This window comes from Bos javanicus, chromosome 24 (genome assembly GCF_032452875.1).
Source record: "Bos javanicus breed banteng chromosome 24, ARS-OSU_banteng_1.0, whole genome shotgun sequence".
In the NCBI taxonomy this organism is placed as follows: Eukaryota; Metazoa; Chordata; class Mammalia; order Artiodactyla; family Bovidae; genus Bos; species Bos javanicus.
In genome coordinates, this window is record NC_083891.1 from 60,209,605 (window position 1) to 60,353,783 (window position 144,179).

General features: G+C 47.1%; 1 protein-coding gene across 4 annotated transcripts; it reads right to left on the reverse strand.

The window, feature by feature from the left end:
• Positions 1 to 33,555: 33,555 nt before the first annotated feature.
• Positions 33,556 to 112,821, reverse strand: RNF152 (ring finger protein 152). 4 transcript variants are annotated; one of them, XM_061400354.1, is made up of 2 exons: positions 112,750 to 112,821; positions 33,556 to 41,825 (listed from the first exon to the last, which is right to left on the reverse strand). In XM_061400354.1, exon 2 carries the CDS (start codon positions 41,679 to 41,681, stop codon positions 41,067 to 41,069), a length of 615 nt encoding a protein of 204 aa, XP_061256338.1. In that variant the 5' UTR covers positions 41,682 to 41,825; positions 112,750 to 112,821; the 3' UTR covers positions 33,556 to 41,066. The 4 variants fall into 4 exon arrangements, with proteins under 4 accessions (XP_061256338.1, XP_061256339.1, XP_061256337.1 ...); XM_061400355.1 differs by lacking the exon at positions 112,750 to 112,821 and adding an exon at positions 112,337 to 112,529; XM_061400353.1 differs by lacking the exon at positions 112,750 to 112,821 and adding an exon at positions 111,087 to 111,966.
• Positions 112,822 to 144,179: the final 31,358 nt, after the last annotated feature.

Consider the following 144,179-nt stretch of genomic DNA (forward strand, 5'->3'; position numbering starts at 1 on the left):
AAGAGTCGGACACGACTGAGCACACATACACATACACACACATATATTTGGAAAGAACTGCCTTCTTTGCTAATTTACCCCCATCCATCAATACAACATGTCCTCCATTTACTGGCATCTCGGTAGACATGTTTCAATGAAGTTAAAAAATTTTGTTCATTAAGATCTTGCTCTTCAACAGTTTCCTTCCTGGGTACTTGATAATACATTTTCAGTGTTATAATATTGATATCTCTTATTAAATTACATTCTTTGAATATTTACAGCTGACGTATACAAATTTAATTTTTGTACACTCATTCTGTATTAGGCAATCTTTCTAGATTCTGATTAACTCTAATGATTATTATGGATTGGGGGGTTCTATGTACGTAGTCATATCATCTGCATATCCTTTCCAAATCTCACAAGAATCACATCATCTTCATAAAAAGAAAATCGTGTCTCCTCCAAATCTGACTAGGATCCTCGACATCATCTTCTTTCTACTGTTAAAGGGAACAGAATCAAACCTCATTATTCGTCACATCGTATTTGCAAACTCACTTGCTTACTAAAATTTATCTGTAAGGCCAAAATCAATACCATGCTTTTGCAGTCCTTTGCAGACATGCGCAGGTGCAGAGTGGAGGAAACTGAGTCACCCGACCTGCAGGTCCAGAGCAAGGGCAAAGCAGTGACCGCTGGCCTTCTTGTTGCAGCTCTCATACCGTAAACAAGCGCCCTTTCTGTGGTGGTCTGTTCAGTGTTACGCTTTTCACATTTCTGTGATCTTTGTTAATGACTCCACTGCTTAAAACGGCCCCCAAAGCATGATGCTGACGTGCTATCCAGTGTCCCCTAAGTGAAAGCGGGCTGGCATGCGCTACAGGGAGAAAGTACACGTTACATGATCTTTCAGACTTGCATTGTATTTCGAGTAAATTACATTTTCCTAGGAACACGTCTATCTTAGGTTTTCAAATATAGTAGAATTAAATTTTTACTGTATTTCCTTACATTTTTAGTCTTCAAAGGACCCACAGTTATGTTCCCTTTCATACTTTAGTACTGTGCTTGTGCCTTCTCTCTTTCTTATCCTCCATCAATGTGATGAGTGCCAGGTAATTCAGTAAAGAATCCTCCTGCAATGCAGGAGATCCACGTTCATTCCTGGGTTGGGAAGATCCCCTGGAGTAGGAAATGGCAACCCACTCCAGTATTCTTGCCTGGAGAGTTCCATGGACAGAGGAGCCTGGAGGGTTACAGTCCATGGGGTCACAAAGAGTCAGACATGACTGAGTGACTTCCACTTCACTTCCCTTCAAGGACCCAGGCACACAGCATGTACCAGAGAAAGAGCCCTTTCTGCTTCCGTGGTGTCTCGGTGTGCCCACCTCAGCGTCTCTGAGGACCCAGAGGCCCCTTTCCCGGTGGGGAATCCAGCTTCTCAGAAGGTCACAGATGCTAATGCTGTTGATCTCTGACTCCTCCCCAGTCTTGGCCCCTGCCATGAAGACTGCAGGTCCCTAAGGAATGATGCTAAAGCTGAAACTCCAGTACTTTGGCCACCTCATGTGAAGAGTTGACTCATTGGAAAAGACTCTGATGCTGGGAGGGATTGGGGGCAGGAGGAGAAGGGGACGACAGAGGATGAGATGGCTGGATGACATCACCGACTCGATGGACCTGAGTTTGAGTGAACTCTGGGAGTTGGTGATGGACAGGGAGGCCTGGCGTGCTGCGATTCATGGGGTCGCACAGAGTTGGACATGACTGAGTGACTGAACTGAACTGAACTGAAGTCCTCCGTTGACTGCTTACTCAACACTTTGCTCACACTTGCTGTTACAAGATGGAAGACTTGCATGTGAAGCATGTCCCCACATGGTGACGCTGCCTCCATTCACCCAGCCCTTCACTACGGAATTACGGGAGACCAGGAACAGAGCACGGAGAAGGCAATGGCACCCCACTCCAGTACTCTTGCCTGGAGAATCCCATGGATGGAGGAGCCTGGTAGGCTGCAGTCCATGGGGTCGCTAAGAGTCGGACACGACTGAGCGACTTCACTTTCACTTTTCACTTTCATGCATTGGAGGAGGCAATGGCAACCCACTCCAGTGTTCTTGCCTGGAGAATCCCAGGGACAGGGGAGCCTGGTGGGCTGCCATCTATGGGGTTGCACAGAGTCAGACACGACTGAAGCAACTTAGCAGCAGCAGCAGCAGCAGGAACAGGGCCATGACCCGAGGACCGCGGGAAGCCTCTAGCAGCAGCAGCAGGAGCCTCCACAAGGAACACAGCCCCGCCCGTGGCGTGCCGCTACGCATGCTCAGTCGCTCAGTTGTGCCCAACTCTTTGTGACCCCATGGACGGTAGCCCATCAGGCTCCTCTGTCCCTGGGATTTCCCAGGCAAGAATACTGGAGTGGATTGCCATTTCCTCCTCCAGGGGATTTTCCTGACCCAGGGATCAAACTCACATTTCCTGCATCTCCTGCAGGTGGATTCTTTACTGCTGAGCCACCGGGAATGCCTGCCGATGGCTTGATTTTAGACCATTTTGGACTGGGAGCTCCAGATAATAAATGCGTGCTCTTTTAAGTCACTAAGTTTGTGGTACTGTCTCTTTAGAAAACTAATACAACATCTTACTGCTGCTATTTTGTCCACTTTTGTAATGTTTCTTCTCTTTTACTTCCTTATGATTTTGTTTTAATTATTCCATCTTTCTCTTTATTGGTTTGGAAGTTCTATATTTATATTCTTTTAGGGGCTTAAATTTATCTAAAGATTAGATTATTCACTCACCTTACACTCTTAATGAATAATGTAAGGAGCTTGAAATGACCATGTACCTACCACCTCTCTCCTGAATTGTGTGCCACTGTCTATTCCCCAAAATAAATAATATGATTCTTTTCTTTATTCAATTAATGATTGCTTAATTTATCCAATATTAACCACCAGCTTATTGTTTGTTAATGCACCTCATGCTGCTGCTGCTGCTAAGTCACTTCAGTCATGTCCGACTCTGTGTGACCCCAGAGACGGCAGCCCATCAGGCTGCCCCGTCCCTGGGATTCTCCAGGCAAGAACACTGGGGTGGGTTGCCATTTCCTTCTCCAATGCATGAAAGTGAAAAGTGAAAGTGAAGTCGCTTAGTCGTGTCCAACTCTTCGAGACCCCATGGACTGCAGCCCACCAGGCTCCTCTGTCCATGGGATTCACTCTCCTAACCAAAATAAATTTTTTAGAACTTTCTTTAGTTAAGTTTAGCTTTTTTTTGTCTTAAAATAATTTTTTGGCTTTGTTATGTTTTTTTTTTACTTACTACTTGGGTATAATTTAAGTATAGTAAATTACACATATTTAAAATGTACAATTCAGTGAGTCCAACAAAAGTAAAAACCTGTGAAACCCCCGCCCACAATCAAGATGCAGAACATTTTCATCACTCCATGCCCCTTCGCACTCCACATCTGTCTCCTTCCATCACTGTCTCCAAGTAACCACAGATCCGTTTATTGTAACTGTAGATTAGCTTCCTTTTTCTGGAATTTTATATAAGTGGAATAGTATAGTAAAGAGTTGTTTGGAACCAGCTTCTTTCACTCAGCATAATTATTTTGAGATTGATTCATATTATTGCATTTATAACAATTGATTCTATTATTGGTTGGTATTCAACAGTATGAATATGATACTATTTGTTTATCTCATCAATTTTTGCTGGACATTGGATTATGTCTAGTTTTTGGCTGTTATAAACATGCTATGGACAATCAGTACAAGTCTTAGTATAAACACAGGCTTTCATTTCTCTTGGGTGCATATTTAGAAGTGGAATGACATATACTAGGTATATCTTTAACTACTTAAGAACTGCCAAACTGTTTTCCAAAATGTTTGTACCATTTTACATTCCCACCAGCAATTCCAGTTGTCTCACATGCTTTCCAACTTCAATATAGTCCTTTAAAAAAAAAAAAAAAACTTATTTGGTTGCACAGGTCTTAGTTGAGGCATGTGGGATCTAGTTCCCTGACCAGGGATTGAACCCAGGACCCCTGCCTTGGGAGCATGGAGTCTTAGCCACTGGAACACCAGGGAAGTTCCCTAGCCCTTTTTTAAATTTTAGCCATTCTAATAGATGTGCAGTGATATTTTATTTTGGTTTTCATTTATCAAGTCCAGCATCCCATCAGAAATGGAAAGGCTACTTTAATCTGTGCAGGTTTCTAATGAAGTAGAATTAACTTGACAATGTTCAACCATGTATCTAGCAAAATAATTCACAGGAATTTGCCTTAGTGACTTCAGACTGCTAAGCAGAAGACTGTAGGCTTGATAGCTTAAAAACAGAAATTTATTTCTCATGGTTCAGGAAGCTGGGAAGGTCAAGATCAATGCTTCAGCAGATACCATGTCTGGTGAGGGTTTCTTTCTGGTTTGCAGGTGGCTGGTTCTTGCTGCATCTTCCCTCCTATTGCAGAAAGCAGAGAAAGATCACCTCTCCCAGGCCTCTTCAGTAACTAACCCCATTCCAGGGAGCTCCACACTCATGACCTGATCACCTCCCAAAGGCCCCACCTCCTAATACCATTGCACTGGGAATTAGAGCTTCAGCAGATAAACTTGGGAGGACATAAACATTTAGTGTGTAGCAAGTTTATTATTTTCTAGTGACCTTTAGATGGTTTTATCTCAAACAGCTGCATGTGAAGCTCTAAGTTAAGAAAATGCAAAAGGTGAAAGTTCAAGTGTGCTCTCTTGTCATCTTGTCATTTTGAGTAAACTTTTGGTAAGATGTCACATCCTATCCCTCAGCTTCACCCCATATCTATCCCTAGACAGAGGGACTATTAAAATAGCTTCAGACATCTGAACGTGGATGGAATGACTGTAAATCTCTTTGCTTCTCAAGAGGTGAAACTACCCAGGAAAATATGAAAGATACTAGTCTAAACATCTTTTTCCACTCCCTGTTTCCGAACCCCACTAGTCTAAGCATCTTTAGACGGCTTTTCAAGAAATCTGGTTAACTATATTGTCCTCATAAAGCCCCTTCAGGTTATGGAGTCATGCAGGTTTAGAGTTGGTGGTTGTCACTCCAACATCCCGTTCAATAGCTAAAGATGCTGAGGTCCCAATGCCTCAGCTGGCACTAAATCTGCCCCTTGTACATCGCCTTGCTCACAGGAAGCAACTCGGTGTGGTTCAAGTGGACTGAACCCCAGTCCACTCTCTTTCCTCCAAGCCCCATTGCAGATAGCACTATTTATACAACCCAAGACTTGCTCTCTGAAGCTATCATGAGGGCTTTGTAATACAAACATCCCTCAGAGAAACTTCTTTCCATTACCTAACAAAACACATAGAAATGTTGTTAATTTATGATCTAGAGTGAATTTCAGCTTCTATTTTAGCTCACATCTCTGATGCGGCCACTCATAATTTTTATGTGCTATTAGTGCACTTTACAGCCCATCGAGAGCCTGTTGTATAATGTGCACTGTGCATTTATGACCAATTTATAGGCACTGCTATTTTAATTAATTGTAGAGGTTAATAGTTTTGTATATTTGAGTTTATAGCACATATTTTGCCTAGCCATTATTTATTTGATATTACATTCTGGACCAAAGATGGAACCCCCAATTACAACATGGTTCCTGTGGGAAAATATAACTTGCTTTATGACAGTCACTTTATGACAACAATTTCTAAAAATGAATTATGGTCTATATATAATGTGTAGCATCAAGTTTATGAGTAATGGGATTGGAACATGTGGCCTCTGTGCTATAATTTGAGAGGCAGTGTCAATAGCAGCAGGATCTTGGCTGTTTTCACTGAAATAACTAAGATTTTGTGAGAGAGCTGCTGAGCTGATGTCTGGATATAGGCGACACCTGCCGAAAAAGAAGTGATTTTTTTTTAAATTTTATTTTATTTTTAAACTTTACAAATTGTATTAGTTTTGCCAAATATCAAAATGAATCCGCCACAGGTATACATGTGTTCCCCATCCTGATCTTGTTGTACAGTTGCTAAGTCATGTCTGACTCTTTGCAACCCCATGGACTGCAGCACACCAGGCCTCCCTGTCCTTCACTATCTCCTGGAGTTTGCTCAAATTCATGTCCATTGAGTTGTTGATGCTGTCTTACATCTTATATACCTTCTTACATACTCAAAATAACCAAAAGCAGGGACTCGAAGAGATATTTGTACATCTGTGTTCATAGCAGCATTATTCACAATAGCCAAAAGCTAGAAACAACTCAAGTGTCCATTGAGAGATAGATGGATAAATATAATGTGGTATACACACACAGTTAGACATGGAAAAACAGACTGGTTCCAAATAGGAAAAGGAGTACATCAAGGCTATATACTGTCACCCTGCTTATTTAACTTATATGCAGAGTACATCATGGGAAACGCTGGGCTGGATGAAGCACAAGCTGGAATCAAGATTGCGGGGAGAAATATCAATAACCTCAGATATGCAGATGACACCACCCTTATGGCAGAAAGGGAAGAAGAACTAAAGAGCCTCTTGATGAAAGTGAAAGAGGAGAGTGAAAAAGTTGGCTTAAAGCTCAACATTCACAAAACTAAGATCATGGCATCCAGTCCCATCACTTTATGGCAAATAGATGGAGAAACAGTGGAAACAGTGGCAGACTTTATTTTGGGGGGGCTCCAAAATCATTGCAGATGGTGACTGTAGCCATGAAATAAAAATACGCTTACTCCTTGGAAGAAAAGTTATGACCAACCTGCTGCTGCTGCTGCTAACTCGCTTCAGTCGTGTCCGACTCTATGCGACCCCATAGATGGCAGCCCGCCAGGCTCCCCTGTCCCTGGGATTCTCCAGGCAAAAACACAGGAGTGGGTTGCCATTTCCTTCTCCAATGCATGAAAGTGAAAAGTGAAAGTGAAGTCGCTCAGTCGTGTCCGACTCTTATCAATCCTATGGACTGCAGTCTACCAGGCTCCTCCATCCATGGGATTTTCCAGGCAAGAGTACTGGAGTGGGGTGCCATCACCTTCTCCGGACCAACCTAGACAGCATATTCAAAAGCAGAGACATTACTTTGCCAACAAAGGTCCATCTAGTCAAGGCTATGGTTTTTCCAGTAGTCATGTATGGATATGAGAGTTGGACTATAAAGAAAGCTGAGCGCTAAAGAATTGATGCTTTTGAACTGTGGTATTGGAGAAGATTCTTGAGAGTCCTTTGGACTGCAAGGAGATCCAACCAGTCCATTCTAAAGGAGATCAGTCCTGGGTGTTCATTGGAGACTGATGTTGAAGCTGAAACTCCAATACTTTGTCCACCTGATGTGAAGAGCTGACTGACTCACTTGAAAAGACCCTGATGCTGGAAAAGATTGGGGGCAGGAGGAGAAGGGGACAACAGAGGAAGAGATGGTTGGATGGCATCACAAACTCAATGGGCATGAGTTTGAGTAAACTCTGGGAGTTGGTGATGGACAAGGAGGCCTGCTGTGCTGCGGTTCATGCAATCACAGAGTCGGACATGACTGAGCGACTGAACTGAACTGAACTGATACACACAATGGAATTTTATTCAGCCTTAGAAAGGAAGGGAATTCTGACATACACTACAAATAGATGTACCTTGAGGACATTATGCAAAGTGAAGTAACCCAGTCTTAGAAGGATAAATATTGTATGATTTTATTTACATGAGGTACCTGGAATAGTCTAACTCATAGAGACAGAAAATAGAGTGGTGGTTTCTAGGGGCTGGGGAGAGGGATAAGGAGGGAGTTATTGTTTAATAAGAAGAGTTACAGTTTTGCAAGATGAAGAGAGTTCTGGGCATGGGTGGTGGTGATGGTTGCCCAACAATGTGAATGCACTTACTGTCGCTGAGCTGTATACTTTCAAATGGTTAAAATGGTAACTTTTATATTAAGCGTATTTCACCACTATTTTTTTTAAAAGCAAAACAAAAGAAAGAAAGAAAAAGACATGACCTTAGTCCAAGCCTCTGAATCCCAGTCTCTCATCTTCTCAGGCTTTAACTGCATTCATCATTCTGTCTCTTTCTTTCCTGGACGTTCAAGCCTGTTTTTTCTGTTTTTTTTTTGTTTGTTTGTTTTTCTTTTCTTCCCCCAACTCTTTCTCTCCATTTCCAGTCAATATTCTTCAAATAGCTTTGTGCACTTTATAGAAGCTGTTTTTTCACTCCCCAAACACTGTCTTCAGACTCACATCTTCTCCACTCAATCAGCAACCGTCCCTTTCCTAAAATGCTTTTGAGTTCTCACTGGCTGGCCCACCGAGCAGCCGTCTCTCCCACCTCACCCCTCCTCCTCCTTTAGATTGTTTCTGCCCCTCTTCCGGTCACACCAGACCCCCGTTCATCTGCTACTGGAGGGCTCACCCCACTACTCCTGTTCAAGGTCTTTGCGGCCGCTCCCCCTGTGTTCACGAGTGCTGGGTCCCCCACCCCAGTGTCACCCTGAGTTCTCTTTTATTCCCACTCTGCACGCTTTCTGAGTGATTGCAACCATTCTGGCCTTTTCCATCACACACAGCAGAGATCTCACACCAGATCTTGGCACCCAGAGCTCCTGGTCTTCTGGACTGCTCCCCTTAGATGTCCCAGATGAATTTCAAATTCAACATGCCTACATGTGAACTCATTTTGGCCCCTCCTCATCACGCATATACAAACTCCTCCTACGTACCGTTGGTTGAAATGTCAGAAAGGCCATTAAATATTCCAGCCAGAAAGTCCACGTTATCTTCTACTTCTCCCTCTCTCTCATGCCCATTTCTCACCAGTTATAATCAGGTCCATGTTACTGATCTGGGGAAAGAGGAAATCCTTAGGTAGGCCAGTGCCCCTGAGAAGAAACTTTATAGTGTTCTGCCTAGCTGGGAGGTCACTGATAAGTTTAATCGTGTGTCAAAAAGAAATATTTTAATGGTGCTCTTTTCTGTGTGTTTGGAAAAAAGTTCAAGTCAATTGCTAGTCGTTGGTAATATGTGTTTCGGGAGGACATAGTAATCCTGGTGCTGAGGATGCTCTCTAAAGGCTGCTTTTGAAGCATTCGAACTGTATTTGTTGTAAAAGTGTGTATTTAATATCAGCAAGAGTGATAAGTTATTTCTAGAAGCCCCAGGAAAAACATCTGTGGTTAGATGATAAGGCATCAGTTCTAATGGCCAGAAGCCCTGTTAAGTAGCAAGGAGGTAGTCAGCTGAAGTTTTCCAGGAAGGGCTGGTTGAGGAGTCCTTATCTCTTCCTCTGAAGCCTGTTGGAAGTTGACCCAAGTTTTCAGAGCCCTCTGAAGTTCAGGGCTTCCCTGGTGGCTCAGATGGTAAAGAGTCTCCCTGCAATGCGAGAGACCCGGGTTCGGTCCCTGGGTCGGTAAGATCCCCTGGAGAAGGGAATGGCTACCCACTCCAGTACTCTTGCCTGGAGAATTTCATGGACAGAGGAGCCTGGTGGGTTACAGTCTATGGGGCTGCAAAGAGTCGGACACGACTGAGTGACTGACACTATTTTTGAAGTTCAAACACTTGGCTCACTCAATTCCTGAGGGAATTACATCATCATGTGAGCTAAGATCCCCATCCCTTCCCACACTGCTTGGAGGGAAGAAGGCAATTAGGGGGTGGCCGCAGTAAGATTCATGAAGGTGAAAGGCTGCTGACCACTGAATTATCAGCACAGTGATCAGACCTCTTGGAGAGTGTTGGCATAGGCTCTTGTTTCCAGGCTCCATGCCTGTGAACGTAAGCCGACTTGGAAATAGGTCTTCGAAGATGTCATCAAATTAAGATGACGCCATTGGATTAGATCCTAATCCAAGGACTGGTGTCCGAATAAGAGGAGAAATCTGGACACTGAGAGACACACAAGGAGGGTCATGCAAGACGGAGGCAGAGACTGGAGTGATGTGTGTACAGACCAGGGAACGCCAGGGGTTGCCGGCAGCAACCGGAAGCCGGGAGGGAAGCAGGAAACAGATTCTTCTAGCCTCCAGAACTGTGAGAGAAATGCATTTCTGGTGTGTGAAGCCCCCAGTTTGAGGTACTTTGCAGCAGCGGACTTAGGAAATGAAAATACTGGGAAACCCGTGGATGGGACAGAACAGGAGCAGAAAGGCAGGCGGCCGAGACCCACACAGGTGCAAACCAAAGCCGGAGCAGCGCGCCGCCGTCCAAACAGCACTCAGGTCCACCCGCTTCTCAGGTCTAGGCCTTCAGGCCCCTTTGACTGGACTCCAGTGGGCTCCTAACCCATCTCCCTACTCTATTCTCACACTGCCACCTCAGGGAAACCCTACCAGGCAGAGCAGTCCCATGTACGGAGAGCTGCGCTCTCGCCACTGTCTGCAGAGGGCACAAGTCCGCGCGGCGCACACGCACAGCATGCTGGCGAGCATCCCCTGCTCCACGTGTCCCCTCATCCCGGTCCTCTGCATGGTGCTTACTGTAAACCCCATTTGGGGGCTGGGCAGACTCCAGCCCAGGGAAGTTGAGTCATTAGGCTGAGGTCACACAGCTAGAAATTGAACTCTGATCTAGCCGACCCTTTACTCTATCCTCCATACTGGATTTGCTTGGGTGGGGTGGGGAGGGGTGGGAACCACACTTCAAGGTTGGAAGGAGCAAGCAGAGCCCCTGAAAAAGACAGGTCGTCCATCTCAGTCATTTGAAACCAGGAAGAAGGCGCCTCATCTTCATTTGGCAGTGGAGACACTGAAAGCTGAGATTCGCTTTGAGCTTGAACCGGAAGCACCCAGTTTCTACACTTTGTTTCCTGCACCAATCCGCAGGCCTCCCGCCATCCTCCTCCACCCTCACCCACCCTGGACTGTGAGGAGAACCCGGAGGGTCCCCCCAGACCCCACCCTGCTGCCGCCAGCCAGATGTCCTGGAGAAAGCGAAGGCTAAGCTTAGCGGCTCGATCGCCGGCTTGTCATCAGTAACTTTCCCAAGAGTGCAGTGAGAGTTAATGTTTATAAAGTGCTCTGAAAGCCTCCATAAAAGATGTTCTATGGCGTTAATAGGTTCTGCAGGCTCCGCGTTTCACTCGGCTTGATGGATACCCGTCCCTCTTACGCCGCAGTAGGTGGATTCTGCTTCCGATGAATCGAGCTCATTAATTAGGATCCTGTCCGCAGTTTATTGTGAAGGATGCTTGGTTATTAACGCAGTTAGGACCCTCAGCCAACCCCCGGACTAGCTCACTGTACACGAGTTGGGGGGAGGAGGTAGCCTCCTTGAACTCACTGTGCTTATAGTTGCTATATTCAAGCCCATCATCTTGTGCTGACAGGCAGCTGCAGCTCTAATGAAATAAGGAGATGGCTGATCGAAGCCAGGCTTTCTCTAGGCAATCGGCGGATACGCACAGCAGTGATCAGCGCATGGCTTAGCAGTCCTTCACTGTTTCCGGACGTGAGCTCCATTCTGGACCTGCAGCGCCTCCATATCTCATTTCCACTCAAGATCTCATAGACGTTTTAAAGCAAAATCAAGTTTCTTTACCCATTTGCAATCAAGGGGCTATTTACATTAGTCAGAAAAGCTGCCATCCTTTTAAGGCAATTCTTCACAATGCTGGTGGCACATTAGAAGCCTCTTCAGTTCAGTTCAGTCGCTCAGTCGTGTCCGACTCTTTGTGACCCCATGAGTCACAGCACACCAGTCCTCCCTGTCCATCACCAACTCCCAGAGTTCACTCAGACTCACGTCCATCGAGTCGGTGATGCCATCCAGCCATCTCATCCTCTGTCGTCCCCTCCTCCTCCTGCCCCCAATCCCTCCCAGCATCAGGGACTTTTCCAATGAGTCAGCTCTTCGCATCAGGTGGCCAAAGTATTGGAGTTTCAGCTTCAGCATCATTCCTTCCAATGAACACCCAGGACTGATCTCCTTTAGGATGGACTGATTGGATCTCCTTGCAGTCCAAGGGACTCTCAAGAGTCTTCTCCAACACCACAGTTCAAAAGCATCAATTCTTCTGCACTCAGCGTTCTTAGGGAACTTTTAAAAATCAGGTACCCAGGCCCCAACCTCAGAAATGCTGATTCACCTGCCCTGCGGATCAGCCGTCGGTACCCCAGTGTTTGTGAGTGTGTGTCTCTGTGTGTTTTCCTTCTTTTAATCAACAGACTGTTTGTTGAAGCAGTGTTAGGTTTACAGAAAAACTGAGCAGCGTCTCCATATATGTTTGTTAGTCACTCAGTCGTGTCTGACTCTTTGGGACCCCATGGACTGTAGCCCACCAGGCTCCTCTGTCCATGGAATTTTCCAGGCAAGAATACTGGAGTGGGTAACTATTCCCTTCTCCAGGGGATCTTCCCAACCCAGTGATGGAACCTGGGTCTCTTGCACTACGGGCAGATTCTTTACCATCTGCGCCACCAGGAAAGCTCCTAATATACACCTATTAGCATGGTCGTGCGCCACCAGGGAAGCTGCTAATATACACCTATTAGCACGGTCGAAATCCAGAACACTGACAATATCAAACCATACCCATAAATCATATAGAATATTTGTCAATGCCCAGAGTGATTCAGATATGCAAGCAGGACCAAGGATTTAGTTGTGTTATCATTGCCCTCACCACTGGGACTCAACAGCCTTTTAAAAAATATTTTCTGATTAAACCACAGCCCAAACTCCTTCAGGTTTTCCCAATACCTTTCCTTAGTAAGAGCCCATGCTTGAGAACGGGACTGGCATTCACTCAGGTGAAGATGGCGCTGCTCACCACCATGCTTTGTGCTTCCAGATCGCAAACCAGTGGCCTTATCAGTTGTTACAGGTCTTGGAGGACTCTTCCTTGTTAGATTAGAAAGCATATAAAGAGATAATATAATAGGGATGATACAGTGGGTTTTCTAGAACTCTTTGAAAATGATTGATGATTTTCAGAACTGAAGAAAAATTAACATATTACTTCTAAAAACAAGTTACTTTAATATTTTAGCATAAGTAGTCTTGCTGGAAAGATAATTAAGTAGAGTGAAGGCAGAAATCCATTTGTTAGAGAATAGAAAATATGAAAAAATGTTTTACACCATCCAAAAGATAGCTACACACTTAACCAAGTCTTTTGGGTCCCTAATCATTCCCTCATTTGTTTATTAAACAAATATTTATTGAGCACCTGCTATATTCCAGGTTTTAGGTGCTATGGAGAATTAATGAACCGAATAGGCAATAGAACTGCTTTTATAGAGTTTATATTCTGGTGGCATATTAGAATACATGTCCACTTTCAAAAAGATTATTGAAATTGTCTAACAACAGTTGGATATTTTTGGAAACGTGAAATACTATGTAAATTCTAAACATTATTGATATTTATATCACTGTGGCCTTTCATCACACTGACATCAAGATACAAAGGAAACTCTAAACTTCACTATGAAATATGCTTAATTGTTGAAATTTTACTTTAGAGAAAGCTACTATGCTTTGATATCAGTGTGTTGTAACAGTTGGCTTGTTGAAGTATAAATCATACATCAGATAAAGTGTGAAAGTGTTAGTTGCTCAGTTGTGTCTGACTCTTTGTGACCCCATGGACTGTAACCCACTAGGCTCCTCTGTCCTTTGAATTCTCCAGGCAAGAATACTGGAATGGGTAGCCATTCCCTTCTCCAGGGGATGTTTCTGACTCAGGAATCGAACCTGCATTACAGGCAGATTCTTTACCATTTCTGAGCCACCAGGAAAGCCTATATAATAAAGTATAGAAAAGGAATGAATTCAGTTTCCTTTCATAAGGTTAACAGCTCATGCATATCTTGGGTCTATTGAAGCTAACAGACATGTTTATAAACTTGTGAAGAGGAAATGCTGTCTTTATTTATTGAAGGGCACTAGTATCTAGCAGTTAGCTTATGCTGCATAACAAATTTCCCTGAAAAGAAGGAGCTTAAGGCACCCCCATTTAGCTCATGATTCTGTGCATCAGCTGGGAGCGTCTTCTCAATCGGCTCAGCTGATCTTTGTTGGTTTCATCGTGATTCTCACATGCTGCAGTCAGCTGGCAAGAGGGCCTCACTCACAAGACTGGTGGTTGGAAGGCTGGTTCGCCTAGGGCCCCCACAGCCGGAATGGCTCATCCCTTCTCCATGTGGCTCCTCATCCTCCAGTAGGCTAACCTGGGCATCTTCACATGGTGGTCTCAGGGTTCCACAAAACAGAGAACAAGTCCCGATGTTCAGTTACTTTTTGAGTCTGTGATTGTGTCCCATTGACCAAAGCAACTCACACAGCCAAGCCCAGAGTCAGTGTGAGACGGCAGAAAAGGAAACTATTATGGCCCTTTGTGCAAACTACCCCAGTATCCCATTACAGGATATGGGTTTTTAGGTGAGAATCTCCCAGAAAATGCTGTAAGAGAAGTTCCCTTCTTTGGTCCTGGGCCCCAAATCCATGAACACTCAGATACACTCAATCTATTCACTGTCGCCAGTGAACAGAGTCCGGGGAAGATTGTACCTTCTTGCATCACTACCCTTCATGCAGTCTGGCACTTGGAGATCTTAAGCCACTTTAAAGTGGCCTCATAAATTTCATATACACCCCTAATCTCCATGGGAACCAAACCCCTGCACTTTTAAGAGAAGAGAATGATGTCTGTGATTCTGTTGTGAATCTCTCTCTCCCAGCACTCAAACCTACACTATCGTCCTCTCCCTTAAGTCAAAAGTATGAGGGAATCACTGTTAGAGCCTCTTGTAGGGAGAGGGTTGCAGACGTGGCACACGCGGAGACCAGGATCAAGAAGGAGGTTCAGGAGAAAGGACAGTACGCCTCCTGGGCCGACTCAGACTAACACACGGAGACCAGGATCAAGAAGGAGGTTCAGGAGAAAGGACAGTACGCCTCCTGGGCCGACTCAGACCAGAACTGAGAGCAGGTTTCTGTGTTAGTTGCTAAGTTGTGTCCGACTCTTTGTGACCTCATGGTCTGTAGCCCGCCAGGCTCTTCCATCCATGGGATTCTCCAGGCAAGAATACTGGAGTGGGTTGTCATTTTCTTCTCCATGGGATCTTCCCGACCCAGGGATGAAACCCAGGTCTCCTGCATTGCAGGCTGATTCTTTACCATCTGAGACACAAGGGAAGCCCAAGAGCAAGTATAACGAGGTAAGTAAAAACCCAAAGAATCTCCTCTAGCACCTGCATCTCTTTATTTGAAAAATACGTTTAAGATTTTGTTTCATCTGGGCTTTGTTACTGAGTTTGAATATTTTTTTTTTACAAGTAGCTCTCTATCCTTGGACAGGAGGAGTATAGTCCACTCATTAGGAGGGCAGACCTCACTTCCTTTCCCTCCCTGCTTCTACCACTTAATACTTATCATCTGTGTAACCTTGAACAAGTTAGGCCATGTGAGCCTTAGTTTCTCCACCTGTACTAGGGTTCTCCAGAGAAACAGAACCAATATGTATAGATATGTGGATATGGATATAGACACAGATATTTTAGAGAGAGAGATTGCAAGCGACTGGCTCACACCATTGTGGGAGCTTGCAAGTCTGAAATCTGTAGGACAGGTTGCAGGCTGGGTTCCGATGAGTCGATGTTGAGGTTAAGTCAGGCCTGTCCAGGGCAGCAGGCTGGAAACTCAAGCAAACTTTCTGCGTTGCATTCTTGAGGGTGATTTCTTCTTGGAGGGTGACCTCAGTTTTTGCTTGTCAGGCTTTCAACTGATTGGATGAGGCTCAATCAAATTATGGAAAATAATCCACTTTACTCAAAGTCTGCTGTTTTAAATGTTCAGTTCAGTTCAGTCGCTCAGTCGTGTCCGACTCTTTGCAACCCCATGAATCGCAGCACTCCACGCCTCCCTGTCCATCACCAACTCCCAGAGTTCACTCAGACTCACGTCCATCGAGTCAGTGATGCCATCCAGCCTTCTCATCCTCTGTCTTCCCCTTCTCCTCCTGCCCCCAATCCCTCCCAGCATCAGAGTCTTTTCCAATGAGTCAACTCTTCGCATGAGGTGGCCAAAGTACTGGAGTTTCAGCTTTAGCATCATTCCTTCCAAAGAAATCCCAGGGCTGATCTCCTTCAGAATGGACTGTTTGGATCTCCTTGCAGTCCAAGGGACTTTCAAGAGTCTTCTCCAACAACACAGTTCAAAAGCATCAATTCTTCCACGCTAAGCCTTCTTCACAGTCCTACTCTCACATCCATACATGACCACAGGAAAAACCATAGCCTTGACTAGACAGACCTTCATTGGCAAAGTAATGTCTCTGCTTTTGAATATGCTATCTAGGTTGGTCATAACTTTCCTTCCAAGGAGTAAGCGTCTTTTAATTTCATGGCTGCAGTCACCATCTGCAGTGATTTTGGAGCCCCCTAAAATAAAGTCAGCCACTGTTTCCACTGTTTCTCCATCTATTTCCTGTGAAGTGATGGGACCAGATGCCATGATCTTTGTTTTCTGAATGTTGAGCTTTAAGCCAACTTTTTCACTCTCCACTTTCACTTTCATCAAGAAGCTTTTTAGTTCCTCTTCACTTTCTGCCATAAAGGTGGTGTCATCTGCATATCTGAGGTTATTGATATTTCTCCCCACAATCTTGATTCCAGCTTGTGCTTCTTCCAGTCCAGCGTTTCTCATGATGTACTCTGCATATAAGTTAAATAAGCAGGGTGACAATATACAGCCTTGACGAACTCCTTTTCCTACTTGGAACCAGTCTGTTGTTCCATGTCCAGTTCTAACTGTTGCTTCCTGACCTGCATACAGATTTCTCAAGAGGCAGGTCAGGTGGTCTGGTATTCCCATCTCTTTCAGAGTTTTCCACAGTTCATTGTGATCCACACAGTCAAAGGCTTTGGCATAATCAATAAAGCAGAAATAGATGTTTTTCTGGAACTCTCTTGCTTTTTCCATGATCCAGTGGATGTTGGCAATTTGATCTCTGGTTCCTCTGCCTTTTCTAAAACCAGCTTGAACATCAGGAAGTTCACGGTTCACGTATTGCTGAAGCCTGGCTTGGAGAATTTTGAGCATGACTTTACTAGCATGTGAGATGAGTGCAATTGTGTGGTAGTTTGAGCATTCTTTGGCATTGCCTATCTTTGGGATTAGAATGAAAACTGACCTTTTCCAGTCCTGTGGCCACTGCTGAGTTTTCCAAATTTGCTGGCATATTGAGTGCAGCACTTTCACAGCATCATCTTTCAGGATTTGAAATAGCTCAACAGCACATCTAAGAAGGGATTCCCAGATGGTGCAGTGGTAAAGAATCCGCTTGCCAGTGCAGGAGACACTGGAGACCAGGGTTTGATCCCTGAGTTGGGAAGATCCCTTGGAGGAGGGCACGGCAACCACTTCAGTATTCTTGCCTGGAAAACCCCAGACAGAGCAGCCTAGTGGGCTACAGTCCATGGGGTCGCAGAGTTGGACATGACTGAGCACACACACGCACATCTAAAACATACCTTCAGAGCAGTATCTGGATTCGTGTTTGACCAAATTAATTATCACACCACCCATCAGAAGGGAGAAAAGTAGTACATACATCAGAGAATTGTGATGCAGTGACGCATACAAAGCAGGGAGGATGACTCCTAGCATTGATCTTGGTCATCATTATTCCTGTCCATATCCTGTGTTTACAGGAAAGCTGGCCATTCATGTAAATCGGGGATGTCTAGTTTGAGGAAGGGGTGAGCAGAAGGCTTGATGGATTTATGACAGGTTGTTTTATTCCTTACAGAACAAGAGCAGGGCCTTTGGGGTTGGTTTGAAATTGATGTTTGTTTTCAAAAGAAAAGGAATTTTAAAAGAGCTCTGATCCTCTAAGACTGAACGATTGCTTTAGAGACCCATCACCTAGCAACAGAAAGATAATACCTTCTCTCCTCCAACAGGTAAACCTCTGGCTTATCTAATTGAAATTTCAGGCTTCCTGCTACACTCCTAAAAAAACGATCACTTTAAAGGGTTCAAACCATACAAACCAAACAAAGTCAGATTTGAATGTACCACTTTTCAAATGGCAGGCTAATGAGATTTTCATTGGGAGAAGAGATTTGAAGCTTTACAGCTCATAATTTGAGCAGCTTTGTTCCACTGGCATTCATTGAATTTCACCAAAAGACTCTGCAGTAAAATTCCTTTTTTGACTCCTGTCTGGGGATCAAAGATAAGTGTTAGAAAAAGAAACAAAGTATAAATTGGAAGAAAATAAAGAATTATCTAGACTTTTCGCCAGGTTGAGTTATCTGTTATTCTTTCCTCCCAATCCCCTCCTGTCCCCTCCCATATTCATTACAAATATCATCCATTCTACCCCTAAAATGACTGCTCCTTCATGCTTTCCCATTCCTCCGACACTGCCATTGTCAGGGCTCCTGATCCATCTTCCTGACCAGATGGTCCCCAGTCTCATCTGGTCTTCACACACTAGGCTGGTTTATTCTAAGACATGGACTTTCCTCTTTCTACTCTGCTTAAAAGTTTTATTGCTTTTTTCCCCAACAAGTTCAAACTCCTTTACCTAGCATTTAAGACCTCCTGTGATCTGACCTCAGATTTTCTTTCCAAGTTTATTTCTCTTCTTTCTATCCAGCAATTCTATCCAAACACAAATTTCTTGTCCTCCGCAAACAAATCCTATGCCTTTTGACTCCACACCTGCTTGTACTTGAACATTCTCAAATGCCCTCTCCTTGAGTCCTAGTACAGTTGACCCTTAAAAAACACAGGTTTGAACTGCATGGGTCCCCCTGTATGTGGATATTTTTCAAGAGTCGTTGCTACTGGCAACACTACACAGTCTGGCCCTGGTTGAATCCACGGGTGTGGAGGAACCTTCAATGGGGAGACCGACTATAAGCTACACAGATCAACCCCCGCACTTCTCGAAGGTCAACTGTAATTCATCTGGCCCAGGTCAGATGCCACACCCTCCTTGACGTTCCTTCTCCTAAGTAGTAGACTCACTTCTTGGTTACAACTCTGTTGTGATATTATTACATTTAGAGAAGTCAATGGGGCACCATGGTTAAGAGCACAGCCTTGGAGGTAGAGAACTGGGTTTGAGCCCAGCTCCGCTGCCTCCTAGCTGTGTTAGCTTGGGCACACTGCTTACCTTCTCTGAGTCACACCTCCATGTTTGTCTATTTTGAGACCCAAGGAAGCCCACGATTGTGAATGTTGAATAAATTAAATTATGAAAAGTGCTTAGCACAAAGCCTGGCGTGTGGTTGATAGGCTGTAACATTAACTCCTATTGCATAAAAACACATTTAACCCTGATTATAGTCTGTATCTTCTCCATCTCCTTCATCCGCTGTAAAATCTCTGTACAAACTATGCAGTAATCACACCAAGTTCTACTGCCCACAGCGCCTACCCTGGACTGATACTCACAAACAATTTTATTCCAAATCATGCTCCCATCAGCCTTCCCTAGGTGAGAGAAAGGAAGGCTAAGACTTGCACGTGAGAGAGGAATTCACATTCCACGGGGCAGAGCAGAGAACGTGAGTTGAGTGACGCCAGTACAGGAGAGAAATATTAATGCCACATGCCCATCTGCTGTGTAGGTGTGCAGAGACCAGGTTAATGGACCTTCAGATTATTCAAGAAAAGTTAGAAACCCAGATGTTTGGAAGAAATAACCAGATTTTAAAATAATGACAAGATAAATAGCGTTGCTGGTAAGACAGAACAGTTTCTGGGGACTTCCCTGGTGGTTCAGTTGTTAAGACGCCATGTTTCCAACCAGGGGCCATGGGTTCGATAAAACAAACCCATGCGGCCGAAAAACAAACAAACAACAATAGCAATTTCTGGCCGAGCGGGACGACTGTCCTGCACTCTGACCAGTCAGTGAGGCTGGCGACTGGAGGGAAGTCCATTCTTCTCCTGTCACCTGAGCCTCTGCGTTTCAAGTGGCTCTGGTTTGACTCCATGCAGAATGTATTTAACCCTGGTTAAACTGATCCTAGATGTCACGCATTTACTTTGCATAATTCCTTACTGTTGAGAGGATTTTAAGATATGCATCCCCCCATTAATTTTGCTCTGTCAACAGTAATCGTCCCGAGCAGCCGCCAGGCTGGTCAGAGCTGTGGAAGGGGGTGGGCTGTGATTAATGAAACTCTGTTTGCTGAGAGCAAATGGCAGAGCCCTCAATCACGCCTGAGGCCTCTCCGGCTGCCTCTGGAGAAAGCTCTTGTCCAGGATTATGATTGGAACGGCATTCCTCCCCATTTACATTTTATTTCCTTTTTCAATTATGGTAAAATATACACCATATTTACCACTGGAACCAGTGTAAGGTGTACCGTCCAGGGGCATTAAGTACATTCACAGTGCTGTGCACCCACCAGCCTCCATTTCCAGAACTTTCTCATCATCCTAAAGAGAAACCAGTACCCATGAAACAGTGCCTCCCGATTCCTGCCCGCCATCCCTGTGAATCTCTGTTCAACCCCCGTCTCTATGAACTTGCTGCTCTGGATCCCTCGGGGGAGTGGCATCAGGCACCCCGGCCTCTGGTCCGCCCTGTAACCCTCGGCATAGCGGTCTATCCCTCGGGGGAGTGGCATCAGGCACCCCGGCCTCTGGTCCGCCCTGTAACCCTCGGCATAGCGGTCTCAAAGTCCACCTACGCTGCAGCAAGTGTCCCGTCTACTTTTAACTTTGCTGCTTTCCCCATGTTTCCTTCATCCCTTTCCCTATTTCAGTGGTAAATATATCCCTCACGGCTCAGATGGTAAAGAGTCCGCCTGCAGTGTGAGAGACCTGGCTTCAGTCCCTCTGTTGGGACGATCTCCTGGAGAAGGGCACAGCTACCCACTCCAGCATTCTGGTCTGGAGAATTCCATGGACTATGTAGTCTTTGGGGTCGCAAAGAGTTGGACGTGACTGAGTGACTTTCACTTTCATATACAAAAAAGGATATTGCTTTAGCATAAAAACCACTAAGGATATAACATTCAAAGCTTTAATTCTCTTAAAGATAAAGAATCTTGATTTGAACCCTGGCACCACCATTAACTGGCGTAGCACTACTGATAAAGAGCCCACCTCCCAATGCAAGAGCAGTGAGAGATTCGGGTTCCATCTCTGGGTCGGGAAGATCCCCTGGAGGAGGGCATGGCAACCCACTGCAGCATTCTTACGTGGAGAATCCCCTGCACAGAGGGGCCTGGCGGGCTACAGTCCACAGGGTCGCAAGAGTCAGACATGACTGAAGTAACTTACCGTGCACGCACCACCATTAACTACTTGTATGGCTCCGGGAATGTTATCTGACCTTTCTATTCTTTAGAATCCTCATCTGAAAAACCACAGTAATAATTTGTGTGTGTGGTAATATCCGGTGTCATACACAAGCATACATGAACGTTGCACACCCATTTGTTCTGAAGACTTTTAGTAACTTCATTTTCTTGAAAATTGACTAGGGCTGGTCATATACACTATGCACGTTTTATATATATATATTCCAAATAATTTTTAAATAATCTAAATAATTTCCTTGAATAAGTCCTTGTTAGTCGGACAGGACTGAGTGACTTCACTTTCACTTTTCACTTTCATGCATTGGAGAAGGAAATGGCAACCCACTCCAGTGTTCTTGCCTAGAGAATCCCAGGGACGGAGGAGCCTGGTGGGCTGCCGTCTATGGGGTCACACAGAGTCGGACACGACTGGAGCGACTTAGCAGCAGCAGCAGTAGACACTGACTCTTTACTAAGCAGGGACAGAGCGATCCAGGGCTACGAGAGGCAGAGAAAGAGCCCAGGCGACCCCTGTGAGGCAGACGGTGGTCCCGACCGTCTTCACACTGAAGGTTGGGAGCCGAGAACACACCACTCGGCAGGATGGATCGCAGTGACAACCATCAGTAAGGAAGTTGAAAGGAAAACCTGGAAGGAACGAAGCAAGGGAGGGAGAGATGAGTAGACGCAGTGCGGGGGGAAAGGCGGGACGGCACCCCAGAGCGGGGCAGAAATCCTGACTCCCTGTCCATGAAGCCCCAGGGGCACCAGCGGCCTCTAGCCAACCCTGAACAGGAGGCCGGTGGGACGCAGGGCAGCGGCGAGCCGCTCTCCCCAGACCCCCACAGGCCGCCCGCCGTCCGCGGAGAGCGGCGTGGGGGCCGGGGGTCCTCCATGAGTGACGGCACCAGGGCCCCGGAGGAGGCTGACAGACCGCTGCCCTCAGTTAAGGGCCCGTCCTGCCATGCGCGCCGTCCACACCGCAAAACCGCGTGGGAGCCCCCGGGCAGAGCAGCGTGACGGGGAGGAGGAGGCGGCGTGTGCCGGCGTGTGCCAGCGTGTGCCAGCTGCACTCGGGAGCGCAGAGCACCCCTTACCACCGCTGGGGCCTGCGAACCGACTGGAATGTCCTGAAAAGCTTCTAAACTGTGGCTTTAGTGGCAAGGACGCAGAAGAAATATAAGCAAATGGAATGCTGCTTTTATTTTATTATTCTTTCTGGCCTTCACAGTCTTTCCCTCAACAGGTGCTCGATGAGCATCCACTAGTAACCAAAGTATTTCATTCACATATGACCCGTGTTTAAGCTTTCTGAGTCATTTTCACAAACTTCAGTATCATGTTCGCTCCCCAGGGTACCTATGTGAAGTAGTAAATAAGTGTTATTAGCCCATCTGACAGATGAAGAAACTGAAGATCACGAGAGTGAACTTAATTCCCCCCAGGGCCTCACAGATACCAAGCTGCGAAGGCTCAGCTTAGACGCAAATCTTCTTACTCTGGCCCAGCTGTGCCTTCCAACCCACCCCAGGACATCATGTTGTCGTTCAGTTGCTCAGCCGTGTCTGACTCACTGTGACCCCCTGGACTGCAGCGTGCCAGGCTTCCCTATCCATGACATCTTAGTCCAAAATAATTTCCCTATTTGTGCATCCCCAGGAAGTGAAAGTCTGCCTGGCAGTGGGCTCTCTGTCAGGGGAATGGAAAATCTTAAGGAAAAATGTAGGTTTTAGCAGTTTGTGGAATTCTCTAAGTCATTGATCTAGACACAGATGGGAAGGAATGCAGAGCTGTTTCTGGTCTGTTTTTTCAACAAGCAGTGAATCCATTTATTTGCACACGGCTCTGGCACAGTTGAAGCTGTTTAGTTGCTCAGTCATGTCTGACCCTTTGCGACCCCATGGACGGTAGACCACCAGGCTCCTCTGTCCATGGGATCCTCCAGGCAAGAATACTGGAGTGGGTTGCCATTCCCTCCTCCAGGGGATCTTCCTGATCCAAGGATCAAATCCACATCTTCTGAGTCTCCTGCACTGGAAGGTGGATTCTTTACCACTGAGCCACCGGAGATGCCCTGGCACAGTTAATAACAAGGATTTATGGGGCCTTCCGTGGTGGGCTGCAATGTGGGAGACCCAGGTTTGATCCCTGGGCTGGGAAGATCCCCTGAAGAAGGGAATAGCTACCCGCTCCAGCATTCGTGCTTGGAGAATCCCATGGACAGAGGAGCCTGGCGGGCTACAGTCCTTGAGGGTCACAAAGAGTAGGACACATGACTGAGCAACCGACATTTTGACTTTTTTTTCAAGGGGTGACTTCTTTCCCTGCTGCAGGAGTAAATATCTATAAAATCTCCGCGTTAGATGGAAAGGCTGATTGGGCTATGAAGATCTGTCTTGATCACTAAGGGAAACCAAAAAGCACTTGGTGACCCCTTTAGGCTTCATTCTCTTTCAATCTCCTCTGCCGTCTGCAGCACTGGGAGGTGAGCTGGTGTTCAGCCCATTTACACTCTCGCTGTGTTTGGGGTCTCCACTCACCTGCATCCCCGACACGAATCCCTTCAAAAAGGCAAAGTCACCTCTTCCCCTCTTGCTGTGTTCATTATTTATTTGTGGCTCCCAGACCTACTGTGAATGTCAAAAGATATTTTCCATTCAGAATCAAATCTGGCTGGTTCCACCCCTGTATTTATATGAGCAGGTCTGTGTTTTCTTGCTGTAGAAAAGGGTATTTTCCGTTTAGAGAGCTCTTTGGGCTGAGTGCCCCACTCAAAGCCACATTGTTCTGATGATGCTTTTCTAAAATCAGTTCCTTTATCCCAACAGACTTTGTGAAAGTCTGTTGGGATAAATGACCTCGAGACACAATGAACCCCCCCAACCCCCTCCCATCGCCATAAGCTGGCAGAGCAAACAGCCTTAAGGAAGGTTGTTGTTCAACTGCTAAGTCGTATCCAACTCTTTGTGACCCCAGGGACGGCAGCACGCCAGGCTTCCCTGTTCTTCACTATCTCCCAGAGTTTTTTCAGACTCATGTCCCTTGAGTCACTGATGCCATCCAACCATCTCATCCTTTGTCGTTCCCTCCTCCTCCCGCCTTCAATCTTTCCCAGCATCAGGGTCTTTTCGAATGAGTCAGCTCTTCACATCAGGTGGCCAGAGTACTGGAGCTTCAGCTTCAGCATCAGTCCTTCCAATGAATATTCAGGGTTGATTTCCTTTAGGATGGCTTGGTTGGATCTCCTTATGTTGGCAATTTGTTTCCTGAACCTTCATGGGAGAGACTGCTGAAATCTGGAACCTAGACCCAACTGCATCAGTGGGGAAAGCCTGGCTGGAGAAAAAGCAGCGCAAGACTGGAAAGCACCTTAGAAATCACCCAGGAGAGTAAACCCCGAGCTCGCTTCCTCTAGCAGAACTCCTTTCAGCTGACAAAACTCTCACTTGCTGACTGGCTTGGCCATTCTTACCCCGGTCCTCCCCTGCGGCCTCCCAGGGCTTCACCCCGGGAAGAGTCTTCACTGCAGGGCAACTTCCTCACTTTACAGATAGGAAAACAGAGGTGCGGAGAGAGGGCGAGGCCTGCTCCAGGGCCGACAGCCAGTGAGTGACGAGGACGGCGAGCTGCCTCCCGAGTCGAGGAGGGACTTGAAAGGAGGACCAGGGCCGGCATCCTCGTTCCTCTTCGCTGGCTCTGATGTCAGCGCCTTTCTCCTGAGTGGGAACCCCTGGTGGATCTTCAAGCTGGGTTCCTCTCTGGTTTGTTCGTTTCTGATCCCCTCTTCGTGGAGACCACCGTCTTTCTTTTTTTCCTCCTTGAAGCAGGTTGACATACTAGAGACCTTCCAAGGCAAACCGATTCATCCACCTCCCAGAGCCTTTCCCTTTGTGAATCATAACATACGTAGACAGCAGCCAGGGTTTTGTCGAGTGGTCAGGGGCACACATCACCTCTGGGTCACCGCCTTGGCCCTTCGAGGGCCTGTTTCTGATGCCCTCCTCACCCAGGGATTCTTCCTGGTGTATGTCAAATAAAAAGCAAGCGGCGCAAACCTAAAATGTCAGGATCCAAGCAAACTGCAAGACTAACCTGCTTAACCAAGCATTTCTGGGACGGAAGAGCCCTTTTGACGGATGCTTTTAGACTGTCTGCTCGCTCTCCATCCATCACCAGCTCTTGTTTGCCAACCCCGAGCAGATCATTTATATGTGCTCAGAATCCCGGGGTAATGGGCATGCTGTCGAAGTAAATGGAATAAACAAATTAATGCTTGAGCTTCTCAAATAAATCCAGTCCCATTAGACACACCTAAAGTCACTCAGTCTTGAAGACAGCAAAGTGGAGACTGTCAGGAAACGAGAGGCAGGTTTTTGTTTCAGAAAAAGCAAGAAGAGCAGAAAAAAAAAAATCTCACTCAAAAGGCATGAAAATGTTCAAGAAATAAAGCGGGTCATGTTTTCACAGGGAGATAGTCACGATTATTTTTGAGGCCTTGTCTCCCAACTGCCTTTTTCCGTAGCCTCAACTCAGCTTATATTTCTAGAGCCTTCCACTGAGATTTGCATTTCAGGTCTTTTAAAAAGCGGCAGTGACAGTTACTTGACAATGACTGCACGTGCCCAAAGAGAAGGTAAGGCTGTTATGCCTCCGAAAGTCACCCTTCGGAGAGGAGGAAGTAGAGCAAATTTTCACATCCTTATTGTCTTTCCTAATACACTTCGACTGCGAGTTTCTACTTGGCTTAGACACACGAGCTAGGGACACGCACGCCCAGGCACGTAATCGCGCTCGGCTGAGACCCCGCAGCACACCAGGCGCTGTCCTAAGGCCGCTGTTCGTACTCACTGTTTTGGTGCTCACAACAGCACTATACATCGTCGTCATCACCCTCATTTTCATATAAGGAAACTGCCAGTGTTAGACTCTTACGAGGTCACCCTAGAGTACTGTTCTTTAAAGCGGCAAAAGAGGAAAATCAACAAAGACTTGAAACGCATTGTACGGTTAAGGTCAATTACATTCAAAGCAAACATTTAGGGGATTCTCTGGTGGCCCAGTGGTTAGCACTCCATGCTTCACTGCCGGGAGCCCAGGTTCAGTCCATGGTCAGGGAACTAAGATCCTGTAAGCTGTGCAATGTGGCCTAAGAAAATAAATAAAGTAAATATTTGACATCTAGGCCTTTAAAAGTTTATGTATTTAAGTTGGCCTAAACTGCATTTTTATTTTTTAGATCTTTCAACCGGGAGGATAAAATGTGACCTTGTAATTGGGATTATTTTCTACTTCAGCATATGCAGTCTTGACTGAGCATAAACCATGTTTGGAAGACCCCGCTGGCAACAGTGGGAAAGCTAGTGACGTCATATTTGGATGTTACCGCCAATCCAGTCACAGGCAGGACTCACACACACACACACACACCCTCTCTTCCTCCTCCCAGAGCTGCGACTACAGTGAGGAAAGGGAGGCCTCTCAGAGAGTGAGCATCTCCTTAAACAGTCCACCCTAGATGACTTACTCGTCTCATCCTTACCCAGACCAGGCCCCCTTCTCTTCAATACAGACCACATGCCGCAGTTTAATGCAGCAGAATGCAGTGCGGTCGTATATTCCGGTAAATGGACTATGAGGAACACACACATCTGTAGGTGGTCAAAGGGAGAGGGCTGGTGTAGACTTGACATCAGTGAATTCTGATTAGCAAGCGAAGCTGCCAAGCCAGTCAGCCTTGAGCAAGAACATTTCGAGGAAGAGGAAATGACTTTATTGCAGGAAGACAGCTGAACAGGAACAACTCATTAAAATGGGTTTGATGGGCAGGAAGGAGAAAGCAAACGATTCTCCAGAGCAACAGCAAGACTCGAAGTGCAGAAAGTAATGAGCTCTGCAAAGAAGAGCACCCCACCCACCCCGGGTGTCCCAAAGGTGAGGGTGCACGGAGCCTAGGTTTACTGAGTCATCTCAGCAGACAGGGGACACACCCCCTCCTCCATTCAGCACCTCCTCGTGGAGCACCAATCGCTCCCCCAGGCGCTGGAAGCATGGCGAGTGCAGAGCATGGGCAGACCCCAGGCAGGGTCAGTGGGGTCTCCCGGGTCAGCGGCGCCGGGGCCTGAACCCCTTCGTCCGGGGTACCACGCCTGCTAGCCGCTTAGTAGGAGGCTTCTTGGTTATTGGATCGACTCTCACAGTATCAAATTGCTTGTGATCAGGTAACTCTTATTTTACTTAACAATGACCCCAAAGGCCAAGAGTCGCGATGCTGGCAATTCAGATATGCCAAAGACAAGCCATAAAGTGCTCTAAGTGAAAAGGTGAAAACCTTCAACTTCACAGGCAAAGGTATGCTGAGGTCTCTAGACCTACAGTAAGAATAAATCTCTGTCCATGAGATCGTGAAGAAGGAAGAAAATTTGTGAGTCTTCCTGTTGTATCTCCAACTGCAAAAGTTATGGCCACAGCGCTTGATGAATGTTTCGTGAAGTTGGAAAAGGCACTGACTTTGTGCAACAAGGTATTTTGAGACAGAGAGAGAGGAGAGACCACACTCACATAACATTTCTTACAGTATGTAGTTGTAATTGTTCTGTATTATTGTATAATAATAATAGGATTGTTCTATTATTATTAGTTGCTGTTGTTAATCTCTTACTGTGCCGAATTTATAAATTAAATGTTACCACAGATGTGTATGTGCCAGAAAGTACACAGTCTCTGTACGGCCCAGTACCACCCGTGGTTTCAGGCTTTCACTGGGGGTCTGGAACGTACTGCTTCGCTGATGATCAGAGACTACTGTATTACAACTATTGATTTCATTCTGCGAAATTTGTATTTCTAATTAAAATAATATTCTATGAAATGGAAAAAAAAATTTTAAGTGTTTTGTATATGTTTATAAATTCCTTTGTTTGCCTACTTCTCTACCCAGTGGTTCTCAAAGTGTGGCTCTCTGCCCACTGTGGGGCCAAGAGGTCTTCCTCATGGCTGGCCTCCTCCAACCCCAAAACTTTTCCTTAAATGTCTGAATGAGAGCAACTCGTTAATAACTGCCTATATATGTTTCGATAAGTTCAGTATTTTTAAACTGAAATTAGCGCTTTTGCGAGTTGAGAGAGTTTATGCATGGCTCCAATTCAGTGTTTTACTAATTCTGTGTTTTATTAAAGTCGCAAGGCTTCTACTGCACACGTGCATATGCAAATAGCTGAATTCCTGCAATTTGGGGGAAGGATGGGTGTTCATTATCAGCACTGCCTTGAATGATCATGTTTTTTAATTGCTGCTGTTCTTGCTTCTTAATAGCAAATTGTTGTTCGTTTTGCTCATCATTATCAATTTAGTTTGTTGTGTGTTGTTTTTAACCCCACAGTACGTAGTAATGAATATGTATGAATTTTTAGGCTATAATTTTCCAAACTCTCTCTGCTCTCTAAGCACTGGTTGGAGTATGAATCATCCATACCCTTATCATTACAGCAGATGCATACATACTCCTCCCTGAGGTTTGCTAACGTGAGAATATCTCATTGGTAATGTGGGCAGTACATGGGATCTTAGCATGCAGATTACTCACAATATACTATCAAGGTAAATCTAATACAAGTACTGGCTTATTTTACATTTGTATGTAAAGTAATTGTTTTAAAATTAAAGAAGCAAACATGAGTTACTGTTTTAATTTTACTACATAACGTGTGCTCAGTCGTGTCCAACGAACTCTTGCAACCCCATGGACTGTAGCCTGCCAGGCTCCTCTGTCCATGGAATTTTTTCAGGCAAGAATACTGGAGTGGGTTGCCATTTTCTCCTTTGGGGATTTTCACGACCTAGGGATTGAACCTGTATCTCCTGCTTGTCAGGTGATTTCTTTATCACTGAGCCACCTGGAAAGCCTTATTACATAATAATAAACACTTAATGCATTTTTAAAACCAGATTTTGATGATGTGGGGTAAATCAAAATTGTGAATCATTTTCAAGGTCAGAATTCCCCAAAATGTGTTCTAACAGATGTTAATAGGTTTTCTGCAAATAATGAGTTTTTTACTCAGCTAAGTTGGGGCTAAGTGATGTGCACTGCGTTCCCCATTTACAGATTTGCAAGGCCCTTGAGCATCTTGTGATGGTTAATTTTACGAGTTAGCTGGGGTGGGTCACAGGATACAGATATTTGATCCAACATCAGTTTTGATGTTACTGTGAAAGTATTTTTTGTAGGAGATTAACATTTAAATCAGTAAATTGATGAGAGTAAAGCAGACTGCTCTCTGTAGTGTGGGTGGAGTTGAGGGGTATTCAGTCAGTTGATGACTTTAAGAGAAAAAAGACTGGCTACCCTTCAGGAAGAGGGGATTCTGCCAGCAGGCCGCCTCTGGACTCAGTCTGCAGCATCAGCTCTTCTCTGGGTCTGCAGCCTGTTCCGAGCATTAGGGACCTGCCTCAGCCGCTGCAGTTCCTTAAAGTAAACCTCTCTCTGGATGATGCCTACAGACTTACAGATCTGTGTATACACATGTAGGTCTGGATGTATAATTGTATCAGTTCAGTTCTGTCGCTCAGTCGTGTCCAATTCTTTGTGACCCCACGGACTGCAGCAGTCACATATGTGTATACAATACGTTGTGTGTGTGTGTGTGTGTGTGTAAATAGAGAGAGAGACCTCATATAGATACACATACACTTACATGTTTGAACAGCAAGGGTTTTGACTTATACCCAGATTTTTCAATACATGTTTACTAGGGGACTATGTTGGAGAAGGAAGTGGCAACCCCACTCCAGTGTTCTTGCCTGGAGAATCCCATGGACAGAGGAGCCTGGTGGGCTGCCATCTAAGGGGTCGCACAGAGTCAGACACGACTGAAGCGACTTAGCGGCAGCAAAAGCAACAGCAGGGTACTATATGATCTGGTGATCCAGGGTTGGTTAAACCCACAGATGGGGAAACTGCAGATACGGAGGGCTGACTCTAAAGTTACAGACAGATTTTCAACCAAGTGGAGGGTCAGCCCCTAACCCCTGTGTCATTCAAGGGTCTATATCAAGAGAGACAGAATACACACACTCACACACACACACACACACACACTCACACATATTCTATTGGTTCTATTTCTCTAGAGAACTAATACATATGTTAAGTCTCTGAAAAGTTCTACAATTTTTTTAAAAAAACCTATTTAACCTAGTATTTTCCCCATCTATTCAAATCATAGAACATTTTTCATATAACACCTGCTAATCTCGCAAGATACAACTTGGGGAATGCTTTTATCAGTCCTTACCGTAGGTTGGCAGCAGTACCTGACTCTGAATCCATTTGGTTCTGGAACAAATAACAGTGTCGGGACACAAGACCCCACGTCTTCTTCTGCACGTGGTGAAGGCAGCAGAAAATAACCGTGTGTCATGTGAGCACAAGGAGGTGAGATGTCCACGCGGTGAGGACAGGTGAAAATGCCTGCCCGTGGGATGGACCGCACGCCTGCGCTTTTGTCCAGGGCTCCTTTGAGGATGTTCTCGGGGACCGGGGAGTCATCCTGAAATACCATCAATCACGGTCCAGCAGGCACAGGGCGGTGCTCCCGCGGCGGGGGCCTAACAAGAAGAGCCAACTCTGTCTCCATACGAGCCTCCTGCCTCCTCTGTCTCCTATTGTCCCTTCCTGAAAGTGTTTCCACATACGGCCCTCACTGACCCCCATTTATCCTTCAGATCTGCCTTTTCGGGACTACATCTCCTCCCCGAACCCACCAGGTCAGCCCACCCACCTTCCGGCTTCTGCGCATACCTTTGCTTTGGAGGTAAACATTGTTTGTTAATACCTGTCTTCGCTACTAGGCTGTGAGGTTCAGGAGGACTGGGGCCCGTTCCCATCCCGTTTGTTTTCAGCAGCCCCAGTGCTCGGGGACTGTCAGTAGGAGCTCTTAGCGAAGGAAGGGCGGTTGCAGGGGCGGTTCCCTCTCCTCACTTCTCTCCTGACTCTACCCACGCTAGCCTTTCTTTGCAGCCAAACCTGAGTGCTTTTCTCTCCTCTTTCTCTAAACATCTTCACCTTTTCAACCTTAAGAAAAAATCTATACCAAGAGTCTATGAACTGTTCATACATGTGCGTGTGTGCACACACATTCAGAGGCATGCTTGCACAACATGCATCTGTACACCCAGTTACTCCAGCGAATAATAATAAAATAACAAAGCTTCCCCAGTGGCTCCAGGGTTAAGAACCCACCTGCAGATGCAGGGGACACGGGCTCGACCCCGGATCCAGGAGGATCCCCGGTGCTGCGGAGCAACTGAGCCCACGCACCACAGCTGCCGAGCCTCTGCCCGAGAGCCCAAGAGCCGCAGCGCTTGGAACCCCTGTGCCCCGCGGGGGGAGCACCGCCAGGAGGACCCGCGCCCCGCGCCTGCAGAGGAGCCCTGCCCAGTGCAACCGGAGAAGAACCCCCACAGCAGCAAAGCCCAGCACAGGCAGAAATAAAACAAAAAGTAAAATTTTAAAATAATAATACCAACTATCATTTGGCAAGTATAACTGTGAAGAGAGACGGGGAGTGCAGGGAGCAGTACGTCTGGGGAATGAGAGAGGCCAAATCCGATTACAGCTGCGTCACTTTCTGGGTCAAGTAAAATTGTGCAGAAGTTTTCAAACCTACAGAAAGAAAAGCAGCGGCTCGTCTGGTTCCCGGTCAGTCCCTTCCCCACCCCCACCACTGTGGCCGTGAGCTCCACCGCGGACGCTGGACTCGGTATCCTCCTGCAAGGATCATCCCTGGAAACAAAAGTATTGAGAAAACCAATGCAGTGGCAAATGGACAGGCCCTCATTTCAGGAAATGTGGCTGATAGATAGCCGGAGGGGTGACGTACGTGAGGACTGAAGGTGAGGCTGGCTGTGGTGGACACCGGCCCGGCCCCGCTCCCGCCGTGCCCCTGGGACCTCGGGCTTCTCACACTCAGTCCCCTCGAGTCACAACGGGAGGGTGAGGACGGCAAGGGTCTTGGAGCCGACGCAGGCCCACCCTGTCCTTCCAGTCCTGCCCCTGCAGGCAGGCCACCTGGGCCGCCCAAACCGTGTCATCAGAAGAGGTTGCCGGCGTGGGCTATCCCCAGATGAGGCGCACATGTAGGGCTCTCCCGTGATCCCCTCTGCCTTGCCCTGGACCCCATCAAGTCTGCGGAGAAGTCTAGATCAGACTCCAGATGGGACCCAGTCCTGGCCAAACTCCTGGAGGAGCTAAGAGCATGTATATGCCTTCAATGCCCTCTTCGAGTCAACTCTTTCTCTAGCTGATACGAAAGCTCAAGCAAGAGCGAGCGGCTCTAACAACAGTAAGCAATCTCTCGCTGGCCCCACCCAGCACGCACGCTCACGCACGCGCGCGTGTGCGCGCACGCTCACACCCTCTGTTTGAGATCAGGGAGCTCCACACCAGAAATTCTAAAATATGTTAATTCAACTTTTATACTTTCAAACATCTGGACTCTCTAAAAATCTTGCTTTTTTGGTACAAGAAATGGACATTGAAGCACAGTAATCTCTCAAGTTTAAACTTAATAAGGATCACTTTTTAAATTTCCCAGAGAGCCAGGGCATACCAACACTAGCATTCATGCATACCTGATCATTGATAATCCCTTAATTAGGTCACCTGTTCAACTGAACTGCAGTTCACTGATAGGATACTGAGTTATTCAGTCAGAATGCTTTTTATCAAAAAAAAAAAAAAAAGGCTCTTCAAACACCGTCTGTCCCGCTGAAGAAAACATTTGTTTTGTTTTGTTTTGTTTTTTGGTGGCTTGTGGGATCCTATTTCCCCAAGCAAAGATTTAACCTGAACCTTCGACAGTGAAGGTGCAGGGTCCTGATCACTGGGAAAATGTGTTAAAAGGTGCTTTTCCAGACACAGAGCCAAGAGACCAGGTCGTGGCACTTTTCACTACACAGGGACCTGCATGAAATTGTTCTGCACAAGGTACATAAAGATGGTCCAAACAGCATCATTTCTAAATGGTACAGGATGAAGGTGGGGCCACCAGAAGTCACAAAAACCCCAACTGCACAAAAACACACTTGGACTTACTCATTAAAATGCATTCTTTAGCTTCTCAGAGGAGCCACTTAAAGGTCACCTCCACTTAAAATCCTTGGCTCAGGAGCTCCTTGTTGCTTTATGACCCAAGTCTATTAAAATTCTTAGAGTCTCTGATGATGAAAATTCCAGCCAGCTTTTTTTTCTCTCTTCGTGAGGTTGAGGGGAAGAAAACCAACACATGAGTCTATTTGAAATCATTTCATGAATTTTAATCATAGCAAATGTGTTTTAACAGTAGTCATAAAATCAACATTACCGCATATACAAAGGACAAGACACCAGATCGGCGTACAAAAATACCACATATTAAAATCGGGTTCATTGGAAAACTCAGGACTTGCTAAGACACCACCTACCACAGAGAGAGCAAGCAAGAATGCTTTTAAGACATTCAGATTGATAAACAGCAGCTTGATATCCCCCTTATGAAGTCAGTATTTGGCAACATTTGGACAATATTCTCTACACAGCCCAGCAGCTCATTTATCTGTAGGGCTGTTTGGCCCCTGAAAAAAGATTCTAAAATAAATAATCCATGGAACTGTAAATGAAACAGGTAAAGGACTTGCGTTAACAGCCTCTGAGCAGCATTCATCTAGCCATTTTACTGGAGTACTAGTTATCAAGAAGGCCAGGAACCCCACCAGCGGAGCCGTCCAAGGGGCTGTGTGGCTTATGCTGGGAGCGTGTAACCATCCCAGGCTGAAACCAGCCTCCTGCAACTGCCAATGGAGCGAAATGGGAACTAGTGGTAGAATAAAATATGGTAAATGACCACAACCAGGAGAGAAACCGAAATGTTCTTGAATGAGCCTTCCCAATAGTATCAACCTACTCAAGTCAGGTTACACCCACAGGTGTGGGCACCGCACTCCTCAGGTAAGAGGACATCCCTGGAGTTTGTCCGTCATGACTGAACCGCCATCCCGAAAGCAGGTCCTGAAACTGTATGGTCTGCCGCCTGACACCCAGTAGGGCCTCCTCCGACGCTCCCATCAGCTGAGCACCTTCCCAGGTCTTCAGTTGACACATCCTGAATTGAGTTCGCTGGGCTGTACTGGAACGACGCATTGTGCTTGGCTAAGTTAACTCCCACTCTTCTGTATTCTTCCTTCAGCTGGTTTCTGCCACGACTGACCTTCAGCTTCTGTTTGGCTTAGGAGCTATAGTCTCACTAGGGCTTCCTCCCTTTGTGCCACTGTCTTCTCACTTCCTGGGCGTGCCTGCCTCTCTTTTGCTACAGACTCAAGGTCACATCCCCACCGCCACCACACAGGGCCTGCCTAAAAGTCCGCTTGTCTCTCAGCCAGGAAAATGCAACCGGGAGTTTTCTGCAGCACAGTGAAAGACACCAGCTCTTGTGTCCTCCCACTCTCGAAAGAGAGGTGACATAGTTGCCTCAACTTGTTCCCCTTAAGGGGCACCTGCCTCATCTATTTCCTCCTTTTTCAGCCCATGCTCCTTCACTGCCATCATATCCAAATGTCTACTTCTGGATTCTCAAAATGCAAATGTCAAATTAAAAACTGAGCTTCCCTTTGGAACACTCTCATTAGAATAATCCAGTAACACAGCCCACGGAGATCACAGAAGACCTTCACAGGGGCTACCAGCCCTGCACCCCATGATGAGCTTACAGCAGTGTTCTAGAAGAACCAGGCCAGCTATAAGAGAACATACCTCAGAAAAACAAACAGAAATACATGCTGTTGCAGACTTCAAGAGACCCCTCAGTACTTTTGCCCCAAATATTACTGATTGTCTCTAAAAAAGATCATAATATGAATAGTATCAAAAACCTTAGACTAGAATAATAAAGTCCAGCTAACGAGATGAGTGTTTTCAAGCACCACTACATCATAAGTGAGATATAGACAGTGGGATACCCCAGGCAGTGAATCCTGAAAAAAAAAATCATTGGCCCAACTGTGCAAGGAAACTTCTGCAGAAAAATGGAGCCATATTGCAAGAGTTCAAGAATAATGGTGCTCTACTCACGACCACCTGAGCAGAGCCAAAAAATACGTCATTCGGAAGACAGAAATTAAATGTCCCACCCACTAATGTTCTTCATATGGTAGAACTCACCTCTTCATATATATGAAGTCTCGAGAGCTTAGTTATATAGACACTCCAAAGATAGCTGGTTTGACAAAATGGATGTGGCCTATAGTGTTTGTTGGAAAATTAATACCTAAATTCAACATTATATAACCCACATTGGAAAACATGACAAACATTTTACTTGACTTTTTAAGCTTCAGTTACAGCTAAATCGTGTGCCTATATATACGCATATGTTTATCCTGTATGTATAGACATATATCTTTATACAGTGAATCAGTTGTGTCAGCAAAGTCAATGGCTTGAATTTCCACTTATTTTTTTTAGAAATGTTTCATGTTTAACAAAATTCCGCAACTGGTCATCATCTCTTGAAATAGACTATCACTTTCAAACAGTTACTGAATTATCTTGACTGCCTCATTCTTCTCTGCAGTTCCCGTTCTGGTAAGGATTGCTTTGTGGGTAACGTTTTCCTGAGAATGATGAAAACGGTAAGGGACAGCTTCTCCTTCTGGGTCCAGGATGACAGACTAACTGACTGATGACACGCCTCGTGTGGAAACAAAATGCTGACTAGCTGGCAGCATCACTTTTCTAAGAGAAGACAGAAATTCAAACCACTGGCATCTCACTCCTCCCATATCAATAATCTTTGGACCTCTAATTTCCTCATGAGTCTAAAGAAAATCTATTATTGGGCAAAAAATGTAATCATTTTTCAGGACAAACTAAAGAGTCTCGCTCATTGACAAGTTCTATATTTAAAAAATCTGCTAAATTGAAACAAATGCATTTGATTAACATTATTTTGGACAATAAAAAGCAGACTAACCACTTTAGACATAGTGCAAGTTTTCAAATAAAACTATGAGAGCTCTTTAAATCAAAATCTAGACTGGAATAAATACTCTACTATCAGGAAGAGTCTGATCAATGAAAATATATCTCAAATTGAATTTTCTGCTTCCCTTTACTCACTTAAAAAGCAATTTTAGTAACTTTAATAACCTTCAGGTTTTTACATTCCATGGACGATGTTTTCCTAATGTCAAACAAAGTGTCATTGTGCAAGGATTCAAATCTTCAATTATTTCAGTGATGACGAAAAAAAAAGACTAAAACAATGTCAAATCTCACTCTAAAAATAGTACCTACATTTTAGTCTGGCATCTGAAAAACGATGCCCACCTATGCCCCCCTCAAATACAAGGACGAGCTGGCAGACTTCAAGGGCAAACAAAAACACTGCCTGTGAACATTGCAAAACAGGCTTGCTCTTATATTTCACACCTTACTAATGCAGTGATGAAGTTTGAGTAAGATGTTGAAAGTGAAGAGGGATTTCATTAGGCTTTCTTCTTTTTTTCTGTAACATTTACTTTTTGGCCACAAGACCCTAAACACAGTTTCCCAGTACAGGTCATGCAGGTCAAACATTTCACAGCTACTGTCTAACTACTTACTATTTTTGGACAATAGATTCCCATGCAGCTAATGATCCCAGAAAAGGGGCTTTATCAAGCACTCTTTTAAGCTTCACTGAGTTTTCCTTGGCCCAGAGTATCTAAGTAATGACCCCAAAGGGCAATCAATGCAGTTTTACTGTCATACTTGAGATCATTTATTTTTAAGCCCAGAAAGGAAAAAAAAAATTTAAGCCAACTGCATGTCACTAAACCACAAATTGTCTTCTCCACCTGCTGTTTACTCCACTAACACCCTGACGCTAGATCCCATGGCACAGCCCTCCAGAACTCCGCTGTCCGATAATGGTGCCCACTTGCCACACGTGAGTGGCAGCAATTTAATTAACTTAAAATACAAAATCCAGTTCCTCATTCAGACTAATTTCATTTCAGTTGCCCAGTAACCAGTGTGGCTACTGTATTGGACAGCATACCTTCTAGAACATTTCCAGCATCACAGAACATTCTATTGAGCAGCGCCAATCATGAAGATCCCAAGGGCTGCACCAGTACAAGGTTTAACCATCAAGGGAACCACTCTTAAGTCACGTGCAAGATTAAACTTAACTATATTTTTAAAGGAAATATCTTATAGGTTTCTGATCATAAAGTATGACTGGAACAGAGAACCTATTGCCTTTTCATCACAACCTATGCCCCAGGTCATTGTACAAAATTTTCCAAAAACAATGCTTTTTGATAGCATACTTCACTCTACTTAGCATATTCAGCATTCTCTTGGTTATGTCAAGATCATTAATAAAGAAAAATCCATGCTTCTTATAGTTTACTATTTATACAACACTTACTGTCCTTTACAGGTAAAGTGGGAGGCAGGGGGGAAATCAATGTTTTGCAACTCAAAAAATTCAGATCACATGTTCTCTTTGTCTATACTCATCCCTAAATCAACCCTCCTTTCATTTCCCAGAGAGGTAGATGCTAACTAAAACGAATATATAAATCTACAAAAACAAAGACCTTAAACAGTAGTTGAGTTAGTAAAGGGTATTCATCCACCCTGAAAGGAGATCGTAGCCCAGCAGAGATGGCGACAGGTCTAGGAAGGAGCAGGAGGAAACCGTCGTGCAAAGTCCTGGTCCCCCTTTTGCTGCAGAACAAACCGTCTTGCAGCTCTGTGGGTCTGAGGGGAGTCATCTAAAAAATCAAGCCACCAGAGGTTGCTTTCAGATCCGACTTGCTGTGCTTTCCATTGTGAGTTTTTTCACTGATGTGAACTGTGAGTTCTGGCTGATGGTGTCACTGGGCTTGCGTCACATGGGGTAGACGTGTTCTCAGGGTCACGAGTAAGTGCCAGAGGCCAGAGCAGTGGATGCCAAATAACATTAAACAACACTAAGCCTATAAGATTCTATCCGGCAGGCTGAGACGTCGCATACATGCGCACACTCACACACAGGATTGCACGCTGATACGCAGGTACACAAATAAATAACTAGCAGGCAGAATCCACAACGGCTTTACATCAGTAAGACTCACACAAAAATTCTGATTTGGGTTGCTATTGTACCTTAAATTATAATGTCAAGAATCTATCATAGAGCCGATTAATTTTGCACTGCTAAACTGCAATTGGGATTTTAAGTAAAAAGTATGTGGACATTTGTACTATACGGGTTTGTGCTAAGAAACACAGGGCACTGCATCATCACATATGTCAGTGTCTATATATAACCTACAGACCATGTAGAATTCTATCACACTACACTCCAGGGCTAGTCATTTCATATAGGACATAAACATATGTAGATATCATTCACAAAAATAATTTGAATATGGCATGACTTAACATTACAAGGGTAAAGTCCATTTGAAATGCAGAACCCTTAGTGTAACATTTCTGTGGGTTTTTTTCCCCAAGAGGAATAGAAATTAGGTCAGACATGCATCACAGCAGCCTGGGAGAGTTTGAGAAATTGAAACTAACCCAACAGTATATTAGGTTACGTAATAGAGGATAGTATTCAGCTAATATGATACCTAAATTATTAATACCAAACAAATCCTAGATTATTTGTTGTATAATGCCCAATAGCTTACACAATAAAATGGCATTTTAACCTAATTTCTAGTTTGAGATTTCAAATACATTTCCTAAAGGGCTAATGACGAATTTGAAAGATATGAAAAACCCGAGTTCATATTTTTATATCAAATTCTCATGTCAATGAATATTAGCTTGGGATTCATTCATTATACTGTCATTTTATCTCAGTTAATGCCATAACTTTAATGTGCATATTTTGTGCTGCTTGAAGGTAAAAGTTGCTAAGTCACTTCAGTCATGTCCGACTCTGTGCAACCCCACAGACGGCAGCCACCAGGCTCCCCCGTCCCTGGGATTCTCCAGGCAAGAACGCTGGAGTGGGCTGCCATTTCCTTCTCCAGCGCATGACAGTGAAAAGTGAAAGTGAAGTCGCTCAGTCGCGACCGACCCTCAGCGACCCCATGGACTGCAGCCCACCAGGCTCCTCCGTCCATGGGATTTTCCAGGCAAGAGTATTGGATTGGGGTGCCATTGCCTTCTCCGAGGTGAAAGTTAGCATGTAGGTAATTAAATTACCTCAGTCTTAAGGATTATTTCTAGCCTTACTTTTTGGAGGCAGTCACTGCTTATCTTTCTGCCCCATTTTCAGGAATTCAGTGGAACATGGACATATCTGTGAATGGGGGCGGGGGGGCTTGGCACGCACCACTTGCTTCATGAATTCCATAAAAGAAACTAGAACTGTAAAGCGCACAGCTATGTCTGAATGCACACATATTCAGGCATAGAATGCTCATTTAAAACCAGCAGATCTTTCTTCATGAGCAACTGTAGGCCATTAAACATTTAAGAACGTTTGAGAATTTATGATGAACTGGTCCACTTAAACTGGGAATGTGAATTGCTAGTTCACCTTACCATTTTTCTCAATAAAAACATATCTTGAAATACAAGAGAAGATCTCACTTCTGCCCACAAGAAGAAACTGGAGTGTGGAATGGTTGAACTCTCGTGGAGCCATCTCTTTCAGGAAGTAACCATGGACTGTCTTAAAATGCCAGTGCAGGTTTGTTAGCAGTTACCAACACTCACGGCTGTGAGAACACATCAAAACTGGGAGAAAAGACAGAATCTTCTGTATTCTCCGTTTGTGCCTTACAGAATACAGGACTTGAACACGCAGAAGAGGAGCAAGTATGGAAGTGACACGTCTGTGACACCTTGTGGGGGGCCCAGGCGGCCGCCGCTTCAGACTCTGGACACGCTCACGCCTACAAGTCTCAGTCCTGAGATTCTTCTGAAAAGACTCAAGACCTGAGGTAAATCAAATGACACACACACACAGATATTTACATTTTACAATGTAAATATTTACAAATATTTACATTTAAAATTCTTATTTGTGAGATGGCTTGAGAAAAATTGGCATGTGGGTTTCCTGTGGGATTAGGCATTTCTCATTATTACTCAGTTTATTGCTCCCCTGTCGGCCTTCGGTTTAATAAACACAAGCGAGCTCTAATTGCAAGGGAAGAAAAACGAAGGTACGTGACAAACACAGCACATTGGAAACGCTCGCTCAGACGTGTTCTTGAAAAGACAACTGTCCACTTAACTTATTTTACTTTGGGTGCCATTCAAAATGGTGTAAAAAGTCATACAACTAAATGGAGACAGGGTCTCATTTTCTCAAAAAAAGGAAAGAAACCAGCACTTCATGTTGCAGTTGAATTTTTACATGGATTTTCAGGTTTAATTCTACTTGTATGCAGAGCATCTTTGTTTTAATCTACCACATTTAGAGAAGATCACATGGTATGCACTTCCAACAGTTTAACGTCTAAGTAGAATAGGTCTACCTTGTAACATGATTTGGAGAAATGATAAATTACAGTCCGTTTAATAGGTGATTATGAGGATGCATGCAACCGTCTTCGAAGCTGTCGCCACCAGGGATCCGAGGGCTCCGCCTGCTTTCGGGCTGGGACCGCGGGTCTGCCCTTCGTGTCTGACTTCGGGTAATCAAATGGCGGCCCAGGGCCCGGGGGCCAGCACCCGGCCCCCCGGGGTCAGCGGCCCCCGCCTTCTCACCGCGATCCCCCCACCAACAGCTGCTCAGCCCCGAGCGGGCCCCCACGGAGCCCTGCCTGCGGCCCTTCAGCCGCAGGATATCACGGTGAAGCGCTTAGAAATGCAGGACATGTTGTGCAGCACGATGCCCAGGAGGAAGACCAGGACGCAGGCCACCAGAATGACGGTGCACACGCCGGACCAGGTGGAGCTCTTGGCCGCGCCCCGCCGCTCCGGCTCCTCGGCCGCCGCCTCGCCCGGGGCCGCGGGCTGCAGGGGCTGCTGCTCGGCCGCGGGGACGCTCACCATGGCCACCGCCTTCGGCTGGCCCCCGGGCAGCAGGCGGCAGCCCGCGTCGCCGGGCAGCAGCGCGCGCTCCTTGGAGACGGGCAGGGGCAGCATGTAGCACCCGTTGCTCGGGAGTCTGATGAAGACCGGCGTGTGCTCGGAGGCGTGTGGGATGGCAATGACCCCCAGCACCTCGGGGTCGTCCGGCAGCTGCGACACCGAGAAGCCCGGGGGCAGCCTGGTGGTGCCCCGGCACCAGGGGCACCGCACGTCCTTCTGGCTCGTCCGCATCTGCTGCAGGCACACGGAGCAGCAGGTGTGCCTGCAGTCCAGCAGCTTGGGCCTCCGCCGGGGGCTGTAGTAATTGAAACAGATCTGGCACTCCAGCAGCGAGTCCTGCGAGAGCGTCTCCATGGCGAGCGCCGGGCGCCGAGGGCACGGCCGGGCCGATCCCGAGTCAGAGTCCGCCGCTCAGCGCGCTTCCTCGGAGGGCCTCGCCGCAGTCGCCGGGGGGTCGGGGCGCTCACGGGCTTCCAGCATACTCAGGCTCGGGCATTTCTGAAGGAGACAAAAACGCACACAAAGTGAATTACTTCCAGCAAGCCGAGATGGATGTATTTCACTGCTCGAAAGTCTGGATGTCGGGTTAAACGAGTACAAGTTTCCCGCTCCTGAGACTGGAAGAGTCCCGGGATGTCCAGTGGACAATGAGTGAGCAAGTCCTCTCCTCGAATACTTTTCTTATTTCTAAAGAAACAAGTATCTCTACAGGGTATGCAATGCCCCCCAAATGTTCTACAGAGGGAGCCTGCTGTTTCTGTTTTATTGTTCTTCTGAACTGTTCTTCTAAACATACTGCAGAAATTCTCTCATTTCCAATAAGCTTCTAGCATTTCCTAAATTTCTTTCCTGTGCGCCTCTGACCTTTTCCTGACTCTGCTCACCATCCTGTAAGTGCTCATTGCCAGATACAGGCACCTCTACAAATCTAGGTACGTCACATAACCAGCTCACTGGATGGATGTGGGTTAGGACTATTCCTCTCTCACGGGTTATTAAAATGGTACCACCAAATAAGCACACACAGGTATTGGTTATCTTTCCCACCAAATCTCCTGAACCAAGGCAATTTCTGTCAAATGGCTTTAAAAAGAGTCAAAACAACCGCCAAATAACAACAATGACTCTTTAGGCAGTAAGGGTCACAAACATACACAGGATCACTAGTATGTTTCAGTCAGTTCTTTTAATTTCATGATTATTTGGGACTGCATCAACAAGACCAAAAGCAGATATCATTAATTCACTGATTATAATCAAGTATTATTGTCAAAGAAAACTGGCAAACAGCCTTCACCAAAAAAAAAAAAAAAGAGGAGAAGAAGAATGTTAGCCTTCTGGTATTGACAGGAGGCAGGATAACTTAGTTCAACTTAACTGGAGTTTAAGGAATCCATCAAATGTTTTAATAAATGCTGCCCAACACCATTTCCTATTGAAAGCATCCGAATTATGTGTTCTGAATGGAACCATGATGACTCTGGAAAAAACTGTTCAACCATTGTTGTAGAAATAATTGCTAGTCCTAGAACCCCACCTACACCTAGAAGCAGGAGCTAATAATATAGATAACCTCCTTCACATTTTTCTTAAAAAGAGAACCTTCTTTGTCATTCTGATTTCCTTTCTGAAATTATGAATACACCCCTCCACGGTGATTACGATTTAAGATCAAAATCAAAATGTAGAAAAAGGTTAAAGTCAGAAATAATCACTGATAAAAATTAATGCTGACAATCAAAAGAGAAACATTTTAAAATATTTGCTGTAGTTCAGATCAGATCAGTCGCTCAGTTGTGTCCGACTTTTTGCGACCCCATGGACTACAGCATGCCAGGCCTCCCTGTCCATCACCAACTCCCAGAATCCACCCAAACTCATGTCCATTGAATCGGTGATGCCATCCGGCCATCTCATCCTCTGTCGTCCCCTTCTCCTCCTGCCCACAATCTTTCCCAGCGTCAGGGTCTTTTCAAATGAGTCAGCTCTCTGCATCAGGTGGCCAAAGTATTGGAGTTTCAGTTTCAACATCAGTTCCTCCAATGAATACCCAGAACTGATCTCCTTTAGGATGGACTGGTTTTGCTGTAGTAAGAGGACTTAAATTATTGAAAATAAAATATAGTAACATAGCATTCAGAAGGTGCATATTATAATCAACTGCTCGTCTATCCGGAGAAGGCAGTGGCACCCCATTCCAGTACTCTTGCCTGGAAAATCCCATGGACAGAGGAACCTGGTGGGCCGCAGTCCATGGGTTCACTAAGAGTCGGACACGACTGAGCGACTTCACTTTCACTTTTCACTTTCATGCATTGGAGAAGGAAATGGCAACCCACTCCAGTGTTCTTGCCTGGAGAATCCCAGGGACAGAGGAGCCTGGTGGGCTGCCGTCTATGGCGTCGCACAGAGTCGGACACGACTGGAGCGACTTAGCAGCAGCTCATCTATCCACTACTTCAAGAAATAGTTGCGGAAGAATTGAAATCTGCTAAGTGTAGAACTTAAAATATTCTCACCAAAAGAAAAAAAAAGATTAAGATGTGAGATGATGGATGTGTTAATCAATGAGATGTGGGGAGTCCTTTCACAATGCATACTTATTTCCGTACTTTAAAGCGTCCATTTTAAATGTCTTACAATCTATTTTGTCAATTATACCTCAATAAAACTGAAACAAGAAATTAAAAAAATAAATATCTACTGAGTATCTATCATGCAAAAAACACAATACTAGCCATGATAGATTAATAAGATGAATCAGACCCAAAAAGCACTCCTAAGCTATTTAAAGTTAGGCAAGAATGAACTCATGAACGTATTTTCTCTTCCGTTCATTTATTCATTCAAATTCTCATTGAATATTTACCATGTGTCAAGCATTATGGTAGTTATTTTTGTCCTTTGTAACAAAAGACATTGTCACCACCCATAAGAAACTCCCAGACTAGAGGTACTTAAACAGCTATGCAATTAAATAGTTATAAATATAGTGACGCTTGCCTTACTGGAGCTGGATGGAGCAATCATAGAGGCTCAGTGAAAAGTCTGGATTATGGAGAGGATTTAGACAGGTAACATCAGGGGCAGGCTACTTTCAAGTTCAGAAACCAGCATGAGCAAAGGAAAAGGGGTGAACAATTAATTACAGAGTTACTTTTGTACTCTAGCTGTGACACTGGCTAGGTTTTCTCTAACACAAGAGTAACTTACAGATGCCATCTCTAAGAAAGAGCTTCAGAGTTTTAGGCTAGAAGCGTAGGTCTTTGATGCAGACACCTTTGACTTTTTATTTTTTTAAAGCCTTTATTGCTTCTGTTTTTGGATTCTTGGCTGCGAGGCTTGTGGATCTGAGCTCCCTGACCAGGCATCGAGCCCACACCCTCTGCATTGCAAGGCGAGGTCTTAATCACTGATCCACCAGGAAGTCCCTGGATGCCTTTTAAAGAAACAAAATTCACACAGAACCTGCACACACCCTCCCGCAGGTCCAGCTGGGGAGAGCAGAGCCCACAGGGAGGGGAGAGGTGAGTGGACCCAGGCCCAGGCCACAGGCCCCAGACCACAAACTGTGGACAGCCCCAAGTGCCAAAGACGCGGGATTCATCAGGGAGCCACGGTCAATAGACTGGAAAGAACTGCTGGGAAGCTACTGTGATATTAGACGAGAGATGAGGCGTGTGTGCATGTGTGTGTGTGCCTGAAGTCAACAGTGGTGATGAGGATGAAGAGATCAAAAGTGCTGACCTGCTGGGAAGCTACTGTAATATTAGACAAGAGATGAGGCGTGTGTGCATGTGTGTGTGTGTCTGAAGTCAACAGTGGTGATGAGGATGAAGAGATCAAAAGTGCTGACCTGCTGGGAAGCTACTGTAATATTAGACAAGAGATGAGGCGTGTGTGCATGTGTGTGTGTGTCTGAAGTCAACAGTGGTGATGAGGACGAAGAGATCAAAAGTGCTGACAGCTCGTACAGGAGTCAGGTGGGATCTGGCCACGTTGACAACGAGGTTGTAAGGGGAAGAGGCAAAGGCCGAGAGAGAGGAGGGTGAAACAGACACGAGAGAAACAGGAAAGGTGGACAGAAACACGATGAGTCCTGTTTGGGATGGACTCCATTTGAGGTGTGGGGACGGTATAAGAAATCAGACACTCAGGAAGATGCTAAAGAATCAAAAGGAAGCTGAAAACATGGGTCTGATGTTGCAGAGCAAAGTCAGGACCAGGCCTGAGAGAGCTAGATGGCACCTCCAGAGAAGGGATCTCAACCAGAGACAGACACAGCAGACTGCAGCCAGGCACTTAGGGAGCACTTATTGTTAAGCCTGGCTGAACGGAAGAACAGGGGTGGCGAGGGAGGAAACCCAGGGACCCCTCCCAGCACGTCCCTCAGACGACAACGTTCCAGGCAGCCTGAGACTGTGAGGAGTGTGTGAGTGCTCGGTTGCTCAGTCGATTCTGACTCTGCGACCCCATGGACTGTAGCCCACCAGGCTCCTCTGTTCATGGGATCCTCCAGGCAAGAATCCTGGAGTTGGTTGCTATTCCCTTCTCCAGGGGATCTTCCTGACCTAGGGATTGAAACTGGGTGTCCTGCATTGCAGGCAGATTCTTTACAGTCTGAGCCACCAGGATACATACACACACACACACACACACACACACACACACACACGGCTGAAGGTTTGTGGCTGAAGGGCGAGTTCAGGCATGGCCAGGCAGTGAAGGGCTAAGGGAGCCCTGGTGCCAATGCCTCCTTCCTTCCAACTTGGACACTGCCAGGTGTGGGCACAATCTGCCCAGGGCACTCCTGGCCCCTGAAGGGCAGCCGTGAGCCACAGCCCAGGGAGGAGGAAGGCTCGGAGTCCCCTGGCTCTGCCCCAAGACCTGCCACACGACCGTTTTTCAACAAAACCAACATGCACTTTATTCATGAATTTATGTTCCAAGTAACATTCACTTAATTGGTGTCGAGCTCCCTTAAGATTAGATTATACGACTCAATTTCCAACATATCCAAGTTAAAATTTCCAACTTTATCCAACAGTAGGCCTTAAAACAGAGGCCAAACACAAAAGCAGAGGGGAAACAGTTCCTCCCCTCTCTGCTCAGCTCTTCAAGTCTTTCTGATGACAGGACAGCCTCTTGATTTATACGCCGATTTGCTCTATGTGAAGCCAGCCCGAACTGAATTCCAGTTTATTTCCTGTCTCATAATTAGTAATGATGATGATTAGTTAGGTAAAGAGAAGAAGATTTATGAGGCTCTGGACCAAAGCTAAAGATGAATCATTCTTTCTCTCTTTCATCTCCCTTTCTTCCTTTCATAAACCCAAAAGATGTGAGTCAACTATAAAAAAATAAGGTCCACATCAGCTAGACAAGAGACTCAAAATCCCCAGTCGAGCACAGGAGACACGAGCACGAGAGCACCACAGGCAGCCTGTCTTGGCCATTACCGTCCTTACAGGAGCGAGACGCGACGCTCAAAGCAAACACTCGGAGTCCAGAGGAAAGAGTGTGTGGGCAGAATGCACGAGCACAGGTGCAAGCTGAAATACGCTGGGATGAGTTTTAAATGTCACTACAGTTTATTTTGAAAGAATGCAAAGGTTAAAAATAAAATAGAAACCAACCAGACAGACCACAAAAAGAGGAATAACAGCTAAGGGAGGGCCTTCTCAAACTAATATGTTTTACAAGATACAACTCATAGTCAAACATATCTTCATAAAACAGTAGTTTTTACACTGCCCTGGCAGCCCGTGGTTGGGGCTTTGAGCTTCCACTACAGGGGACATAGGTTCAATCCCCGGTCAGGGAACTTAGATCCCTGTGTGTTGCACACAGCAGCTAACAAAAAAAAGTATACGCCTTAATTTTAAAATACTTAAAAACAGTCTCATAAATAATGTCAATTGCACAATATACAAATGAAAGGCCCTGAATCATCATTGAACTCAAAGCTAATTCATGCCCTGGTTTTAAAACCGCTTAAAAAACTGGGATGCGTATAAACGGAGGAAGGTGTGACTTGGAGGGAAAATGCCAGAACCAGAGGGCGTGTACACCATCCTTGTTGCTCAGGGTCAACCAACACGCGGTGCTTTACGATACCAGTGTATCTTCACAAAAGAAAATTTCTTCTTGTTAAAAAACTACATAATTTTAAGCATCTTTATTAAAGTGTGGGTGTGATCAAGTGCTCCCATGAATTTAGTGGGTGGTCTTCTACACTGAGTTTTTATAGTTTAGTGGCTTTCAGAAGTCCAGGCACAGAAGGATAAAAAAAGCTGATAAAATATATCCATCCCTCGGTGTCTGTGGGGGACTGGTTCCAGAATCCCCTCTGCTGCTGCTTCTGCTGCTAAGTCGCTTCAGTCACAAAATCCAAGAATGAAAGAAGAAAAAAAAATCCAAGAATGTTCAAGCTCCTTATTTAAAATGGCCTAGGATGCTGGCCCGGAGAAGGCAATGGCACCCCACTCCAGTACTCTTGCCTGGAGAATCCAAGGGACAGGGAGCCTGGTGGGCTGCCGTCTCTGGGGTCGCACAGAGTCAGACATGACTGAATCGACTTAGCAGCAGCAGCAGCAGCAGGATGCTGGCCCTCTGTATCCTCAGATACAAAACCCTCAAATATGAAACTCTGGGATACGGAAGCTGCCAGCTACAATCCAGGCAGTTTTTCCCTGCTTACACTTTCACGATTCTTCGTACACTGTGACTTAGGTTTGCGACCGTGACATCAAGTATGAAGCCTCTCCCCAGCACTGTGACATGAGCTGATACGGATTACATCTGACTGGCCTTGATGGTTCCATCTGCGGTCCACATGAGGATCTTAAATTCAGTGGTCGCACTGAAAAAAACCTCTAGGTCAGAGATTAAACTAGTCACTGTATGCTGCCGGGAGCCAGCGTGAGGAACTCCGCCAGTGGCAAAGGTCATGAGGAAGGAGGCTCGGCATTCGCAAAGGCGGGATCGAGCCTCAGGAGTCCCCCTGGAAATTCTCGAGCATCTACCCCCAAAACCAGAGTCTGCCTACTTTACTGCTTTGTGCTCTCACCTACACCTCTGACTTTACGGGGGGCTGTCCCCCACCACCATCTCTCTCCTGAATAGGTTCTTCCGGCCACATGTGATTGTTCAGAGCCTCCCAACTGTGAGAGGCATAAGATGTTCTAAACTGTCTAAATACAGATTCCTTTGAGCAGTTAAAAGATTGATTAGAAATTGTATTGGTGAAGGGATTTTCACTTGTTGGGCCAATGTTTGCTGCTAAGTTTCCATATCCCTTACCTACTGTGTCCCTGGCAGTGTATTGATTAATATAATTGGTGTAAGTAGTAGCTTTAATGTTTGTAACCTGGGACCCTTGAGTTAATTCTTTTTCTTGTTGTAGCCCACCACACCTTTGCCCTGTAGGAATGCAACTTTATCTAATGCTTTTGGAGGGTGGCGCCTGACTAATCACCTTTAGAGAAAAATAAGTTTTCTGAAGAAAGGGTCTTAAAATGTTAACAGGCCTCTGGGCCAGAAAATGATGCAAATCACCTAAACTTTATCATATGATAAGTTTGCAGGAAGAAAGCCTGGCTTACTGCATGACTCTACCCCTTCCCCCATTATCCTCTATGCATAACTTAAGGTATAAAAACTACTTTGGAAAATAAAGTGCGGGCCTTGTTCACCGAAACTTGGTCTCACCATGTCGTTCTTTCTCTCACCTTCTGGCTGAATTATTCAGCGTCTTTTCTCCACTGAACTTCCTCACTGAGCTATCCTTATTTAACCACTCTTTATATCTTTAATTAACATTTAAATAAGCTGTTGTTTCCTGATCGCCGCTGCCATCTCCCCTTCGAATTCCCTGGATCCACCGGGGCTGGACCCCGCAGTATGCTTTTCTTACTGTCTTAAAGTTGCATGTCTTTTTGATACAGGTCATTTACTTATTCAAGAAAATGTAAATATTTGAAATGAGATTAGAGAAAATAATTACAATTCCATTTAATCTGGCATTTTGACTGGCAAGACCATTTAGTTATACTGGATCTTGGCAAACACTCTGATTAATGGCAAGAATGGGAATGGCTTGGCGGTGGCAGGTGTGTGGCTGACATTTGCTCCTCTGGTAGCAGAGAGCAACTCTTTCAGGACACAATTGCCTAATGCGTGTAAAGTCCAATTTGTGTAACAACTGTCTGTCTTCATGGAGAAGGCAGTAGATCCCAGGGTTCTAACAAATCTCAAATGAGAATTCTATCAGCCCAAACTTTAAAAAAAAGTTGTCCTGTTTTCTCCCATGAGCATCATGGTTTGCAGTATTTGATGATACAGAAAACCTGGAGAGTAAGAATGGTTATTCAAAGTCTTGAGCAGGGACGTCCCTGGCGGTTCAGTGGTTAAGACTCTGAACTTCCACTTCAGGGGGCACAGGTTCAATCCCTGGTCAGGGAACTCTGATCTCACAAACAATGTGGTGTGGCAAAAAAACAAGTCTTGAGTGACCAGGGGGTACGGGGCAAAGGATGGTGCCAGTGCTGGAGGCAGATTGGCCGCAGTAGCAGAGGCAGGCCGGGTAGGACAGAGGTCACTGGCTAAACGGGCAGAGCAGCAGACCCAGCAGAAGGCAGTGGTCACCTGGGGACTCGCCACACAGCCATGGGACTAGCCTGGCCGGCACTGCCTAATGGGGTAACCTCGAGCCCGAGGGGCACGGCCACAGCCTAGGTGCCGCACCCTCCACGTGTCAAAGCTTCTGCTGCAAAAGTGCAACTAACCAAGCAGCTGAAACGGAACCACAGCCTCCAGAGATGTATTTACTCAGGAGCATTTCATTTAGGCCAAGGTAGGGAAAAGAGGGATGAATCGGACCCATCCACAACTTGGTGATGAACATTTAAAATCAAAGCATATTGGAATCAAGACATTTTTAGGAATGAAAGCCAGATTTCAGGATAATAAGCACTGGGCTTTGTTGGTTTGTTTGCTTTAGTATCTATCAGACAATCACTACTATTAGGAATCGGGAGAGAAAGCGTTTAGCTCCAGTTCTGCCCTTAAGTAGATGGGTTACCTGAAGCAAGTCACCTCTCGGTGAGTGCAAGGTCCTCTCCTCCAAGGACACTGGACTCGATGGACCCTCGAGTCCCTTCTAGTGAAGAGAGTTCCTTGACCTGAGTAACTGCTAACCACACGTGGGTTTTCAGCAAATGACAGAGCTGTCAGGCTGTGTGTTCTACAGTCACTCTCATTATACCTGACAGATCACCTATGCATATTAACTGTCAGGGATCTCATGCACGTATACACGAGACATCTAAAATGCCATCTGCAGTGGGCGTCTAAAATAAACAGGAACCGCTGGAAGCTTCTTCCCTACTGTACGGTATAGGGAACTCTGCTCACTTTTATGCGGCAGCCTGGATAGGAGGGGTCTTGGGGAGAATGGATCCAGGTAGATGTATGGCTGAGTCACTCTGTTGTCCACCTGAAACTGTCACGACATTGTTAATCGCCTATATTCCCAATATAAAATAAAACGTTTTTTAAAAAAGAAGCTTCTTCCTTTATGCCTTGAATTTAATGAATGAGTATAAACAGAGCTAACACCCTAACAGAAAACAGCCACAACTTTGATTTGTATCAATAATCAAAGGAATAACTATTTTATATCTGATCAATAACCATCTCAGCTCAAGCAAGATATCCCTGTTATCCAAGCTTGCTACCAGGTGAGGGTGAGGTTCCAACTGTCCCCTGAGGAGACGCCTGCATACCTGTCTGGCTCATACAGAAGCCAAGGTTAGCACTGGCTTCAGACATACAGTTGCACCTTCACTTGCTCTGGTCACCCAAGGATGGTGAAGAAAGAAAGGTGCAGATGGTCACAAAGATAGAGAAGAGATATAAAGGACTGTCCGTGGATCCCCAGGCTCCCTGGAGAGATGCAATGATAAAAGATGCCATGAGACAGACAGGTAGAGCAGAGGGGAAAAGGTCAGTTACTTCAACTCCTAGAATCTGAGGAGAGCTGAAGGAGCTGGGAACCAAAGCCAAGGGGAAGGGTCGACACAGCACTAGAGGGAGACTCTTCTCCAAGTGATCATACAAATTCAGTTGATCGTGCACAGGGCTTAGACAGAACGGCTAAGCAAAGAGCTATCATTGCCTGTTAGGGGCAGAGAGGATATCGGAGCCCAAGGAATCTAAGCTGGCCCACTATTCTTTTGACTCCAGACACTGGGGAGTAAGAGTCAGAGAGAAGGACACAGAAATATTCTTTATTTGATTAAGCACCCCATCCGACCCGCGCCAGCATTATCTCAGATAGCAAAGGCGGCTCTGAGCTCACAAGGCTCAAGAGATGCCGGAGTTTAAGGTGGTATCGCAAGGCGAAATCTAAAGATAGCCCAGTGCCAAGGAAGCACATTAAGTCACCTTCGGGGCAAATGGCTTGAGGGCCAAGACTGTGTGTTAAGGATTGAGGGGCTGTCAGAGGGGCAAGCGTCTTGGAGAGTGGAGGCCTCTCTCTGCCAAGGGCCCCCACGGCCCCTGCTCTTCACGTGCAGGGGACAGAGAACCTCTGAAGGCCCCGACAACAGCCGATGTAAATATCTGCATTTTCTTAAAACGAATCACACACGCACATCCCCACGCCTATTTCTTACCAAACCACAAATTCCAGCACAAATTGAAACCTTGAGGCAATTTGTTTTTTTAATGTTTTCCCAGGATATGTCATCTACTTCAGGGCCCACAACCTTCCTCTGTAGGGCAAATGAGGCGTCTTTTAGGCTTTGGGGTTCATGCAGGCTTTTTTGCAAATATTCAGCTCTGCCATCAAAGTGTCAAAACAGTCAGATCGAACGTCAAAGAGCAGCTGAGGCTGTGTTCCAATAAGACTCCCTTTACAGAAACAGGCCACAGATGGGATCCGGCCAACAGGACGTCATCTGCTGACCTCAGGCCTACATCGTTTCTCATCAGCTCTGCCCTTAATCCCTGAATTCAGTATATTACTCCGGAGACACCCATCCTCAAATCAGCTTATTGCTGTAACATGAGCTATCTCACCTGAGTTTTCTGTCAAGCCACAGAATGCAAAATATTTTCATAATTATTTGAGGAAGACATTAAGGGAGTATCAGCTTTACAACTGCATTGTCCTTTTAAATGACTATTCCCAGACAATAGGAGGAAAGAGCTGAGCAAAGAACATTGGCAATGGCCAACACCTGTAGGGCCCACCCACAGCAAATATTCACTAAGACCATTAGTGAGAACTTACAGTTAGGGCTCCAAACATTCTTCACACTGAAATACATGGTTCTACTGCTTCATCAAATAAGTGATCGTTCTAGAATTCCTTATGACAGCTCCAGACTAAAGACAACCCTCCATCTGATGGAACTTCACAAAGACCACTATAATGCCTCCTGATGGTCTGAACTTTGGATACAATGTTTGTTTTTCATCGGCATCGTCCTGCAGTAGCTCAACAAATTTAAACTTGGCAAGGTGAATCCTAGCCCTATACAGAAGCATCTTCTGATGGTTCAACTTTTGGATACATTTCCCAAATACATGGGCATCCCTTCAAAGTGAGATAGAACATGTGTGATTTACGATGAGAGAGCCATTCATCTGAGGCCTCTGAAGGCTGGAAGGAGATACGGGGCAAGAAAGTCTTGGCTCAATTTTTTAAAAACCACGTAATTGTTAAGAATCTCCCATTTTCACACATGAAAAAAATTTAATAGGTATAGTTCTTTTTTAATTAATTTTTATTGGAGTATAATTGCTTTCCAGGCAGCTTAGTGGTAAAGAACGTGCCTGCAATGCGGGCGACGCAGGAGACAAAGGTTCAGTCGCTGGGTGGGGAAGGTCCCCTGCAGAAAGGAAAGGCAGCCCACTCCAGTGTTCTCGCCCAGAAAATCCCATGAACAGAGGAGCCTGGTGGGCTACAGTCGATGAGGTCGCTGGGAGTTGGACGCGACTTAGTGACTGACACACGCACACACACAGCTGCTTTGTGATGTTGTGTTAGCTTCCATTGCACAGAAACTCGAACAGCTGTATGTATACATGCGTGCTGTGTCGTCTCAGGCGTGTTCAACTCTTTGTGACCCCATGGACTGTAGCCCGCCAGGCTCCTCCGTCCATGGGATTCTCCAGGCCAGAATGCTGGAGTGGGTTGCCATGCCCTCCTCCAGGGGATCTTCTCCACCCAGGGATGGAATCTGCAGCCCTGTGTATTGCAGGCAGACTCTTGACCACTGAGCCACCAGGGAAGCCCCATAATGTATACATATATCCCCTCTATTTTGAATTCCTTTATTTCTTCAGAGTTGCTTCAAGTTACCTGGAGAACATTCTATATTAAACATTTGAAAAAAGGATGGCATATTAAAAACCTGGTGGGCTTTATGGCCGTCACTTTAAATAAGTCTATTCAAAAACCATTCACGAGATGATTTTCTTTGAGCAGAGAGTGTTTATTGCTTCAGTCTCCCTACCTACCCTCAATATCGATGATTCATCGCATGAATTAAGCCTCAAACTGAAGTTTCAAAGAATTCCTAAAGGCATCAGTACTAAAATTAAGCGCCACAGGGAGTCAGCTGTCAGTCTGTTCATTACTTCTGCTTTTTCTTACTTCCAGCTGCAGTAAGTCAATGAGCGTTGATTTTCCATTTAGGCAAGGTAAGAAAAAAAAGAAAAACGTACAAACCCCTAAACTAGATATTGAACGCTGCTGCAACCAAAGGCTATCAATCACTAATTCATCTTTCCAAACCAAACGATAAATCCAAAAGATTTTTCCTCTTGCTTTCTGATATTTTTAAGTCACTTTAGGGTAAAATTTATCAGTGATAAAATGCACATGTTTTAAGAGTACAGTTCAATGAGTTCTGAGCAGCGAGAAGCTGTGAAACCACTGTGCCAATCAAGCTATTCCACCACCCAAAGCGGCCCTTGCCCTCACCCAGCCTGTCCCTCCTACCCCCACCCGGACCTCCAGCCCCTAAAGTCACTGCTCTGCTTTCTATCTTTGAATCTGTTTGTGTATTTAAAGCACTACCTGTGGGTTTTGACTTAGGGGAAAGTAGCGATATTTTGAGGGTACTTTCAGATTGTCCCAGGACCATGATTTCTGAACACAAGGTGTTTATTCAACTTCACAGAGAAAACCCTAGTGACAAGCACTGCTATAAACACATGCATTCAAACATGTACGGAGTAAGAGGCACTGCTCTCCGTTTGCGGGGTGGAAAAGGAAAAACACGGGGCTCATCCTTGCAAAGAAGCCATGCTCCTAGCTACAGGACCGTGTGACCTGGGCTTAAGGCGGGCGGGGTAGGGGATCGGGTAGACACGGAGAAGGACCCCTGTCCGTCTGGGGAGCCAGGACAGACGTTTGCAGGAAAAGACAGCATCTCGACTCCAAGCTGAGGACACAGCGTAGGCAAGAGGCAGAGTTCCACGCGGGGCAGATGGGGGTGGATAGGAACGGGGCCAGCGCCTGGGTGCCAGCACGCAGCTCCAGGACTCCTGTAAGAGGGGACGGGGACAGCCCACCGGCCGTCCAGAATGAGCTCTGCCAGCACCCGACAAGCCCTCGGTGCCCGCAGCTGGTGTGACCGCGTCCCGGGAGGCGCTCAAGAGAAGGCGGGGCCTGCGCAGGGCGGCGGGCTGGGGGCAGCGCTAGCTAACCACCCACCCCGGGCTCCCAGCTCAGCGGAGAAGCGGATGACGAAGCGGGGGTAAGACACGACCTTGGCCACACGGTTCTAAAGCACGACAGGAGGAAACAGCTGGGCCCCGAGCCGAGGCCACTTCCTCTCCCGGTCCTAACGACTGAGCACCTGCCCCCTCGGGGAGACGCGAGGTCACCGGGCGGCGAGACGCAGGCAGCGACACAGACCCCACGGAGGCAGGGCCGAGACGGGGGAGCGGGGTCAGGGGGGCAGGGGCCCCTCCTTCCTCCTACACAGAGCCTGGATTTTATCTGGGAGGTGAGGGGGCTTGTGAAGACTTCATAGGAGAGTTGTTATCCAGTCGCTCAGTTGTGTCCGACTCTGCGACCCCATGGACTGCAGCACGCCAGGCCTCCCTGTCCATCACCAACTCCCGGAGCTTACGCAAACTCATGTCCATTGAGTCGGTGATGCCATCCAACCATCTCATCCTCTGTCATCCTCTTCTCCTCCTGCCTTTAGTCTTTCCCCAACAGAGTCTTTTCAAATGAGTCAGCTCTTCCCATAAGGTGGCCAAAGTATTGGAGCTTCAGCTTCAGGGAGAGAGGTTTCCCAACCATAACTGCATTATTATTATGTTGAGCTAGTCTAAAGAATATAGCATGAAGTACATTCATAAGATTGAGTACATTCATAGAAGTGATTCATCTCCATGATCTATTTCCAGAACTTGTTCATTATCCCAAATAGAAACCCTATAGCCATTAAACAGGAACTCCCTACCTTCCTATTCCCCAAGTGCCTGGGAGCCTCTCTTCTGCATTTTGTTCCAAGGAACTACCTATCTAGGTAGGACCTCACGTAAGGGGAATCAGGTAATGCTTGTCTTTGGGGTCTGGTCTGTTTCACTAAGCATGTGTTCAAGGTCCATCCAAGTTAAATTAAAGCAAGTTTCAGAATTCGTCCTTTTTATGGCTGAGTACTATTCCACTGTGTGTGTGTGTGTGTTTTTTTTTTTTTAAGCTTCCCAGCGGTGGGGATGAATTGGCAGGAGTTCAGCTGAAAGAAAAGGATGGGCAAGGATGGAATGAAAGCTGTGGGGATGGAAGAAAAGGGAAGAGCGAATGAAGAGGACTTGGAGATAGGATAGCAGTACAGTGCGAGAGGAGAGCAAGGGAGAGAGCGAAGGAGGGACGAGCGAAAGATGCCCAGTTTCTGGTTCAGACCACTGAATGGAGGTAGCAACTTTGAGGAGCATGGCTCTGCTGGAATGCAGCGAGTGGGGAGCATGGTGCTGCTGAAATGCAATGGGTGAGGAGCGTGGCGCTGCTGAAATGCAATGGGTGGGGGGCATGGTGCTGCTGAAATGCAATGGGTGAGGGGCGTGGCTCTGCTGAAACGCAATGGGTGGGGGGCATGGTGCTGCCGGAATGCAATGGGTGGGGGGCGTGGCTCTGCTGGAATGCAATGGGTGGGGTGGGGCTGGAGGTGGGGGGTGTGGCTGGAGGCCACAGAGATGGCCAGTATACTCTACATTTTGAAACTGTCTAAGCACTGGAGTCCTGACTTCCACGGGGCGCTTAGACAACGATTGAGAAACTAGCTTTACCACATACTTTTATTTATATGAAGTTATATTTCACCAAGTCAATTATTAGACAACAAGGAAATAGGTATTTTCATTAATAGGCCCTCTAGAAAAAATGGAGGCAAGGGAGGAGAAGAGTGAATCACAGATGTTTAAGTTTATAGAGATTAAACCTTAACAGTATTCCCATTCTTTTCACCTTTGAAAAGCTACAGTCAAATACCCGTAAGGGGGTGTGCGGGGCCAAAATGATCACTAGGGCATCACATTGTCAAATAAGGACTGTCTCTGGGCCCACAGCCATTCCTTGCCTCGTAAATTCCTTTCTCACTCAACACCAGGCTGTGATCATAAAATCGACGCAGGGAAACGCTGGATTCAGCTTCTCTCCCTTTCTTATTTACTCATCAGAGCTCCTTGCTCCTCTGTGAACAGACACGTCTCTAAATGGTACAACCTTAGATGGTGGGCACTTCTTTATAAATGACACAGCATTAAAGGCCACACCTACTCTCACTCATTCTTGTTTCATCTCAACTAAAACAATTCAACTTTCCAAGGAGGGGCAAACTGAAATGTGAAGTTATGAATGAGCCAAACCTTTATACCCAAGACCGTGCACAAAGCATTTAAGCTGGCTGGGAGAAAAAAAATTTAGCAATTTAGGACACAGTGTTCACCACCTACTCTCACCAAGTACCTTCAAAGCAAAAAACACTGTAAAAATACAATCTCTGTGTCAAATAAAAGTAATAACTCATTTTATTTTAAAACTTGACAAGTAAATGACTTCTGTAATTAACAAAAATTCTTGTTAAATATTAAAGCTTAGAGGTCTCGTCATCAAATAAAGAACAATTTACTTCCAAAACTTTGAAAATTATGTAACCTTTTTAGAATATAAATACATATTCTAAATATAGCATGTATGTGTGGCAATATATATGTGTCATGATCTGTTAGGATATTTATATATATATATAGGTCACATAAGATCCAATCCATTTTGTGGAAACTAACAGAGACAGACAATTCTTAAGTCAAACTGGTTTTGTTACAGAATTACTGCAATTTTTCTCCATCACATCAAATACATTCAATTCTAGAGGAAGTAAAATATTTAAGCCAGGTTTTTAAACAACTGATAGTCACAACATCTGAGTTAATCAGTAATGGCCAAAACTTAAAAACAATTTCTACCAATGCCTTTTGCAATATCCTTTTCATACTTTTTTGGTTTGAATAAAGTCATCCTAGAGTATTTTGGACTTGAGTAAGTAGGGAAGTTGGTATTGTTAGTCACAATATTTGGATTTTTTTGTGTTAAGTACATCTGTATAGACATAATACTTAACTAAAACTACTTAAAACATAAAACTGTGTATCTTTATAGGACAGAATACTTATTTTCCAAAGCTAGCTTCCCTGTTGGCTCAGATGGTAAAAAATCTGCCTACAATGCAAGAGAGACCTGGGTTTGATCCTTGGGTCAGGAAGATCCCTAGAAAAGAGCACGGCAACCCACTCCAGTGTTCTTGCCTGGAGAATCCCATGGACAGAGGAGCCTGGTGGGCTACATCCATGGGGTCACAAAGAGTCGGACCTGATTAAGCAACTAACACATTCATTTTTCACACATGTATAGACATATTACCTAATCAAAACTACTTAAAACATAAAACTATGAACCTTTATAGTACAGAATACTTATTTTCCAAAGCTAGCAGCTCAGTTAAATAAAGTAATTGATAAGTCTTATTTGGTGAAAACGACTAGCCCAGTTCACTAAGGCAAATATTACATTTACCAAATAGTCATGGACTGATACTACCCTGTTTCCTCAAGTCTATTTAACCTACCAATAACTTACTATAAGAGTTCCAGTTTCATTTAAGAAAAAAATCTCTATAACTTATCTTTCTTAGAATATTCATAAAATGTATCTAAAACCAGGAAGCTAATATTTTGTAAATTACCCAAACTCTGAGTTTCAAACAGTCTGATTTAATAAGCATTCATTTAGTAAGTAGAAAGCAAATTAAAATAGAGTCTTTCAGGCCAGAAAATAAAACCGAAGGATTTTAGAAGCCAACTCTCGATGGAGCCCACCTATGCTAGGTCCTGCCTGGTTTTCAAGCATTCATTTTCAACTACGAAGTGGTAATTGTCTATGCTTCACATTGCTGAGCTTTTGTCATTCTGCTCTTATTTTACGAGTACCTTTAATAACACAGTAAATCTATATCTGCTTAATTCAAGATACTCTTTCAAAGCAGAAGAAATGGTTAAGCATATTTCAAATCTTTATGCCAGTTACACAGTGGCAGCCAGCTTCCTCTGTTTCTGGTTCTATGCTTCTTCTAGTAAACTCAATGACTTTTACCAACAGAGAAAATAGCTGTTTCCTTGCTTTATGCATATTATGACATTTTTCATAGAGACATAATAATAATAGGAATAAAACAACAAATACAGATTTAAATGAAAATGGACGTCTCACTGGCCATTAGCTGATGTAGGTCATGGGAATCAGATTACATTGGTTTATTGAGACAGCCAGTCTATTTCAGAAAATAATTCTCTAATGCTCTCAAAACACCGAGTAAGTTAAAAGAAGGTCAAATTTAACCTACATCAAAAGGAGGGAAGAGGGAGCAAAGCCTTAAGGAAATTGAACTGTAAGGTGATTCACAGGGACCCACTGCTATAGCTGCAAACTCAATCCAACTTCCACCAGAACTCCTGTCCTTCACATGCTCGCTTGAACTGTTGCAACTGCTCGTTTCCAATCTAGTGGAATGTCAATGAGACTGCAGATCCAGACTCGCACACAACACGGTTTCCTGAGGAAGCCATCCCACAGCTGACACCACTCAACCCGAGCGCTGTCTGTGAGTCTAGCCCGTTTGTTTTTCTTTAGCTGATGGGCTCTCGGGGCCAAAAGGACTATGCATGTTTAAAATGCCATCTATCCCCGAAGCTGGATTATAATAAGCAGATAAAGAGACAGGAACATTGTGAAAACAATTTGAAGAGATTTTTCTTTCTGTCCATCAATCCAGAATAGGGCAATACATCATCCAGGTGACCCTTTCCAATCATGGCTACTTTCAAAATCTGATTGCCATCTGCATTAAAAAAAACAACTTTATTCATAAGATAAAGTATCAAATACACTGGGAACACCAACTCTGTTCATCTTGAATGTGGTTAGCAAAACACTCATGCAAAACTGCTCCGTTCCACAAATCAGCAAGTCTTCATTCGTGCGATCAGCCATCCAGTGACTTATTTAACACCCACTATGCACCAGGCAGATGATACGGCGTGTGGGTACGTATACAATCTTCTTTCTGTCGTGCCTGGCTTGAAGCCCACGCTCCAGCCACTCGGAGGCACTTGCGTTTCTCTAAAAGCTAATTCCTCTCTCACTGCTGAGCTTTTGCACACACATCATTCTTCTAGCTTGGGGTGCTGTCCCTCCCTCTTTCAGTAGGGCAACACTCAGCCCAAATGCCCACCACCAACTCCAAGAAGCCTCCCCCCATCTTTCCACCTGGGTTAGATGCTCCTGCCATGTTCTCTAAGGAGCCCTTTTTATAATGATCATATTTCATTTACTTGTGTCTGCCCCACTGGAAAGGGAGCTCGTCAAGGGCAAGAACCTACACGCAGCCCGTATTTGGCCAAGTGAGGGGCTCAGTGGCCTCTCCTCCACCGGAATGAATGCCCTAAGACACGACCTGTCTTGTATTCGTTCCTTAGTATCTCGGCAACGGCTGGCATTCAGTGAGTGCTCAATAAATGCTTGGAGAATGAATGAAACCTAATTGAAATCAGGTCATTTTTGAAAAATTGAGGATACATGGTCACCAGTGTGTGTAGGCAGTTCCGAAACCATGAACATGACTGGATTCACCCATTAACAGTATGTTTGATTTTCTCTTCCCAGAATGGTGAGAATGGTGAGTTCACTGAAGAAGACAGTTACTATGTTGGTAACTAAACTTAGACGTTAAACTTGTACTTCGACAAAATAATTTAAATCTACGCCTCATAATGTCCACCGGAGGCTGAACAAATGAATTTCTGGGGTATGTGGTTCTGAGGCAAATATCTGCAAAAGCTCCCTGGGTGATTGTGTTGCCAAATAAGGGCCGAGAGCCACTGAAAACTCCTCACTCTACCTGAAAAGGGGCTCTAATCATCTACCCCCAACAGGCACTCCTTAACACTGCTCTTGAGAGAACAAATCAGGAGGGAAGTGTGTCATTCTCTATAAAGCTACTTATGACTTTACCTTCAACCCAGTATTTCTACTTTTAAATATTCAGTCTGAAAATATACCTCCAAAATACAAAATAACATGTTCACATGGTAGTTCCTTCCTTTCATCATTATCTGCAGCACCAGTATGCTGGGGAAAGTCATCCAAATCCCCATTCATGGAAACTAATTGTGTCTGTTCCCCAGTGAGTACCACGTGGCCATGCAGAAGGGGAAAGACGCTATGAGCTGCTCTGGACAAGGCGAGAAGACAGCAAGGTGAAAGATCAAGAAGGAGAGTAAAAATATTTTTTATTGCTTATTTATTTGCTTATTTCTATGCAAACAAAAGAATAAATTCATTAATGTAAATGGTCATCAGTAAGTGGACAGACGGCAACGGAGAGAAAGGATACGGGGCTGCGGCCTCTCAGTGTATCTTTTGTACAGCTGTGACTCTTAGGTCATGTAAACATTTTACACATCCCTCAAAATAATTAAAGAAGATGGGGGGTAAAAGTCAACCCTAAAATCAAGTATAAACAGAAACAAGGGAACTGATCTCAGATGGACAGCACAGCTACATTCAGTAGCTACTGAACATAAACGCCTGGCAACTCTTAGTCGGGTGCATTCTTTACTAGTAATAATAATGATGATGATGATGATACCTGTCAAGCAATTTTGAACCTTACTTAATTGGTTTGTTGTTGGTATTGGTGCCAGTGTAGTAGTAATTCTGAAACTATTTTGTACATACTACCTGCTAAAATAAGCAATTATATTGCTGTTGTTAGGAAAGAAGGTTTTCACACGGTAGGAAAAGGGGATATAAAAAAAATACTGAAACCAGGGAAGGTAAGAAGGAATCAGTTGTGCTGAATACAAACTGGAACCACAGGCATACAATCACAATTTAAAATAGTATATATGTATTTCTAAGTTTTGTCCACTGTAAAAGTCTAGAAACAATGACAGTCCAGTAACAATAAGCATGCTTCAACCCTAGATCCTGGTTTCTCAATACTATTTCTCACTAAAAAGAACCTGAAATCCTTGGGAAATGGCTGATTTCAGGTCTGGAGCAGAGAAAATACAAAGTGAGAGCCGGGATCATCCCACAGTGCCATCAAGTAAGAGTGATGGGGGTGTGTCAGAAGCCACAAGGGTTAGCCTGAAGGTGCTCAAACTGCCGCAAACCTGGCAACCTCTGAACATGGGGAAGAACGACCGTCTGAATGTTGGTGTCTCCCTGAAACTGAAGCTCTAAGCCCAAGGTGATGGTGCTTGAAGGTGGGGCTGCTGGGGGCAATTGGGTTGAGATGAGGCGGTAGGGTGGAGCCCTCATGATGGGATCAGTCCTTTCTAAGAAGAGGAAGATGGTAGAGCGTTCTCTCCACAAAGCGCGGACGGTGAGAGAGCAGACGTCGGAGAACCAGGAAGCGAGCACTCACCGGGAACTGAACCTGCCTAGCCCTTGACCTTGAACTTCCCCGCGTCCAGACTGACGTTGAACTTCCCTGCGTCCAGACTGGGGGAAATAATTATTTGCTGTTCATGCCACCCAGTCATCCAAGATGACTAAGACAAAGCAACAGTTTACAAGACACTGGATTATAAAACGATCCGTGACTCCACAGTGATACTCAAACGGAAAAAAAACAGAAAGAGGAGTTAGGGAGGAAGAGTGTTGTTTTATAACTAACAAGTGCTAGTTTATAGATGAAAAAACCACCGATTAAACCTAAAGAACACCATTTTCCCATCTCCAGCACAGTGACTGATTTAGCCAAAGTCCATTAACAGATACTAAAATCACTGGGGGGAAGGTTTTTCAAAGGGTATTTACTTGCCTCAAAGAATCAGTGCTCGGATTGCTTATTAAATGGTAAAAAGTCATCCTTACGATGCACAGATTGGGCAGACAGCACCTTTAACCAAAGATCTAATTCACCACACGTGTCACCGTCCTTCAGTGGTGACGCAACGGAATATCGTTAATATCAAAATGTCACCAACTCCCAGAGTTCACTCAAACTCATGTCCATTGAGTCGGTGATGCCATCCAACCATCTCATCCTCTGTCGTACCCTTCTCCTCCCGCCTTCAATCCCGCGTCAGGGTCTTGATGGACAGGGAGGCCTGGTGTGTTACAGTCCATGGGGTCACAAAGAGTTGGACACAACTGAACGACTGAACTGAACTGAATCAAAATGTCATCTTGATTTCACCACAAGGGTGCAGGATATGTAGGGCTGGTATGGGCTCCTCAGAACGGTCAATGCCGTGGAAAGGCAGAAAAAGGGGGGGAGGGGGCAAGGAGACCATTCTGTAACAGATTGCAAGAGACTAAGAAGATGCGTAATTAAATACGATGCCTGAACTCAGGTGTGACCCAGGATTGAGGTGGGTGTGGGGGGGAATGCTATGGTGATAAAGGATATTGTTGAATATGGACTGTATATTTAATGACATTACCAAATTAATGGAGAATTCCTTGAGTGTGGTGAGTGTGATTTTGCGGGAGCATGTCCTTACACACGCTGGGTTGAAGTGTCACGATGCTGCAAAGGTGGTGAAGCCTTAAACTCGTCCCATTCCACCTGTTTAGTTGGTCCTTTTATGTCTAAGATTATAGGTGAGAGGAAGCCTCGGTATAGCTACAGCAAGTCTCTCACACTTCTAGAAAAACTGCCAATCACCCTTTAGAAATTAGCATGGTGATCCACAAAAATAAAACTCCCTGACTGAACTCCACTAAGATTCAAACATTCAAGTCTTGACCCTCAGCACCTCAGAGTGTGGCTGTATTCAGAGAGTCTTCAAAGAGGTGATTCAGGTAAAATGAGCCCACTAGGGTGGCCCTAATCCAGGGTGACGATGCCCTTATAAGACGGGGGAATTGGGGACGGGCAGGTATTTTGGAGACCACGTGAAAACACAGGGGAAAGACGGTCATCTACAAGCCAAGGAGAGAATCCTCCGAAGCAACCCACCCTGTGGACACCTTGACTTGGCCTCCCGAACTGTGAGAAAATAAATTTCAATCTGTGCTTCTCACTGCGGCATCCAGAGCAAACTCACCCACTGAACGTGGTGCCTGTCTCGATTAAGCTTCTATTTTGCCAGGCAAAGGGTCTAGAGCAGCTCCTAGCTCACAGAGCCCAAACGCACTCTTTCCCTCCAGACTCCTCAGGGCTGGCCCGCAGGGTCCTTCCATGCAGGCCCGTTAATCACATCTCCCCCCATCCCCAGGCTCCGGGACGCCCTCCAACTCCTGGTTCCCACCTCTGTGCCTCTCTGAGGAAACATACAGGATGGTCCTCCTGCCTTGAAGGTGTCCCTTCACAACCTCTGCAAAATTGGAGGCTCTCTCCTCCTCAGCCCCTCAGCTCTTTGTCAGCACCTAGTAAGATCCTTCCCGTGAAGCATTAAAACTACATGTTCACTCACAACTCTTCCCCAAACTCTGGGGCCTCTAGAGCAGGAGGTGCATGTTCTTCATGCATAGACCACAGCATTTAAGCACACGCCAGGCATCTATATCTTCAGCAAATTAAGTTAACATGAAATGCAAACAATCCTATACCGTCCATTTCAGCCTCGTCTGGCTTTTCACTTACTCAGCATGTTCAAGGGTCCGGAGCAGCAATCACCAAAAGGACTCTAAAGATCACCCCCTAACCAAAGGCAGAGGAGTAACACTTAAATCCCCCCATTTCAGCCTGTACTTGGAGCCAGCCAGATTTTCATTAGCATTAACAGAAATGAACCTCAGAGAACTGAGATTAAATGAAACATATCTCAGAGTGAGCTTAAACCAACCTCTCTTTCCAGAATAAACTGCTGTAATCCTTCTGAAGTGCCCGGCCAACCACTTCTCCTGTCCAACCTGGCTGCAGAGCATCTACGCACAGCCAGAGAGTGTCCCCGACGGCTGTACCACCGCGGAAAGCACGAGCTGGAAGAGCCACCACCGACGAGGCCGGCCCTGGAGGGCGCAGGGAGGGCAACATGCAGACTGGCGCCCAGACTCTGTTCAAAGCCCCCCGAGGCCCCTGCTCTCACTCCACATCCAGATCCATCAGCGTCTTAACCCACCCTTTCCTCGTGTCTCAACTCTTCGCCTCCCAACGACTCCCTCCTGGAGGACACTTGCCGTGTTAGAGCCTTTTATAGGTTGATGCTCCTTGATCCTCCACTGACAATTTTTCCCATTTACTCTTTCGTTCTTGTCCCCACTGGAATATGCCTTTGTGATAAAGACAACTGCTGCTGCTGCTGCTGCTGCTAAGTCACTTCAGTCGTGTCTGACTCTGTGCGACCCCATAGACGGCACCCTAACCCTGGGATTCTCCAGGCAAGAGCACTGGAGTAGGTTGCCATTTCCTTCTCCAATGCATGAAAGTGAAAAGGGAAAGTGAAGTTGCTCGGTCGTGTCTGACTCTTAGCGACCCCATGGACTGCAGCCTACCAGGCTCCTCCGTCCATGGAATTTTCCAGGCAAGAGTACTGGAGTGGGTTACCATCGCCTTCTCTGGATAAAGACAATACAAGCTGCCAGTTCACCTTCAACCTCTTCACCCATCTGCAATCCAAGCTGACCTTTGCCATCTTACACAACTTCAATAAACATAATGATTATCCACCTTGTTGCAGAATACCAAATAACTTCCCCCTCCCCTAAATCACTTGCAAGTTTCATGCCAGAGGTCCCATGACCCTCGTGTACTCAACGTGTTTCCTAATTCACTGCAGTAGGACCACTGACATGAGGAAATTTACACTGATACGCTACCACAGACCACACGCACATTTAATCAAATGTCCTAATACACAAGGGTAGGACCCAGAGTCACAGGCTGTATTTACTTGCCATGTTTCTTTATTCTTCTTCCATCTGGAAGAGGTCTTCAGTCTTCCCTTTCCTTTATAACCTTGACAATCTGAAGATTACCATCAATTATATTTTGGAGCACAACACAAAAGTCGTGTCCGATTCTTTGAGACCCATGGACTGTAGCCCACCAGGCTCCTCTGTCCATGGGATTTTCCAGGCCAGAATACTGGAGTGGTTGCCATGTCCTTCTCCAGGGAATCTTCCTGACCTAAGGATCGAACCCGTGTCTCCTATGTCTCCTGCACTGTCCAGCGGGTTCTGTATCACTGGGGCCCACCTGGGAGTTTGTCTGATGTTTTCTCAGGAAGAGATTCAGGTTATACATTTTTGGTGGGGAGAGGGGAGATATTACAGAAGCAATGCTATCATCTTCCCCTTCTATCTTAGCACGTGATTGTATTATAGCTACTTGATCACTCGTGTCTCCAAGATTTCTCCAAAGTAAAGTTCCTCTTTAATCCCTCCTTTTGTATTTAACAAGTATTTTGTGGAGAGATAGCCTGAAGCTATGTAAATCCTATTCCTTATCAAGCTTTAACTCCCTGATTTTGTTTTTACTTTAACATTTCTTTCCTGAATTAACCATTACATGATGATTACCAATGATGACTGTTAATTCTACCTTTTATTCTACATTTATTAGTATTATCTATCTTTGATAGAATGTCTTATTTTCCTTATTTATTTTATTCATACTAGTATGGATTCACCGACTTTATATTACTCAATGAATTGTGATTCATTACTGCTATATTTATTTTGATGCTGAAAACGACCCAGGTTGGGCTACTGGGAGCTTCTTCAACCTGACTGCTATGTCCTTCTGAAATGACCCCACCATTCTTTGAGCACTTCTTACTTTCTGGCACAAAAAGGTGTTTTAGGCTCATCTTATATTTCCCCTCCCCCAGGCCCAGAATGGCGTTTAGAAACCAAGACTTGGCTAATAGGTGTGCTCATGGCCACTGGATATCTCTGCTCTGGGGCCTGTAAGTAGACACATCTAGAAAATACATGTAACCTCGGCGCTCTCCTGGAATGTTCAGAGTTTTGCTCCTATGAAGCAGAAAATCCTCAGCATCAGTCAAGCCTCCTGGAACCCTGCAGCCTGAACTGGTCTGTCTTTTCTCTGTAGCCCACAACCCTGAGGACCTGAGCCTGCAAAATGGGGTCCATCCCTCACAGCTCCCCCTCTTCCACAGCCTCACACTCTGGGGTCTGGAGCCGCCTAGTTCCACCTGATGAGTCGGCCTTGGTCTCGCTCCTAGGCATAGGAGCTCCTGCTTCTAACTCCTTGACTTCACAGGCGAACTTTCAGAGTCCCTGGGTCCCAGGCAGCCCAAGAGCCAGGCTTGCACTGAACACAACTCCATTTCAGCTCCCAGAATCCAGCATCTCAGCTACCTGTTTGCTTCAACCCTCGTTGAAAATCAGCACCAAAAAGTATTTAAATTCTTAATTGTAATCCACCTTAAACCTACATTAGGGGCTTCCCTGGTGGCTCAGAAGGTAAAGAATCTGCCTGCAATGCAGGAGACCCAGGCTCGATCCCTGGGTCAGGAGGATTCCCCTGAAGAAGGGAATGGCTACCCAGTCTAGTATTCTTGCCTGGAGAACTTCACGGACAGAGGAGCCTGGCGGGCTACAGTCCCTGTGGTAGCAAAGAGTCAGACACGACTGAGTGCCTAACACTTAACCTACATTAATCTCTAATGGATAAAAAAAAAATTCAATTGTGAAGCAAAGTATCTTTCTGGTTTGTGAGGGTGATATTTTGGATCCAAGGTCAGTTCTCCTCGACAGTTCTGAGCTTCTTTTCTTCTTCTACCTCTGACACCCCATTTTCTAAATCACTGTTATTCCTCCCTCTACTGATCTGCACAGCCTGTATCCCCGGAAGCACGTGTCTGTCCAGGTAACCTTGAGATGACCTGTAAGTCTTCTGGCCCTAATACCTACTGCAGGAGCCTGATTACGGGTGAGGAAGACATGAGAAGCAGCCATTCATAGGAAAGGCGATCAGCAGTCAGCCTCAGTCCATTTTAGATTCCATCTTCTGCCTTTTAGAAATTCCTACAGGGTTCTCTACATGATGGATGTTTAATAACATTGTCAGGCTAACTAGCAGTGATTTCTAGTGGGTATCCATAAAAAGTCACTACGAAGGCCTATAATTTTGGCCCTTAGAGTTTTCATTTTTCCAAGGTGGGAGAGTCAGGTAATAAATATCTTCAGAACCACAATGTGATACGACAATAGCTATTAGGGCTCAAGGAACCAATATCCATGAAATAATCCCTTACCCATTAATAACAGTTACACAGTGTCATAGCCCAGAACTAGGCTGGGCTGCAAACCTTCCATCTTTACTGAAGAATAAATAAACAAAGAAGCACCAGCTGCGCCTGACTTTTCTTAGTGTGAAGCAGTAAGATCTTTGTTTCCATCACTGCAAACATGAATCCATGAATTCTGAGTCAAGGCCTCCCTTTTCTAGCCTAATGATTCTCAATTTTGGAGGGTTACAAATGGTTTTGAAAAAGTGAGGAAGGGTACATATCCCTCCATGTCTGAGAAGGTAGAGGTGCAGAAAAATACACATAAGCACACAAACAGAACTGTGTCTATAACTTCACGGAGTCTGATCACTGAAGCCCCAGATAAAGAATGCCCTAGGCCATAGCTTCTCAGACTTCAATGTGCCAATGAATCACCAAGGCTGTTTTGAGTGGCTATATTCTAGAATAGAAATGAACATACTTTTTTCTGTACAGGGAGAGATGGTAAATTCTTTAGGTCCTGTGGATCTTACTGTGTCTGTTGCAACTATTCAGCTCCGCCGCTGTAGCAGGAAGCAGCCATATACAATAAGCAGCCATATACAACACGGTGCCTGTGTTCTAATAAAACTTTATTTATAGAAACAGGAGTCAGGCAGGATTTGGCCCAAGGGCCACACTGGAAGGTATTATTTTAAAGTCAGAACAAGGACAATAACAGCAAATCATAAAACTCAACTCAGTTATTTTTTTTAAGGATTCGCATTTATTTTTACCACAAATCTTGTCATAGTCACCCTGCTATGTACTTACCCAGCAATTCCCATCACTACATTTCTTCCTATTGAACAATGTGTTATGAACAAGCCATTGTTCCTTCTTCAGCCGACACAATAAGGATCAGAATAATTCCACATTACGAACATTTCCTGAAAGACCTCTTGCGGCCCAGCTCTCTGACTCGCAGCGAAGTTCTGTTAACTGACGGCTGACCGCGCGCACGATGTGGAAGCAGAGCGCAGCCTCTCGTGTTCCCAGCCGCCCGCTGCTTCTCTGCTGTCATTTCGTTAATAAGCCTGGCAGCTGTCAGACTCAGGCCAAGAGTCACAGGGCTGTTTCCCCGGAGACTTGTTTCCATAAAAATTAGGGCCCACAGGCAGCTCCTCTCTGGCAGACCCTCCCTTCGTGGCCAAAGGTTAAACGCGTGACTACGGAGTGCCCTCCCGGGCGGCCGCCACCCAGTCACTTGGTTTCCTCATAGGCTCTGGACAGACCCGAACGGGCGTCCTGAACATCCATCAGGCACAGCCACCCGACTCCTCAGAACGGGAGAGGGTTAGGTGGGGTTTCCTCCCAAGTGTCCTGCATCGTAAAGCTCAGACCCGGCTAGGTGCCAGCCGACCAGCTCCGGAGAGGCTGATAGAATGGCTCACGTGGGCTTGTACCAGGGGAATGTGGATAACCACTTCTGAGCGATTGGTAAGACTATTTTCTTTAGGACTCACGCACACTCCCACAGAAAAACCAGCTCCGGCTAGAAATGACTTAGGTTCCCAGTGTTATTTCTAGCCATTTCTATTGGTTTCTCAAGTCAAGCCTCCCCAAATTAGATATCAACTTCCCTTAGGAATGGCGCTCTGGTATAAAAAGCCCTGATGGTATTCCAGTAAGACTCTACAGAGCACAGATCAGGTTATCATTTTGTATGAGAGCCAAAGTCAAATTCATGAGCAAATGTCTTCTATAAAATCCCAAATAATTCAAAGAGTTATCAGGAACAGAACGCTGGAAATAATAAAAATGACTCCGTAATGCCCCCCTTCACATGGCAAAGGCCGGTGGTCGGCACAGCCTGGCGTGATGAGCCACACCTGCGCTGGTGGGCTCTGTGCGCTCGTTCTGCTATTCAGTGTCAGAAGCCTGTTTGGGTCTGCTGTGTTCACAGCAGAACGTTTTACCTGGAAGGGAAGCTCCCTTTCCTACACTCCCAGCACACACAGTCTACCAAAGTACTCATCTCGCATCTACCCAGTGACTCTGGAGGGTGATGAGGAGTTAGAGGAATAAAGCAGCTCCAATAATATATATACATATTTTTAAGGCGTATTGAAAGCATGGGTCTGTGGGTCGTTTGTGCTTAAAAATTTTACCTCCAAGGAGAGCAGTAAGATGCAGTGGAACTTGTTCTCTCAAAGGAATTTGCAAAATGCATGTTATCCTAGTTTTTAAAGCGCTGATGACCACTTTAGATATTCACAATGGCCTTGCAAAAAGGTATTTTATTCACCTACTCACCCTAGTGATGAACAATTTATGCAGGGCAAGTAACAAAGGGCCTATTTCATTCATTTTCTCTATTCCTCCCAGGGGCCAGAAGTGGATCTGAGGGCAGAACGATGCTGGTGACACTGTAGGATTTTTATGCCAGGAGAGAGGCTGGGTTAAGAAGATTTTCTTGTTCATTTACAGGGGTGACAGCTCTGGCCGTGCTGTGGAGGAAGGGAAATGCTAGGGATGTGAGATAAAACTCGGTGAACAATGAAGTCAGCTCAGAGTGCCAGCTATCTTGCCAAGCCCACACGCCAGCCCCATGCCAGCGGGGCATACAGAGCGTGCCCTTCAAGCCGCCACTCAAACCAGCCACCTGGGAGCGTCTGTGCTAGAAAACATCAACCTTTCATCTAATTAGGCGCTGAAATTTAACATTTATCGTCAAAAAGTTTTCTTCCCTTACAACAGGTTCCGACAGCTTTTCCATCAGCTCACCTTACGTGGGTAGATACATTTATCTGTACTTGCCGCACTGCCCCGTTTGGGTGACTACCCTCCAAGCACTCACACACCCACTCTTCGAGACACTGGCTTCCTACTGCAGAGGCAGAGGCAGCTGGGCTGACAGTCTTCCCAATTAAAACCATCTCCTAATAATCTCTGCATATGGTGAACCTGACCATGGTTGTCTAGTCCCGTGAAAAGTGCAAAGTGTTAGTCGCTGAGTCATGTCCAAGTGTTTGCAACCCCACGGAAATGGGTAGCCATTCCCTTCTCCAGGGAATCTTCCCAACCCAGGAATCAAACTGGGGTCTCCTGAATTAAAGGCTGATTCTTTACCATCTGAGCCACCAGGGTAGCCTGTTTAGCCTTGAAAGCCTGCTCAAAAAATTTAGCCAATGCGCACTTTATAATTCTCAGTCCAGCAACGTTGGCTCAACGTGGGCTTTTTCCTAAGCCTTTTTTTTAAAATCCCCAAAGACTATCTTGAAAAGTGGCGACACTTTCCACTTCGCACGGAAAACCGAAACAACCAAGGCACAAGGGTCAGTCTTCTCCGCCTCTCCCACTGCTATGCCCACACGATCTCATCGAATCCAGTCTCAGCCCAACCTCAGGCCTCGCTTGGTGCTGTTCCTACTGCAAAGAGCCTTTTCACCATCTCCTTGGCTGGACAACTCTTCGGCCGAGAGGTTGAGGTGGGGTGAAAGGTGGTCCCAGAACACACGCACCCTCTCGGAGCACAGCCTTCCCCTGCCCGCCACGTTCTCCCACGTCTTTCCTTACACGACGTTTGCTGGAATGGAAGCCCCAAGGACTCATAACATCACCTCATCAGTAGGAAGGCAGACAAAGCGGTGCACTGACATCCAGGAGCACTGAACTGTCCAAAGAGAGGACTCAGCTTGGCCCGAGCCGGGGCCCCTGCACCTTGGAAACTCACTGTTCAGAATCGGAAACTCAACTTTGGCGGCTAATCAGTTTCAGGCCTCCTGCAAGTCATTCGCCCTCACTGATTTCAGATGTCTGATAAGCAAAAACACCTACACCTATCTCAGAATGTTGCTCTGAGGATTGAACGGGTTAGGAAGGTACCCGCTGGGCAGCCTGTAACAGCTGCTCGAGAAACACTGGCGCTTCTCCCCGACGCATCGTCTAACTTCACTTTAGGAGTAACGGTGACATTGCCAACAAGAAAACAGAACTTTCAGAAATAAATAGAAAGAAAGAAGTGAGTGGGAGGGCACAAGGAAGACGTAACAGAATAGCACAAAAGAGAAAAAAACACCTCACAGGGCAGCAAAACCTCTAACACACCAGCAAACCGGCTTCGCTAAAAGAGTGCTTTCCATTTGCAGAAGGTCTGCTTTTGTGGCTGGCCTGAAACCCTCTGCTTGATGGCATAACATGCAGCGATGCTCTAAAAAGGTTTGGTGTCGTTATAGTCAAGCTGCTAAAAGTGCCCAAAGTCTCTTGGCTCAGAACAAATTCCTACAAGTGTCCTGAATCTGTTAACGACGCAAAGATGGTTTTGCATCAACGGAAAATACCGGCATTGCATATTCTGCCTTGAGGCTTACTCTCGAAATCACGACAGCCACGGTGTAAACATTTCTTTTTCTAAAACATACCTCAGAGGAAGCCAGCCAGCAAGGGTGATATAATTTGAAACGAAAAACTGCCATTCAAACATGGACAACAGTCACATCTGACTTCACCACTGGGGTTTCTCATAGACTTCTCATGGAATGGAATTCTTGCCCCCGCCCCCAGCCTCCCACAGACCTGCTCTCCCCACAATCCTCCCCATTTCAGTTACTGACTCTGCGTCCCCAGAACAGCTCCATCCTTCCAGCAGCTCAAGCCAAACCCCTCAGCATCCTCTGGGTCACCTCTCTCAGACACACCTCATATTCCATCTACCCCCCTCAGCTTCATCTTTTTAAGAAGGTCCTAAATCTACTCTCTGCTCCACTGACCCCACCTTGGTCCAAGCTCCCACCCCTCTCACCTGGCACATTGGTCCTGTCTCTCTGGCCCTGTCCCCTTCTTCACTCCTGCTGCCTGCTCCCAGTATCACATCCAGAGGAATGTTAGCCGCTCGGTTGTGTTAGCTGCTTAGTCGTGTTCCACTCTTTGCAGCCCCACCGGCTGTAGCCCGCTAGGCTCCTCTGTCCATAGGATTCTCCAGGCAAGAAGACTGGAGTGGGTTTCCATGCCCTTCTTCAGGGGATCTTCCCCACTCAGGGATCAAACCTGGGTCTCCTGAGTTGCAGGTGGATTCTTTACCATCTGACCCACCAGCAAAGCCCACAGGGCATGACAACAAAAGTCAGAGCAAGGGCTTCCCCGGTGGCTCAGTGTCTGCCTGCCGATGCAGGAGACACAGGTTCAATCCCTAGTCAGGGAAGATCCCACATGCCTTGGAGCAACTAAGCCCAGGCGCCACAACTATTAAGCCTGTGCTCCAGAGTCTGGGAACTGCAATCACCGAGCCCATGCACCGCAACCACAGAAGCCTGAACGCTCTGGAGCCCGAGCTCCTCGACAAGAGCATAGATCCACCCTCTGCAGCAGAGAAAAGAAGATCCAGCACAGCCAAAAATAAATAAATAAAAATTTAAAAAGTCAGAGGAAGCTGCAATAATCACCTTCCAGAAGCCCCACAAGGGCCACTCGTGTGAAAAGTAAAACCCAAGCCCTTGCAGGGCCCGCAGGACGCCTGCTGTCCGACCCCATCGTACGCCAGGGACCACCCCCGCCCCACCCACCCTGCTCCCTCCGTCCCGGCCCTGCCTCTGACCCCATCGTGCGCCAGGGACCCCACCCACCCTGCTCCTTCCGTCCCGGTGACCCTGCCCTCTGCGTAGACTTCCCTAGATGCACGTGTGTCTTCCCGCCTGGGCTCCGGCAGGTCTGTGCTCAGCCCCCTTCTTAGACAGCCTCTCTGCCGGCCTGTGCACAGATTCCAACGCTCCCAGCATCCCCTCTCCCCCTCTTTGGTTATTTTTCCCCAGACAGGTACCACTTTCTAACACTTTATGTAAGCGATTTATTCGGTTTTGCATGGAGTCTAAGCCCCCAGAACACGAGTTCCCTGTACATCTCACTTGGTACCCCAGCATCCAGCACACCCTAGACACTTGACTGAAAAACTGCTTCGGGGCTTCTGTTACATCAGCCAACTAAAGTCCGAGGAGACGGCAGGAAAAACAGGTTCCCATTGACTTTGTCCCAAGTCTCTCTCTGTCCCATGACACTAGTTAGTTTTGAAATTTTTCAACACTTGGCAAGAAATATCATTGGTTCCACAATTCTTCTGGCCACTAATAACGACACCGTGTTTGAAGGACCTATACCTTCTATGTCACATATGGGCAAAGAAAAAAGTTAATACCACTCCTTGACCATCATCTTCCCACAAAGGAAGCTGGAAGTCAGTGACCGAACAGTGAGTCACACCCATGTTCACTGAACACACAGGGACCTACCTGTCTGTGTGTGGCTGAAGCTGGGCACGGCTGCGTTTTCCTAAGGAGGAGAGAGTTAAGGAAGGGGCTGTGTAGGGTGGAGGGTTCTATCAAAACCCCCAGGGATCAGCCTCCGTGGGAGACCCCACCACCTCCGGGGCTGAAGGGCGAAAGAAGCGTGTTGTCAGCAGTCTCAGCAAACGCTTGTCCTGTAGCCCCCAGCAGCAGGCGAGAGAGAGGCAGGGACACCGGGCTCGGGCAGGGTTAGTCCCCATCGAACGAGGTGGAGGAGCACCGGGCTTTTGGATTAAGTTCTATCAATGATTCACTTTGAGGCCTCAGGCAATCCACAGTTTCTCAGCAGCTCCGTGTCCCTAACTCCAGGATAAATATGATGCTTCCTCATTCAAACCTGCCAGGGACAAACTGAGGTGAGTTAGCTAATATATCCTTCCTGTCTCCTTCAGAGGATCTTCGTTCCCAACCTCCTAACTGTGGATTTTGTCCCCAGGCAATAATACAGCAGGATGGAAAGCAAGTCTGAGTCAGACTCCTCTGGAAATAAAAGCTAGACCCTTCCCTGACGAGCCATTTGAACTTGATCATTTGAGCTTAAACAGTACATCCAGCCTGCTGTGCCTCAGTGCCCCTTCTCCGTAAAAAGTGAAAACCAAGAAAGCACGACCTCACACGACTGCTGGGTGACCGCGTGAGAGCATGCGTGCAGAGCCCTCGGGACACTGTCTGGCATGGAGTAACCACTCGAATGCAAACGTAATCATCGCAATCATTACCATCATTATCATTCTCTGAATCATTTTTCATAAGCAGCCTAAGTGGGTCTGGTGAAAGGACAAACTTTCCTTGCGCATTCTCTAGAATTCTTCTGTCTTTAAAATGATTCTCTTCTGGAAAAGTAGAGTTGAAAATAACACACACGGTTGCCGTGATCCCACCAAACTTGTAGCTCTAATCGCTAATGAAACCCAAGTTGCTGAAAAGCAGGACCAAGCTCCGTAGGCTTGATTACAGCACAATAAATGCATACCAAGGAAAATGTTGGGAAAAGAAGACTTCGTTTCAGACCACTTTCTATGAAAAAAAGATAGAACTCACGTCAGTAAGGGAAATCTGTTTGTGAATGGCACCTAAAAAGATAAGTTATAAAATAAACAATTCCATGAATCATAAAATAACCAAGTGCTTCTCTGAGCTCAGGGGTCTGGTGCAAGCTTCCTGAAGCTCCCACGTGGCTTCCGCACCCCACCCCTCACCCGTGAGGTCTCCTGGCACTCAGGAATCTCCATCTGGGCAAGGACCAGGGACCCCAACAGCTGGCGCGGCACCTCGCAAATGGAGATGCCCAATCACCCGTCTGCTCTGACGCATGATTGACCATACAGCCAATCAGATCAGAGAACCACTTCCACTCCAGGGGACCACTTGGCCCCCAGCAATGGGCCAACAGTCTTCCTCTGCCCCGTTCCCTAAGTCTCTCGATGGCCACCCGTGATTATAAGAAACAGCCCTTCCTCAGAGCCTCAGCTGCCTCCCTCTCTCCCTCCTATAAGGAAGCTGGTTAGTAGCTAACTCGTATACAACTCTTTTTCGACCCCATGGACTGTAGCCCGCCAGGCTCCTCTGTCCATGGGATTTCCCAGGCGAGAATACTGGAGTGCGTTACCAGGGGATCTTCCCAACACAGGAACCGAACCCACATCTCCAGGACTGGCGGGCAGGCTCTTTACCCCTGAGCCACCAGGGAAGCCTTGTGAGGACCCTGTGGTTGTGCCCAACAGTTACTCAGATAACGCAGGGTAACCTTTCCATTTCCATACCCTTAATTGCCTCCACAGAGTCCCTCTTACAATGTAAGGCAACATTCGTGGATTTCAGGGATTAGAACAAGGACGTCTCTGGGCCACGTTCAGTCTGTCAGAGTCAGGCCGGTGGCACCGCCATCACCACGAGGCTCGCCCCTCTGCCCACCATCGTCACCTTTCAGTGGAAACTGAGGCTCAAGGCTGCATGCCTCACCCGGGTTCCCCGTCTGGAATGGGGCTGAATTCAAACCTGATCTCGTAATTCCAAGCCCCACTTCTTTCAGCCAGCCCTGCTGCCTCCCCAGATAAGGCAATGTTTGCGATATTATTTTCTTTTCCAGGCTCTCACCGCCCTGTTAACAAGAAGCGTTTCAACTCTGCCCCAGTCATTATCACTGCTCCTCAGCCATAAGTGCCAAGTGGAAATTTCCAGTTCTGTGCACCCTCGCTGGTAAGCCTGCCTCGAGCCTGGCACTTCCCTTTGGTCCAGGACAACCAACAGGGCACGGAGGCAGCGATTCATTGCACAGACTCCACATAACCACCCTGGGAGAGATCGGCCTCACAAGAGAGTCTGTGCGGGAGGAGGACTTCGCTGGTGGCCCAATGGTTAAGACTTCGCCTTCCAGCGCAGAGGGTGTGGGTTCGATCCCTGGTTGGGGAACGGACTACCAAAACATAAAACGGAAGCAAGAGCATAATAAATTCAGTAAAACTCAAAGGAAGCAAAGAACGTGTATGGGCGAGGGAGCCGGCTCTCAGTTTTAAAGGAGGCGAGCAATCCAAGCTTGCTGAAGCTGAAGCCCCAGCACTTTGGCCCCCTGACGCGAAGAGCCGACTCACTGGAAAAGACCCTGATGCCGGGAAAGACTGAGGGCAGAGGGGCGAAAGCGGATGAGGTGGTTGGATAGCGTCAGACTCAATGGACATGAGTTTGAGCAAACTCCAGGAAATACTGAAGGACAGGGAAGCCTGGCATGCTGCAGCCCATGGGGTCGCAAAGAGTCGGACACGACTGAGCGACTGAACAACAGCAAGGAGACCTACACATACCGGGAACAGTCTCAAGTAAAACTCATAGCGAAGGACTTCCATTTCTATCCTCCAGGTTTGAAACAATCTATTTAGAAAATGCAGAAAACTGTCCCCTTGGTGACCATCCATGGTTCCTTCTCTCTTTCTCTTAAGTGAGAGAACTAGAGAGGGCTGAAAGTGAAAGTTGCTCAGTTGTGTCCGACTCTTGTGACCCCATGGACTATACAGTCCATGGATTCTCCAGGCCAGAATACTGGAGTGGGTAGCCTTTCCTTTCTCCAGGGGATCTTCCTGACCCGGGAATCAAACCGGGGTCTCCTGCATTGCAGGCGGATTCTTTACCAGCTGAGCTCTCAGGGAAGCCATCAGAGAGGGCTGAGGGGGTGGTATTTAAAGCCTCATGGCTGGTCCCCTGGTGCGCAGTGTGACTGCAGCTGGGTCATCAGGATATTCTAACACCGTGAAGCCTGGGATCTCCCATCCCCTCCTCTCACCCACACATCATGGAGGAGAGAACCTGATGCTGAATCACAGGCACTTTAACAATGGGAGAAAGTAAGAAGCCAAGCAAATCTCACCGCCAAGCTTATACCTTGCCTGTGTCTGTGTTCAATCTAATGTGAAAACGGCGGTGAAGAAAAAAAAAAAAAATCAATGTTGCATTGCATCAGAATGCAACTGGTATAGTATCAGCAACCTACACGATTTTCCTGACTAAGAACTCATTGTCTCTGTCCCCAAAACTATAACACAGCAGCAAAACAGGGCTTGTAAAGGTCATGTGGAAGAATTCAAACCGCAGAGGTAAAGAATCCTCCTGCCAAAGCAGGAGACGTGAGAAGCTCGGGTTCGATCCCTGGGTCAGGAAGATGCCCTAGAGGAGGAAATGGCAACCCTCTCCAGTATTCTTGCCTGGAAAATTCCATGGACAGAGGAAGCTGGCGGGCTACAGTCCATGGGGTCACAAAGAGTTGGACACAACTAAGTGACTGAGCACACACACCCCTCCCAGGGATCCCTACTCCATACTTTATATGACCACACAGTGTTTCCAGGCCATTAAAGAGCCCTGGGCCCTCGTCCTGACTCTGATCACTGACTCACTGTAGAACCTGGACCCATCATCTCTCAATTTCTCTGAATCTCAGAGTTCTCATCTGTACGGTGAAGAGGGCTGGTTAAGATGACCTCCAAGGGCTCCTCTAATTCCAACTCTAAAAGCTTCCAAAGATCCATTAACAAAATTCACCACTGGTTGACTTCTATCTGAAATTAGATTCTGATTGAGCTGGTGAGTAAAAAGAAGACAATGAAGCTGACGTCCGAGACTCTTTAACAACTAAAAGCTGGAGAACACAAGCAAGCTGGTGAGCAAACACAGTGAAATCCACATCAGGTCCCTCTGCTGGGAAAGCTACGAAGCCTGGAGGTCCTGAGAGTTTATCCGCAGGAGGGTCTTCATTCCTGCTGCCTCTTGCACTCAGAGCCCCCCAAGTACCAACTCGGAAGGGATGGGTGGAAGGGGCGGTTATTCTCGGGACTCAGATCCCACACGGACATCGTCACCAGGGCCCTTCTGGCCACTGAACACAACTTTCAGGGTCACCCTGATCCAAGGGTTCACTGGCCCCGGAGAAAGGGCATCACTTTGCTACTTTCCACGGAGAGGGGAGGCGACCTCTGTCCTCTCGAGAGCCCGGAAAGCAGCCACAGAAAAAAGAAAGCTGATTCAAAGAGCTGTTGAGCTCTCTCAGGACTTAGCTCCCTGAGCTGCTAGCTCCATGGAACAAATACACCAGCTTAAGTGGGAAAGCTCAGGGGGGAAGAAAAAGTGACAGGAAAATTGAGGACTTGCTATAAAACTCATCTTCAAAAAGCCATAATTATCACAATAGTGTGTCACCTAAGCATTATTTACAAACATCCTTCTGCACAATCCCCGTCTTTGAACCGTCCTCATCTAGAGACACCGCTATTACTCAGGATAGCGTTTTAAATTAAGTAGTAAAACGAGGAGAAACCAGGATTTTTCAATCAAAACTCTGCCATGAATATAATTAAAACTGACACAGGGAAACAGGTATCAAAGAGAAGGAATCTGGCTTTTTACCTTCATGCTGGTAATTCCTACTCATCAGTTGTACAATTCAGCTTTCAAAGACTGTTTTGTGCATGACTCGTTGGATAACCCTCAAAACTGGAAGGGGAAGGCGGTGTATTAGAAATGGAAATTCTTGTATTTTGCTGAAGAGAAAAAAGAGACTTAAGGATATTGAAAGGTGAGCGCAGTTGAGTCACAATGAACCCAGATCGCCGAACTCCTTATTTCAAACGCTCCTCCGGGACGCCACCCAGTAAGCCTCGTTGATTTCATTTCCGTGGTGAAACCTAAATAACTTTTATATCAAACGCTGTTATATATTTTGCCCGGGCTTCGCCTTTCAACTTCAGGGCCTCAGAACACTCTGATTTGAATCCGGGCAAAATGAAGTAAACAGCAAAAGACTTCCCTCATGGCTCAGCCAGTAAGGAGTCTGCGTGCAGGAGACCCGGGTTCGATCCCTGGGTTGGGAAGATCCCCTGGACAAGGAAATGGCACCCCACTCCAGGACTCTTGCCTGGAAAATCCCATAGACAGAGGAGCCTGACAGGCTACAATTCACGGGGTCTCAAAGAGTCAGACACGACTGAGTGACTTGACTTCAATTCAAAATGTATTTCCAACTGCCACGTAAATGGGATTTTTCTCTCCAAGTAGCCGCAGGTCCCTCGCAGTCCGTCGTCGTTCCTGCAGTCAGTCCGCCTCCTAACCCACTGTTACTTTGTATAAAGGACCACGCCTACCCTTCCAGTCAAGTTCTAATCACACTGAGGCACAAAAGCAGCAATCACCCCACTCTCCACTTCCAGGCCCTGGCCAGCAATCAAAAATCTGACTGTGGGTCTCTGTTCATTCTATTTCTGGGTGATACCATATCGCAAAACACCTCTCAGCCTCAGCCCTGTTGATCAATAGTCGTTTAAAAGTAAATTTGTCATGGAAGTGTATAAACATCTACATTCAATAGTGTTTGCCAAAGTAATGCATTTGCCCCGTGATTATAAATGATCAAATAAGTGAAACAACACAGCAGCAGCAAAAACTGCGCCAGTCTGATAGAGAACAGGCTTCTGGACACGGGGCGGGACTGGGGAGGAGGGGGGGTGCGGTGGACAGGGAGAGGAGCGTGGACACGTACACCCTGCCGAATGTGAGACCACCACCGCTGGGAGCTCGCCGTCTGACGACAGGGGAACTCAAACAGGGCCCTGTAACAGCCTAGAGGGGCGGGATGGGGAGGAGGGTGGGAGGGAGGTTCCAGCGGGAGGCGCCATGGGTGCACCTGCGGCTGATTCATGCTGATGTTTGGCAGAAACCACAATATTGTAAAGCAGTTATCCTTCAGTTAAAAACATATATATTTTTCAAACTGTTCTAGTATGTGCTGAGGTGGTGGGTATGAGCCTGGCTTTATTTCTGCGATCTTCACTGTTACTAAATCTACTGAAATAAATGAAGCAGGGCTAGAACCCAGAGTGGAGCCAGGTAGGCAAATGCTCTGTCCCAGACATGGTCTGTCCCAACCCTCCTTTCTCACAGCCAGAATCCCCTCCCCCGAGCCAGCCACCCCAGTTTCCAGGACCAGCCCCACCCTCCGTGGAGACACCGGGGTGGTGTTGGTAAAGCCCCCCGGGACCACCCCCTCCCAGCCCCTCCGAGTGCTGGCTCCGCTGTGACCTCCTGCCCCGGCTGCACTGCCTATACCTGAACCCTCTCTTGGTTCCTTAGCCCTCGGCTCCGAAGCTCACTGGACTCCTGGCTGCCTCTCTGTCCCTCAAGCCACCTGGACCTGCTGTCCCTACAACCATGTGACTCTGAAACGAAATCAACTCCAAATACTCATTGGAAAGACGGATGCTGAGACTGAAGCTCCACTACTGTGGCCACCTGATGCAAAGACCCGACTCACTGGAAAAGACCCTGATGCTGGAAAGATTGAAGCAGGAGGAGAAGGGGACGACAGAGGATGAGGTGGTTGGATGGCATCACTGACTCAGTGGACATGAGTTTGAGCGAGCTCCGGGAGTTGGTGATGGACGGGGAGGCCTGGCTTGCTGCAGTCCATGGGGTCGCAAAGAGTCAGACATGACTGAGCGACTGAACAACAACCATGTACCCCAGCTCAGGGAGCCTGTCCTGAGATGCTGGAGACTCTAGAAATAGTCTCCAATTCTGTCTCCCTCAGCCTCCTATTGCAACCCCTGCCACGCCCTCCCCCTTATCTCCCACCCCCACCCCTGGTCCCAACCTCCTGCAGCTCCTCCAGTTTATCTGGAAGTGGACTTCCGCCCATGGCCCTCACCAGGCACTCCTTCCAGGCCGGGCCTGACTCTAAGAAAAGATCAGCGGCTTCTTCTCAACCAACGCTCTGCACTTCAGACCTTGTTCCTGCTTAAGTGCCTCTGTCTGAGCCTAACTATCGACGCGTGGAGACAGAGCTCTTGAAGACTGTCCTCCTCCTCATCCTCGCTGTTTACCTGGGATCGGCCAGGGGCCTGCACACGGCCGTCTATTAATTGCCTGTAGACACCATGATGCAGCAGATTGCACTATTTTCACACAGAGACGAGGAACCTGGGATCCCATTTTAATAAGAAATGTGCTCAGGTTTGGCTGGCAAGACTGGGGCAAAAGCAGGACCAGATGAGGCTGACCTGGCCTCCTTCTTAATGTATGAATCCTATCTGGGGAAACCCTATGCTGGGTCAGTTACCGAGTGCAAGAGGACGGGGAGGCACTTTCTAAGCCACGCGGGCTGCTCCGATGCCCCTTGGACACGAGCCCATTACTGAGGGGGGCTGGGGCTCCCCGGCGTCTGAGTCACCTGCGTGCCCCGTTCAGAAGCCGTCTCGAGCTCACTCCACCTCGCAGAGCAGGACAGGGTAGGCATTTGCTCAAATTCCCACTTGAGTACTTCTGATAAAACCAACTGTTTCAAATAAAACTGGAAGGGCTTTTGTACTTCGCACTGGTACCATCTAAGTTCTGGGTTTCAGGCTTAGTTGACTTAAGTGAAATCAGCAACAGAGCAGGAGAGGGCTGTCTGGGTGCTGATCCAAGCCCTAAGCTGCTCCCAAAGCGCTGCATGACTCTCAGAGACCGCGTTCCCAGGGGCTCCGTGACGCAGTCACCAGAGACGCTCCATCACAGCTCCCAGCTCTGGAAAGCTGAGCTGCATCCCTGTCCAGCGGGAGCATATGCCACCCTCTGAAACGCACTTGAAGCTGTGGCCTCAATGAGCATCAAGCTGTCTGCTGGGGAAGAAGGCAATGTTATGGGTTGAACTGTGTCTCCAAAAAAGATGTCCAACGCCCGGGAGCTCAGAATGCAGCTGGACTGGGGAACAGGGCTGCTGCCTGTGTCATCAGCTAAGATGAGGTCACATTGCGTTAGGGGGACCCCTAATCTAATAGCACCAATGTGTTTAAGAGAAGAAACACGAGGAAAGAAGGCGGTGTAACGACAGAGGAAGAAGAGATCAGTGATGTATCTATGAGCCAAGGTTGCTGGCAATAGCAGACGCTGGAAGAGGCAAGGAAAGATCCTTCTTTACAGGTTTCAGATGAAGCGTGGCCCTGCCCACACCTTCAACCTGGACTCCCAGCCCCCAGAAATGCGAGACAAGATTCTCTTGTGTGAAGCCACCCAGCGTGTATGACTTCGTTACAACAGCCCTGGGAAAGGAGAGCACAGGGGAACCGAACAACTGGGGGATCACAAAGACCTCTTGACTGAGAAGCAGCACCAAGGAGGAAGGAGGAAATACAGACGGTCTCCAGCTGAGGATGGTTCGATTTAGGATTTTTTTGACTTTACAACAGAGTGAAAGCAATGCGCACTTGGGAGAAACCAAACTCTGGATTTTGGATTTGCTCTTTCCCCAAGCGAGCAATTCCCGGTCCGCTCTCAGGGTGCCAGGCAGTGACGCTGAGCACGGCTGCACGTCAGCCACGCGACCAAGGGCAAGCAGTCACTTTGTACCCAGACAGCCGTTCTGCTTTTCACTCTCAGTACAGCATTCAATAAATCATATGAGACAGTCAAAACTTTATTACAAAATAGGTTTTGTGTGGGGCTCCCCTGGTGGCTCAGATGGTAAAGAGTCTGCCGTCCATGCAGGAGATCCAGGTTCCATCCTTGGGTCAGGGAGATGCTCTGGAGAAGGGAGAGGCTCTGTGTGAAACGGTTTTGCCCATCGGTGGGCTTGTGGAAGTGTTCTGAGCATGTCTACGGTGGGCGAGGCTGAGCTACGGTGTTCAGCAGGTTGGGTGTATTCAAACCACTTTTTACTATGATATTTCTGACGTACGATGGGTTGATTGGGATATAACCTGGCTGTACGTGTTTGTGACCAGGAACGCCTTTCATAGTGTGGCCGCCTACCTGGCTGAACTGGAGGGAGACAGACAAGGCCCAGCATCCCTGGAAGGAGCCTTCCTTCCCCTAAGAACCTAGACCATCTAACTCAGGCCCCGAGGGGGGAAGGAGCAGGGAGGGGTGGGAGCGACAGAAATGAAAGGTTTCATTCCCCCCAGTTAAGCCAAAGCCCTGCCTCCTGCGTCCCGGCCCTCAGTCCCTTCCCTGCTCACATGCTTACAGAAGGACCCTAATGGGTGTTTTCACAGCCATGATCTGGTGCAATCTTCATACGACAGGGAAGGAGGGAAAGTATTATCACTCCCATTTTATATGCAAGGAAACTGAGGCTCACACAAGATCACAAATGCAATGACCACCCTGCAAAGAAGGTCAGTTAACAAAGCAAAAGGCATGGGAGTGGGCATGGGGAGTGGGGGTAAGAAAAAAGCTCTAAATTTCATCTTAAAAAAAAAAAGAAAAGATGGGGTCAAACGAAAGTTCCAAAGGGAATCAGATCTGTTGGCCTTGAAAAGTGGACCTTCATCTGTTTCAGTCGTTCAGACAGCGCTGCTGCGGACACGATCCGCTGATTCTTTGACCAGATTGGTCGAGGGTCTCTGAGGAGAAAGCCCAAGCACGTAAGAACCCTGGCCTTCTGTCTCATTCGGGGCTTCGCTGTCTTCAGAAGCGTCTGCGCAAGCAGAGGGCCTTTCAATAAACGTCACCCTGCGCAAGCCAGGCCTCAGGGAGTGAGAGGCCGGGGGACCACAGACCCACGTCCAACAGCCCGTGATGACTGGACGGGCCGGCCCCTTCCCTGAAGTATCACCCTGCACAAGCCAGGCCTCAGGGAGTGAGAGGCCGGGGGACCACAGACCCGCGTCCAACAGCCCGTGATGACTGGACGGGCCGACCCCTTCCCCAAAGCATCACGGAACAAGAGCACAGACGGCGGGGACGCAGCGGGCTGGCAGGCACCCCAGGAAACGAGAGGGTTATGCCACAAAGCACTGGGCAGAAGAGCTGGGTGGAGAGCTCTGACTCCAATCAGCGGACTCTTCCATGTAGTATAATCCTCCCCCTCTGGAAAACACCCGTCGCTGGTCACCGAGAAAACGTGCCTTTCCCACCCCCAAACCCGTGGCCAAGATGTCAGGCACAGAGACCTCAGGAGTCACCACTCACCACCCCGAGAAATTTCCTCTGCGAAGTGCCCTCGCTCCCCATCTTGTCAGCTTGAAAATATTAAACACCACTGAAGGAAATTTAAGGTTTCTTTTTCAGATTTAAATGTCTACTTATTTCAAAATGAATTAGTAGTTCTCTGGGTTTCATAATGTTTAATTCATTAATGATAACTACAGCTCGAGAATTTGAAAGGGAAATTGCTTTCAGGACAAAATTAAATGTGAAACGCTGAGCGATAATTCACGGCTGTTCCTATCTAAATTACTAATCCATGTGACAGACCTGGTGGCAGCACAAAAAAGCAATACTCTTTTCCCCCACTGCCTCACAGACTTTGCCGAATTGTTTTGCAAACCATCTAAACCCAAGTCCTAAATAATCCCCTGCCAGCAGCCTCCATGTCATTGCAGAATCTAGTTCTTAGCATCTCTATTGCCTCAGAGACGTTCAGGAGGGACTAATACTTCGGTGCCTCAGAAAAAAGAGTTTTCTCCACATTCGAGTCTAGATGTACAGTCCGATGAATTTCTAAGGCAACTCATTTTAAATTTAAGGCAAATATCTAGGTGGTATCTGTCCTCCTGAAAGAAACCTCCATAAAACTCTAAAAATGAGAGCTTTCTTTTAGTTTGCAAGGAAGACTGGCCAGCTGAGAGTCAATTACATATATCCCTGCTGGAACAACTGGGAGCTGGAACAAACCCTGTGGTCCAAAAGACAAGATAATATGAAGTTTCCAAAGCTTCCTGCAGCCCAGGTTATGCTGCCTCCTAGAACGTCACCTAGGTCTGCTCCTGCAGCCAGCACCAGGGTTCACACCCTGACCAGGGTGGAGAAGCAGGGATGCTTCTGACCATGTGCCCCCAAAGGAACTCAGAGACCAAGGTCCCACAGGGCACATCTCCCTGGGAACTGCGGTCCAGACCACCCTGAAAGCCCAAAAACTGGATTCCCCCATCTCCAATCTCCCCCTCACTCCCCCCCACCCTGCATGCTGGTCCTCAGTGGCAAGTCAGACCCCAGGCAGCCCTCGGGAGTGCTCCTCCACGCCAAAGCTTTAATATGATGCTGTCTTAACCCTGGGGACAATCCACGGAAGGCGCCCTCAGGGTCCCCATACTGCAGGACAAGGCGAGTCAGCAGACATGCAATGCACTTGCCCAAGTTACAGGCCAAGAACATAGCAGAGCCAGGACACACACCACACTTTCTGCCCCGTTGCCCATGCTGTGGACTCTCTGATCACGCCACCCTCAGCTTTGAATATCCGACTTACTCCTTACGACCGGGCAGTAGGCCCACATGCCTGCCGAGGTCTGCAGGCCCTCGGGCGGCTTGGTTCACTTCCAGCTTCTCCATCTTCCCCACACTCTGGCTTCTCCAGACTACGAACCTGTTGTTCTCCGCCTCTCCTCCCAGGAGGGCTCCCGAGACCCCCTTGGGTATCCCTCCCCTCCCCCACTTTCTGCTCCTGCAGTGCTAAGTTCATTCCCGTCGTCAACCACTCACGGCTTACTGTTGACACTGGGGCTTCCCTGGTGGCTCAGCTGGGAAAGAATCCGCCTGCAATGCGGGAGACCTGGGTTCGATCCCTCGTTGGGAAGATGCCCTGGAGAAGCGAAAGGCTCCCCACTCCAGTATTCTGGCCTGGAGAATCCCACGGACTGTACAGTCAATGGGGTCACAGAGTCGGACACGACTGAGCAACTCCACTCTCACTGACACTGAGGGCACGTGTGGGTCTCCCCGTCAAATCCACGAACTGCTTCTCCAGGGCAGCGGCTCTGGCTCTTCCATGACCGGCCCCCGCACCCACAGCAGGGCCGCAGAGAGGCAGTCCCTAACCTTTGCAACTGACGAATGTGCCATGACAAACGTGTTCAAAGCCAAAGCAGACCACATTGACTCAGGACCCTTACAAGTGGAGAGGAAGAGACGGGCAAGGGGTTTTGTGCACTTTTTCAAAGCTCTGACTGTCAGGGAGCTTTTTTTCTCCATCAAGCATTCAAACATGGCAACCACGTGCTGGAGAGAACACCTAACTGTCTGCTCACTAGCTAATGGGTTTATGAAGCAAGCCTGTTTCCGATTTTAAATCAGCAAGGGATAATCTTTAGAGGGGGAACTCAAGAGTCACCCATGTGTTACAAAAGCAAAGAGATGACAAACAATCCCAGCTCCAACTGGCTTTTATTGTTGCTTCCTGGCAGCAGAAGCGAGAGCAAAGAGATACTTGGAAGCAAGAGGTTTTGTAGCTGTCCGCGTTTTTCATTTTAAGGAGAGAGTGTGTCCACTCCCCACAGCTCTTCTGTCAACCCTTCTGCAGGGATGAGTTCATGCAAAGCAGCCAGGACTCCCCACAGCACCAGTCCCGACCATTCAGGTGTCCATTCCTGACCACGAACTTGGCTCAAATAAACCCCGATGCCACTGACATACAAAAATAACAAAAAAAATAACAATAAAAAAACAAAAAAAATTTAAAAAAAAACAAAAATAACAATTGCAACTCATGGTAATCACTTAAATTATAAGATAATGTTCCTAAATGTTCCTCAACCCCTTAGAATAGTTGCAAATGTCCAGTGAATGCGATTTCTCTGCTGCTGCTGCTGCTGCTGCTGCTAAGTCACTTCAGTCATGTCCGACTCTGTGTGACCCCATACACGGCAGCCCACCAGGCTCCCCGTCCCTGGGATTCTCCAGGCAAGAACACTGGAGTGGGTTGCCATTTCCCTCTCCAATGCATGAAAGTGAAAAGTGAAAGTGAAGTCGCTCAGTCGTGCCCGACTCTTAGTGACCCCATGGACTGGAGCCCACCAGGCTCCTCCATCCATGGGAATTTCCAGGCAAGAGGACTGGAGTAGGGTGCCATTGCCTTCTCCAGTGATTTCTCCTAGGTACTGTGAAAACACACAAAAATACACTCTATTGTTATGTAAATTTAACCTTCAGGTCATACCCTAGCTAAAACAAACACTACATTAAATCATTTTCCCTCACCTACTCAGAACTTAACGAGCCCCTGGGGGGCATTCTGGATGCCCCGGGCTCTCTTTCATAAACTCTTCCAAGGAGACTCCTGGTAACAGGATCACACGCCATGCTGGGTGTCCTTTCCCTCCACCTCACCTGCAGCCGGCACAGGCCCTCAGAGTAAGCTCCTGACCCTAGAGGTTGGCCTTCACCCAAGTGTTGCCTTCGGTTCACAGCAACTATCTTTGCTATGTTCAGGGGTGTTGCTCCCAGGGAGAAGCATTTGCCAAATATTTTCTAACTTGTCTCTTTTCTTCCCCGTTTATTCAATGTCTCGAGAGCAGTCATGCCTGCTCAGTGTCAGTTTGGAGACCTCAGGACAGAGGGCAGTCCAGCCCAGACACCCTTAGCTGACCCTGCAGGGCACCCACTGCCCTGGGCATCCAGAGAGGCCACCTCAGGTGACCAGGATAAGCATGGGCTTTAGAAGCACCTTCCAAGTTGTCTGCTAAATGGATGAGATGCATGCAGCGTATTTTGCCTTGTGGTTACGCAGAGGAATGGTGCGGGGCAGGACAGTCAGGACCAGGTGCTCCGGGCGGCTCCACAGAAAGGGCACGCAGCCCTCTTCCCAAGGGACTGAAAAGCAGGCAAAGAGTTGCCCATTCTTGAGTTTCTTAGGGTTCCCACTTTAATGATTAAACAGAAAAACTGAAAAGCATCCATTGTTCATAAAAACAACCTTTCATAAGCATGTCAGGTTCTCAGAAAAGGTTTTTAGAACATTCTAACATCTTGGTTTTCTTTGGAAGGAATGATGCTAAAGCTGAAACTCCAGTACTTTGGCCACCTCATGTGAAGAGTTGACTCAATGGAAAAGACTCTGATGCTGGGAGGGATTGGGGGCAGGAGGAGAAGGGGACGACAGAGGATGAGATGGCTGGATGGCATCACTGACTCAATGGACGTGAGACTAAGTGTTCAAACTCCGGGAGTTGGTGATGGACAGGGAGGCCTGGCGTGCTGCAATTCATGGGGTCACAAAGAGTTGGACACAACTGAGCGACTGAACTGAACATCTTGGTTAAGCTTGTGTGTTCTAGGAATATTCTAAGTTCTCCATTTCTTTGTAGGAAGGACTAGTTCAAGGAACTTCAGTCTTAACCATTTCCATCACCACAAAATTCTAATGAGGGAAATCCACAGAAACGCGAAATTTCTCTCAAATTTTCAACTGCTAACAATACAAGGAACCATGAAATAAAGACAAAACGGGAAAGTGTATAAGCAGAAGCACCTTTGGACAGGAAGCCACGACAGCAGTCGTGTAACTGGGCTTCATGGCAAGCATCTGTGTTCCGTGATACAGACTTACACACTGAGCTTGTGCCTTCTCAGTTCAACTCAGGAGGGAAAAGGTGGGCATGTTCGCCAGCTCGAGTCCCGCATCACCATCTGTCCTTCCTACCACATCCTTCCACCCCTCTCAAGCCTGTCCTGGAAAGAAAGAACTGAAAATACGGAAATAGCACCTTACTGGACCCGCAGCTAACACGAGTCCCCTGCTTTCAGGATTATACAGCTGGGGTGGGGTGGGGTGTAGACAGCACAGCAGGAAGCCTTCAGGGGCCAGACTTCACTGCAGCTGCAGTGTGGCCTGTGCACTCCAAACAAGCTTTACCGATCACAGCCTCTGAGGATGGGATTTATTCTTGCAAACACACACAAGCAACGGCAGTTTAAAAAGTCTTCCTGTCCACGTCTGCTCACCTCCCACAGAGCCCGTCTCCACCAAGTGCTCTCACCTGCTCTGGTCTCTTCTACCCAAGGATGAGAACAAACCCCCTCCTCAACCCAGCTGTTCCTTACCCCCGCTTCTTCACCACTGGCGCGGCCCCTTCACACCCCTGCCGTCCCCCCAAAGTCGCGCCCGTGTGTCTCCTCAGAGCCACTGCCTGGAGATCCTGCTTCAGGACATCACTCATCTCTCCTTTCTTTCAAGGATGTAGAGAGAAGAAGACTTCTTTTAAGTTTAACCAAGAAATGGAAAGGATCAAAGTCCTATCTTCCCATCAGAAAGTTTGCAGGCCTCACTTACTCAGTTCCAAGAGAGAAACAAGTCAGGCCAAAGTAAGGGACCAGCTCCACCCCAGGAAAAGGCCCAGCTGGAACTGAGCACCCCCCACCTTTCTGGATCCTTTCTGGATCTGCCTTGCTTTGAAGCTCCCCTTACTCCTCCACCACCCATCCTCAAGTCTCAGCAGAGCCTGTACCAGCCCGACCACATTACTCCCTGCATCCTCTTTCTCACCTTCCCTCCGTCTGACCCCTCCACTCTCCTCCCCCAAGCCCTGCACCTGCTTCTCAGAGGGGTTGGTAGAAGCCTGAATCACAGGGTTAGCTACTACACCCTTATGGAGGTGAATGTGTAACCCTACCCAAGGGCACTCACGTTTTAGCAAAGGATTTTGTGGCTCAGCTGGTAAAGAATCTGCCTGCAATGCAGGAGACCTGGGTTTGATCCCTGAGTTGGGAAGATTCCCTGGAGAAGGGAAAGGCTACCCACTCCAGTTTTCTGGCCTGGAGAATTCCATGGACTGTATAGTCTATGGGGTCACAAAGAGAGACGACTTAGCAACTTTCACTTTCATGGGCATAAAACCCACAAGGAACAAACAACTAATTTATACTGATTGTCGGTCTCAAACACATGATTAAATTTCTCTGCCCGCTTCCGATGCCTCCCTCAGCCTTGTTGGGAGAATGGGTGAGCTAACACGTCCGTAACACTGAGAGCAGCACCCAGCACCTTACGTGGGTCATGCACTGGATTATCAGTATGAACCTGCACAGAAGCGCCCCCGAGAGATGAGAACGCGGAGTGACCTGCTGGGATCACAAGGCTGATCACAAGGAGCGGAGCAGGGATACAGCTCCGAGTCCACAGGAACCAGCTCATGCCGTCTTCTCCACACCACAAGGAATGAATCTCTAATGGTAAACCAAGGCCAGCAGGCGGCGGGGCGAGAGTGCGCCCGTGGGGGGTCTGTGGTACTCCGACAGCAGAAGGTCAGAAGGAAGGGCTGGACGGCCGGAGCAGGCATCAGGTGATTCCTGCAGCGCGGCCTGAGCCGCACAGGCTGAATGTCCCATCGGGGCTCACTCAGCCGTCTCTGAATCGCAGTGACCTCAGGCTATCAACTCACCCCATGTAGACCCAGATTCTCCTGAGTATAAAATGGAAACCGATTACTCGGGAGGGCGTAAGCCCCTTTCACCGTGAAGTGTTCGTGGCAAAAGGCAAAAGTTTTCATGAGGGAGCTTCCAGAAAAGGGTCTTGAGGTCAGGAGGGCAGCAAATCAGTTGGTGTCCCCCGACATTCAGAAGGGGGATTCATAGAACAGCATGCTAGATATGAACATTTATTTTAAAAAAAACTTAATACCAGAGCCAAGAAATATTGCTAATGACCTTGATACATATGGTTAACATTTCTGAATGAATTCTGAGCAGTCTGACTTTTAATCGCCAAAACACTGCTGAAAACCTACTCATTTCCATCATATGTTACAAATCCATAATCAGGCCTCCTTTCTCTCTAGCTTGTCCTACGTCGGGAAAGCATTGACTATTCCACCAGAGGAGACTTCCCTCGAAATTACCTCAATATCCTCAACTGTCACATAATTCAGCAGCTACTCACTGCACTATAAGCCTGGGATGAATTTCTGGTATAGAGACAAAATGGCAATAATAAGATAAATTCTATCATAATAAGATAAATTATAATTCTATCCTGACCAGAGCACAGGGTAACTGAAATGAAAACTAGATTTTTAGCATTTCATATTTAATATTATGTCCATTGAAGATGCTTGTTTTCAGTATATTTTGCTTCTAATAGCAGTTATTTTTTCTTTTTTTAGATTTTTTTTTATGTGGACCATTTTTAAGGTTTCTATTGAATTTGTTACAATATTGCTTCTGTTTCATGTTTCGGGTTTTTTGGCATGTGGGATTTTTACTTCCCTGACCAGGGATTGAGCTGCCTGCACTGGAAGGCAAAGTCTTAACCTGGGAGACTTAAATAACACCGGACCAGCAGGAAGTCCCGGCAGCAATTGCTTTTTATTTGTACTTTTCAATACTGTGAAGTTTTGCAAGATCAGTGTTATTATCATGGACTGGCACACTGATGCTACTGGCTGAGTTTCCATTCTGTTACTTGATACACAGCTTTGAGCAAGATGCTAAATCTCTCTGTGCCTCAGTTTGGTCATCCAAAAAATGGGGACAAAACCTGCTCCTATATTACTGTGAGGATCACACTGGGTGACTTGAGTTTGACAAGACACTAGATTTAGTGACTGCCAAGTACATAGTCAGAGCGTCTGACCTGCCTCCTGAGAAACCTGTGTGCAGGTCAGGAAGCAAGAGTTAGACCTGGACATGGAGCAACAGACTGCTTCCAAACAGGGAAAGGAGTAGTCAAGGCTGTATACTGTCACCCTGATTATTTAACTTCTATGCAGAGTACATCATGAGAAACGCTGGGCTGGATGAAGCACAAGCTGGAATCAAGATTGCGGGGAGAAATATCAATCACCTCAGATATGCAGATGACACCACCCTTATGGCAGAAAGTGAAGAGGAACTAAAGAGCCTCTTGGTGAAAGTGAAAGAGGAGAGTGAAAAAGTTGGCTTAAAACTCAACATTCAGAAAACTAAGATCATGGCATCCGGTCCCATCATTTCATGGCAAATAGATGGGGAAACAGTGGAAACAGTGGCTGACTTTGTTTTTCTGGGCTCCAAAATCACTGCAGATGGTGACTGCAGCCATGAAATTAAAGGACGCTTACTCCTTGGAAGAAAAACTATGACCAACCTAGACAGTATATTAAAAAGCAGAGAGATTACTTTGCCAACAAAGGTCCATCTAGTCAAAGCTATGGTTTTTCCAGTAGTCATGTATGGATGTGAGAGTTGGACTATAAAAAAAGCTGAGCACCAAAGAACTGATGCTTTTGAACTGTGGCATTGGAGAAGATTCTTGAGAGTCCCCTGGATTGCAAGGAGATCCAACCAGTCCATCCTAAAGGAAATCAGTCCAAATTCATTGGAAGGACTGATTCTGAAGCTGAAACTCCAATACTTTGGCCACCTGATGCAAAGAACTGACTCATCTGAAAAGACCCTGATGCTGGGAAAGACTGAAGTTGAGAGGAGAAGGGGACGACAGAGGATGAGATGGTTGGATGGCATCACTGACTCAATGGACATGAGTTTGAGTAAACTCCGGGAGTTGGTGATGGACAGGGAGGCCTGGTGTGCTGCAGTCCATGGAGCTGCAAAGAGTTGGACATGACTGAGCGACTGAATTTAACTGAAGTACATAGTAGCAATTTTTTCACTTATAAAAGCACAAATCCAATTCAAAGATATTTAATTACCCAAAATTTTGCAATCTCCATACTTAAAGACTGGCAGGCCTTAGCTCTCACAGCACTGGGGCCAGGGCCCCCACTCGCTTCCTCCTCTTCCAACATACTAAACTCTCACTATTCAGAAGTGAGTTATGCCCATCAGCCCACTGAACATTCTCTGAAGGAGTAAAAATGCTTTCTCCATAACCCAGAGAAAGTGGGCTTGTTTTCTGAGAAAATGAAATAGGCCAGAGCCTGAACCAGCAGATTCCAGTTAATTAGTACTACCTGCTAGGAGTTTTTTGAGACTGATGGAGCCAAGATTCTATTAGTAAACAAACCTCAGGAAAGGAAAATTAAAGCTGCTTTACTCCCCAAAGTATTTTCCTAATCTATCTTAATAAGCATAGTTTCATTCTGTTTATTCACAACCATTTTTCATACCATACTAAATGAATTTTGTCTGATTAAGTTAATTTTAGAAATATAAATATGAATTTCATGCTTCTCCTACTATTTGCACGCACTTGGGCTCTAAGTCTATTTTGTTTCCTGAAAACCTAACTCAACATCTTACCTTAAACCCAAAGGGAAAACCCCTGGGTTGAACAAAAAGTTCGTGGCAATGTGCCCTGAGACTGTCCTTGCAGCCACAACGTAACAGCACATCAGGAGAAGACTCTATCAAGACAGTCACCACGTCCTTCCAACAGTAGAGAAGTATAAACGACGTCAAAGGTAGTAACCGACACATCACACTTCCGAGTGCAGACACGAGATGGGCTGTCAAGATGCAGTGTCCCCAAAGAGGGCACTGGGCTTAATCGACCAGCATCCATGAAGACATCCAAAAGGGCACGGGAAATACAAAAAAAGTTAGATCTCTGCAATCCCTAAGGAGACTGAGGACTAGTTAAAGGCGCAACAGTTCACACTCATATTTACTGGCCAAAAAAAGAGTAAGTCAGGTCATCAGAATGCAAAGAAGAATAAGGTGGACCCAGCCCTCAGAGAGCCCGCAGCTGGCCATGCCCAGGACCTGCACTAGGTCTGACAGACACAGAAGGCAGTAAAGGTCATTTTTAGGGGCCATGACCAAGGCTTCCAGGGGTGCAGTCAGTAAAGAACCCACCTGCCAATGCAAGAGAGGCAAGAGACACGAGTTCAATCTCTGGATTGGGAAGATGCCCTGGAGAAGGAAATGGCAACTCACTCCAGTGCTCTTGCCTGGAGAATCCCATGGACCAAAGAGCCTGGAGACCTACCGTCCATGGGGCCACAAGGAGTCAGACACAACTGAGCACACAGACTTAAATAATAACTGGGGATTCAGTGAAGGGATCTGAGCAGGGAACTAAAGGTAGAGTTATAGTTTGAATGACAGGGTGGAGAATAGAGGAACAGACAGTGTGTGCTCGCAGCTGTGTCCGACTCCTTGTGGCCCCAGGGACGGCAGCCCACCAGGCTCCTCTGTCCCTGGGATTCTCCAGGCAAGAATACTGGAGTGGGCTGCCATTTCCTTCTCCAGAGGATCATCCCGCATCTCTGGCATCTCCTGCGTTGGCAAGCGGGTTCTTTACCACTAGTGCCATCTGGAAAGCCCAGAAGAATAGAACAGAAGGACAGGATTGAACACAAGAGCAAGCAGGTTGGCTGGCCGCAAGCCAGGGGTTGGTGAGGTTCCCAACTGGGGCAGTGGTAAAGAATCCACCTGCCAACGCAGGATCCCTGTGTTGGAAAGATCCCCTGGAGGAGGAAATGGCAACCCACTCCAGGATTCTTGCCCAGAAAATCCCATGGACAGAAGTCTGGTGGGCTACAGTCCATGGGGTCACAGAGAGTCAGACGCGACTGAGCACACACGCATGCTGGCCAGAGTGACCTGGCTCAGATGAGGAAAGGGTCTTCCAACCAGGTTCCCCGTATTCCAGGCAGGGTCCCATAGACAGCAACCCTCACGCACAGTCTGAAAAACATTTTAAATCTAGAGGAGATCGTAACCAGTCTGGGAGTAACACACAGAAACCAAGCTGTGTGACGACCTGAAGTCCTGCACTGCAGGCGGATGCTTTACCACCGAGCCACCAGGGAAGCGCCAACATGGAGTCACAAACCACTTCCGTTTTCAACACATTCAAGCGCCCTCTGCTCAGGAAACGTTTCCCTTGTTCCCACCACTCTTTTGACCTCTGTCCTCTCGCAGCCAGCCCTCGAGAGGGTCTCTCTCCCACTGGCGACACGGTTCAGCCTCAGACTCGTGATGACCACGCGGATGTGGGTTACCCTCCAAGTGGCGGGTCTGACCTCGCTGCTAAATTTCCAAAGTGGACTCCTGATGTGTCCCACGTCGGTGCTTCCCCTGCAGTTTTACAGTTGTTACCACCCTTCTTCACCCAGGACCTCAGACTTGAGAACCTGTTTCCCTCTCATCCCTCATTCAATCGGTCTTTGAAATCCCACTGGTTCTGGCTCTGGAACACCTCCCGTGCTCATGCGCAGCCCCCACTCCTGCGGCCCCTCTCCTGGAGTCCATCTCCCCACCTGTGCTCTGGCCCCCACTGGCCTCCCCACCTTCGTCCTCCCACCAATCCACACTCATTGCAGCCAGATTAAGCTTCTGAGAGCACAACTCCACACCTCGTCCTCCCCGGCCCCCACGTCATCAGTGGCTTCCTGCCAAATAAATTCCAAAGCCCCTCTCCACCAACCACTCTAATCCTCCCCCCTACAAGTCCTGCTTACTCCATACTTCAGTCAGAAAGCATCTTTTGTTGTCCAGAAGAGAAGATCCACCCTCCCTTACACCTTGTTCCTGCAGAAACACCACTGCACCTGCCCGCCTGTCCAGACGACTACCCACCTTTCCAGGGACTGTTAAATGCCACTTCTTCCAGGAAGCCATTCTCTAGCAGGAAGCCATCTGTCCCCCTCTGAATTCCAAGGCCACTTCATCCAGTTATCATTTGAGTCCCGTGCATACACACTGCTCTTCCTCCTACAGAGGTAACCTCCTATATGTGTGTGTTAGTCACTCAGTCGTGTCCGACTCTTTGTGACCTTAGGGACTGTAGCCCATCAGGCTCCTCTGTCCATGGGACTCTCCAGGCAGGAATACGGAAGTGGGCTGCCATTTCCTTCTCTGGGATCTTCCCAACCCAGGAATCGAACCTGTGTCTCTTACGTCTCCTGCATTGGCAGGTGGGTTCTTTACTGTCGGAGCCATCAGGGAAGCCCCACCCTCCTATATGAAAATAATCAAAACAATGCACTAAATTAGCACTTTCTTACAAGGAAGTATTTGTGCCAAGAGTTATGGAAGACACAAGACCATCAGCTGACAGCTTAGCAAAGAAATGATGCTCAACCCATGCAAAAAATAATGCAATAACATCAATAACTCTTTTTAATTATCATATACAGATGTTAGTTGAAGTCATAAAAATACAGGACATCTCAGAGAAAGTGAGTCATCTTAACAGAATGGAAAGTCTGCAGCAGCACGCCGCAGTGGCTTACAGCATAAACCCTGGAGCCACTTGATGGCCAGGTTCTAATCCCAGCTCTGGCGCTGACTCCTCTCGTGACCCTGGGTAAATCACTTAGCCTTTCTGTGCCCCAATTTCTTGAAAATGGAGAAATTAAATTAGAGATATTAATAGTAGCTTCCCCTTAAGACTACTGTAATAATGATGCCCATACTGTATGCAAAACACTTAGGAGCCCAGCACAGAATTAGTGCCACCTGTATCAGCTTGTGGTTCAGTCGCCCAGTCGTGTCCAACTCTTTGCAACCACATGGACTGCAGCACGCCAGGCCTCCCTGTCTTTCAGCATCTCCGGGAGTTTGCCCAAGTTCATGTTCACTGCCTCTCATCCTCTGGACCCTCTTCTCCTGCCCTCAATCTTTCCCAGCATCAGCGACTTTTCCAATGAGTCGTCTATTGGCGTCAGATGACCAAAACACTGTATTAGCTACTCTTAGTCTTATTATTGTGAAAATGTTTTATATGGGATGAAAAACAGAAGAATCAAAAATATTTGGTTCTTAAGATTTCTTCTAGAAAAAAGAGAGACTTTACCATCTTAAAGTCATCAAGCCAAATCTGCTCTGTCTGCTGAGTGGGAGTGTTTGCTTGACAGGACAGGTGACCTTCACCGGGGTGGCTCTTTGTACAGTGGACCGAACACTGCGAACAGGGCAGGCTCGGAGACCACTGACTCCAAACAAAGGCTTCAGCCAACGAAGGGCTCACCCACAATCTGCCGTTGTGTCCTGCAAACAAGCCCACTGTTGTCATCCAGACGGGTGCCAAAGGAAACCGTCTGACTTACGCATTCCGGACAGCGGCTCGACGTAGACACACCACAAATACAATCAGCGGCTTCAGAGGAAATCTAGTACGAGGCACTGACTCTGGTCTGATAAGCGAGCCAATCAGCGGCTTCAGAGGAAATCTGGTACGGGGTGCCGACTCTGGTCCGATAAGCGAGCCTTTGGGTTCAGCTTTTTAAAGAACACTACTCCACCGCATTCAGCAGCGCAGAAGCATATGTGAGTCCATTTTCAAAGTCCATCACACCATATAGAGATTTACTTACTAACGGTGGGGAACAGCTGTGACTATAGGGTATCAACATCTGTCATTTCCCCCCCAAATAGGAAGATGCAGTAAACATAAATTGCCACAAATATTTGAACTTGGACTTGTGTTGCAGACACATATTCCTACCTGGGGAAATGAGAACTGCTGGGACATCTGATGTTTTATTACTTTTTACTGAAAATATTTATAGCTCAGGGCTGCTTGTTATTCACAGGTCAGAATTATTAGACTGGTAGAGTAATAAATCCACGTTTATCACCCTCTTGTTTTCTGATAAATTTTAGAAAGCAAAAGAATTTTAGCAGTAAGAGTGATGTTACCTTCACAAGAACAAATAAACAAACAAACTCTCATTGTCCACGGTTAGAGTGTCTGCTTTTACTCACTACCTGGAATACTGGCACGGCTGCCCCACACAATCCCAAGCGTCAGGGAAGGTTAGGGAGGCAGTGGGTACGGCTGTTTAGTGGCTAAGCCTGTCTGACTCTTTCCACCCCACACTGCAGCCCACCAGGCTCCTCTAGCCATGGGCTTTCCCAGTGAGGATACTGGAGTGGTTGGCCATTTCCTTCTCCGGGGGATCTTCCTGACCCAGGGACTGAACCCACGGCTCCCGCATCGCAGGCCGACTGTTCTACCCTTGAGCCACCGGGGAAGTTCCCCTGGGAAGGTAGACTGACTGCCGAAACACATGCCCCAGGCCTCCCTGGCTAATGCCGTGTGGTTCAACATCTTTACACTGCAGCCCAGCGCAGCCTGGCACACGAGGCTCTGCTCCACATGGTCATTCAGGACCCAGGCTCCTTCCCCCTGTGACTCCCCCGTACCCCAGGGCTTCCCGGTTCTCCCCGGCCCCCTGCAGCTGGCCAGCAGGCCAGGAAGAGAGCCGAGGGGCAGGAACACCCCGCCTCTCGACACCTCTCATTCCCACACACACCCTCTTGGTGAGAACCAGTCACGTGGCCCCGCCTCCATGCGGAAAGTAACCCAGGACCGCGGGTGTCAACTGGGGCGATTCTGACTCTCAAGGGGCACGCAGCAACGTCTGGAGACATCCGTGGTTGCTATAACTGGGCAACAGGCACCTAGTGGGCAGAGTCCAGGGATGCGTCCCCCAGGGCACAGGGATGGTCTCCCCACAACAGAGTGAACCAGCCCCAAACGGCAATAATGCTGTTTTGGTAAGCATCGAGCCAGTTGTCAGAACTGCATGCCCATCAGTGCTTGGATCTCCCACCATTTCCCACTACCACACACTCTCACCAATCCCAGCAAATCCACGTATCGATAGTCTGTTCATCTGCTGCTTGTTGGTTCCTCCATTCACTCACCCAAGCTCTTATTAAACAAGACAAAGTCCTACAGTCAAAGAATTCACAGTGGAGCAGGTGAGGCAAGCATATATAGAATGATCAGATATGGGGATAAGTGGGATTTAGGGGAAAATGGAAGGAAAATTTAATTTTGCTTGAGAGAGTTGGAGGAGAATCCATAGGACAAATGGAACAGGAAAGATGTCTTGAAGGAAGCATATACTCATGGTTTTCCATCAGAAAGCTGTGTTTTTATTGGCAGGGAGGGGTGGACAAAAAAAGTGGTTCCAGGAAAAAGGGAACCGCAAAAACAAAGGAATGCCAATACGAACGGATATGATTTATTCCCTTTTTGTTTGGGGGGAAAATAAGAACTAGGAGAGGAAGGTGACCAAAAACTACCTTTTGTTCCATGCTTTTTAGCAATGTATTCATGAAAGCCTCAAGTTCCCAGCCACACACACGGGCTGTCAGTCAAGTGGTCTCTAGAGAAACACTTCCCACCGTCAGACTCCATAGGAACTTGTTAGCACAGGGCAAAGTCAGGTAATAGCCAGAAACCTCACTGCAAACTTCCCAACAGGACCTGTCGGGGAGTCCTCCAAACCACGCTGCCGCCAAGCCAACGTGCAACTGACTCAGGCAGATGGCTGACCAAACTCGTCCATCCTTGTTCCCAAGGACAGGACAGGGCAGAAGGCAGATCTCCTCCTAAATTACACTGCACTGAGCCCGTTGGGTTAAAACAGGAAAGTGTTGCTTCTTCCCGTCTTGAATCCCAGCAGCAAAAGTGGCTCCCAGCTCCCCAGAAGAGTCCTCCTGGGTTTATACCCCGGCTCTGGCGTAAATTCACTGTGTGGCCTTGAAGAAGTTACAGAAGTTTCCAGAATCTTAGGAAACTTCCCTCCCAAATAATATGCTTAAAGCTCTTAGCACTTCACCCGAAACAGATAATAAACATGTGTACCGTAGCCATCTCCTTCACCCCCCAAAACTGTCTTTCAATTGTCGTAAAACGCACTGTAGAAGCCACCCAAGCTTGGGAAGAAAAGCACCTGATGGGCTGTCATGTTGTTTTGTAGATTATTAACAGCAACTTCAATTTTCTTGGGCAAGATGCTATTAATCACAAACCAATCCCACCATGTGAACAACCGTGGCTCTTATTTTTAAAGCTAAAATTAAAATTTTAAGAATACCACAGTCCAACACAATTATTTACCTCATTGTTCTTTTCACTCACATTCTTCCTCCCTCAAACTGTTGTCTCTTATTTTTCTCTGAGACCAGCTTTGGGAAAACAAAGTGTATCTAACTGTACCATAGGTTATACTGAACGACACTAGTCACCTAGCACTAAAAAGCCTCATAAAAGGAAGATATCTGCTTCTTTTCAAGTCAGAATCTCTAAAGAGAAGTTCAAATGGGAAGGAAGCAGACTGCAGAACCCGGAGGCAAGTCAGCCCGTGCAGAACCGCGTCCTCCTACGGTGAGGGGAGGCACCTAGGGTCCTGGCGAAGTCGATGCCGACCACGTTCACGAAACGTGGAAACCGACGTGCATGGCGACGCCTTCTGCAGTCAGTCAAGCTGCTAAGTCACTTCAGTCGTGTCCGACTCTGTATGACCCCACGGACTGCAGCCCTCCAGGCTCCCCCGTCCATGGGATTCTCCAGGCAAGAGTACTGGAGTAGGGTGCCACTGCCTTCTCCGAGTCAGTCAAGAACAAGGAATAAAACAAAAGCTGAGCCAACCAGAAGACCAAGGCTGAATCACGCCTAGACTTCAAAATTGATTATCACTGCCCTCCTAATTTACAAGGAATTCTAAATTGTCTGGACAGCATCTTCTTCAATTTCCACTGCAGACTGGACTTGACCCCGAGAGGATGCTATTCTAAGGAGTACATTAAAGACAGGGCTTGGCATCTGCACGGACAGATTTCACAAACAAGGTATAATCAGTCTAGAGTCAAATCCAAAGTGTTATTTTTAACTTCTTAGCAAAGACATTTTTCCTTGTATGTCAATGAACCTCTTGTAGGGAAGTATGACTGGCCTGAGATGCAATTCTCAAAGACTTTATTTATTATTCTGATATAAACTTAAGGTGTATGAACAATTAATTTTTGAGAGCTCTGAATCCACTGTTGGGAAAAAAAATAAACTATAGATTCTGCAAAGAAACACTAACTGTCTGAACTAATATTTAGCATTTTGTGTGTAGAAATAAACACAATTTTAGTAAATGAATTCTGTTTCCCGAAAGATTCCTCTTCCATAGATAAACTGCTTACCTTCTTCTTAGGTGAAGTAAGAAACCATGAAGAAATCTGTCTTATCAGGCACATGAGGGAATATGAGTTCTCAGTGTACACAACGATGAGACGGGAGTCTGATGGGAAGGTGATGTAAACGTCTGACAACTGCCCTTGGGTGTTCTGTGCTTGAGATTTACAGAACTGGCAACCAGCAGACTAATTACTGTTTCTGGCAGTTTGTTGCAGGTCCTAACATCCCCAGATAAACAGTTAACACTTCTCAAGAAGAAACAGAAAACAAAGGATTACCACTTGAAGCCGCAGCTAAAGACTAGAAAAATCTACGGCTTATCTAAGAGCCTGATCTGGTTGCCACCAACCAACCCTCCAAGTTAGTAATGAAGATTCCGAAAGACGAACACTGGCCAACGGAAGCCCAGCCCTGGACACTGCCACCCAGGATCACGGGGCCAGGTCTGGTCCCCTTACCAACCCCCGCTTGGAATTAACAGACTCAGCAGGAAATCCCTCCCAATCTCTGGGAGGAAAGCACTGTGTACACAAATGCCCCCATCACAGCCCACCCCACCACATTTACACACGGGCACGTTCCAGAAGCATCCCGCTGCAACAGAAGACAAGGCAGCTCACCTGCCGGTGTCCGGCATTTCCACCAAGAAGAAAAAGAGACAAATCGAGAAGCACCTACGCTCCTAGATATAACAAATGCACTCGGGATATCAGCGCGATAAGGAAGCCAGAGCGGATCTAGGCTTGCACATTTTCAAGTTAGGGCCCAGCCTCAAATCCAGCCTGAACTGGAACCCAGCTCTCAAAGCTGTTTCTGAAGATTACATTGATTGCAGCATTCCTTCAACAAACATTTATTGAACGTCAACTATGTACCAAGCTCTGGGCAACAGCCCTACCGGGCACAGCAAACACCACTGTCCAGGGGGAAATTTTTAAAGATTCCACTAACTTTACACTATCCAGCTTTCGTGGCTTTATTAAAGCGCTCTCTTCTTTAAAGATACTAATGCTAATGAGATTCCATCCAAAGAGCAGATGCCTGGATAAAGAGGCTGGCCAGCCACATGGCTTTCTCCATCCTTTCCCCGTCCGGTTCTCTCCTGCCCACTCCCTTCCGACGGCCGTGTCTCTAACGACGTGAAAGACCTACAAAGCCTGCTTCAGGATGCAAACGACGACCACGGAGCAAGGACAGGACCCAGAAGTAGGGTGACCAACTGGTGCCAGGTTCCCTGGGACTATTCTGGTTTTTAAAGTATAAGTCCTTCCACCCAAGTACCCTCTTTGTCCTGGACAACCGAGTCGGTGGGTCTCCCTACCCCTAAGGAAGCACACCCCAGCAAAGGCAGGTGCGGATGTTACAGGAGGCCCTTCCCCTGCCTGAGTGAGGCCAGCGGGGAAAGGCGTTTAGCTGGTGCCCTGTAAGGAAAGCCCGTGGGCTACCTCAGATCCTCGCGGCCTCCTCAGCATCCTCCTGAGAAGGTCATTTTAAACACCACACCATTTAAAAAAGCTTTACAAAGACTATCCAATGACAGACTCCAATAACACGACGTACTCAAGAAATCCTCACCTAAGTGCCGTAGCTATAGGGATGGGGGTGCTTCCCTGGCTAGCTCCAGAGATCCTTGAGTTTATACCATAACTATTCATCCCAAGATTTCTGGAATCCAGCACCAAGACTGGGGGATGGTAAATACTGAATAGAACAGACCTTAACAGTAGCTCGGAGAAGGCAGTGGCACCCCACTCCAGTACTCTTGCCTGGAAAATCCTGCGGACGGAGAAGCCTGGTGGGCTGTAGTCTATGGGGTCGCTAAGAGTTGGACATGACTGAGCGACTTCACTTTCACTTTTCACTTTCATGCATTGGAGAAGGAAATGGCAACCCACTCCAGTGTTCTTGCCTGGAGAATCCCAGGGACTGGGGAGCCTGGTGGGCTGCCGTCTATGGGGTCGCACAGAGTCGGACACGACTGGAGTGACTTAGCAGCAGCAACAGTAACAATAGCTGCCACACTGCAGTGCTCTGACGTGCAGGACGACACGCTGAGCACTTTACAGGAACGGCCTCGTGTACTCACGGTGACTCAGTGAGGTTGACTGACCTCTGTTTTCCAGGTGAAGAGACCAAGGCTCAAGGTCATCAGGCAGAGTTCATATTTGAACCCAAACTATTTTGCTTCAAAAGCTCCATGTTTTCAACACTGCAACTGAATTAAGTTCAAGTAAGGTGGCCATTGAGAAACCCATATGCAGGTCAGGAAGCAGCAGTCAGAGCTGGACAGGGAACAACAGACTGGCTCCAAACAGGGAAAGAAGCACGTCAGGGTTGTATATAGTCACTCTACTTATTTAACTTCCATGCAGAGTACATCATGAGAAACGCTGGGCTGGAAGAAGCACAAGCTGGAATCAAGATTGCTGGGAGAAATATCAATCACCTCAGATATGCAGATGACACCACCCTTATGGCAGAAAGTGAAGAGGAACTCAAAAGCCTCTTGATGAAAGTGAAAGTGGAGAGTGAAAAAGTTGGCTTAAAGCTCAACATTCAGAAAACCAAGATCGTGGCATCCGGTCCCATCACTTCATGGGAAATAGATGGGGAAACAGTGGAAACAGTGGCTGACTTTATTTTAGGGGGCTCCAAAATCACTGCAGATGGTGACTGCAGCCATGAACTTAAAAGACGCTTACTCCTTGGAAGGAAAGTTATAACCAACCTAGATAGCATATTAAAAAGCAGAGATATTACTTTGCCAACAAAGGTCCGTCTAGTCAAGGCTATGGTTTTGCCAGTGGTCATGTATGGATGTGAGAGTTGGACTGTGAAGAAGGCTGAGCGCCGAAGATTGATACTTTTGAACTGTGGTGTTGGAGAAGACTCCTGAGAGTCCCTTGGACTGCAGGGAGATCTAACCGGTCCATTCTAAAGGAGACCAGTCCTGGATGTTCTTTGGAAGGAATGATGCTAAAGCTGAAACTCCAATACCTTGGCCACCTCATGAGAAGATCTGACTCATTGGAAAAGACTCTCATGCTGGAAGGGATTGGGGGCAGGAGGAGAAGGGGATGACAGAGGATGAGATGGCTGGATGGCGTCACTGACTCAATGGACGTGAGTCTGAGTGAACTCCGGGAGTTGGCGATGGACAGGGAGGCCTGGTGTGCTGCAATTCATGGGGTCGCAAAGAGTCGGACACAACTAAGCAACTGAACTGAACTGAAGGTGGGTGTATATGTATGTATATATATGTATATATATACATATATATATAAAATAACAGGCCAAGAACTGACAGAGGAGAGTACCAGATACATTTCTTTTATTCTCTCCACTTTCAGTTTTGCCATTGCAAGGGAAAAAAAGGCAGAAAAGCAGATCAGTTATGAGTTAAGCTCACACATGCAGCTAAGGCGAGGCAAGGATCTGAGTTAGAAGAACAGCACTGTGCCTGGCAAGCAGCAGACACTCAGTATTTGGATAAATTTAAAACACAACCATGCCTAACATAAGGTTTCAGTTACTGATGCTCAGTGTTTCCAAGGCTACTTTACCCACCACCATAGGTGACTAGATGGAGCTTCTAAAGGGGAAGTGTGATGGAGCAGGAGGAGATGGACAGGCACTCATCCCAGTCACCGAGGGCTCCCTAATGCACAGCTGAATCAGCTGCTACTCACTTAAAATGATGGTTATCCTCATGGCTCACACAACAAAGGGGCAAATTCTCTAAACAAAGTACAGAGATCTATCCTCATGATCGCCAACCACTTCCAATCTCATTTCACCTCAAAGGAAGCAATCTGCAAACCTACAGAGCAACACAACTGCAGAAGAATATCACACTAAGCACTTTGGTTTTGAGACATTTATCTCCATTCCATTCATTACCCGTCAAACGGAGAACACTATGTTAATGTATTCTTGGCCATTTTCTCCAAGCAGCTGAACACATTTCCTCTTTCAGAATAACATAATCCATAATGATCAAGCATTCCTATCATGTGAATGAGTATTCCAAAATCTAAAGAGGTGAGGGAAGCTAGATGTCTCTCCCAAAGGCACTTACAGCCACAAGTGAGCTAGGAGGCAGGTGAGTAGCCAGCTGTGGGCAAGGGCCACCCACTCATATCAAACTCAAACCCAGTCTTGTTGAGACTGTGGGCCGGCCTGCGAGGGTGTCGAGTTCTAATGCTTATGACTGTACGTCAACAAGAAGAGGGTTTTTTGGTTTGTTTTACTGTTGTTTTGGAAGAAACAGGCCAACTCACGTCAAAAACAGGCCACCAATGACAATTCATTTTGTTAGAATGATGACTCTCTGTGCGCATGTTCGCCTCCCGACCACTGGGATGCACACACTGCAGGCTGGCAGCTCTAATCCAATTCAACACTTACTCATTATTAATGTAAGCTGGGGAAGCTCTTAAAAATTAGTTTCTCTCTTCTTAACTTCCTTTCATTCTACAGGCCAAAAGCATCTATAATTCCTTTATCCCAATAAGTCAAAGTCATTTCTCTGCTATCAATGATTTAATATTTATTGAGCCCTTACTTTCTGCAAACATGGTGGGCAATACAAAATAGGGTCAAACTTCATCTAGTCTTCATCTTCAAGGAAACTATAAGAGAACTGAGATTCTGCTGTCTCAGTCTCTATACCTGCCAGCCCACAGACCCCTTGGGAAGAACTGTACCCCTAACCCTCTCCCCCAGCTGAGCAATGACTTGTGATATGTGGTCGGATGACAAACGACATCCTGGGAAGTCTTTTCAACACTTCTCCCGTTATGTGCACGAGCTTGAGTGGGTCTCTGCTCTCTGCAACTAAACAGAAAGAAAAAGACACTGCAATCTCAGGTGATAATACAGGGCAATTGTGACAAATGCCCTTGGTAGAATGAATGAGTGAATACTGAGTGAAATGAGAGGCAATTTTGCCAAAGGACACTGTAGAAGTCAAGGATCACTATGAACCAAAATGATGGAGTTAAACTTTTTAGGAGAGTTAAGAGCTGAGTCACCTTTAATGATGGGGTATCATGTGGGAGAGGACACTGCAGGCCACAGAATATTCCAGAATTAAGAAATAGGCTATGGAAAGCATTTGGGGGGACTAGTAGGCTAACCACTCCAGCTAATGTGGTGCTTTCAAGCCAGGCACAGCAAAAGTCAAAGTTGGACAGGAAGTTGGGGGTGGGAAAGCCAGGCGTGAGAGTTCTCAGCTGGGAGGGAGAAATCAAGGAAGATGTGGGAATTGTCACTAAAGATGCCCAGTGCATCTATTAAAAAGCAGAACACCAGTGTCAGTAACCACGGTCCCCATTTGCACGGCATATGTTTCCACAGTATCTCTCAAAGCTTTTACCAAAAGCTCATCAGTTCTTACGGATCCTCAGTGAGGAGTACATGATGTGTGGTTATCTGGATTTACTAATGAAAGTGAGGCAGAAAAGTGACATTTCCTTTGGTAGGTGGGGATAAGATGGGGATGGGGGCACAGAAAGAGACAAGGCAAGCACAGAACACAGTGTCCACAGATTCCATTTCATCACGACTTCGCTCCCATCAGCAGCCCATCTGCATCTGATCATCCCATCCCTTGCCTGAAGCCTGCTCCCCCAGGAAGCCCATGTGATGTTAGAATAACCTTTACCACGCAGGATGTTGCAATGAGCTTAAGCCATGCAGGGATTTATAAGTCAAGTGGAAAATAAGGCATCCTTTCCACCCACCCCTGCACTCCCAGCAGACCACAGACATCCCCCAGCACTGCCCCCCCAACACACACACATACACACACACAAAACTCCACAAAGAATGTGCTCCAAGACCACAGCAGACACATCAGGGCTCCACCAGGAAATCCCAGGCCTCAATAACTACCCAAAGGAAATGCAAGTCCCATCTACAGAGGAGGACTCTGTCCTTAAAAATGGCAGTAAGTCAACTGGCAAAAGAAAACCCTAAACCATGTAACAAGTCCTTATTTCATCCTGGAATACACGGTGCAGCTCCCAAAGCCCTGAAGAAGGGTCTGGAACCCCAGCACCTCCTCCCTTCCAGCTTCCACGACACAGAGGCCCGCCGTGCCAGCAGTCACGTGCCCTCCACCAGCGTCTTCGACCTGGATGGCCGACTTCACGGTGAAGGTGAAACAGTAGAACTCAGAGGCCAAACACGATCGAGACATGTATTTCAGAGCTTCCCAGAGACCCTTCCAGACGGGACCCCAGGGCTTCATTCCCCGCGGCTCACTCTGCGCCTCGCCCTTAGCTGGGTCCTGGGGGTCTCGGGTGAATCTGCACCAATCCCCCAGGGGTTTCTCACCTGCCCATCTCCACTTCTGAGCCCTGGTGGGTGCACTCCCTCAAGGGAGCTGGACTGGAGAGCAGCCTCTGGACTTTCAGTCAACACCGAGGTCCGAGGTCACTGTGACTCGGGGCCAGCGGCCAGTTTACCATATCACTTCTCTGCAGAGTCACTTTTGTTCAGTCACGTCCGACTCTTTGCAACTCACAGACAGCAGCACATCTACAGAGAGCCTTCTATAAAGACAACCTCAACCACCTGATTAGTGACCAGAAGCAGCACTATCTCACTCAGTTCCATACTTATGCCAAAGGGACATGTCAAACCCTAAACATTCTAACCGATGATTCATTCAGGCCCACTCTTGCTCTTTTTTGACCCTCAGCTGCTCCAAACAAGCTCAGGAAGGCTTAGACAAGAGGCAGATGGCGAGGGAGAGGGAGTCTGGGAGCTACACCTCTCTGTTACATAACGCTCAGCACAGAAACCTCCCAGAACCAGCCTTGGGAACACCTCCTGGCCCATCACTTCAGAATAAACCACGACTCAAAACGGGCAAAAAGAGAAAACAGTTGTCACTTTGGTATTTGATGACCAATGTGCAATCCTAGTAGCAAATAGAACATCAACATATTAGTAAAAACAGGTTTGGGTAGGATCAGATTCTTTAAGAGACATACCATTTGTTCATTCAATCTACACTTATGTAACTCTCAACGCACCAGCCTAGACCCTGTAGGAACACACAAGGCCACTTGTGGAAGGTTGTTGGTGCTGCTCACCTAGACCCCGTTTCCCCCTGTTCAGTGCAAGGAGCAGCAGGTTACCCTTAAATGGGGTCACAGGAGGAGTCCTCGAAGCAGCACCAAGTCACTTCCGGGTCAAACCGTGTCCTGGTCAGAGCAAGATCCTCAGGGCCCCCTGCCCCATCGCAGGGACCTTTCATCTAGGCCCCCGTCAGGATCACACCCCATGAAGCTGGGTCCTTGAGGGACTGCCAAGAGCAGGCCCAGCTGCTGACCGTGCTGGACACGGAGCGTGGGACGGAAAGAGCCATGTTCAGCCACTGAGATCCGGAAGGCACGTGTCACGGCCGCGTGACCCAACCTATCTTGCTGATACCTCACTGCTTAAAAAAGACCGAAACCTGCCAAGGTCCCCCTCCCACCCCACCCCGTTTTCTAAGACAGAAAAGCAGAATTTACTTCAAAATTCAAGTGCAGCAGGGCCCAAATAACACCTTGAAATGTAAAGGGTGCCAACAGTGAAGACTGGCAACTAACAGTCTCTGAGAAACAGCTCTGAGAGAGCAAGGAATGAAAACAGAATGGCCACCAACAAGGGGGAAATTCAACCATCCGCACGGAATTCAGCAGAGGAGCTGGAACACTATGAAGAAAAGGTCCCCTTCCGACCACAGGCCCAGTCACATGTGAAGCAGTGAGCACCCTCGTGAAGAAACACTCAGGCAGAGGCTGCATGGCCGCACGAGCCGCCTCCTCAGAGGCCCAGGACCCCGCTCTGTCCCCGCCTCGCTAGCATCCCCGAGCCTCGAGTCAGGTCTGCAGCGCTCTGTCACCCGGAAGCTCCCTGGAGGGGGTTCGCTTTTTCGTCTCCACACCCCACCCCAGTCTGGCCCTTGACAGTGCCGAGCCCAGCACCCACCAGGTCCTCGATAAACATCTCCCAAACGAAGTAAATGAGCACTGTAGGAAGAACTCAGCTCTGCAGGCCAAAGCCAGTCTCATAACCTCTAGGGCTCCTCCAACCTAAGAACTAAAATGCACCATGGCCCACATCTGGGAGTGGGGAGCCCGCCCTGAAAAGGACAAGTTAAGCATCAGTGTGAGGCTTGACCAGGAATATTACCAGATTTGCTTGAAAACCACCGTGAGAGCGAGCCCCGGGCCCTGAGCCGGGCGCTCTGCTCTTGGACGTGCGCTTACACGTACAGGCAGCTGCTTTCCCGTGTGGAATTCTATGTTGTGAGATATTTATTTTTTCTATTAAAAAAAAGCCACACCCTTTGTTTCTATTGCATTATTACACTCCTTATTATCCCATCACGTGGCTTTTCCTCTTGGGCACACACCCTGCATTATTGCTGACATCAAAATCACTTGTCAAGATACCTCTACCCTAGCCCCACTACACCTCTGATCTTTCCAGAGCACAGGTCTCTGTTTCAGCTGGGACAGGGTGGAAACTCATCTGCTTTTCCCAGAGACACCCGAATGCTCTGAGTAGAAGAAAAAAATGCCAGCATCACTGACATCTTTTGAGGTCACCTTTCCAAACAAAATTACCCTAGAGGGCAACGACAGATCTTTGAAGTTTTTAAATTATATTTTTTTAAGGGATTTGGGCGGGGGTGGGGGCAAGGTGAAGGGAGAATGTGCCACAGATGTCGAGCGGGGACTGCAGTGTAAGAGAGCACATGGGCCTCCAGTCCTCGCCACCCCTTCCACCTACAGAAGAAATCTTGATCCACTCCTATTCATTCTTCTTCCCTGCTTCTCCCGGAGGACGCCCAGACTCTGCCCTCCAGGACACAATACCCACACCAAGGTGTCCTGAGCCATCTGAAGGTGAGGCTTTCACAGAGCCTTATCAAGATAACCCCAGGTCTGGTTAGGTTGCCATCAAAACAGAACTATGCTTGGAAAGGAAAGAAGAGGCCACAGTTTTTGGAAAAGAACCAACAACCTAGAGATAAAAGCAGACTGAGGGCCTAGTGGTTCATGGCTACATAAATGGAAACTTCGCTGAAGCTCCATTTTCCCTTCTCTTCTGCTCTCCCAACAGCCCTCCCACCCACCTCCCAGTAACTTAACTGCTGGCACATCCCTCCTGCTGTTGCAAATATTACAATGAAGAGATGGGGGAAGAGACAGCATTTCATAAGGAGGTTACTACATGTGACCAATGCCCTAACAGAGCACTGGTCAAATTTATAATCAGCCTTACAATGATACCTTTTCAACACATGATATTCCATTTACAGACTGAAGCCAAAATGTATTTCTACCGATAGGAAAGTAGACATATTCAAACCCCACATTCCCAGACAACTGCCGATTACATCAAAACTGCCCTAAAGGAAAGCCAGTGGAATTCACACAACTCCAAAGGCAGCCTGCCCTCAATGACTTCTTCAAAAGGAAGGTTTAAAGTCATTTGCAATTTCTTTCTCTAGACCAGGAGTTTCGGCGGTGCCCTCTCCTCCACACAGACAGGAATGGATGGTGTGACGCGGAAACCATCAGAGCCGCCCCTTGCAGACACCGCTGACCCAAACGACCCGGGGACACCCAGGCGCCTACGCGGATTATCGGGGTTTACCTGCATCTGTCCCCGAGGCCCTTTCGCCCCCTTCTGCGTGATGACATCAAGTGGAAATGGCACGCGTTTGGGAGGCAAAAGGCTGACAAGCAGGAAGCACAGCTGAGCCCGAGCTTTGTTCAGCCTGCAGTGAAATACACGCAGTAAGGGTTAGACCCGCGCAGCAAAGAAACGCAAGCGTCCTCCCGGGCAGAGCGGCGGAGCGCGGCACCCGGCCGGTGCAGGCGGCGGGGGTGTGGCGGGCTGGGCCGCCCAGGCGCCGAAGCGCGTCCTAATTGTCTTTATAGGCTCAGTGACCACCGCCCCCAGTCCTCTGCAGTCTCCCCCGCCCCTAAGTTATCCTCCGGGGGTACAGCCTCAACTAGCAACGATAACCCCTCGGAAAGAAAAACAAGAGAAGGCGCAGGACGGCATCGCGGAGTATGAGCAAAACGCCCTAGGTAAACCCGGTTACGCCGGGGCGCGGGGCGCGCCGCCCCCGCCCAGGCCGACACTCCAGCGCCGCGGCCGCGAGCATCCTTCCCCGCGCCGGGTCCGCCGCCTCCCCAGCTCGCTGTCCCACTGCTCTGGGTCTCTCCTCTCTCCACCCTGGGCGGCGCTCCCCGCCCCACGCCCACCCTCGGCGGGAGGGGCGCCGGCCGCCTCCCGGGCAGCGCCCAGCGGGTCCGGCCGCCTTTGTCCTGCCGCTGCCCTTCCCGCAGCGAGTGCTCCGGGCGCGGGGTCGGCACAAAAGACCCCTAACATCTGGCCCTCTCCCGTCGCCTCTCCTCCCGGGAGGGGCCGGATCCGCAGGGACAACTTCAGGTGCCGGGCAAGGCGCTCGACAAAGGCGCCCCAGGGGCGCATCCCCGGGGGGCGCGGGGTCGGGGCGCAGCCGGGGCGCGCGCACACGCATGTGCACCCCAGGGGCGCGCGGCGCGGGCCCGAGACCAGCTCCCAGGACCAGGGCTCCAGAGGGCATCCGAGGACTCGGCGGAGCCGCCGGGCGCGCCGCTCCCCGCCCCGGCCGCCGGCCCGACTCCGCCCGCGCTCGGAGAAGCGCACTCCGGGGGCACCTCCCCCGCGCCCCGTGGCTCTGCCCCCCGCTCCAGGGTCCAGAAGACGCCCCCCGCCGCGTCCCCGTAGGCGCCTCCCGGCTCCCGCTGGCCCAGCTCGGGGACGGCCGCTGCGAGGGCGCAGACATCCCCTGGCGCTCCCCTCGCCGCCCGCGACCCCGGGGGGTTAGAACGGAGCAACAAACCGAAACTCACCGACCTCTCCCCGCGGCGGGCTCGGGCGCTCCCTCAGAGGCGGCGGCGGCGGCAGCATCGCCGGGTCCCCGCGCGCCCGACCCCCGCTCGGCCGGACGCGCGCCCCGGGTGCGGGGCGGGCGCGGGGGGCGCGGCGGCGGTGCCCGCAGCCCCCGCTCCCGGCGCGGCCCCTCGGGAGGCGCCCCACCTGCCCGGCCGCCCTCCGCCGCCAGCGCTCGGCTCCGAGCCTGAGCGTGTGGCGTCCCCGCCCGGGCTCCGGCACCAGGAGGCCGGCTCGCTCCCCGTGGCGCCGCCCCTCCCCGGCAGCCCCACCCCCCGCGGGTCCGCACTGTCCGTCTGTCTGTCCGGAATCGCCGACCACCCCCGGGCTGAAGAGCTGCCCGCCCTCCCCCGCCGCACCCCAGGGGCCCAACCTCGGCGGGGACGCGTCGTGGTCCCTTCTCTGCGCGCGCGGGACCCGGGCTGGCCCGAGTCAGGTGTGAAGGAGGCCGGGCTCCGCCGGCGGGGGCGGGCCGGGGCGGGGCGAGGCGGCGGGGCCGGTCCGCTGCGCGGGCCCGGACCGCGCGGGGCGAGAGGCCGTCACGTTTCCAGAAACTGCGCGTCCGGATCCGCGTCGGTGCTGGTCCTTTCTGGCCGCCCCTGCGGGTTCCTGTGGCCCAGGCAGGGCGGGCTCTTGCTTTGGTAGAGGAGAAGACGCGGCCACAGAAGCCGGAATGACACCCGCCACCTGGCTCCCCAGGATTCGGGGCGGGGATGGGGGGACGGGGCAGGGGGTAGCAGGGAGGGGCACGTCCTAGGGCCGTGGGAACCAGCGGGACCTTGGACCTGGGGGTCCACCCTATTTCTCCACCTCGAAACATAACTCCTACCTTAGGGACAAGCTTTGCATGTCTAGTTCCTCTAAGAAAATCGAGGCGTGCCTCCGGTGTTGATTTCAGAACAGGAGAACCGAAGAGGAAGGTCGCTGGGAGAGATGTCTACACAGACTGGAAATCCCGAAGACTATTCCGTGACTCTGGTAAAGTGAAGCCTGCCAGCTTTCCTAGATCTTCCTCACCAGGCTTCAGCTGAGTGTCCCTAGTCGCCCAGCGAAGCAGGCTCGCTGGGATTTGCTGGCTGCTGCAATGGAGATGTCTTTATGTCCTACTGTCTCGTCCAGGGGGCAAGGACCTCTTCCACATCTCATTGAAGTGCTTCTGCCAAGATGATGAAATGGACAGCCTGCGTAGCACCCTATGTGACCTACTAAAATTCACAATGTGCTCGACAGACCCTTCTTGTCTTGTCTCTTAAATAAAACCTGTTAATAGTGTTTCCAAATGTGCGGTCACTCAGCACGTGCAGAAATCGGTCACCGAGAAGCATAAAGCTTCATGGATGTCAGGCCGCTCTAGGGTCCCAATTAAAACGTTCTCCTGGCTGACCCACGTCCTTCTGTTCCCTGAAGTTATATCCTCTGTTGTACGCCTGGCAGGAGTGAAAGTGGTGGTCTGTTTTAAGAGCAGACGTATATCCTCGCAGTAGAGAGCTTCAGGAGTCTTTATTTCCAGGCTCAACTTTAGGAGCCTGAAAACAAATTTTTTGTCCTTGTTTTTGTCGCTTTAATGAGAAGCTAATGAGCATATTGAAAGCTCTGATGTTAACCAGGAGCTTCGAATAGGATGGTGAGTGACAATACAGCAAGATTTTACTGGAAAAATTTAGCCTAGAAATATTGTTATTCAAAAGCGACATTAAAAGCTACATTGAAGAAGCTACTTTCAGGGGTGGGTAATTCTTCCAAAATGTTTAAAATCTTTCTTTTCAGCTGCTTTCCAAACAATCTTTTGGGAGGATTCAAGCATTCAGCCCGTTGTACAGTAAACTCTTCCACCCTTACTCATTCATTCCCACTGGCTGGTCTTTGGATTCACGCCACATCATGGGTGTTCTGCCTTCTGTCCAACCTTGTAGAGCCGTCACACAGGGAGGGTTAATTAACCGTGGGCAGACTGGGTTAGGCCATTCTTAAGATTAGTTGGGGGCCAGCACCAGGGCAGGGGAGACACAGGCAACGACATGTCGGAGAGGATTCTTCATTGAGACCCTTGCGGGAGCAAACCAGCTTGGAGCAGGCAGGGTTCAGAGCCAGAGCCAGCAGGCAGTGTGGTCGGAGCTTCAGGAAGGCATGCACCCCAGACAGAGGCATTGCCCATGTGTGGGAGTGAGATGCGATCAGGGTCTTCAAGATCCCAGGCCTTGAAGATCCATGGTTATCAGGATGAGGCCCTGGCTCTGGGGAGTCAGGTAAGGATCAGATGTTCCCGAGTTCACTCAACAAATGTTCCTGGTGGCTGGCCTTTGTCCCCAGAGCCCAGCCCTCGCATCAGGACAGAGAAGGAAACAGACCCAAACCCTCACCCTCACAGAACTGTCATGCTGATGGAGGAAGCCGAGAACACACTAGATAATAAACGAGTACGAGAAATTATGTGTTGGGGAGTGAAAAGCAGAAGGGGGCAAATCAAGCCAGAAGAGGGGCATGGAGATTTTGCATTGGGTGAAAGCTGAAATTTTAGTTTGGTGGCCGCGAGGGCCCCTTGAGAAGATGCTTTTGAGGAGGGATCTGAGCAAAGATTTCCTGTTATCAGACAAGGTGCAGAAAGAGGGCTGTAACCTGCCCCCGAGCCCGCCACCGCACTCCCTGGGTGGAGGTTGAAATACTGGGACTGGGTTACAAGGTCAGTCAGACCAATAACACTGATGCTTAGTCACCTGAGGCTGAATTACCACTGCTAAAATCCAGGCAGGGATGAGTTATTCATCTTTGTACCCACAGCATCAAGCACAGATATCCAATAAATGTTTATTGAGCTGAACCCTTAAATCTCCGAGAACATGGGGTGGGGCTGAGATAACTATGGCCCCGTGATTCCCAGGACAGCCTTTCTATCAGGAAGATACTTCCACAGACAATGCGATAATCTTTTTTTATCCCTTTTCATGACTGTCTTCCTGATCTTCGAGGGCAGAGATTCTATTTCAGCTTGGTCCCTGAGTGCCTGACGCTCTAAGAAGGAGGCAGAGATGAAATAGCACAGGGAAACGAACAGACCCTCCCGGGTGCTGACGGCCCTAAAGATCCCAGTCCAGCCCATTAGTGAGGGTGAGGTTTTTGTCTAACATGTCTGAGTTTTACATTTTAAAATCGCATCTTGAAACTGAACTATGGTGATAGCTGTACACTTGAAACAAGCAGATTTTATGGTGCATAATTTATACCTAACGTTGTTTTAAAACGTTGAAGTAGGAGCCAGGTTCAGACAGCTTTCGCGTGCTGTAAATAACCCCAAGAGGCATGTTGCACCAAACACATCATCATCCTTCCTAATCACTGTTTAAACCAAGTTGACTTGGATGAAATACTAGGGAAAAGTATATATTGGTCTCCACCCCTAGTTCCTGGCACAGAGCTCCCAAGTGATACGAACACCGGGAGCATCTTGTGGTCTAACATTTGGTCTCTGGCACTGGTTCCTGACATCACGGTGATAGAAGTGTCTTTTGTTCTGGTGAGGTGACCCTGGGTGGGCTCCTGGATGAGGACTGGTCACCAGAAAGACCAAGACACGGTCAGAAGCTTGGAATTTTCAGCCCTACTCCTTGTACCCCAAACAACTTTGGGAGAGAGGCTGGAAATGCCGTTACTGATGGATCATGCCTGTGTGATGAATCCGTACAATTGCCAAAGCGCAGGGTTCGGAGAGCTTTCGAGCGGTGAGCACGTGGAGAGGGGTGGGCCTGGAGGGGACGTGGACGCTCCGCCCCCTTCCCACATGCCTTGTCCCCTTGCACGTCTTCCATTTCAATGTCCAACTGTCTCCTTTTCCATATTCTTTTATAATAAACTGGTAAACAGTGAGTAAACGGTGTCCCTGAGTTCTGTGAGTTGCTCTAGCAAACGAGTCAAACCCGAGGAGGAATCTCTGATTTGTAGCCGCGGGGTCCGGTCGAAGCACAGGCAACAATCTATCTGGCCGCGAGACTGGCGTCTGAAGTTGGGAGGGGGTACAGTCCCCTAGGACTGAATCCCCTCAATTCTGGGATCTGACATCATCTCCAGGTAGATATGTCAGAACTGAGCTAAACTACAGGATGCTCAGCTGATGTCACAGAGAATTACTTGTCTTGGCAGAAAAAGCCCACACATTTGGCAACCAGAAGTGTCAGAAGTGAGGCGTTCTACGTGAGAGGGAAGGAGAAACACCCAGGAGAGTGAGTGTTTCCTCTGAATTTGCAAATTTACTTTTCTCTTGTGTGATTCTCGCCACCTTAGAGTATACATAGTCTTTTTAAAAGTGTAGAAAACAGTCTTCAAGTACATATAGTCTAAGATAGTTTACCGTTAATGATTGTTAAAGATAGTGCACATTTCAGGACTGATTTTTATTTAGGGGTTCTACATAAACCAATCTCAACAGACTAATTACACCAGTAAGGTATTCTCTGAGAGAGCTGCTGTATCTGAAACTGTCTAATCTCTTACTTATGTAGAACCAGGTATAATCTGTGTACTATGAGGCCTCATCTGGAATGAAATAACTGAAGTATTCTGAAAACTCCAAAGGATTTCATAGGAACCATATCCAGACTGCTTTTCTAACAGTGGCAATGGGTTAAACAATGCCATCCTTTTGCTTAACCTCATCTTTAATATGTACAATACACATTCCAAAACTGCTGGCTAGAATTACAGGGCCATTAGCAGGGGTGATATTCAACAGCTACAGGCAGCCGCCAATGTATCTGGATGATGATTGAAGACAATACGGCCATTTCAGTGTGTCCTGGCTGAGTGGCAGCTGCCAGTAACAACACCGGCCTCTGCACCCCCTCCTCACCCGCAGTATCTGCTGCTTTTTCATCATATTTACAGGTTGTGTGTTAGTTGCTCAGTCGTGTCCGACTCTTTGCAAACCCATGGACTGTAGCCCACCAGGCTCCTCTGTCCATGGGATTCTCCAGGCAAGAATACTGGAGTGGGTTGCCGTTTCCTCCTCCAGGGGATCTTCCTGACCCAGGGACTGAACCCGGGTCTACTGCATTGCAGGCAGATTATTTACCCTTTGAGCTACGGGAAAGTCCTATTTACAGGCTGAGGTTGAGTAGGATCCTCACTCCCTCCAGGAAGTCAGCAATGTCTCTGCTGTAAGCACGGCAGAGGGAAGTCATTATATACTGAACCCCGTCCCTCGTGCCATCGACGTGAGACACCCCTCACTGACTGGCGGGCGGGAGCGGCTACAGTGGATCAGCCAGCAAAGGCACGGCGAGGGCAGCCCCTCTCTTCCGCATGCCCCCCACCCCCCCACCCCCTCAGCCCCGGTCCTGTGCTCGCTCCCTCCAGGCGCGCCCTCCTCTCCACCATCCGGGCCGGTCCCATCTCCTTCCCTGTTTTTTCTTCCTTTGGCTGTAAGGTTCCTGGCCCTCATCTGGCTCCTCCTCTCATGTGGCCGCTAAACCTGCTGCCGCAGCTACACTTAGTGCGAAAGTGCCGCTGTGAGATGGAAGGAAGAAGAGGGCAGAGAAGGCCCCCGCCGCTTCTCAAGGCCCAGGTCTGGATCCAGGACCTTGCCCGTGGGCCCCGAGCGGGCCCAGACCCCCAGGACCCACTCCTCTGTCCTCGCCTGCGTCCCCCCAGGGCTGGCCTGGCGCCCCCACCCCCGCCGCAGGCCCAGACCCGGCCCCCCACCCTCTTCTTCCCGCAGGCTCTGGTCTCAGCTCCCTCCTGCCCCAACCATTCAAACTCAAAGAACCCAAACTGTTTCTCTGCTCCTGGAGCCGGAGGACCAAGTCGGAGCACCCTCTAGTGGTCAGGAGGAGCGATGGCACCTCTGACGTCTCCCAAGGTCAGCCCTTTAGAGGTCAGTGCAGGATGATGTCAAACAGGACACTCTTCAGTACTTCCCACCTCTTCTTGCTTTCGTGTACTTCGTCTGCTGTTACCTCCCTCTCTTCCCACGGGTGGAGTGTGCTGGAACGGTTGCTGGAGTAAAGCATCCCTTTGTGGTTGTTCAGTCGCCAAGTCGTGTCTGACTCTTTGCGACGCTAGGGACTAGCCCTGCAGGCTCCTCTGTCCATGGGATTCTCCAGGCAAAGATTCTGGAGTGGGTTGCCGTGCCCTCCACCAATGGGATCTTTCCGACCCAGGGGTCAAATCCGCGTCCCTTATGTCTCCTGCATTGCCAGGCAGGTTCTTTACCACTAGCGCCACCTGGGAAGCTTGTCAGCAACCGCACCCTTTTGAAACTTTACAGAAGAAATGGAGACTGTTACTGTCTTGATCCTTATCACATACCCCTGCCTGACTATATACCTGACTATATAAAGTCTTTCTACTCACCAGGGATAGGGCAAAGTTCTTGAGGTGCTAGCTAACTGTGTTTCCCCTTTGCCTGGCAAAGTAATAAAGCCACTCTTTCTCTGTATTTCTGCTTGGCATTATTGCACAAAGAGCCAAGATCTGGGCAACATTCTGACACCCCCCCACCCTCCGCCTCACAGTGTCCACAGCAGTGTGACAAGGTCACATAATCACCTGTTTTAAAGTATGTCAAGGCTATATATTGTCACCCTGATTACTTAACTTCTAGGCAGAGTACATCATGTGAGATGCCCAGGCTGGGTGAAGCACAAGCTGGAATCAAGATTGCCAGGAGAAATATCAATAACCCCAGATATGCAGATGACACCACTCTTATGGCAGAAAGGGAAGAAGAACTAAAAAGCTTCTTGATGAAAGTGAAAGAGGTGAGTGAAAAAGTTGCCTTAAAACTCAACATTCAGAAAACTAAGATCATGGCATCTGGTCTCATCCCTTCACGGCAAATTGATGGGGAAACAATGGAAAGAGTGTCAGACTTTATTTTTTTGGGCTCCAAAATCACTGCAGATGGTGACTACAGCCATGAAATTAAAAGACGCTTGCTCCTTGGAAGAAAAGTTATGACCAACCTAGAAAGCATATTAAAAAGCAGAGACATTACTTTGCCAACAAAGGTCCATCTAGTCAAGGCTATGGTTTTTCCAGTAGTCATGTATGGATGTGAGAGTTGGACTATAAAGAAAGCTGAGCACAGAAGAATTGATGGTTTTGACCTGTGGTGTTGGAGAAGACTCTTGAGAGTCCCTTGGACTGCAAGGAGATCCAACCAGTCCATCCTAAAGGAGATCAGTCCTGGGTGTTCATTGGAAGGACTGATGCTGAAGCTGAAACTCCAATACTTTGGCCCCCTGGTGGAAAGAACTGACTCATTGGAAAAGACCCTGATGCTGGGAAAGATTGAAGGCAGGAGGAGAAGGGGACGACAGGATGAGATGGTTGGATGGCATCACTGACTGGATGGACATGAGTTTGAGCAAGCTCCAGGAGTTGGTAATGGACAGGGAAGCCTGGCCTGCTGCAGTCCGTGGGGTAGCGAAGAGTCGGACACAACTGAGCGACTGAACTAAATTGAAGGGTGTTTACATTGCTGCTTCTCACCGTGACCCCCTGTCCCTTTAAAGCTCACTCAGATTTCTCCAAGGAGACCCTTTTTTTACCTACCGCGCAGGAAACCCTGTGAAGCCCTCCAGGTACAAATCCTTTCCACATTCCCCTGCTTCCTGTTTATAAAAAACAGGCTTGCTTCCTTCAGCCTCCTACACCTTCCAGAATTCCAAAAGGCTGATTCAGGAAGCGAGGGAATGCAGAAACAAAGGAGAAACATCAAGAAACAATAGAGCAGCAGGGGGCAGGTCCTGGTTCCTCCAGAAGGCATATACACAACAACAGCCTTGAGCCGCCTGCAGGGACTCAGGCCCCCACCCAGTGGAGGCTGGTGACCTCAGGTGCCTGACAATCAGAAGAAAGTCAGACACCCCACAGCCCTCACCCCAGGTTTTGCCTATAAGAACCTCCCCCCCAGCCCATCAGGGAGTTGGGATTTTGAGCATGAACCATCAGTTCTCCTTGCTTGACCCTGCAATAAACCTTTTCTGCTCCAGACTCTGAGGTTTTGGTTTGTTTGGCCTCTGGGTCAGGCACGTGAACTTGGATTTGACAGCATGCACTCTGACGATAGTTCATGAGATTTTCACAGCAAGTATACCTGGGGTGGTTTCCATTCCCTCCTCCAGTGAGGGACAGGGAGGCCTGGCACACTGCAGACGTGGGCTGACCAAGAGTTGGACCCGACTCTGCGGCTGAACAGCAACAACTCTTAAGACCCAGGCTTCCCAGGTGGCACTAGAGGTCAAGAACTTGCCAGCCAGTGCAGGAGATGTAAGAAAGGCAGGTTCGATCCCGGGGTTGGGAAGATCCCCTGGAGGGGGGCACACAGCCCACTCCAGTAAGAGGAGCGTGGCGGGCTACGGTCCGAGGGGTCGCAGACACAACCGAGGCTACTTAACACGCTCAACGTCGGTAGGTCCTCAATCCTGGAACTGCTGTTTGTTCACCTCGTCCGCCCCGTCATACATACATCCCACAGCATCGTGAGGAACAGAGAGCCCGAGCCGTGCACACAGGCAGTGCCTAATAAGTGTTCAAAAATGACCCAACAGGAGTTAATTTGTTCCTTGCAGAGTCTCATGCTCCCTACATCCCCTGTCAGGGGATTTTCTCTATGTTGTTTCTTTACAAATCTGGTACAACCTAGTTATTCCAGTTCAGTCAGACTGCGATTTAGGGTCATTTCCAAATCGATTAAAAAAAAAAAAAAAAGACGTGTCTGGCTGCGCAGGGTCTTAGCTGCAGGACTTGGATCTTCATGGCAGCGTTCAGGACCCTCAGCTGCAGCAGCAGGCCCTTTAGCTGTGGCTGGCGACGTCTCAGCGGCGGCACGTGGGATGGAGCTCCCCAGGTCCTCCACAGTCTCCTGTGAGTGTGAGAGTCGCTCAGGCGTGTCCGACTCTGTGACCCCGTGGACCATAGCCCACCAGGCCCCTCTGTCCATGGGGTTCTCCAGGCAAGAATACTGGAGTGGAGAGCCTTTCCCTTCTCCAGGGGATCTTCCCAACCCAGAGATCGGACCCAGGTCTCCCACACTGCAGGCGGGTTCTTTACCAGCTGAGCCCCAGGGGACGCCCTCTGGTCTCCTCTCGGGGTGTCTGAGCTTCTTCCTGAGCCGCTGACCCTGAACACCATGCTCCTCACAACCTGTCACTCCTCCCTGCCCACAGTGGCTGCTAGAAAGTCTTAAAACCATATTCGTGAGCAACTTCTAGCAGCTGAATATTTATCTTGGTTTTAATGCAGTAAACTAAGTCCAGCTCCATTTTAACTTCCTAACTTTATTTTTCCTCTGCTTCATTAAAAAGACACTTATCTTCCTCCATTTGAGTCATCCTTTATGCTGCCTTAAATTCTTTTTTCAACAATAGAACGAAAATAACATAAACGAACAATCACACATTGTCACTCGCTATCGGTACTTCCTATGCAATTTGTAGGGCTCAGTAGTAAATGAAACATGGGCCCCCTGCCCCAGAATGATTAAGAGTTTTGAAATGGTGACAACAGAGCATTACACCAAGCATTGCACTCTGCAGAGTGTGGGGCACAGGTCAGGCGTCCCTGAAGCCAGCCGGGAAATAGACACCTTTTATTTTACCACTTAGTAATGACATTTATGTTCACTTATCTCTCAAAGTTTGTTCAAGAACCATTTAAGGCCCAATTTGCATCATGTACACAGGTGCATCAGAGGAGGCAGAAGCAGAGAGTTGAGAAAATTAAAGGTGTCCTTGGAGATTACATTTAACTAAAACTAATTATCCTATGAAATTATTCTCAGCCAGCTTCTTGGTTCACCTATCTCTGATTCATCTTCACATTTCCCCACAGGCTGATGCCACCGTGCTATAGGAACGCCAACATTTGCTGGCTGGCAGTTGGATACATATAGAAGGTTAGGAAAGCACTTTGGGGTTTGATCTGAGGATGTCTGGAGTTGTAGATTCAGTTTGGTAGGCAGTCAGTTAAGGAGGGTGGCGAGAGAGGAAGATAGATTTAAGAGTCAAAGATATTTGAGATGCTGGAAACATTTCATTTGGGTGGAAAAAATCAGCAAGCAATTGGAGATGTGAGATTGATTCACTGAGGGTTGGCCTGGTTAGATTTTAAAGCAACCTAGGTAGAAACTGGTGGAGAAGGCAATGGCACCCCACTCCAGTACTCTTGCCAGGAAAATCCCACGGACAGAGGAGCCTGGTAGGCTGCAGTCCATGGGGTCCCCAAGAGTCAGACACGACTGAAGTGACTTAGCAGCAGCAGCAGCAGGTAGACACTGGTGGGAATGAGATCACCAAGGAACTCCATAAAGAAAGAGAAGAGGTTCAAGGAGCAAACCACGCAAAATGTCCTTCAGGGTTCGGGTGAGAAAGAGGAACCACACAGGTGCTTTCTTTGTGGCCAGCACCCCTCCTGACTCATCTGCCACCAGGTTCTGGCTTTCATCAAAGATGCAGATCACTGACCCCGTCCCTATTTCCGGAATACAACCTTGACTTTTCCAGCTCCTTGTTCTGTCTCCTGAAATATTATTTCTCTTCTCCTCCGTGCCCAGTTGTCGGCAAGGCCCATCTCAGATGCCCCGCCCCTTCATCGGAGGCTCTGACCATCCTCCCACCGGGACATGATCGCTCCTTTCTTTAACCCTCAATGCGCCTCTTTGCAAAACCCTATTGCACTGTAATAGTTGTGAATTGCTGTAACAAATTAGTCCCAGATTTAGCAGCTTAAAAAAAATACATTATCCCCAGTAGTTCCTGGGGGTCAGGAACCCAGGAGGGGTCAAGTCAAGCAGCTCTGGTCCAGGACCTCTCATGTGGCTGCAAGGTATTAGTGGGGGCGGAGAGGGCCAAGATGAGGCCCCCAATATTATATCTGACACACATGAGGCCGGGGGTCCAGAGTGTATCAAAAAGGATGGCGTCCCTCACGCTGGGTGGAAGACCCGACAAATCATCAGCCAGACTTCTGACTCTCCTTCCCTGGGTGCCAACTACACCCCGCTGCAGACACAGATGTTTTCGGCACCTTCATGGATGGGCCCCCTTCCAGCTTCATGGAGATGAGTCCTGCCCCACACGCTTCTGCCTTCGAGGCCAGAGTTGCTCAAAGCTGTCAGGCTTCCCCACCCCGACTCTCCTGGCAAAGATGAAAGAAGGGAAGGGTACAGTAACACCTCTGCTCAGAGAAGCCAGTGCTCTGTCTTTGTGGTACAGCCTTCCTGACTGGCCTTGGTATGAAGCTGGCTTCTACCAAAGCACGTCAAAGGACCTTGATGTGAACTTGATGGGACTCAAACTCACTGCAAGCTCTTAGAGGACGTGGGCCTCACAGGTCACACTTCTACACCTGCCTCAGAGCCGGTCCTCCCCGAATGTCTAAAGGTCTGGCTTTTTTTACTTTCTTTCTTTTTAAATATATATATATATATATATATATATTTTTTTTTTTTTGGTCACACCAGATAGCATGTGGGATCTTGGTTCTTTGACCAGGGATCGAAGCCATGACACTTGCTTTGGAAGCTCGATGTCTTAACCACTGGACCACCAGGGAAGCACTTTCTTTTTCTTAATTACAGCATAGCTGATTTACAGTATTGTGCTAGTTGCAAGTGTATCTCCAAGTGATTCGCTTACATACATGTATGTGTATATCTGTACTCTGTTTTTCCATTGTTTTGTATTACAGTTTATCACAACATATCAAATATAGTTCCCTGCACTATACAGTAAACACGTGTAGTTTATAAAGGTTTGAATTTTAAGAAAGTGAAGCGGGGCTCAGCAGTGAGATACTGGAGTCAGTAAGTGCAGCTGCCACTTCCGGACATCTATCAGTGCAGGTAAGGGTAAGCCAGGGCCACCTGGAAGGAGTGGCATTTTTGAGAGAAGTTTCGAAGGCTGGTGGAAACTTCAGTGTGTTTGTCCACTGAGAAGGAAGAGGACACTGTAGAGCTAAGGAAGATGTCTAGGAATTATTTATTTGACTGACGAATTTGCTTAAGGTTGACTTAAAAACTGAATCTGTTTAAAAATGTAAGTTCACGAGCATTCGTAGGACACACACATACATATGTGCGTATACATACACCTGTACATGTATGTATGTACACACGCACGCACAAATAGCTAAATATGTAGTAAGAGAAAAGATAATTTCAATCAATTCCAGGTGCCACAAATTGTATAGGTCATATTCTCTTACAACAATTAATGCAAATAAGAAAAAAGTTTCAATGAAAAATACTCGACTGTCTAACAACAAATATACTTCTTGTTCTGTTAGCATAAAAATACAACTGTTGAGACAGAAATTTGAACCACACAAATTAAAACTTAAAATATTTCACCACAATTTTGCCCAAAAACAAACTCCAAAGTTTTAAAAACTCTTACTGTTAGTCAAGAAATGTTGAAAGAGAAAATATAACCATTTGAATTTGGAAGCTAGAAAAAGATTATATAATATCTATAATGAAGAAAAGGAAGAAAATAAGAGAGGCAGAAATCTCTAAAAAGATTAGCGATGGGTCAATAAATTCAAAAGCTTTATATTTGAGGAAAAAACAAGCAAAATGGGTTACTTACAAATTAAATGAAGAAAAAATAGAAATAGCACAAGTTTAGAAATGATAAAGTAAGCAACAATTAATGTGGAAGGAAATTTAAATAGATTAGCGTATACATGCATACACAATTCTCTTACCATGTTCAACTCTATGCTGATAAATTTCAAAATCTGGCAATTTGCTGAAAAAACGTATATTTCCAAAACTGATACCAGAGATAATATAATGGACTAGAGTAATAAAAATAAAATAAACTGAAAAAAACTATTAACTACTTCTGCCCTAAAGTTCCAGGACCAGATCATCTTACTAATAGACTCTTTCTCAAGGAATGGAAATGCATGTCCCCCGTGATTTGTTTCAGAGCGTGTAAAAATGGAAATTACTCCATTTGTTTTGTAATCCTTCCCTTCGCTTTCTTTTACCCCATCTTTCAGCATTTATTTATTTTATTGGTCTTTTACACTCAGTTAACCTCATATTCTATCAAACTTGCTGCCTCACAAAAACTGTTTAAAAAGTCTTTCTGCTTCTGAGAAGCTTTTAATAGGCCATGAAACATGTTTATAGATAAGAAGTAAACAGGAAGATGTTTTCTCCTTCTTTCCAGAATCCAAACTTTCAATAATAAATATCTATAATGTGGGTGGCACCTACCCTGCTTTTTAAGAAAAGCAAATGGTTTGTGAATATTATCCTGTCTTTTTGTATTTTAACTTTAATATGTAATTTGTTTGGGTTTGTTTAGCTTAGTTAATGTCTTTCCTTTTTAAAATCTCTGCAGATACTCAAAGGGCTATGCCAAAGTCTCCACTTTCCAATTCTTCCACTTGCACTGAGATTTTCCCATGAATGTTGTGTCTTACCAGTATTTTCCTGAATACCAACTGTTTAATAGTCTAGATCAGCTCTTAATAAACAAGTCAGAGTTATGCACAAGGGAAGAGAACTTGTGACTCCAAGAAGAAGATTGCCATCACGCTTGGCACACTTGTTGGAAATCTAAACAACCTGGAAACCTCAGAAATGTTTCCGATTTGCAGAGCTGTGTTCATCAAGTTCAAGGGCAAAACTCGTGGGAGGAAAAGTGTGCGCCCGCCCTTCTCTGCTGTGCCTCTTCTGTGGGGGCTGCAATAAGAGTATTTTCTCCACCCAGCCACAAAGATCTGAATCTCTCCAAAAGGAGAGGCTCTCGTGGCGAACTGAGTGCATCTGAAGTCATTCATCGTCCAACTTCACAGCGCCTGGACCACAGACGGGTATTCCCTTCCGTCTGCCTCCTTCGACTCCTGCTCTTCTTTCTCATGGACCTAACTGCATTCACGTTAACAGCCACGCACACACACACACACACACTTGAACATACTTACATGTACTCTAGATGTTTGCTGGAAGGCGCGGCTCAGCCTTTTGTTCCTGGGGCCTCGCACAGTAAGTAGCACACAGTTTACACTTAGCAAATGTTCGTTCCAACTAAATCAAGTCAAACTGAACTGAGTGTAGCTACAACAGAAGAGTGGAGCAAAAGCAAAGGCAGCAGCAGAGGAAAGCGTTTCTACTTCCGCCTGGGGGAGTTAGGAAACGCCCAAACAGAAATAACACAGAAACGTGTTCTGAGGAGCTATACCAACCGTTTCAACGCTGCAATTTAATTGCATGGAGCAAACATTTAATTTCAATAATAAATGCTCATACATTTTTTTTAACACAGCGTTTTAATCTTTGAAACCCTTCCAGGCACTAAATAATTGAATTTTCTAGATTACATTCTTCAAAATTCATGCACATTGATTTACTGTTCCCAGCAGAGCAGTGAAACGAAAATAGAAGCAAATTAAAGACAGCACAAAGCTCAGGACTCCCTTCCGCTTCATTCAGACCACCCACTTCTGAAGCGGTAGCTCCAAAGAGCAACAGATGGCCCTGCTTCTGTCTCAGAGAAGTGGGGAGCACTCGTGCCCACGTGGACACCAGCCTCACCTTCTGTGCCCGGGGAGATGGTCCAAGAAGACCTCAGCTCCCCTAGGCCGTAAGTGCAAAGGGGCGGCCTCAGAGCTTAGGGTGGGCTGTTCTTCTTAGCACTTACTTCTACAGTCATTTCTTTCTTTCCCAGTAAACTGAAGAACTTCCAAGAATGATGCGGGCCTTTGAAGAACTCTCTGATCCCAGACAGTGAAGTTTCTGCCCTGGTCTATCCCGGTGCTGCGGCGTATGTACTTGTGAACAGATGTTTAACGGGACTTTCCTTGTTGACATATATTGTGGGCAGCCCCGGGCTGAGAACAACCAGAGAGCAATCCCTTCATCCATCTGCAACTTAGGTGAGCAAGACTGGGAACAGGAAAGCGTAAATCAGAGAAAGTTTACCAAGTGGCAGAGGGAGGTCTTCCTTCCACTCCAGGCCGGAAGTGGGGGCCACTGAGAGACCCCGCACAGAGGCTGGGGGTCTTGAAGAAGATGGGACTTCCCTCGTGGTCCAGTGATTTAGTCCAGAGCTCCCAGTGAGGGGGCCCAGAATCAATCCCTAGTCGGGGAGCTAGACGCCGCGTGCCGCACAAAGATCAAACTCTCCAGTGCCCCAGCTGAGACCTGGGCAGGCAAAAAAAAAAAAAAAAAAAATCAATTAACTAAGAAAGAAAACAAGAAGAAGAAGATGGTGGGAGGGCCAGGAAAGGGCAAAGAAGGGAAGGACCCAGCCCTTCATGACTGTCCCCGAGCAGAGGGTGAGGCCAGAGGTGTGGAAGGAAGAAGCTTGTGGTTGAACGGGAGGCTGAAGCTTTGAGTTAGACGAGAGAAGACATTTTAACTTTTGAAAAATGAGTCACCGCTTCCCAAGTGAGATGACTCTTGTAACTGAAAGCCACGAAACTTGCCCGTGGAGCTGAGAGAGCCGTAAAGGGAGACATGGATATTCCCACATCCTGGTTAATCCACTGAGATCATCCCCGTCAGCAAACTGGCTACGTTGCCTTAAAGCATCACCTCACGTGTCCTGATGTGGCCGAAATGAAGATGCTGCTACACGGCCGATTCTGTCCACTGTTGTGATGACCCCGTTGGCTTAACTACCGGGTATTCCAATAATTGCACGCACAGAAGGGTGACTGACTGACCACAGGGAGCTGCAGCTTTAGGCCTGTTTCCCCTTTTTCTCGTAATGTGGCTCTCAATAACACTGAATATTGAAATTTAGATCAAGCTGTCATTAACTTGACATTACGACTTGTCTGGATAATCAAAACCTGGCACACGCTCAGCGTAACTGTTGTTTCAAAACAGTTTCGGTTTTCCACTCGGAAACAGGCCAAGGGACTAACCTCCATGCTTAACAAGGACAAAGCTTAGCTGGAGAAACAAATTTCAGCCAAGCCTTCAAATGTCCTGAGCTTAAGCTACTTTTTTTGCAAGCAGGTTTTTTTTTTGCAAGGACAGGATGCTTGAGTGACATATTCCAAACCCCTAAGTGATGGTGGAAATGGACTTGATTTTGAATCACTGAGACATAAAATGCTCAGGTCTCATTCAACACCTGTGAGAAACCGGGAAGGAGTTTCTTTCACTGTGAACTGCTTTCATTTTCACCTCTTGGAAGAGTCAGCAATCTGACCAAAAGAAAAAACAAAACCCTAAACTGTCAGGGGACGGCTACATAAATTAACTAATAAAATCTGAAATGCTTTGTAATCGTATGATAATGACAGAGTGTACAATAATAAAATGGCTCACAATTTGAATTTACAATCCCTACTTACTCCTTAAAGCCCCAGCATTTTAGAGATGAGATTATCTATTCACAAGGCTTCTGCCCAACTCATGTAAGAGGATTCTATTATGGGTAAACTGGAGATAAAATGAGAGTTTTAATATGATAACAGGTCAGTGGTTTTTGAATTGTTAATGTATAAAAGACCCTAGAGGCATATGCTGAATATATAGTCCGTGAAAGACAAAATTAAATAAACAAAAAGCAATTTACAAGCTGGAAAACATTTTTTAGTTCTCATGGAGCGTTATAACACATGTCCTCTAGCATCCAACTTAACAGGGCTGAGCTGACAACCACAGCAAAGAGGCAAGTGAATTAATTTCTCTTCACAGGCCCAGAACCTGGAAGAAAATGGTCTGTGGGAAAACATTTCAGAATTGAAAATGTGAACCACAGGGCAGACACAGGATTCCTGGGGGCACAGAAGCTCCTGGGAATGAGATTCATCCTGGTGATATTACAAAACCATGAAGATGGGATGTACTTACTTATGCATTCGTGTTTGCTGTACCCTACCCACTTCCAGAAGGGGGGTTTGTAGTGAATGCGAAAATTCTGGGGAGGAGAGGGCATCTTTTCAGTCTGGATCAGGCAGTATTTTGAACATACGCATGGCTGCAAGACTGTCATAATGAGTATGGTACCCACAAGATGTTACAGGCAGCTTCCCCTTTACCTGTGCAAGGATGACCATGGCCGTGTAACTAACTTGCTTGTTTTCTGACTCTTGGGCCACAGATGCACATTTAGGCCGTTGACCTCTCACCCTGAAACGTCTGTGTGAAAACGGCATCCAGAGCAGGGAGACGCCCCCTTATCAGTGTTGCTGCATAGACGCCTCTCCAGGTCACTGCCTGGAAGCCTGAGAAAATCTGTCCCCACTCCTAGTGGGTGGTTTAGAAACAAGAGCTGCAGTGGTGGCTAGGGACAGGAGGATGGGGTTGAAAACGTACGAGAAATGGTCCTTATAGACTCTCCAATTCTCTGGTTTTCCAGCACCAACTGGGCATCCAACAATTCAATTCCATTCTGACACCAACTACCCAGAGTCAGTTCAGACCCCACAGGTGAAAGGGGTCAGTCCCACAAGGCCCCTTTCCCTTCTAATGCAGGCGGGATGCCAGGCTGTTTGCACTTCTGATTTGGCTGCAAATTCTAGGTTCCCACACTCTGCTCTCAGCTTTAGCCGTTTGCGAGAACAATTCACAGAACTTGGGGAAAATGCTGCACTTATCATCACACTTCATTATAGAGGGTGCAAGTGAACAGCCTGCTTATCACGAGGGACATGGGGCGAGATCCAGAAGACTCCTGAGCACACAGTTGGAGTCACTACCCTCCTGGCACACGGGTGTGTTCACCAACTCGGAAGATCCCAGAACTCTATCATGTGGAGGTTTTTATGGAGGTCTCCTTACACAAACATGATTGATTAAATCACTGGCCATCGGTGATGAACTCTAGCCCCTCTCCCCTTCTCAGAGGTTTAGGAGTGGGCCCCAAAGTGCCAACCTTCGAACAAGGACTTGATCTTTCTCGCCACCACCCCTCATCCTGAAGCTCACCGCCCCTAGGAGCTCACCAAAAGTCATCTCGTCTGCAAAAATTCAGGCTGAATGGTTGAAAGAAGCTTCTCATGGATGAACTCTTCTCGTGGATGAACAGAAGCTTCTCTGTCTGACTCTCAAAGATGCTCCTAGGACTTCCCTGGTGGTCCAGTGGCTAAGACTCCGTGTTCCCAGTGCAAGGGCCAGGCTGGGTCCCTGGTCAGGGAACTAGATCCCACCTGTGAAACCAAAGATTCTGCACGCTGCAACTGAGACCGGTGCAGCCAAACCAAAACGAAAAGGGTGATCCCATCACTTCTACACTCAGGAAATTCCAAGAGTTTTAGGAGCTTTGTCCAGGAATCATGGACAAAAAAAAGAGATATTTATTTCTTTTTATACCACCCAGGCGCTATAGCATTAAGCTTAGAAGGCTCTGCGAGACCCCCCTCCAAACCAGCCTCCCACAGTAAAATAAAGGGAGGCTCACTGCCTTCTTCCCTCCAGGAGCCCTGTGGCACACTTAGTGGGCATTTCAGCTTTGTTCCGTAAGTATTTCCCGTAAGCTGGCTGTGAATGTCGGTCACTGCAGGGGTGGTGGACATGACCTCAAGCTAGTCCATGCCACGGGCTGACATCTGTATGGTACACTGAAGGGCTCTGGCCCTGCTCTACCCCATTCAATCCTGTTAACTGTCCTACAAAGGAGGCCCTGTTCTACAGATGAGGAAACTGAGGCTTGGACAAGTTAAGGAAGGCCAAGGTCACATGCTAGAGTGCTGTGGGGATGTGATTTGCACTCGGCTCTGTCTGACTCCAGAGTTCAAGCTCTTCACTCTGCACCACTCGGTCTCCAAATCATCAAAAGAAAGCAGACTGCTGTGGAAGGGACCACAGGCTTGGGATTAGCACAGTCAGCAGCGATCCCAAATAATGTAAGAGAACACTACAATAGATACCCTGTAATGTAACGATGGCCCTGATAGTGAGACCCTCACTGTGAGCGTCTTGGGTCCTCTGACGAGGCGTTTTCAGTTACTGGTAACATTATGGATGCAACTACAGAAAATTTCATATAATCAAAACAAAATTTAAAGAATGTTTTTTAAATTTCTGGCCGTGCCATGCAGCATGTTGGATCCTCCTCAGCCAGGGCTGAACCTGCGCCCCTCCTCTAGGAGCTCAGACTCTTAACCCCTGCGCCACCAGGGCTGAACCTGCGCCCCTACTCTAGGAGCTCAGACTCTTAACCCCTGCGCCACCAGGGCTGAAGCTGCGCCCCTACTCTAGGAGCTCAGACTCTCAACCCCTGCGCCACCAGGGCTGAACCTGCGCCCCTACTCTAGGAGCTCAGACTCTCAACCCCTGCGCCACCAGGGCTGAACCTGCGCCCCCCACTCTAGGAGCTCAGACTCTCAACCCCTGCGCCACCAGGGCTGAACCTGCGCCCCCCACCTAGAGCTCAGACTCAACCCTGCGCCACCAGGGCTGAAGCTGCGCCCCTACTCTAGGAGCTCAGACTCTCAACCCCTGCGCCACCAGGGCTGAACCTGCGCCCCCCACTCTAGGAGCTCAGACTCTCAACCCCTGCACCACCAGGGCTGAAGCTGAGCCCCTACTCTAGGAGCTCAGACTCTTAACCCCTGTGCCACCAGGAAGTCCAAAACAATTTTTTTTCCCTTTCCATTATACTTTAATATTGTGTCCTTATACTTCTTACACTTCTTCTTGCTTTTCAAAAATTTTTTAAAAGGTAAAGTTTCGTTCACAATAAAACTTCACTAGTTCAGATGCCACTAATTCATAATCAGTGTTACCTTAATAGGAACTGAGCTGAATTTTACTTTTGCAGACACTTTCCTAATAAATCAAGAGATTAAATAGTTGTATGAGATTTATATTCATTATTGGGCTCTGGAGTACTTTATTATTCTCAATTAAAATTCTGCATTGCTATTTTGACTATTTTTATTATTATTAAGTCCTACTTGCAAAACTTAATAAAAAGCAAAATATAGTTCCTAGCATATATAATATAGAGTGTAGAAATTAGAAATATTTATGCAGTAAACATTTGTTTTCCAAAATTTGCATTATCAATTTAGCAAGTTTCTGTTTTTTAATGCATGCATTCAGAAAAATCTATTATTTCGTGGTGTAGTCAACATAATCCTTACAAAGAATGTAGTTAGGGTGGTTATTTCCTAGGTAATGCTATCTTTCATAGTAAAAATCACAACCTCTGAGACTGCAGTAGTATTGGGATTTAAAAGTTATTTAACAATAAATTTCTAGGGACACCCCAAGTGTTCTTTCAGGCTATAAAGTGTTCGGTTGCTTCATAAGAACAAAGCAAATAGTCTTCTTTATGGAATATTTGCTAGATTAAAGGACTCCTTTTTCCTTACTTCAGTTTCATGTCAGATGTGAATCTCTATTTTTAGCCAGGGAACCACGTGGACATCAGTGGTCCCTGCAGAAGAGCTGGGTGTCTAAAGACGAGATAAATACAAATACCTTGGTAGTCCCCTGAGTGGCTTCCCTCTCCATCCCACCACCACCCCCAAATCTGTGAGTCTTACGCTTGCTCTCAGTACTGTTCAGAAATTTCAATAGAAACAGAAATAAAGTTGGACCCTATAGCAGACCCTACTAAAATTTCTATAAAATGGGTTTTATAGAAATAAAAATTAATATCAGTGGTTTAGCAGTGAAAGGAGGAGACAGTAGCAAATTTTCGCTGGAAAGGCTGCCCCCAGGGCACTGAGGAGGTGAGCTCAGCAAGTGAGCTCACCCGGCTGCTGCCGTGGAGGCTGCCTGTGAGGGCTGACGCCATCCTTCCTTCAGTTATCGCAGGCCCTGATTACAGAAAAATCTCCTGATTGAGGGTCGGCAAATCTGAAATTTGAGATGCTACATGACACGGTCACACGTAAAGGCTGAGGAGTCTGAGCAAGTCCATTATCCAATCTCCTCATCTCACAGATGGTGTCAATGAGAAACTGGCTTTCCAGGTGGGGCCAGTGGTAGAGAACCCGTCTGCCAATGCAGGAGACACAAGAGACGCACATTGGATCCCTGGGTCGGGAAGATCCCCTGGAGGAGGAATGGCAACTGCTCCAATGTTTTTGCCAGGAGAATCCCAGGGACAGAGGAGCCTGGCGGGCTATGGTCCATGGGGTTGCAAGAGAGTCAGACATGACTTAGAGACTAAACAAGAACCAACAAAGAAGAAGAAACGGAGGTTTGGAGAACTTTCAGGAATTTGAATATGGTCAAAAAACTGGTAAATGCTGAAAGCTGGGGATCAGATCTGGACCCGGAAACGTGTACCTCCAAATCCCCGTTCATAAGACCACCTCGGGCCAGCTGCATGCGGCAGGCCAGCCCGTGCCCTGAGCACCCCAGAGGTGCGCAGCACGGCGGCCGCGCCCTGGACCGCGGGAATGCAGCCACGGCGCACAGTGTCTAAGAGGAGCTGCCAGACACGGTGGGGCTCCACGCCGCCAGAACACCGGAGACAATCTGACGACACTGGTTCGCCCTCCGCCGAGCGTTCCTCCACGGCTACACGGCCTGGTTCACTTGTTCTTTGTCACAGAAAACGCACTACGTGCCTCCATAAACCTCAGTGGCCACTCGAACAATCAAACAGTGACTTTGCTCTAACAGAGCTTTTAGGGAAGTGGTGGTTGAAGTTGAAAACACTATAGTTCTTGCCTGAAAAAGTCAAGAAACTTCCTTGTGGTTTGTAGACACTAGCTCTGCATGAATTTAGGATTTTTCCTCTAAAGTATTAGAATTGTAGCTCAGAAGACCCAAGACAGTGACCACTAACTGAACCTTGTGAATTTTTTCTCATTTACCCGAAGGCTTGGGAACGAAAGCTCAGAAATGGGAGGCAGAGACAGAAGAGGACGCTTCTGAAGCACGCTCCACAGAGGAGAGAGTTTGGGTCCACGTTCTTCACAGTTGCATTTTAGGGGCAAACGAGTGGTTTCAACGGGTAGAGAGGCATGGGGATCACAAGAGCAGACACGGAGGCAGGGAAGCTCGTGGAGCATGTGAGAACCGTGAGGTCAGTGCAGCCAAAGCAGTGTGCGTGTGTGTGTGCACGTGTGTGCGTGTGTGTGCGTGCACGTGTGTGCGTGTGTGTGCGTGTGTGTGCGTGCACGTGTGCGTGCGTGCACGTGCGTGCGTGTGTGTGCGTGCACGTGTGCGTGCGTGCACGTGCGTGCGTGTGTGTGCGTGCACGTGTGTGCGTGTGTGCACACGCGTGTGCGTGTGTGTGTACACGTAGGTGTTCATCCACATCCAGATGTGTACACACGCGGGGTCATCAGGCAGTGCTGGCTGATGGCACAAGAACGGTAATGGGAGCAGCTGAGCTCAGGCCTTCAATGAAAGGGCTCCCACGACGTGCTGTTTGGAAGAAGCTGCTTAGAAGGCTGGTGGGGAAGAAGCCCTCAGATACAGACTAGTCCTGCATTTTAAACAGCCCCAGCCCTGGGGGCTAAGGGTAAGCTTTTCTATCTTAACTGAGGTTTAAATGAACAGGCTAGTAGAGGCTTTTCCAGTTATGCTAATATCTGATGCCAATTATCATTACAGCCTTAGTTTTAAACCTGATCTTTCTGCCCTTCTGCAGTCATCATTCATAACTTGACTCACATATAGAGAAGCTTCACAACTTTCATTGCCAAATACATATATATATGTTTCAATTTTTAAAGTTCTTCTATTACAAAATTAAGATGACTTTTATTGTGAATTTTTAATAGAAAAAGAATTTTCCCCTAAACATATTCATGTTATTAACTTCCACAGAGAGTAATTTTGTGCTATTCAGTGGTTATCTCTAGACTACAGGTTGGTAGACAGTTTCTATTAGATGGCAAATATTTTAAGCTTTGCAGGCCCTACAGTCTCCATCATACCAACTCAAAGGTTGTAGCAAGAAAACAGCCATAGACAACATGCAAATAAGTGAGTGTGGTTGTGTTTCGATAAAATTTTATTTAGAAAACAAGTCAGAAGCAGATTTGGTCCTTGGGCCATAGATTGCTAACTCCTGCTCTAGACCGACAAAATTTTCTTTACAATCAAGAAACGCTTAACCCATTTTTGTAACCGGTCAATTTTAATTGTCTTATGGTTCCATTTTCTCTGTGCTGACCATCTGGATCAATCTTGTTATACGTATTTATGCAATCGTCACTTCCTCCGCTCCTGGATGAGTACTGTGTAGCTTAGAAAGCACTCAGAAGAGGGGTTCCTTCTTGGTCCAGCGGTTAAGAATCCACCTGCCAATACCGGGGACATGGATTCAAAGCTTGGTCCAGGAAGATCCCACATGTTGCAAAGCAGCTAAGCCAGTGAGCCGCAACCACGGAGCCCACGGGCCACAGCTTCTGAAGCCCGCGCGCCCTAGAGCCCCGCTCCGCAAGGAGAAGCCGCGGCGGTGAGAAGCCCTCGGACCGCAAGAAGAGTAGCCCCCGCTCCCTGCAACGAGAGAAAGTCCGCACAGCAACGAACTCCGTGCAGAGTTCAAAAAATGATTAATCTTAAAAAAGAGCATTCAAAAGAATAGTTTTTACCATTTTACTCTCATTTTTAACAAGACATTTACAGAGTTCCTTTAGCTCATGAGAGTCTTGTAGAAAGAGTGGGTAGGCACCCACGCGCATGGCCCCTATGGGGACAAATCCAGAGAGACGGTCTGGCCAGCCTTGGCTTTGTATTTTAAGATTTTGTTAAAAGCTTGACTGGGAATTTTCTCTGCACTTTTCAGTGAAAGGGCCAAATCCCATTATTCTACTATAAAAATAATCTTAATCAGGTAAGCCAAGAATATGGTGGCCATTTACCTTATAGAAGCAAGAGAATTCATGTCTCAGAATCAAAAGTATCTCGCCCATTATCTTGTAATAACCTGTAACAGAGTATAATTTGCAAAAAACATTGAGTCACTGTGGTGCACACTTGAGACGAACAGAACACTGTAAATCAACTAAACTTCAACTTTTCTAACAAGCGCCTCGGATATTGGCAGGTCCCAATTATCTGTAGACCCCTTGAAGTAAAAGAAAATGAGACGGGCAGTCTATGGATGCAAAATTGGGCACAAGAGTGAGTTTTACTCTAGATGAGAAAAGAAATCTCAACAAATAATAGCTTTTAAACGTCTAAAAACTGAGAAATACTATACTCATTTTATTTCAGATTACCTGTAGGATTTCCACTTAAGATCCTTCCTTCCTGTCATATTTAAAATTTTTGGCTGGTTAATAATTATGAAAAAATATTTTAATCAAGAATTTTAAAATGCCCAAAAGCAATTCAAATTGCTCTTGTGTCGTATGTTGTGTATTTGACACGTGTTATCAAATTATTCTCAGTGTAAGAGTTTTTTTTAACCTTTTACTCTTAAATAATTTTAGATTCACAGGAAGTCACCAGAGTTTTGTTGCTGGAGTTTTTTTTTTCATTGTCACTTGTTTCTTTAAACCACTCTGCTGTGTTGGTGGTGATTTTGCTACTTCATCTGGAACCACCAAACTTCAGCAAGATAAGACGCATCAGATATTTTAAAATTATCCCAACTCAAATGCATTGGGATACATAAAAAAGGTGCAACTTTACACATAATTGTATGTGTCTCTAGCCCTGCTGCCACTGTGCTACCTACAACCACTGGGATTCACATAAACTTGGTTTCAAGAAATTCCCAGAAAATAATGAAGTTGCAGCAGAAGCAGTGGTCTTCATTCATTGCAACACAAAGCTCCGCACACTTAGAGAAATGTGTGGTCATACAAGCACAGTGCTTGGGCTTGAAAGGGGCCTCGAAGCTTTCAGCTTCCTCCGCTTCGCGGTAAGCCCACCTCTGACCTTTGAAGTCACTTAGTTTAGGCCTGGCATCAATCACGCGTCCCCAGTGGTTAGCCAGCCTCTGCACAAACGTCCCCTGTGACACTGAGCTTATTACCTCCCAAGGCAACCCAGTCCACTTTCAGACAGTGTATTAGTCAGGGTTCTCCAGGGAACAGAGCCAGTGTATACGAAGAGATTTATCATAGATACTCGGCTCGCACAGGATGGAGGCCAAGAAGTCCTGTGATCTGCTCTCTGTACACTGGGGACCCAGGAGAGTGGTGGAGTGACTCCCTCTGAGTCTGAAGGCTGGGGACCCAGGAGGGCGGTGGTGTGACTCCCTCTGAGTCTGAAGGCTGGGGACCCAGGAGGGTGGCGGTGTGACTCCCTCTGAGTCTGAAGGCTGGGGACCCAGGAGCAGGGTAGGAAGGATGATCCCACTCAGTTGGAGAGTGTGAACCCGCCCTCCGTCTGCCTTTTTGTTTGTTCCGGATTCGCGATGGATCGGCTAATGCCCACTCACCTTGGTTTGGGCGTCTCCTGTACTTGGTCTACTGATTCAGATGTGAATCTCTTCTGCAGACACCCTCACAGACACACCCAGAAATAATGTTTAACCAAATATCTGGTACCCTGTGACCCAAACAAGCTGACACATAAAATTATCATCACGGTCTTGAATTATTATAGAATTCTTCCTTATGCCAAACTAAAACCCACCTCCTAATATCCATTAGCTAGTGGTCCTAAGTCTTCCCTTTGAACAATAAATCTAAATCATTCTTCCGCATAACGGTCATCCAAATATCTGACAACTGTGTTTGTGTCATCCACTGTCTTAATTTGAGATTCCTACTGACTCAAAGAACATGAGTTTGAACAAACTCTGGGATTTCATGAAGGACAGGGAAGCCTGGCATGCTGAAATCCATGGGGTTACAAAGAGTCAGGCACAACTTAGCGACTGAATAACAGAGAAGCTGACCCTGTTATAAAAATTTGTTTCGGTGCAAATAGTTTATTTGGGACCTTTTCCTAGGAAACACCAGCAAGGGAGCAGGGAGTTAAGCCAATGGAGTGTCTGTTATCAAGCTACTTACCCTCTGAGCAACCTGGGCTCGTTCCTTCCAGGAGACTCTGGAAGTCAGGGTAGAACCTGGGCCTCAGAGTTATCCCATCTAAAGGATGAGGGAGCCAGGGATTTATACACTAACCCTGGTCAGTTATCACCTGAGGGCTGTTCTTGAAAGAGATTAGACTCCGCTTCCAGAGAAAGCCCTTAAACAGGGCGATGCCTAGGCTGCCAGGCGGACCCCAGCCAGCCTGCCCTCCCCTACTGGAGGGGACATGGAGGCATGCTCTCCGGGCCATTCTGCCCTGCGGTCTCTGAGGGTTCTGCACACAGCACAGCTAGGGTCTCTTCAGTCCTGTTCCATCAGGTGGTCTTGGTTTTGCCATTTTTTTCTTCTTAGAACTGAACACAACACTCCCTGTATGGTCCCTCCCTCATTCACCCAACTCCTAGTCCTAGAAAGAAACACGCCCAACACAGAATAGGCATCATCATTAATTGAAGATAGGAGAAAACATAGTCAGGTTCAGTCATGGAAGCAGCTTAAGTAGTATTTAAGCAAATTGGATGCCAATGGAGTAGGCCTGGTGTGGTCCTGATCCAGAGTGTCCACCGAGGTTCCTGAATGGCTTTTACTAGAACCATCTCCAAGTAAGCCAACTGGGAAATTCTATTTCCTTTAAAAATTCCAGACAGATTCACTCTCTCCTGGTCCCGTATTGCTGGAAAGGGTGTTCTTTAGTGCTCTGCTATATATGCAAAGAGAGCTCAGCCTAAGATTAAATTATGGAGAAGGCATGAAAATTGTTTATGCTGAATAATCAAACATAGTAAGCTTTTCGCCACAAAGTGACAGCTTTCTTCCCGATGACTCATTGCCGCAGCAGCTTCAAAATATATTCACACTTCTTCGCTGCTCCTGTCTTCAGAAAGTGGGGCCTAATTTCCCTCCCCTTGAGTGTGGGTTCTACTTTGATTCTAACAAAGAGAACGGAAGCAACCACAGGAGATTCCTGACGGTAGGTCCTAAAGCGATTAATAGCTTCCTCGAGGTCAATCTCTTTTACGAAGATGAGGGAGCCACGTGGTAAAGATGAGAGAGCAGTCCTCTGGAGATTCTGCCTGCCAAGAACCTGAAGCCTCCAGCCAAGAAGAGCAGTGGGAATGAGTCATCTTGAAAGCAGGTCAAACCTGCAGATGACTGCAGCTCTGGTTGACTTCTTGATGGCAGCCTCATGAGAGATACTGACCAGATCCACGAGCTCAGCCACACCTGGGCTCCTGACTCTCAGAAACTGTGAGACCACATACATTTGAATTTTCTTTTTTAAGCTGCTATGTTTTGGGGTGATTTGGCTCACAGTAATCGATAAGCAATACTTGCAGAATGCATACATGGGCAACTGGTCTTGTTAGATAATGAAAAATTATCAGCTTTTTAGCTAAAAGTGACAGGATTCTTGAACCATGAACTTGAATACATGAACCGTGAACTTCCAGATGTTCAAGCTGGATTTAGAAAAGGCAGAGGAACCAGAAATTAAATTGCCAACATCCGCTGGATCATCAAAAAACAAGAGAATTCCAGAAAAACATCTATTTCTGCTTTATTAACTATGTCAAAGCCTTTGACTGTGTGGATCACAACAAACTGTGGAAAATTCTGAAAGAGATGGGAATACCAGACCACCTGACCTGCCTCTTGAGAAACCTATATGCAAGTCAGGAAGCAACAGTCAGAACTGGACATGGAACAACAGACTGGTTCCAAATAGGAAAAGGGGTACGTCAAGGCTGTATACTGTCACTGTGCTTATTTAACTTATATGCAGAGTACATCATGAGAAACGCTGGGCTGGAGGAAGCACAATCTGGAATCAAGATTGCCAGGAGAAATATCAATAACCTCATATATGCAGATGACACCACCCTTATGGCAGAAAGGGAAAAAGAACTAAAGAGACTCTTGATGGAAGTGAAAGTGGAGAGTGAAAAACTTGGCTTAAAACTCAACATTCAGAACACTAAGATCATGGCATCTGGTCCCATCACTTCATGGCAAATAGATGGGGAAACAGTGGAAACAGTGTCAGACTTTATTTTTGGGGGGCTCTAAAATCACTGCAGATGGTGACTGCAGCCATGAAATTAAAAGACACTTACTCCTTGGAAGGAAAGTTATGACCAAACTAGACAGCGTATTAAAAAGCAAAGACATTACCTTGCCAACAAAGGTCCGTCTAGTCAAGGCTATGGTTTTTCCCATAGTCATGTATGTATGTGAGAGTTGGACTATAAAGAAAGCTGAGTGCCAAAGAACTGATGCTTTTGAACTGTGGTGTTGGAGAAGACTCTTGAGAGTCCCTTGGACTTCGAGGAGATCCAACCAGTCCATCCTAAAGGAGATGAGTCCTGGGTGTTCATTGGAAGGACTATGCTGAGGCTGAACTCCAATACTTTGGCCATCTGATGCAAAGGGCTGACTCATTTGAAAAAACCCTGATGCTGGGAAAGATTGAAGGCAGGAGGAGAAGGGGACGACAGAGGATGAGCTGGTTGGATGGCATCACCAACTCAACGGACATGAGTTTGGGTGGACTCTGGGAGGTAGTGATGCACACGGAGGCCTGGTGTGGTGCGGTCCACGGGGTTGCAAAGGGTCGGACACGACTGGGTGACTGAACTGAACTGAACTGAACTGACAGGATTCTTTCTTGTGATCATTGTTATGAAATCTCCATTTCCCTCCAGTTCTTAATGAAATTTTAAGTCATTTATCAATAACTTTCATTACCAATTCTTGAATTGCACATGTCTTTACCTATCTCACCTCCCTCCCCTCAAATCTCAGTCTTCTCAGTAAGGTTTCCCAAGCTGTGCTGTGCGTGCTCAGTCACTAAGTCGTGTCCAGTGCTTTTGTAACCCCATGGACTATAGCCCACCAGGCTCCTCTGTCCATGGGATTCTCCAGGCAATACTGGAGAAGGTGCCATTTCCTTCTCCAGGAGATCTTCCCAACCCAGGGATCAAACCCGAGTCTCCTGCGTCTCTTGCATGGCAGGCAGATTCTTTACCACTGAGCCACCTAGGAAGCCCCAGAGCTGCACTACCAGGACACAAATCCCACCGACGGCTGACCTCTGCCCCCTTGCCCTAAGGCATACAGAATAAATTTCTTACTTGGAGTGGAGCAGGATCAGTGGGCATCAAAAAGGCTTTATTTCGATATGTTTCATTATCTTTTTATCTTTCTTTTCCTCATCTCTTTCCAAATTTTATAATCTTAACATCTGAAACTCTCAATCTGATTTTGACCTAGCCCATAAAAATGCCTTCCTGACTTTGGTGGCTTGTGAGCAAAACAAACAACCCAGCCAGCCCATGGACTCTGGCCAATTAGTGTTTCAGCAGAGTATTTCTACCTAAGGCAAGGGCTCCCTGTCCTTCCCTCACCATGGGGAGTGATAAGACGTAGATGGGGGCTGGGAGAAGAACCCGACTGTCCTCTGTGATCCTGCTTCTCTGACCAGAATCAACAGGCTTCCCTATGTGGTGGGTTGAACTCACCTTGTTTCTTTTTTCCCCAAACAGCTGCAATTGCAAGTTATTGCTTGCCAGAACTTATTTTTCTCATACCTGTTCAAACATCTATGAGTGAGAAAAAGCTGATGAAAGCGAAAGGATACTCCACTGTCCTCAAGTTATAGGTGACGAAAGAAATGAATGCATACTGATATCAGAATAGGATCAGGAATACTTTTTTTTTCCTACAGTTATGTCAGAACTAGAGAGTGAAATAGAATACTGGTTGTGGGTATATTGCTCCATATTCTTTAAAAAAAAAATGTGTGCATTATTTGGAACTTCCAAGTCTATTAGAGCATGGCTCATCACAGTCACTGCACTGTAATTATCCTTCAAAAGAAATGCATGTTCTACCTGGTAATCAAAATTCTCGGGGTGAGTCAGTGAATTAATGAGTATCTCAGCTGGTGGGTTTGCACCTCTGATCTTAGCCACTCAGTTCAGTCAGTTCAGTCACTCGGTCGTATCTGACTCTTTGTGACCCCATGAATCGCAGCATGCCAGGCCTCCCTGTCCATCACCATCTCCTGAAGTCTACTCAAACTCATGTTCATAGAGTCCATGATGCCATCCAGCCAATGTCATCCTTTGTCGTCCCCTTCTCCTCCTGCCCCCAATCCCTCCCAGTACAGGGTCTTTTCCAATGAGTCAACTCTTCGCATCAGGTGGCCAAAGTATTGGAGTTTCAGCTTTAGCATCAGTCCTTCCAATGAACACCCACACTCAGGTGCCCAAAAGTCCAGATGCCACTGTCCCAGAGCCCACTTTGAGTCTCTTCCATCTGTGTGCTTTTATTTTGGGGTCTTTCTTACCTTCTCAATTCATACTTTAAATTGAGATTTCATAAGCCAAGCCAAATTGGTGCATTTCAAAGGTTTATTCTAATCTCTTCCATTGTTCTGTAATTATGAGTTGGGTCCAAGCAATTCAGAATTGTGTGCCAATCCTGAAGTTATTCCAAATTGCTGATTTTGGAAATTAGTATTAGAAAGTCTGGCACACAGTAGGCATACAATAAATGGTTATGGAATCCTGGTGTATATATACATGTATTTTTTTTTAATCTGAGATAAAATCTACTTTCAATAGACGGTAGAAGCAAGATGTTCCTGGCACATGACAGACTGACTCAAGGCATCTGTGATAAGAGGGAACACTGGACAGAATTCCTGGAAGAGGTGTGTTCGCTCAGCGTCCTTATTATCATGTCATCTCCCACTCGTCATTGATTTTCTCAAACATCCAAAGACATTAGAATAAATTATAGAGTCTTACAGTTATTTAGTCCATGAAAATATAGAATTCAGGAATCTATCCAAGACTTGTCACTACCTGAGCTAGAAGGGCCTTTAAAATATACTCTGATGGACTCGAGTGCTAGTATGATAGATTGGCCCTAGGGGTTTTCTTTTGATAAAATGAAAGAGAAGGAAGAGAGAAAAAAAGGGGAGAAGTGAGAGAGAAGGGGGTCATCCAAACCCCAAACTCAGCATATTCATATGAGCACATAAGACCAAAAAGATGCAATGTCAAAATTAAATTTGAAAATTCCATCCTAATTTTATGGATGAGGAATCCTGCCCCCTGTCCCCATAAGATGAAGGCTTCCTATCTCCTTATTCTGGTGAGGAAAAGAAATGAGAAAGATTGATGAAAGCACCTTTCTTTCAAAAGTCTTCTCTTTCAGTTCAGAGCAAGGAAAATTAAAATACCAAGCAAGTTCATCCTTCATGGTACGCCTCTTGTCTCCTTTTCATCTTTCTTCTACTTTCTAGATTACTAATTTATCAGTCACCTTGTTTTCACTCCCTGTCTGATGGTAAGCATGTTTATAATACTTAATATTTGTTATATCCATAGATGCTGGGACTTTAGCACTTAATATTTGCCATATACATAAGAACTCAAAGAATTCATGAATATTAATTTGGTGTCCCAAGCTATTTCAGAAATGAGAGTAAGGAAAACGAGGCTTAGAAAATCGAAAGGATAATTGCTATCTTGAGTGAAAACTTGAGGGCTTCATCCAGATGTGGGGCCTCCGACAGAGTTCATCGCCAGCTAAATGACTGTAGGCGAGGGTATCCGTCAGTGTAAGTCAGGTTATGCTGTGGTAACAAAGAGCCCCCCAAACTCAATGGATTACAACGATTCAGGTTTACTTCCCTGAATTCCCACATCCATCACAGGGTGGTCACGGCTTGGTGACAGAGCGGAAAGAGCATGCACACGGTAGATAACACGCGGGCTCCAGAATCTCTCTCCCGGAAGTGGCTCCTGTCACCTCCACTCACAGTCTGATGGCCAGAGCAGGTCCAGTGACTCGCCGGTGGGGCAGGGACAGTCTTCTCACCAGGAGAGGCAGCAAGTCTTGTGAACGTAATACTATCGACCACAG

What these genes read in the sequence shown, in the direction of transcription:
- RNF152 (XM_061400354.1), bottom strand. Translation starts at nt 41,681, where the DNA reads ATGGAGACGCTCTCGCAGGACTCGCTGCTGGAGTGCCAGATCTGTTTC.